Source organism: Suncus etruscus, chromosome 1, assembly GCF_024139225.1.
Source record: "Suncus etruscus isolate mSunEtr1 chromosome 1, mSunEtr1.pri.cur, whole genome shotgun sequence".
NCBI lineage: Eukaryota > Metazoa > Chordata > Mammalia > Eulipotyphla > Soricidae > Suncus > Suncus etruscus.
Window position 1 is genome coordinate 10,792 of NC_064848.1, and position 144,179 is coordinate 154,970.

At 43.2% G+C, this 144,179-nt stretch overlaps 1 protein-coding gene, 1 long non-coding RNA gene, 1 other non-coding gene and 1 pseudogene across 3 annotated transcripts; 1 reads left to right on the forward strand and 3 right to left on the reverse strand.

The window, feature by feature from the left end:
- Positions 1 to 7,529: 7,529 nt before the first annotated feature.
- On the reverse strand, positions 7,530 to 7,591 carry LOC126030065 (U7 small nuclear RNA). Its single transcript, XR_007503069.1, has one exon. It is a non-coding gene; the product is annotated as a U7 small nuclear RNA (small nuclear RNA).
- A 19,966-nt stretch (positions 7,592 to 27,557) lies between these two features.
- Positions 27,558 to 38,416, forward strand: LOC126016204 (uncharacterized). The gene is made up of 4 exons (XR_007498262.1): positions 27,558 to 27,711; positions 35,802 to 35,854; positions 37,025 to 37,242; positions 38,090 to 38,416. It is a non-coding gene; the product is annotated as an uncharacterized LOC126016204 (long non-coding RNA).
- A 3,791-nt stretch (positions 38,417 to 42,207) lies between these two features.
- On the reverse strand, positions 42,208 to 94,926 carry GLDN (gliomedin). Its single transcript, XM_049777882.1, has 10 exons — positions 94,537 to 94,926; positions 68,193 to 68,244; positions 60,704 to 60,721; positions 60,222 to 60,329; positions 52,028 to 52,165; positions 49,329 to 49,448; positions 46,822 to 46,905; positions 46,603 to 46,728; positions 45,658 to 45,808; positions 42,208 to 43,733 (listed from the first exon to the last, which is right to left on the reverse strand). Exons 1-10 carry the CDS (start codon positions 94,924 to 94,926, stop codon positions 43,259 to 43,261), a joined length of 1,662 nt encoding a protein of 553 aa, XP_049633839.1. The 3' UTR covers positions 42,208 to 43,258.
- On the reverse strand, positions 92,149 to 92,305 carry LOC126032707 (uncharacterized; annotated as a pseudogene).
- Positions 94,927 to 144,179: the final 49,253 nt, after the last annotated feature.

The window sequence follows — 144,179 nt, forward strand, 5'->3', positions numbered from 1 at the left end:
ATTCCCGCCACCAATGTCCCAAATCTCCCTCCATCCCACCCCACCCCCACCTGTACTCCAGACAGGCTTTCTAGTTCCCTCATTCATTCACTTAATTATGGTAGTTCTCTGTGTAGATATTTCTATAGCTGTACTCACCACTCTTTGTGGTGAGCTTCATGGAGTGAGCTGGTGTTCCAGTCCTCCTCTCATTGTCTCTGAGGATTGTTACAAAAATGACATTTATTTTTCTTAAAACCCATAGATGAGTGAGACTATTCTGCATCTCTCTCTCTCTCCTTCTGACTTATTTCACTCAGGATGATAGATTCCATCTACATCCATGTATAGGAAAATTTTATGACTTCATCTCTCCTGACAGCTGCATAATATTCCATTGTGTATATGTACCACAGTTTCTTTAGCCATTCGTCTGTTGAAGGGCATCTTGGTTGTTTCCAGAGCCTGGCTATTGTGAATAGTGCTGCAATAAATATAGGTGTGAGGAAGGGGTTTTTGTATTGTATTCTTGTGTTCTTAGGGTATATCCCTAGGAGTGGAATAGCTGGATCAAATGGGAGCTCAATTTCCAGATTTTGAAGGAACCTCCATATCGCTTTCCATAGAGGCTATACTAGATGGCATTCCCACCAGCAGTGGATAAGAGTTCCTTTCTCTCCACATCCCCGCCAGCACTGATTGTTCTCATTCTTTGTGATGTGCACCAATCTCTGCGGTGTGAGGTGGTATCTCATTGTTGTTTTGATTTGCATCTCCCTGATGATTAGTGACGAGGAGCATTTTTTCATGTGCCTTTTGGCCATTTGTATTTCTTTTTTATCAAAGTGTCTGTTCATTTCTTCTCCCCATTTTTTTTATGGGATTAGATGTTTTTTTCTTGTAAAGTTCTGTCAGTGCCCTGTATAAATTGGATATTAGCCCCTTATCTGAAGAATGTTGGGTGAATAGTTTCTCCCACTCAGTGGGTGACTTTTGTATCCTGGGCACTATTTCTTTTGAGGTACAGAAGCTTCTCAGTTTAATGTATTCCCATCTGTTAATCTCTGCTTCCACTTGTTTGGAAAGTGCAGTTTCTTCCTTGAAGATGCCTTTAGTCTCAATGTCATGGAGTGTTTTACCGATGTGTTGTTCTATATACCTATGGCATCCGGTCTGATATCAAGGTCTTTAATCCATTTGGATTTTACCTTTGTACATGATGTGAACTGGGGGTCTATGTTCGCTTTTTTGCAAGTGGCTAACGAGTTCTGCCAGCACCACTTGTTGAAGAGATTTTCCCTGCTCCACTTAGGATTTCTTGCTCCTTTGTCAAAAATTAGGTAATTGTTTGTCTGGGGAATGTTCTCTGAGAACTCAAGCCTATTCCACTGATCTGAGGGTCTGTCTTTATTCCAATACCATGCTGTTTTGAGAACTATTGCTTTGTGGTACAGTTTAAAGTTGGGGAAAGTAATGCCTCCCATTTTCCTTTTACCTAGGAGTGCTTTAGCTATTCAAGGGTGTTTATTGTTCCAGATAAACTTCATAAGTGTTTGATCCACTTCTTTGAAGAATGTCATGGGTATTTTTAAGGGAATCGCATTAAATCTGTATAATGCTTTGGGGAGTATGTGGTTTTATTTGTGCCTCTCTCCAAACAGGAGAAGCCACCAAGGATGTCATTGCTCATCTTTTACATTGCTTTACTATTGTTCCTGTCCCTATGGTCATTAAGACTGATAACGGTCCAGGGCATATTAGTTCTAAATTCAAGGATTTTTGTGCAAAATTTGGTATCACCCTTAAAACAGGAATTCCCCTAAACCCTCAAGGCCAAGGCATTGTTGAAAGAGCTAATCAAACTTTGAAAAATACACTTTTTAAACTCACTTCAGAAAGCGAGAATTTGTACTCTCGCAAAGGCAAACACCGCCTGCTTTTGAATCATGCACTCTTCGTGCTCAATTTTCTCTCCTTGGATTCCAGCGGCTGTTCAGCGGCTGATCGACTCTGGCACCCCTCCACTCGTGAGAATTTTCAGCAAGTGTTTTGGAAAGATGTCCGTACAGGACAATAGCTTGGCCCACACCCTGTTCTCATATGAGGCAAAGGTCACGCCTGTGTTCACAACCCAACCACCTCTGAAATGCGCTGGCTTCCAGATAGGCTGGTCAAACTTCATAACCCTCCCAGGGGTAAAGCCCCTGAGGATTCTTCTGTTTCCCTTTCAGGTGCCGCTTCTGACAACACTCCCCCAAGGACACCACTGGCTGACAATCCTTGCCGCAGTGTGGGGGAGGTCAAACCCCTTGTTGATGGTCTCCAAGTCAAAGAATGATTCCCAAAAAGATAAATTGAATCCCATTTTTCTGTCCCCCCTTTTGGGGGAGACTTTGATAATAATATCCGACGTGAATAATCAACGAATGCAAAAGATTAGGGGACCAAAGGTTCAGCAAAGAAAGTCTTTTGTCAGTTGCAGCCAGCTCCAAAAAGCAAACTGAACCAGCAGTCAGTTCTGGCAAAAGAGCTCCCTATGCCTCCCCAACAAGCTATTTATTTATTTCCTTAACCACCCCCACCTGGAAGATCCAGGTGGGATGACAGGCAAAAACAATATTACAACAATTACACAACAATTCCCCCTTTTTTGTAAGCAAACAATAATAGTATACAATACAATAATAATATACAATACAATACAACACTACATAATTATAATTACAAACTTTAATGAAATATTAAATACTATAAAATTAAAAACATTAATTTCAATTAATTAAAACATTTAATTACACTAATCATAATTTAAATGTACTTTAAAAGATTTTAATCATAAAAAATACAAATATATAAGTTAAAAAATTTTTTTACCAGGTTCAAAGTTACTCTCAAAAAATAAGGAGTATAGAACTCCTAAAAGTCCAATCAAAGACATTTGATGAATCAGGAAAGACGAGTTGTAACTTGATATAGAACACAGCACTGGAACAGTTAATGATGTATTCCTCAGTTTGATATCAGGAGGCTTGCAATTGTGATGAGATTCCTACAAATAAAACGTTAAGAACTAGGAAGAAAAGATAAATTGTAAGAAATAATAAATTAAGGCATAAAGTGTCAGGAAAAGAAAACCATAAACAAAAATTACAAAACCAATAAACATGCAAATATATACTATAAAAATTATAGGAATAACACTCATTTATAATTGCCAAAAATATTTATTAGACAAATCAAAATAAAGCCAAAAATTTTTTGAATTGAATCAAAAAGAAAAACGAAAAAACACTTTGAAAATACAATAATGAAAAAACTGTTTAAATGAGTATTTCAAAATAACAAAAAATTATAGTAACGAAAAAAAAATTTTTAAATCAAAGTCGAGTGAATCTAGACGATCAAGTATTTCATGCACAACATGACCATAAAATTCTATAATGCAAATATGAAACAATAAATATATTATAATCAATCATCAATAATGAGCATTGTGAACAGAGTCTACCCAAAATTATGGTTATATCAAAACTATAATTATACCTCCATCTCAAAATCTATGTTGAGAGCAGTAAAACACTGATGTTACAATGAAAAGTCAAAAGTTGCCAAATGAATATATATCGATACACAATCATAAAGCAACATTAACATGATTAAGAATCTTTCTTTCATATAGGTCTTAAGTAACATCAATATATTGCAAAATCTTCTAATTAATAGTGACCTAAAACAATACTGAAATTAAGGCATAAATACATCATACAAACAACCACAATGGGGATTCATCGTATTCTTTCCTATTAAGGAATCATACCTAAAAAATGACCAGTAAAACATCAATGATAATCGACAAATAAAGGAAATGATCATTAAGTATTCATAGATCTCTGAGAAATATAAAACAAGATATATGCTGCTGTAGATTTTACTGATACAATAGGGATTTTCTTGATCTTCTTATCATCAAAATTGATCCAATACTGTTCTGTGGCAATTTTACAATATGAAGTACAATGTCCATAATGAACTTGACCAAAATGATTTGATACTGGTGATAAATTATATTTTTCAATCTTGTTATTATCTTCTTGAGTGAATTCTGCTAAATTGAGGTCTTCCAAAGCAAAATCCACATAAGTGTATAATTTTTTAATCTGTTTTCCATCAAAAGCAAAACGTTTCAAATGAATTATCAATACGGGAGGTATTTTCCATAAATATGTTTTCTTTGAAAAATCCCTTTTAGTATTGCAATTATTGCAGTGAATTCTATTGTTATCTCTCAAATCTTCTTCTTTAAAAAATTCAACAAGGCATTCCTGTAAAGTACACTTATCTGCAGACTTGACAGCCAGGGACAACTGAACAAATGTTTCATAAACCTCAGACTTTTGGTAACATGTAAGACACTGTAGTATAGATTTAAACTGTCCTTGAAAGGTATCATAGATAATAGATTTGCAAGCTCTAAATTTTTCATATTTATCATTGTCTATAAAGTGTACAGTTTCATCTGTTATTGAATTTTTAAGCAAATCTTGATGTAGTCCTTCTATAAGAAACATTAATAATTCGTGAGGATCCTGTTGGTTGTGTCCAGCAAATTGGTCATTGAGTAAACTTATTGTTACTTTGAAGCTTTCAGAATTGAAATACTTATGGCATCCATTTCCCATGATTTTGATAAGATGACCAAATTCATCTGCTAATTTACCTTTATGTCCCTTTGAATTTTCTCTGTTAATATCTTTTTTATAATGATCTTGATAAAAATACTGAGTCAAATCTGTAATATTATACAAGCATTGCAATATTGAATTCATGTAACATGAGTTACCCAAATTTTGTAATCCAGTGAAAACAGGTTTCTGTTTTTCTATATGTAGTCCAGACTGTAAGGATTTTTCACTTTTGTCAGATTCACTGAGAATATGAGGTATGAAAGTTGATCCTTCACTTACTTTCCCAGTCACCTCAGCAGCACCACAACTGTCAATATCTTGAGCACTCTGTACTTGATGTGGGGAGGAATCTATAGTCCCAGCAACCTAACCTTGATCATCAGCGCCAGTCCGATTTCTAACGAGGCGCAAGGGGACCTAAAATTTCTTAGGAGGGTTGTCATTTGTAGAAACATAAGCATAACCCCTTCCTCTCAAAAGGAGACAACCAGCAATCCATTTTTTATCCTCTTTTATCCAAATTGGAATATTTGTTGTTTCTTGTCTCTGATTATCTTCTTTTTTTTTTTTTGGGGGGGGGTCACACCCGGCACCGCTCAGGGGTTACTCCTGGCTCTACGCTCAGAAATCGCTCCTGGCAGGCTCGGGGGACCATATGGGACGCCGGGATTCGAACCGATGACCTTCTGCATGAAAGGCAAACTCCTTACCCTCCATACTATCTCTCCGGCCCCTCTGATTATCTTCTTTAAAATGTTTTTCCCCTGCTGTATAGCTCTCTCCCTGAGGTAAATTTAGATAATTTAGTGTAATGAGAGTCAAAGATAACAGCTCTGTTGGCATTAAACCTCTTTTTTTATTCTTTTGCAATTGAGTTTTCAGAGTTCTATGGGCTCTTTCCACAATTGCCTGTCCTTGACAATTGTGGGGAATTCCTTTAAGATGTTTTATCTGCCATTCATTACAAAAAAATTCAAAAGTTTTACTTATATAAGAGGGTCCATTATCAGTCTTTTTTTTCTTTTTTTTTCTTTTTTCTTTTTTTTTCTTTTCTTTATCATTTCTCTTTCTTAACACCACCCATCACCAGTGCAACATTATCAGTCTTAATAGAATACGGAATACCCATAACAGAAAAACATTGTAAAAGAAAACTGCAAACTGCCTTAGATTTTTGGGAAGACATAGGAATTGCCCAAATAAATCGAGAATATGTATCCACTACCACATGAAGGTATGGTTTTTTGGGAAATAAGTCTGTTTGAGTTACATCCATTTGCCACAATTCGTTAGACTGCAAGCCTCTTGGATTTGCTCCTGCTATATGAGTCTTTTGTGCTAGTGGAGCACATATGTTACATCTTTTTATAATTTCTCTTGCTTGCCTCCATGGAATTTGATAATTTACATGTAAACGACGAGCATTTGTGTGTAAGGCTGAATGTTCCTCTACAGGTGATTTAAATATAGGCATTGCCAACAAATCAGCAGTTTTATTTCCTTGAGCCATTGGCCCTGAAAGGCCTGAATGAGCTCTAATATGTGTGATGAAGATAGGTTCAGTTCTTTTTTGAATAATGTGTTGTAACTTTTTTAATAAATTCTGTATAATAGGACTATGAGAATTGAGGGAGGCAGTGGCTATCACCGGGCATAAATTTACAACATATAATGAATCAGAAACAACATTCATGGCTTCAGATACATTTTCTAATAGATAAATTAACGTTGCTAATTCAACTTTCTGTGCAGACTTATATTTGGTTTCTATCGTTATATTCATATTTTCTCCGGTTATTCCACCTCGTCCCCCACTTGATCCATCTACATAAAAAACTTTTGCATTGGGAATAGGAGAATCCCTCACAATTGAAGAGATAACAAACTGAGTCTTTTTCAAAAAGTCCCAGGTCTTTCCTTTTGGATAATGAGAAGAAATCTCTCCTGTAAAATCTGAGAGAGCCCTTTGTAGAGATTCATTAAGAGGCAATATTAACTCAATTTCCTTTTTTGGTATTGGCAATACTATTATATCTGGATCAAAACCTAACAAAGATATTGATCTGAGTCTTGCTTTGATAATCAATTCTGAGATTAGTTGCAGGTAAGATATCATAGACTGAGGCTGTTTGTTATGTAAATACACCCATTCCAAAGGACCAGCCTGTTGCATTAAAGCTGCAGTAGGTGTTTCTTTTGTAGGGAAAATTAATAAAAATACCTTCTCTCCAGGGATAAATCTTAAGAGAAATCATTTTTGCAGTCTGTTCAAGAAAATGTCCAATTCATTTTTAGCAGCTTGTGTTAAATTTCTGGGACTATCTAATGCAGGATTACCTTCCAAAGTTTTAAACAGATTAAACAGCTCTGCATTTGAGATTCCTAGTGCTGGGTGGAGCCAATTTACATCACCCAAAAGTTTCTGAAAGTCATTAAGGGTTTTAAGGTTCTCTTTTTTTATAGAAATTTTTTGTGGACGTATTGATGTTCTGTCCAAAATAAAGCCCAAGTATTGATATGGTGGCATGGTCTGTATTTTTTCTAAAGCTATTTTCAGTCCTGCCATTTGCAAACAATTGATCACATAAGCATATAATTTCTGTAAATCTGTTTCATTATTCATTGTAATTAAAATATCATCGGTGTAATGATAAATTATAGCTTGGGGAAATCTTTCATGAGCAGGGCTCAAAATTTTGTCCACAAAATATTGACACATAGTTGGTGAATTTAGCATGCCCTGAGGGAGAACAGTCCATTGAAAATGCCTGCAAGGGTGAGTATTATTAATAGAAGGAACTGAGAATGCAAAACGGTGTTTATCATCTGGGTGAATAGGAATATGATAGAAGCAATTTTTGGGGGGGGGGCCTTCCGGTGGAGACCAGAAGGCCTGCTGGACAAATTCTAAAAGAGCTGTAACACTAGAAGCAATTTTTAAGTCAATTATAATTAGTGGCCATTCCTTAGGGATTACTACAGGTGATGGTAAACCTGTCTGTAATTTTCCCATAGGTACCATAGATAAATTCACAGCTCTCAGATCCATTAACAATCTCCATTTACCAGATTTCTTTTTTATGGTAAATACAGGTGAATTCCATTGAGAAAACGAAGGCTCAATATGTCCTAATTTTAGCTGTTCTTCCACTAATTCTGTCAGCACCTTTAATTTATCAGTTTTAAGGGGCCACTGGCCTATCCAAATTGGTTCATCAGATTTCCATTTTATTTTTATTGGTGCTGGGGTTTTTCTGGCAGTGGCCCCTACCAAAATTTTTGAGTTTTTAATTCAGGAGAAGGTTCAGGCTCACCTTGAGCTAATGGAATATGGAATTCTGCCTTCCATTGTTTATGCAAATCACGGCCCCATAAGGATGGTGAGAATGGGCCCACATGAGGTCTGATCATAGCCTTCTGATTTTCTGGGCCATAAAATACCATTGTTCTTGTGCTTAACAAACAAGAACTCAGGCCTCCTATTCCTTTTAATGAATATGGAATTTCTTGCAGAGACCAATTTTTTGGCCATTCTTTATCAGAAATTACAGTGATCTGAGCACCTGTGTCTATCATGCCATTGAAGACTTGCCCTTCTATATTAAGTTTAATCATTGGATTTTCATCTTTACATTTAGTAATCAGAGCCACTAATGGGTTTTTGGCAGCCCCTGGATCTGTGCTTCCAAAACCTCCAGTTCTTATCTTATCTGAAGTCCCAAATTTAACATAAGGTATTATTACTATTTGGGCAATCGTCTCCCCTTTTTTGAAAGTCCAAGTAACTGGCACATTGATAACTACAATGATTTCTCCCTTTGAATCTGAATCAATAACACCTGTAGTTACTGATATACCTTTTACATTAAGGGAACTTCTGCCCAGAATCAAACCCATTGTATCTGGGGGTGGTGGTCCCACTATGCCTGTGTGTAACATATAAAGGCATTCTCCTGGGTAAATTGTAATGTCCACTGGGCAAGTTATATCAAGCCCAGCACTGCCCACAGTGGCATGTGTTAATTCATTAATTGAGATTAATCTTCTTGGGCTGGGCTGGGGAGAATTATGGTTTGATGACTTTGCCCCTGATTTGTAAGGGCCTGGGGATTGGCCCTGTAGGCGTTTCCCTGTTTTTTAATTGTAGATCCTGGAGGAACTGAATTTAACAAAAGACGGCAATTTCTTTTAATATGCCCTTGTTTTCCACAATGGTAACAGGCAAATTGTCTCCTAGGGTTTGTATTAAAACCTTTTCCTATGTTATTATTATGGGGATTTCCAGATCTACAATCTTTTGCCCAGTGGTAACCCTTATTACATTTGGGGCAGAGACCTGGTTTTCGGGCAAGGTTTTGTCCCCTTTGGTAAAGAGGTATATTTCCTTTAGTAATTGCAAAGGTTTGCAACTGATCTGAATTTGCTAATGAATGGGGTATATCATAAACATTCCTACATGCATATAAAAATCCATTTAAATCAGATTTTTCCTGCAACGGAGCCAATACCAATTTGCAAGCTGAATTAGCATTATGATAAGCCAAACATTTTTCTAGAAATTTCCTCACCTCATCATTTTTAACTTGTATTTTTAAAGCATCCTTGAGTTTAGCCACAAACTCTACATAAGGCTCTTGGGGACCTTGGATGATTCTTAAAAAGGTTCCCTTACCAGTACTGTTAGTATCAATTCTTTCCCATGCAGATAATGCAATGTCTTTAATTATTTTTGAGATTTCCTTTGGTAAAGCTGCTTGTGTCTGTATATCTGAATATTGATTTTCTCCCATTAATAATTCATATGAGAGATTAACCCCTGCCACTCGTTTTTTGGTTCCATCTGGACTATATAGTTTGGATTTCACACCCTCTGCATATAACATTTCCCATTCAGTTCGTTGTTTAGATGGCAGGCATATTTCAGCAAGTTTTTTAAAGTCATGCAGAGTCCAAATTGATTTTCGACACCACATGCTTAGTACCTCCTGACAATATGGAGAGGTAGCCCCAAATTTTTTACATGCTTTCTTAAACCGTTCCACATCCTCCATTTCAAGAGGTTCATAATTTGAAACATATACTGTTTGAAATGGAGTTGAGGCTGGATTAGCAGAAGTACCTTGAACAGGACTCTGATTTCTGAGGTGTGGGATACTAGAATGTGGTTCATTGTCTGAGTTGGCACTAACATGTGAGTCCATACTGTGAACAGAATCAGGACTCTCTTGTGGACTTAGCACTGGAGGCCGATCATCAGTGTCAAGATCTTGATTTGGATTATGAGTATCTAAATTACGTGTCCGAGTTGATTTTTTACCGGCAAAAATACCTATACTTTTGCTGCCAGTGTTAGATTTATCAGCCTGTATCTTAGTCTGAATTTTCGTAGGAAAAATTTTTTTATTGTCCATATTGGTCATCACTTTACAATTTCCACATTGTCTATTTCCTAACCACCAGCCAATGACTATGCATATGGTAGTCATATTAGCCAACACAGAAATTCCACAAACTATGACTAATGGAGACCACTCAAGCAATGCAAATATTGGAGTAGAAATTTTTGATTGAATTGTAAGCAGCAACCATCCGACGAGAATGATATTTACTAGTATCAAACCAAATGGTTTATATCCAAGAAGAGTAATGCACTTGAGTAATGCCAAACCGATGTATTTAATAACAGATGGCATAGTGAGTGTGAGTATCCATAATAACCAGCCAAGGATCTCCAGAGGTAATTTCCAATAAAACATGTCACTTACAGTTCCAGAGGGTCCAGATTCACCTGTTCCGGCCGCCAAATGTGGGGGGAGGTCAAACCCCTTGTTGATGGTCTCCAAGTCAAAGAATGATTCCCAAAAAGATAAATTGAATCCCATTTTTCTGTCCCCCCTTTTGGGGGAGACTTTGATAATAATATCCGACATGAATAATCAACGAATGCAAAAGATTAGGGGACCAAAGGTTCAGCAAAGAAAGTCTTTTGTCAGTTGCAGCCAGCTCCAAAAAGCAAACTGAACCAGCAGTCAGTTCTGGCAAAAGAGCTCCCTATGCCTCCCCAACAAGCTATTTATTTATTTCCTTAACCACCCCCACCTGGAAGATCCAGGTGGGATGACAGGCAAAAACAATATTACAACAATTACACAACACTGCAGCACCTCCAAAACTCTCCCTCTCCGCGCTGCACTTGACTCTCCCTTGCAAGGCGATGACAACACCTCTGGTTCCTTCCCTTCCCCTTTTGACAATGGTGCCGGAAACATAGCCAACCCCCTCCCACTCATCCCCTGACCCATCCTGGAAGTAGCCCTTTGTGCCCTCGCCATGGGTGCTGAGGAAGAGTGAGCCACCCCCAATCAATTTTTGCCACGACCTGGCCCATTCACCCATTTCCCAGGACACACTGGCTATGTCAGCTCAACCTCTCCCATGCCCTGAGCTCTTCAGAACTCTGCCTGCTTCCCCACCCTTCCAGCCCACGCTGTCCTCCGGACCCCCGTCCTCTTCTCAGCTCATCCTTGTCATGATCAATGCCTCCGCCCAGACACCCTCCAGTACCTGCTACTCACCCATCTCACCGTCCTAAATTGCTGCCTTGAACTGCCTCACTTCACCAACGATACAAACCCTCTGCGATGCGGTATGAAGCCTCAACGACATAGCATAACTTTGAAACTAGTGGTGAGACCTGAACTTTGCCCTTTGGTACCCAATATGATTCCCCCTATTGAAAATTGTAATCAAATTCTTGTCGTTGATTTCTCCTTTCAGTTCATGATTGCCCCCAATGTAACGTTTTTTGCCCATTTCACTGGTTTATCTCCCCCATTGTTTTACATTTGTTTCTTTAGTCCTAGGACTACTGTGTTTTGGTTGTTTTAATGCATAAATTGACTGTTAGATCAAAAATTGCCCTATTACCTCTTAAATATAACCTTGTGTCTCTCTTCCGCTGCAGTATAAAATCAGACATTGCCTTCACCCCAGCCTTATTGAGAGGCCTGGGTGTTATTGGTGTGAGCACAGAAATTTATTCACTGGTTCATACTCTAGAATCTGTTAATGACTTATAACTGTTGATAGAACTGTTGAATCCCTAGCAGTAATAGTGCAGAAAAACTGCCGTGGTTTAAATTTGACATTTTTTTTGAGGGAGGGGGAAATTTGTGTCATCTTTTTAGTAGAATGTTACTTTTAAAAAAAAATAATAAAATAAAATAAACTTGGCTTAGTTAGAAATATACAGAGGGATTAAGATGAGCCCTGATATAAAATTGGTCCTCTCCTCATCCTGGCTGTCTAAGCTGCTGCCTAATTCGGTCCTTTCATTGGCTTTTTGCTACTTTTTCCTTTGGCCCCTAGGCATTCCGTCGCCTCACAAGTTTGTTAAGAATCCGGTTACTGAGATTGCCCTAATGTTCAGTATAGATCCAATATCAGTGGCTCTCTTAAATGCACCCCGAAGGACTTGAAGCCATGGATAAAACTCTGAGCTTTAAGGAGTTTTGAGTATCTGGCTAAACGCCCCTGCTTGCTCTGCTCCTGGCTGTGGAGATGCTCATGACGGGGATAGTTTGGTGCCAGTGTCTGGGTGCAAACATGGCATTCCTAATATTTTGCGCGCAAAAACTTTTAATTTGGTCTCTTGTTGCCATGTCCAGAACTGGAAGCTCACCAAACGACCTAAGACAGGCACTTCACCCATTTTGCTCTTCTTCTTTTATTATTACAGTAAAGGGGGAACTGTGGGGAGCCTAGCTGATGAAACCTAAAACATAGGACACCTCAGTAATTCCTAATCTGGTCACCCACGTGACCAAAGGCGCCCATGCCTTGAGAACAAAGGAAATAGACAAATACTAAAGTAATTCAAAGCAGCCCAATACATCCAGCCAGAAAGAAAAATATAGAGCAACTTGCCTTTGTGTTAGCTAAAGGATTACAGCTGAGGTTCTATTTATGCTTGTTGAGTATAATTTATAGAACTCTGTTTGAATCTTATGCCTTCAGGTAAAACATGCTCTCTACCTCTTTGCCCCTCCCTATTACCTGCCCCAGCTTATGCTAATGAATGCTTGTAAATGTAATTGGTGGAAAAACCCGTAACACCCTCTGACGTATTTCAGCCCTTAAAAGCTGATCCCCCAACAATAAACTTCCCTTTGGAACAGCATGTGCAGTCTTGAGGGCTTCTCTTACTAACTTCTCAAGTTCTTCTTTACAGGTCGGTTCTGCTCGGGCAAACCCACGAATAACTAGCAACCTTCATCTCCACACCCCCGCGGGTCGGGGGACCCCCACGGGAGGTTGCAGGAGTATTGCCATTTTAATAATGTTAATCCTGCCAAACCATGAGCAGGGCAAGTGTTTCCATTTCTGTGTGTTCTCTCTTATTTCTTGAAGCAGGGCTTTATAGTTTTCTTTGTATAGGTCCTTCACGTCTTTTGTCAAGTTGACTTCAAGATATTTGAGTTTGTGTGGCACTATTGTGAATGGGATTGCCTTCCTGACTTCCATCTCTTCCCTATCATTATTGGTGTATAAAAAGGCCACTGATTTCTGTAGGTTGATTTTGTAGCCTGCCACCTTGCTACATAAATCTATTGTTTCTAGAAGCTTTTTGGTAGAATCGGTAGGGTTTTCTAAGTAGAGTATCATGTCATCTGCAAACAATGAGAGCTTGACTTCTTCCTTTCCTATCTGGATTCCCTTGATATCTTTTTCTTCCCTGATCGCTATAGCAAGAACTTCCAGTAATATGTTGAAGAGGAGTGGTGAGAGCGGACAGCCTTGTCTTGTGCCAGAATTTATAGGAAAGGCTTTTAGTTTTTCTCCATTGAGGATAATATTTGCCATTGTCTTGTGGTAGATGGCTTCAACTAGATTGAGAAAGGTTTCTTCCATTCCCATCTTGCTGAGAGTTTTGATCAAGAATGGGTGTTGGACCTTATCAAATGCTTTCTCTGCATCAATTGATATGCTCATGTGATTTTTATTTTTCTTGTTGTTGATGTTGTGTATGATGTTAATAGATTTACGGATGTTAAACCATCCTTGCATTCCTGGGATGAAACCTACTTGGTCGTAGTGTATGATCTTCTTAATGATGCATTGGATCCTATTTGCCAGGATTTTGTTGAAGATCTTTGCATCAGCATTCATCAGGGATATTGGTCTGTAATTTTCTTTTTTGGCAGCATCTCTGTCTGGTTTTGGTATCAAGGTGATGTTGGCTTCATAAAAGCTGTTTGGGAGTGTTCCCGTTTATTCAATTTCATGGAAGAGCTTGGCTAGGATTGGTAGTAGCTCCTCTTGAAAGATTTCAAAAAATTCATTAGGAAAACCATCTGGGCCTGGGCTTTTCTTTTTGGGCAGATGTTTGATTACAGTTTCAATTTCCTTAGTAGTGATGGGGGTATTTAGATATGTTACATTCTCCTTTCTTAAATGTGGAAGGTTATAAGTGTCCAAGAATTTTTCCATTTCTTCTAGGTTCTCATGTTTAGTAGCATAAAGTTTCTCAAAGTAGTCTCTGATTACCCTTTGGATCTCTGCAATTTCTGTCATGATCTCCCCCTTTTCATTTCTAATACGGGTTATCAGATTTCTCTCTCTTTCTTTATGAGTTTTGCCAATGGTCTATAAATCTTGTTTATTTTTTCAAAAAAACAGCTTCTGCTTTTGTTGATCTTTTGAATTGCTTTTTGGTTTTCCACTTCATTGAGTTCTGCTTTCAGCTTTGTTGTTTCCTTCTGTCTCCCTACTTTAGGTTCCTTTTGTTGGTCATTTTCTAATTTTTTAAGCTGCACCATTAAGTTATTCAGGTATGCTTCTTCTTCCTTCCTGATGTGTGCTTGTAGAGCTATAAATTTTCCTCTCAGGACCGCTTTTGCTGTGTCTCATAGATTCTGGCAGTTTGTGTCTTCATTATCATTTGTTTTCAGGAAAGTTTTGATTTCCTTTTTTATTTCATCTCGGACCCACTAGTTGTTCAGTAGCAGGGTGTTTAATTTCCAATTGTTAAAGTTTTTCTTCTGTGTGGCTTTGTAATTCACATCTAATTTCAGAGCCTTGTGGTCAGCAAAGGTAGCCTGCAAGATTTCTATCCTCTTGATTTTATGGAGGTATGTTTTATGTGTCAGCATGTAGTCTATTCTGGAGAATGACCCATGTACATTGGAAAAGAATGTGTATCCATGTTTTTTGGGATGGAGTGTCCTGTATATATCTACTAGTCCTCTTTCTTCCATAACTCTTTTCAGGGCTAGTATGTTTTTGTTGGGTTTCAGTCTGGTTGACCTATCAAGTGTTGATAGGGCTGTGTTGAAGTCTCCCACAATGATTGTGTTATTATTGATTTCTTCTTTCAGATTTGTCAGTAATTGTCTTATATAATTTGCTGGTCTCTCATTGGATGCATATATGTTTAATAGTCTGATTTCTTCCTGTTGCACATATCCCTTGATTAGTACATAGTTTCCATCTTTGTCCCTTACCACTTTTCTGAGTATAAAGTTGGTGTCATCAGATATTAATATGGCCACCCCAGCTTTTTTGAGGGTGTTGTTTGCTTGGATAATTTTCTTCCAGCCTTTGATTTTGAGTCTATGTTTGTTCTGACTATTCAGATGTGTTTCTTGTAGGCAGCAGAAGGTTGGATTCATCTTTTTGACCCATTTTGCCACTCTGTGTCTTTTAGTTGGTGAATTTAGTCCATTGACATTGAGGGAGATGATTGTCATAGGATTTAATGTCATCTTTGTAAATAAGTTTGTTGTGTTTGTTGGTCTCTCTTGTCTTAGAGTAGACCTGTCAGTTTTTCCTTTAAGGCTGGTTTATCATCTGTGAAGTTTCTGAGCTGTTGTTTATCCACGAAGCTGTGTATTTTTCCTCCAAACCTGAACGTGAGTCGGGCTGGGTGCAGTATTCTTGGTGAGGCATTCATTTTATTCAGTCTTGTCACAATATCCCACCACTGTCTTCTGGCCTTGAGAGTTTCTTGTGACATGTCTGCTGTAAGTCTTAGGGATGTTCCTTGAAATGTAATTTCCCTTTTTGATCTTGCTGCTTTCAGTATTCTATCCCTATCTATGGGATTTGTCATTGTAACGAGGATATGTCTTGGGGTGTTTTTCTTTGGGTCTCTTTTAGCTGGTATTCTTCGGGCATGCAGGATTTGATTGCATGTAGTCTTAAACTCTGGGAGTATCTCTTTGATGATGTCTTTGACAGTTGATTCTTCTTGGAGATCTTCTTCCTGGGTTTCTGGGACTCCGATGATTCTTATGTTGTTTCTGTTGAGTTTATCAAAGACTTCTATTTTCATCTGTTCGCATTCCTTGAGTACTTTTTCTATTGCCTGTTCATTTTTCTTAAGGTTCTTTTCCAATTTCTTCTGTTGTGTTGAGTTTTTCTGCATCACATCTTCCAGTACCCCAATTCTCTCCTCAGCTGCTGATATCCTGTTGGCGAGGCTATCCATTGTGGTTTTCAGTTCAGCAACCGTATTTTTCAGATCTGTTATTTCAGTTTGGAGTTTTCTGATTTCTGTCTTTGTGTTCTCTTCAGATCGATCTATGCTCTTTTTGAGTTCTATGAACATATTCCATATTTCTATTCTAAACTCCTTATCTGAACGGTTAATCAGGTGGTTGGAATTTATTAGGTCAACCGAGCTTTCATCTTCATTCTCTATGGATGGTGTTTGCCTGCGAGGTTTCCCCATTGTCACGCTTGTAGTGTGGTTTTTCCTGTGTGTTGTAGTGGGGTTCATTGATTAGAAAGAGTGCATGGCCACGAAGCAAAGCGCTCTCTTATGCTGCTTCTAGTTGACAGTCCTCAGAGTGAACAAAGGCACAGCAGGGCAGAGCGATCCCACAGCCCCAGAATGTAGGCACTCACCAGCTTCAAAATGCAGTTTTTTGGGGGTGCGCTCCTTAGGCCTCTGAAAAAACCTTTGGGGATTCAGAAGCACAGTTTCAGGCAGACAGAGATAGGAGTTTCCCCTGAAGTCCTCAGAGTGAACAAAGGCACAGCGGGGCAGAGCGATCCCGCAGCCCCAGAATGTAGGCACTCACCAGCTTCAAAATGCAGTTTTTTGGGGGTGCGCTCCTTAGGCCTCTGAGGAAACCAGCTTCAAAATGCAGTTTTTTGGGGGTGCACTCCTTTGGCCTCTGAGGAAACCTTCGGGGATTCAGAAGCACAGTTTCAGGCAGACAGAGATAGGAGTTTCTGTGGTGATGTTCTTGATCATTGATTCTTCCTGGAGATTTTCTTCTTGGGTCTCTGGGACTCCAATGATTCTAAAATTGTTTCTGTTGAGCTTATCAAAGACTTCTATTTTAATCTGCTCATATTCTTTGAGTAACTTTTCCATTGCCTGATCCTTTGATTTAAGGCTTTTTTTTTTAATCTCTTCTGCTGTGTAAAGTTGTTATGCATCTCGTCTTCCAGAGCACTAATTCTATCCTCAGCTGCTTTTAACCTGTTGGAAAGCTCATCCATTATGCTCTTCAATTCGTCTACTGAGTTTTTCAGACCTGTTATTTGACCTGATATTTCAGTTTGGAGTTTTCTGATTTCTATCTTCATATTCTCTTGATTTTTATTAGTGTTCTGATTTATACTTTCTTTGAGTTCTGTGAGCAACCTCTATATTTATTCTCTAAAGTCCATTTCTGAAAGACTGCTTAGGTTGTTGGGTCATCAGAGTTTCCATCTTCATTCTCTATGGCTGAAGTTGGTCTGCATTGTTTCCTCATTGTCACATTTATGCTGTGGGTTTTTCTACGTGTTGTGGTGGTACTCATTGGCCAGGTGGAGTGCGCAGCCACGAAGCAGAGTGGCCATGCTCCTCTGCTTCTACCCCTTATAGATGGGCTTAAGGGGGCCAGCAGAGTCAGCTTTATTCACAACTCCGGCCCCAAAACACTCACCTCAGCCGAGGCAAGGCCTCAGGGGATGAATGCCAGAGAAGATCAAAGTTCCCAGGTTGAAGCAAGCCTGGGGAAGCCCCAAAATGTCTGCTGAGCTTAAGGGGCCCAGCAGAATCTGTCTTATCCACAACTCCAGCCGAAAAGACACACCTCAGCTGAGGCACGCCCTCAAAGGACTAATGCCAGAGAAGATCAAAGTTCCCAGGTTGAAGCAAGCTGGGGGAGGTCCCAAAATGTCTGCCGAGCCTAAGGAGCCCAGAAGTCAGCTTTATCTGCAACTCCGGCCCCAAAACACTCACCTCAGCTGAGGCAAGCCATCAGGGGATGAATTCCAGAGAAGATCAGAGTTCCCAGGTTGAAGCAAGCCCAGGGAAGCCCCAAAATATCTGCCAAGCTTAAGGGGCCCAGCAGAGTCTGTCTTATCCACAACTCTGGCCAAAAAGTCACCGGGTTGTTTTCTTAATGTCCATTTTTTCCTTATTACTATTGGTGTATAGAAAGGTCATTGATTTTTGTGTGTTAATTTTGTAGCCTGCCACCTTGCTATATGAGTCTATTGTTTCTAGAAGCTTTTTTGTAGAGACTTTAGGGTTTTTCTAGGTAGAGCATCATGTCATCTGCAAACAGCGAGAGCTTGACTTCTTCCTTTCCTATCTGGATTCCCTTGATATCTTTTTCTTGCCTAACCGCTATAGCAAGTACTTCCAGTGCTATGTTAAATAGGAGTGGTGAGAGAGGACAGCCTTGTCTTGTGCCAGAATTTAGAGGAAAGGCTTTTAGTTTTTCTCCATTGAGGACAATATTTGCCTCTGGCTTGTGGTAGATGGCCTTAACTATATTGAGAAAGGTTCCTTCCATTCCCATCTTGCTGAGAGTTTTGATCAAGAATGGGTGTTGGACCTTATCAAATGCTTTCTCTGTGTCTATTGATATGATCATGTGATTTCTATTTTTCTTGTTGTTGATGTTGTGTATTATGTTGATAGATTTACAGATGTTAAACCAGCCTTGCATTCCTGGGATGAAACCTACTTGATCATAGTGGATGATCTTCTTTTCTTTCTTTCTTTCTTTTTTTTTTTTTTTTTTTTTTTTTTTGGTTTTTGGGCCACACCCGGCGGTGCTCAAGGGTTACTTCTGGCTGTCTGCTCAGAAATAGATCCTGGCAGGCATGGGGGACCATATGGGACACCGGGATTAGAACCAACCACCTTTGGTCCTGGATTGGCTGCTTGCAAGGCAAACGCCACTGTGCTATCTCTCCGGGCCCATGGATGATCTTCTTTTTTTTTTTTTTTTTTTTTTTTTGGTTTTTGGGCCACACCCGGTGACGCTCAGGGGTTACTCCTGGCTATATGCGCTCAGAAGTCGCTCCTGGCTTGGGGGACGCCGGGGGATCGAACCGCGGTCCGTATCCTAGGCTAGCGCAGGTAAGGCAGGCACCTTACCTCCAGCGCCACTGCCCGGCCCGGATGATCTTCTTAATGAGGCACTGAATTATATTTGCCAGGATTTTGTTGAGGATCTTTGCATCTGTATTCATCAGCGATATTGGTATGTAATTTTCTTTTTTGGTAGCATCTCTGTCTGGTTTAGGTATCAAGGTGATGTTGGCTTCATAAAAGCTATTTGGAAGTGTTCCTGTTTTTTTGATTTTATGAGAGTCTTGCCAGGATTGGTAGAAGTTCCTCTTGAAAGGTTTGAAAGAATTCATTAGTAAATCAATCTGGGTCTGGGCTTTTGTTTTGGGGCAGACATTTGATTACTGTCTTAATTTTTTCAATAGTGATGGGTGTATTTAGATATGCTACATCCTCTTCATTTAACCATGGAAGATTATAAGAGTCCAAAAATTTATCCATTTCTTCCAGGTTTTCATTTTTAGTGGCATAGACTTTCTCAAAGTAGTTTCTGATTATCCTTTGAATCTCCGTCATATCAGTAGTGATCTCTCCTTTTCCATTCCTAATACAAGTTATCAAGTTTTACTCTCTCTCTTTCTTTGTTAGTTTTGCTATTGGTCTATCAATCTTGTTTATTTTTTCAAAGAACCAACCTCTGCTTTCATTGATCTTTTGGATTGTTTTTTCGGGTTTCTACTTCATTGATTTCTGCTCTCAGCTTTGTTATTTCCTTCTGTCTCCCTATTTTTGGGTCCTTTTGTTGAGTACTTTCTAATTCTATGAGGTGTGTCATTAAGCTATTGAGGTATGCCCCTTCTTCTTTCCTGATGTGTGCTTGCAAAGCTATAAATTTTCCTCTCAGTACTGCTTTTGCTGTGTCCCATAGGTTCTGATAGTTTGTGTCTCTATTGTCATTTGTTTCTAGGACGATTTTGATTTCCTCTTTGATTTCATCTTGGACCCACTGGTTATTCAATATTACGCTGTTTAACTTCCAGGTATTAAAGTTTTTCTTCTGTGTCCCTTTGTAATTCACATATAATTTCAGGGCCTTGTGGTCAGCGAAGGTAGCCTGCAAATTTTCTATTCTCTTGATATTATGGAGGTATGTTTTATGCACTAGCATGTAGTCTATCCTGGAGAATGTCCCATGTTTATTAGAGAAGAATGTGTATCCAGGCTTCTGGGGGTGGAGTGTCCTGTATATATCTACTAGGCCTCTTTCTTCCATTTCTCTTTTCAAGTCTAGTATATTCTTGTTGGATTTCAGTCTGGTTGACCTGTCAACTGTTGACAATGCCGTGTTGAGGTCTCCCACAATTATTGTGTTGTTATTGATATTATTTTTCAGATTTGTCAACTATTTTATTAAATATTTTGCTGGCCCCTCATTCGGTGCATATATGTTTAGGAGAGTGATTTCTTCCTGCTATACATATCCCTTGATTAATACAAAATGTCCATCTTTGTCCCTTACAACTTTCCTAAGTATAAAGTTTGCATCATCTGATATTAGTATGGCCACTACAGCTTTTATATGGGTGTTGTTTGCTTGGATAATTTTCCTCCAGCCTTTTATTTTGAGTCTATGTTTGATCTGACTATTCAGGTGAGTTTCTTGTAGGCAGCAGAAGGTTGGATTGGTTTTTTTTTTTTTTTTTTATCCATTTAGCCACTCTGTGTCTCTTAACTGGTGCATTTAGTCCATTGACATTGAGAAGAAGAATTGTCCTGGGAGTTAGTGCCATCTTTATATCAAAGTTTGGTGTGTCTATTGGTCAGTCTTGTCTTAAAGTAGGCTGTTCAGTTTTTCTTTTAAGAATGGTTTTGAGTCTGTAAAGTTTCTGAGCTGTTGTTTGTCTGTGAAACCATGTATTGTGAAACCATGAAACCTGAATGTGAGTTTTGCTGGGTGCAGTATTCTAGGCAAATCATTTATTTCATTGAGTTTTGTGACTATGTCCCACCACTGTCTTCTGGCCTTGAGTGTTTCCGGTGACAGGTCTGCAGTAAATCTCAAGGATGTTCCCTTGAATGTCATTTCTCTTTTTGATCTTGCTGCTTTCAGAATTTTGTCTCTATTTGTGGGATTCGTCATTGTGACTAGGATGTGTCTTGGGGTGTTTTTTTCTGGGGTCTCTTTTAGTTGGTACTCTTCGGGCATGCAGGATTTGATTGCATGTATTCTTTAGCTCCGGTAGTTTCTCTTTAATGATGTTCTTGACCGTTGATTCTTCCTGGAGATTTTCTTCCTGGCTCTCTGGGACTCCAATGACTCTTAAGTTGTTTCTGTTGAGCTTATCATAGACTTCTATTTTCATCTGTTCCCATTCTTTGAGTAATTTTTCCATTGTTTGATCATTTGCTTTAAGGCTTTTTTCCTATTTCTTCTGCTGTATGGAGTTATTCATCTCATTTTCCAGTGTACTAATTCTATCCTCAGCTGCTGTTAACCCATGGGAATGCTCAACCATGTTTTTCTTCAATTCATCTACTGAGTTTTTTAGACCTGTTATTTGACCTGAAATTTCAGTTTGGAGTTTTCTGATTTCTATCTTCATATTCTCTTGATTGTTATTAGTGTTCTCTTCTATACTTTCTTTGAGTGTTTTGAACATCTTCCATATTGCGACTCTAAACTCCTTATCTGAGAGACTCACTAGTTGGTTGGTTATGTTCAAGTCATCAGAGTTGCCATCGTCATTCTCTATGTCTGGCACTGGCCTGCATTGTTTCCCCATTGTCACACTTGCATTGTGGGTTTTTTTTTAACATGTTATGGTTGTATTCATTGGCTAAATGATGTGCATGGCCACGAAAATGTAGTCAACAAAAATGTAGTCAACAAATTTCTTGCCTCTAAGGTAATAATTCCAGGTTCTGAAGTCAGAAATGTGAATTCTAGTCCATGAACTGTGACATCATAATTCATGATGCTGAATTCAGAATGGACATGTTTTTCTGAATCTGTGTGACAATGAGACATGATTTTGACATTACATTTGCCTGTTTTGGTAAAAAAATGTAGACAACAAATTTCTTGCCTGTACGGTCATAATTCTAGGTCCTGAACTCAGAAATGTCAATTCTAGGCCATGACTGTCACTTCGTAATTCATCATGCTGAATTCAGGATGAACATGTTTTTCTGAAACTGTGACTATCAGACATGATTTTGACATCACATTTGCCTTTTTGGTCAAAAATGTAGACCACAAATTTCTTGCCTCTAAGGTCATAATTCAGGTTCTGAAGTCATAAATGTCAATTCTAGGCCATGACTTTCACATCATAATTCATGATGTTGAATTCAGAATGGACATGTTTTTCCAAACCTGTGTGACCATGAGTCATGATTTTGACATCACAATTGCCTGTTTAGGTAAAAAATGTAGACAACAAATTTCTTGCCTCTAAGGTCATAATTCAGGTTCTGAAGTCAGAAATGTCAATTCTAGGCCATGACTTTCACATCATAATTCATGATGCTGAATTCAGAATGGACATGTTTTTCCAAACCTGTGTGACTGTAGCATTAAATAATTAACGATGGAGAAGGATGAATTTTTCTCTGCCATCCCAGGCCACATGGCTCCGAAATCCCCATTCAGCTGGTGGGTCCCAGGTTTAGGTGAACGGCAGAATCAGAATCATCCAGAGACAGGCATCAAGAAGCATCAACTTTATTCATGCCCTATTCACCACATGTCTCGCCTATATCATAACCTTTTAAGCATTTGCTATTCTTAGCTAGCCCTGCATCTTAACTTCTTTCAGCCATCTTCCATTTGACCTCCATCCTGGCCAAAGGCCAGAAGCCAAAAGCACCTAATCCCCTGGGTCAAAGGCCTTATATAACCTTTCAAAACCACTCCCCGGAATGGGAGGGTCTCAGGTAGGTACACCTAAATACAGGGTGGAATTACCCAATGGTGGGATCAGATACCAACCAATGGTGGAAGCAGAATCAGGTACTACCCTAGGGTGGGGGCAGAATGCCAGGTCACACCCTAGGGTAGGGTACAATCACCAATCAGGTTAGGGTGAGTAACATAGTAATCCCCTAAAATATTTACATACACATGTGACCATGAGTCATGATTTTGACATCACAATTGCCTGTTTTGGTAAAAAATGTAGACAACAAATTTCTTGCCTCTAAGGTCATAATTCCAGGTTCTGACGTCAGAAATGTGAATTCTAGGACCATGTCTGTGACATCATAATTCATGATGCTGAATTCAGAATGGACATGTTTTTCCGAACCTGTGTGACTATGAGACATGTTTTTGACATCACAATTGCCTGTTTTGTCAAAGATGTTGACAAGGAATTTCTTGCCTCTAAGGTCATAATTCCAGGTTCTGAACTCAGAAATGTCAATTCTATGTCACATTATAATTGTGTCACATCATAAGTCATGTTGCTGAATTCAGAATGGACATGTTTTTCTCAACTTGTGTGACCATGAGACATGATTTTGACATCACATTTGCCTATTTTGGTCAAAAATGTAGACAACAAATTTCTTACCTCTAAGGTAGGGGTCTCAAACTTGCAGTCTGCGGGCTGTTTGTGGCCCTCCATACAATATTTTGTGGCCCATGGCGGCCTTCAAATATCGCAATATTCGCGATTATTTGCTTACTGAATAATCGCAATAAAAATCGCATTAGTAAGAAAAAAATCGCATTAAACATTCGCATACCCCGAGCAGTTCCATTCTGGGTTTTCAAATGTTTAATGCGATTTTTTCGATTTTTTCTTTCTAATGAGATTTTTTATTGTGAATATTCAGAAAGCGAATAATCGTGAAGACTTTGCATCTAGCGCAGATGTCATTTCCGCTGCTCCTGCCCACTGGCCTAAGGGAGAGAAGTTTATTATAGAATTAGATTTTGTCATACCTTCATCATTCCTTCATCAAAGCCTGCAGTGAAGAGAAAGATTGATGACTAGCACAGACAATTTCATGAAAAGTGGGAGATGCAGTATTTTTTTGTTGAGTACAGGGGCATCCCCACATGTCTTATTTGCTCAGAAAGTTGCAGTGCACAAGGAATACAACTTGAAATGCCATTATTCAACTAAACATGCTGAGGAATGTGCAAAATATCAAGGAAATGAGAGAGCCAAGCAGGTTGCCAGTCTTAAAGCATGTCTAATGAGGCAACAAGATTTCTTCAAGAAAGCAACCAAAGAGAATGTTGCATCAGTCGAAGCTAGTTACATGGTTAGTGAGATGACTGCTAAGGCACAAAAACCATTCACAGAAGGAGAGTTTGTTAAAAAAAAATGCAAGTTACAGGCTGCAAGTATTATCTGTCTGGAAAAGAAAGGTCAGTTTAGCAAAATCAGCCTTTCTGCCAACACTGTGGCAGAGCACATTTCTGACATGTCAAGTGACATTTATCATCAACTGTGTGAGAAAGTCAAATGTTTTGATGCATACTCAGTTGCTCTCGATAAGGGCACAGATATAACAGACACTGTGAAGCTCACAATTTATGTCCATTTTGAATTGACAGAGGAGCTGCTCACAATAATTCCAATGCATGGCCAGACCACTGCTAATAAGATATTTTAGGCAACTGTATGATGCCATTGAGAATGCAGGTTTGCCATGGAAGAGGTTTATTGGAATAATAACCAATGGAGCGCCATTGATGACAGGGAGGAAAAATGGACTGGTGGCACTTGTTCAAAATAAAACTTGAAGAGGAGGGTGTAGAGAAGGCCATTGCTCTTCACTGAATTATCCAGCAGGTCCTTTGCAGTAAATGCCTGCCTTGTGACAATGTGATGTCTGTTATTGTGAAATGCATCAACCAAATCAGATCCAGGGGCTTAAAGAACAGGAGGTTCCGTGCTTTTTTTTTTTTTTTTTCTTTTTTAGAGGAAATGGAGTCAGAATACGGAGATGTGCTCTATTTCACCGAGGTACGTTGGCTCAGCAGGGGAAATGTTCTGAAAAGATTTTTTGAGTTGAGAGAAGTGAAAGCCTTCATGAAGAAGGATGGAAATGCTGTTTCTGAGTTGAGTGATCACAAATGATCATGGACTTAGCTTTTCTTGTTGACATTACACATAAGTTGAATGTACTAAACAAGATGTTACAAGGCCCGGGGCAGCTTCTCAGTGCTGCCTATGACAACATGAGAGCATTCTCCACAAAACTTGTGTTATGGAAATTCCAGCTCCCTCAGACAAACCTTTGCCATTTCCCAGCATGCAAGGAACTTGTGGATGCAGGCATACCATTCAGTAGTGAGAAATATGTTGATGCTATTTTTAAGCTAGAGAAGAAATTTGATCACAGATTTTCAGATTTCAAAAAGCACAGAGCCACTTTCCAAATTTTTGTGGATCCCTTTTCCTCTGATGTGCAAGATGCCCCTCCTGTGCTTCAAATGGAGCTCTTTGACCTGCAATGCAACTCTGATCTCAAAACCAAGTTCAGGGAGATTAGTGGAAATGCAGACATGTATGGGCAACTTTTGAGGGAATTGCCCCCCAGCTTTCCTGAGCTTTCCTGAATATTCAAGCACACCATGTGCCTTTTTGGGAGCACATATTTGTGTGAAAAGTTATTCTCCACATTGAACTTCAGTAAGTCAAAGTACAGGTCTAGACTTCATGATGATCATCTTTAAGCCATACTGAGGGTCTCAACTGCTTCCTCTCTAAAGCCAAATGTGGTTCAGATTTGTGAGAAGAAGCGCTGTCAAGTCTCTGGCAGTAAGGAATAGGCAAAAGATGCCATGTTCAAAAGAACTGTTAATGATCTTCACTCAATGTTGTATTCATGTTCAGAAGAAATAATTAAAACTGTTAATAATGATGTTTGAGGACTTTTTTGGTGTGAAATCCCTTATGCGGCCCTGCCTCACCCCGACTTTGCCTCCTGCAGCCCCCAGGTAAATTGAGTTTGAGACCCCTGCTCTAAGGTTATAATTCCAGATTATGAATTCAGAAATGTCAATTCTAGGCCATGAATGTGACAACATAATTCATGATGCTGAATTCAGAATGGACATGTTTTTCCAAACCTGTGTGACCATGAGACATGATTTTGACATCACATTTGCCAGTTTTGGTCAAAACTGTAGACAACAAATTTCTTGCCTCTAAGGTCATAGTCTGATGTCAGAAATATGAATTCTAGGCCATGACTGTGACATCATAATTCATGATGATAATTCAGAATGGACATGTTTTACCAAACTTGTGTGACCATGAGACATGATTTTGACATCACATTTGCCTGTTTTGGTCAAATATGTTAGAGTTTTATTTTCAATATTCTGACCCCTTCTTCTAGATAATCACCTTCAAATTTTATTAATCCACAGTGATCCAACAAAAAATGGTCTGAGTTAGCAAATGGTCCCCACAATGCCACAGCCCTGTAGGCAGGTATTATTTTTATATTTATATAACCATTTGACCTTTTTTTGTTTGTTTTTGGTTTTTGGACCACACCTGGTGGTGCTCAAGGGTTTCTCCTGGCTCTGCACTCAGAAGTTGCTCCTGGCAGGATATGGGGACCATATGGGATGCCAGAAATCGAACTGGAGTCTGTTCAGGGTTGGATATGCACAAGGCAAACATCCTACTGCTGTACTCTCTCTGGCCCTAACCATTTGACTTTTTTTTTTTTTTGGTGGTTTCTGGGTCACACCCGGCAGTGCTCAGGGGTTATTCCTGGCTCCAGGCTCAGAAATTGCTCCTGGCAGGCACGGGGGACCATATGGGACTCCGGGATTCAAACCAATGACCTCCTGCATGAAAGGCAAACGCCTTACCTCCATGCTATCTCCCCGGCCCCTCCACTTGACTTTTAAGTGGCTAAATGTTTCACTTAGTCATGTGGTCAGATAGTGTGTGGTTGTATTCAGGTTTCCAAGCTAATTTGATATAAATTCTTCTCACTGCAGTCTTAAATGTCAGTGGCAGGTCAGATTTCTTTCTTGGATTGCTTGTTTTAAGTTTGTTAAATGCCTTTTAGGTCATCAGCACAACACTAAGAATAGTTTAACCACAAATTAAAAGGCTTAATCAGGCTTGTGTATGTATAGATATCCTACCTAGACTATTTTTGGGGAGGGAGGCCACACCTGGCAGCACTCAGGGGTTACTCCTGGCTCTGCACTCAAAAATTGCTCCTGGCTGGATTGGGGGGGGGCAATATTGGATTCCAGGAATCGAACTTGGATCTTTCCAAGGTCAGCAGCATGCAAGGGAAACGCCCTGCCACTGTGTTATCACTCTCGCCCCTTCTATGTAGACTTTTGTGCTTTTTACAACACTTCCTAGTTTATAAAAATATTGGGTAATTCAGCCAATAGTATGCAAATTATAGCTGTTCCTTTTACTATCACTCTTAATTCTGGCCTTTGTTTTGGTGACATGACCAGCAGAATTTACTGTGTTGGGGTGTTGGGGATTGAACTTAAAGCTCTCAGATGTAAGCCATGTGTTCATTTTTTTTAAATCTCCTTTAGACTTTAGGAAATTGGTCTTAGTGCATGTATACTTTATCTATATCACTCTGTGCTTTACTAGATTATACTGGACTTTTCAGGTAACATTAGTTCTGCTTCATTTTCTAGAGTTGGCAATGCCATAGCAAAGCCACAAGTGACTTCACATTTATTACCTCTTCAAGTCTAGTTGCCACATCTGGACAGTCCAATGACAACAGGTAGGTTGGTATGAAGCAAAATAATAGGCCAGTATTAGAAGGTACTTTTGCTATAAAGTATGGATTTTTACTGAGGATTTCCTAACCGACACAAGTGAAAACTTTTGGAACCATTCTTCAAAAAGAGAAAACCAACGTTTACCCCATTTGTAGCCTTAAATTCTTTTTTTGCTAACATGTTCAGGTTATTTTTGTTTTGTTTTGTTTAATCAGACCTGACTGTGCTCGAGCTTACTTTGGGTAGTAAGTAAGCTCTACCCACTGTACTATATTTCCAGCCCCAGAATACTCAGGTTCTGTCTACAGAAAAATAAGTGATTATTCGATCTTGACAGTACATACCTGAGCATTTTTTTCAGTTTCCTCCAGGAGTTGTCAGAGCAGGAAAGCATCCCTTTCACTCAGGAAATTATGTCTCACTTCTGTTGGAGGATGAGAATGGGGCAAGGGGGTGTGTGTGTCAGGTGAAGCAGCATTGTCTTTTGAAAAGGATCAACTTCCAGGAAAGCAATGGTCTTAGCCTTCTTCCCATTGAGTATCACCATCCTATGGAAGTGAATGAGGTGGTAATGGGGGGGGGGAGAGAGAGAAAGAGAGAGAGGAGAGAGAGAGGGAAAGAGAGAAAGAGAAAGAGAGATGTGGGGAGCCTAGCTGATGAAACCTAGAACATAGAACACCTTAGTAATTCCTAATCTGGTCACCCATGTGACCAAAGGCGCCCATGCCTTGAGAACAAAGGAAATAGACAAATACTAAAGTAATTCAAAGCAGCCCAATACATCCAGCCAGAAAGAAAAATACATAGAGCAACTTGCCTTTGTGTTAGCAAAAGGTTATTAGGATTACAGCTGATGTTCTATTTATGCTTGTTGAGTATAATCTATAGAACTCTGTTTGAATCTTATGCTTTCAAGTAAAACGTGCTCAGGTCTACCTCTTTGCCCCTCCCTATTACCTGCCCCAACTTATGCTAATGAATGCTTGTAACTGTAATTGGTGGAAAAACCTGTAACACCCTCTGACGTATTTCAGCCCTTAAAAGCTGATTCCCCCCAACAATAAATCCCTTTTGAACAGCATGCGTTGTCTTGAGGGCTTCTCTTACTAACTTCTCAAGTTCTTCTTTACAGGTCAGTTCTGCTCGGGCAAACCCGCGAATAACTAGCAACCTTCATTTCCACACCCCCGCGGGTCGGGGGTCTCCCACGGGAGGTTGCAGTGGCGCCCCACGTGGAAGCTCGAGTTACAGAATACTGACCGGGTGGCAAAGTGCGACAAATCCCGGAGCTAAATTACGTCAGGTAAAGTAAATCAAAGCAACGTAATTTAGTTAGTCTAATGCCTAGGTGAAAACCGCCATCCCATTATAGTCCCAGAGTAAAAATGGGGACCAGCCTGAGCAAAGGAGCAAAATTTATTAAAGGTATACAAGAAGTACTTAGAAGTAGAAATATAGTAATTGAAGAGAAAGATTTGTTGAAATTTTTAATGTTTGTTAATAATATTTGTCCTTGGTTTGCTATTACTTGCCCAAAAATAGTTTCCAGTACTTGGGATCTAGTCGGGGCAGAACTCACTAATCATTTTAGCACACATGGCAGTGAGTCCGAGAAAGAGATTATACAACAATATTGGGATCTCCTCAAAAGCATCATAGTAAAATCTGCTTTTGACCCTAAGAGCTTGCAAATTGTGAAAGACGCCCAGGAACATTTGGAGCACGTCTCCAGACAATACTCTCCCCCTAGTTCCCGCTCCAGTTCATTTTTGCATATTGATTCCCTTTCTCCCCCCCCCCGAGGAACCTTCTCCTCTTATGCAAAAAACTCTTTATCCCTCTCTGCGGGCAGCAGCCTCAGAGCCCCCTGAGGAAAAGCTGGACCCAGAGGAAGAAACCGAGTTGGAGAAAGAAACTGCTGCCTACCATGGGCATGCAACCTCTCTCCCCTCACAGCCTCCCCTGTATGATTTGCCCGCGCCCATTAAAGTGCCTCTTCCAGAACCCGATAATTCTTTATTGATAAAGATTCAACAGCTCAGACAGCAAATTACCCAGCTTCAGGGGCCGGAGAGATAGCATGGAGGTAAGGCGTTTGCCTTTCATGCAGGAGGACATCGGTTCGAATCCCGGCGTCCCATATGGTCCCCCGTGCCTGCCAGGAACAATTTCTGAGCCTGGAGCCAGGAATAATCTCTGAGCACTGCCGGGTGTGACCCAAAAACCACACACACAAAATAAATTACCCAGCTTCAAGCTACCAACGAACAGGGTGGAGCTTCTGCCCCTCCCCCGCCAGCTCAAATTCCAGCTGCCGGAGCCCTCCAACCCCCAGCCCAGCCTGACAATGGCTCCCTGAATCATAGTCCCAATCAAGCAAACATCCCTGAAGTCCCCATTCGCCCGCCTTTAACCCTTACCATCTCAGGTAAACAATTCACAGGCCTCCTAGACACTGGCGCAGACACCACTTGCTTTTCTCACCTACATCGGCCTCCTGACTGGCCCACTGCTTCCACCTTTGACAATGTTTCAGGTATAGCTGGCTCCGTCAAAAGAGTTCTTGTCAGTGCCAACAAACTAGTTTGGCAGGATGAGGATGGTGACACAGGTCTTGTTCGTCCTTACATTATTCCCGACTTACCCATTAATCTTTGGGGTCGGAACATTATGGAACAAATGGGTGTTTATGTTATAAAGTGTAAAAATCCTGTTGCATTGCAGCAAATGCTACAACAGGGCTACACACCCTCCAAAGGCCTGGGCAAACATTTACAAGGTATCACTCAACCCATTACCCCTTCACAAAAATTAGATAGGAATGAATTGGGTTTTTCACCCCCTGCTCAAAATTTTCAGTAGAGGTCACTGCCTCTCCTGCACCCCCGGCAGATAAAATAACTTGGCTTGATGATAAACCTGTCTGGGTTGGGCAGTGGCCCCCAACCAAAGAAAAATTGGCTGCGGCTCAGCAACTTGTGCAGGAGCAACTTAATGCTGGCCACATAGAATCTTCCACCTCCCCATGGAACACCCCTATCTTTGTTATTAGAAAAAAATCAGGCAAATGGAGACTTTTACATGATCTTAGAGAAATTAATAAAACCATGGTGCCTATGGGGGCTACTCAGCCTGCGCTTCCTTGCCCCTCAGCTGTACCCAAAGGAAGCTATAAAATTGTTTTGGATCTTAAAGATTTTTTTTTCCCATCCCCCTGCACCCCAAAAACTGTAAGCGTTTTGCCTTTCCAGTACCTCTAACTAATTGTGTGGGCCCCAACCCTAGATACCAGTGGAAGGTCCTCCCCCAAGGTATGGCTAACAGCCCCACGCTCTGTCAAAAATATGTAGCATCCATTATAGATCCGTTTCGAATCCTTTACCCCTCAGTTTATATCATTCATTTTATGGATGATATTCTGTTAGCTTGTGCGGATGATTCACTTGTCCTACACACTGCAAAGGAACTCGTTTTTGCTCTGCAACATCGCGGATTTAAAATTTCTGAGGACAAGGTCCAAATTCACCCCCCCCCCAACTTTTTCTTGGATTTGAACTGCTTCCCAATCAGGTTCGCACCCAAAAAGTACAACTTCGCACCCACCACCTAAAAACCCTTAATGATTTCCAACGCCTCTTGGGTGACATCACATGGCTGAGACCTTACCTACAGGTCTCCACGGGTGACCTGAAGCCACTTTTTGACATCCTTCAGGGCGATTCTAATCCCACCAGCTCGCGCCAACTTACCCCTGAGGCTTCCAAAGCCCTTGCCATTGTTAACACCGCCATTCAAAATCAGTTTATTACTTATTATGAGCCCTCTCACCCCCTTTTCCTCATTATTTGCCCTACTGCCATTGCACCCACAGCTCTTTTGTGGCAGTTCGCCCCACTTTACTGGATCCATTTGCCTTCCTCCCCCAATAAAGTTTTAGCCACCTACCCCCACCTAGTGGTGTGGCTTTTAATGCAAGACTGCACAGCCTCTCTGAAACTTTTTGGCCGCCAACCCACCAAGGCGATTATTCGCTATACAAAACCTGAATTGCAATGGCTTATGGAAAATCAACAAGATTGGGTTATTTTTGTAACAGGTTTTTCAGGAACACTAGATAATCATTATCCACCTAATAAATTGCTTCAATTTTTGCACCTTCACCCAGTAGTTTTTCCTAAACTTACTAAATTTCAACCTATTTCTAATGCCTCACTAGTTTTCACAGATGGCAGTTCTAACAGCCTGGCCGCATTCAAGGTCAATGGCATCGTTCACCAAGTCCCCACCCAGTATACTTCGGCCCAGCTTGTAGAGCTTGTTGCTGTCCTCAGGGTTTTTCAGCTTGTCCCAGAGCCCTTTAACTTGTACACTGATAGCTGCTATATTGCAGCTTCCCTTCCCCTGTTGGTAACAGTTCCTTATATAAAGCCTTCCACCCCTGCAACTGTTCTTTTTTCTAAAATTCAAGAACTCCTTTTGCTGCACACCAATCCATTTTTTGTTGCCCACATTAGAGCTCACACTGGCCTCCCTGGCCCTTTGGCTGAGGGCAATGACTCAGTTAACCAGGCTACCCGTCTTTTACCTGTCTTTAATCAGCCTGACTCTTTACAGTTGGCGCAACAAGCCCATAAGCTACACCACCTTAATGCGCAAACGCTTAGGTTAAAATATTCTGTCACCCGTGAACAGGCTCAAGAAATTGTTAAGTCATGCAAAGCTTGCCTTTCCCTCTTGCCTAAACCTCACACTGGAGTTAATCCTCGTGGCCTTACACCTGAAGAACTCTGGCAAATGGATGTTACTCATTATTCTGCCTTTGGCAATCTTAAGTATATTAATGTTACAGTAGATACGTATAGTGGTTTTATTTGTGCCTCTCTCCAAACAGGAAAAGCCACCAAGAATGTCATTGCTCATCTTTTACATTGCTTTACTATTGTTCCTGTCCCTATGGTCATTAAGACTGATAACGGTCCAGGGCATATTAGTTCTAAATTCAAGGATTTTTGTGCAAAATTTGGTATCACCCTTAAAACAGGAATTCCCCTAAACCCTCAAGGCCAAGGCATTGTTAAAAGAGCTAATCAAACTTTGAAAAATACACTTTTTAAACTTACTTCAGAAAGCGAAAATTTGTACTCTCGCAAAGGCAAACACCGCCTGCTTTTGAATCATGCACTCTTCATGCTCAATTTTCTCTCCTTGGATTCCAGCGGCCGTTCAGCGGCTGATCAACTCTGGCACCCCTCCACTCGTGAGAATTTTCAGCAAGTGCTTTGGAAAGATATCCGTACAGGACAATGGCTTGGCCCACACCCTGTTCTCATATGGGGCAAAGGTCACGCCTGTGTTCACAACCCAACCACCTCTGAAACGCGCTGGCTTCCAGATAGGCTGGTCAAACTCCATAACCCTCCCAGGGGTAACGCCCCTGAGGATTCTTCTGTTTCCCTTTCGGGTGCCGCTTCCGACAACACTCCCCCAAGGACACCACTGGCTGACAATCCTTGCCGCAGCACCTCAAAAACTCTCCCTCTCCGCGCTCCTCTTGACTCTCCCTTGCAAAACGATGACAACACCCCTGGTTTCTTCCACTCCCCTTTTGACTTTTAGTTCTACAATGGTGCCAGAAACATAGCCAACCCCCTCCCACTCATCCCCTGACCCATCCTGGAAGTAGCCCTTTGTGCCCTCGCCATGGGTGCTGAGGAAGAGTGAGCCACCCCCAATCAATTTTTGCCACGACCTGGCCCATTCACCCATTCCCCAGGACACACTGGCTATGTTAGCTCAACCTCTCCCATGCCCTGAGCTCTTCAGGACTCTGCCTGCTTCCCCACCCTTCCAGCCCATGCTGTCCTCTGGACCCCCCTCCTCTTCTCAGCTCATCCTTGTCATGATCAACACCTCCGCCCAGACACCCTCCAGTACCTGCTACTCACCCATCTCACCGTCCTAAATTGCTGCCTTGAACTGCCTCACTTCACCAATGATACCAACCTTCTGCGATGCGGTATGAAGCCTCAACAACATGGCATAACTTTAAAACTAGTGGTGAGACCTGAACTTTGCCCTTTGGTACCCAATATGATTCCCCCTATTGAAAATTGTAATCAAATTCTTGTCGTTGATTTCTCCTTTCAGTTCATGATTGCCCCCAATTTAACGTTTTTTGCCTGTTTCACTGGTTTATCTCCCCCATTGTTTTACTTTTTTCTTTAGTCCTAGAACTACTGTGTTTTGGTTGTTTTAATGCCAAAATTAACTGTTAAACAAAAATTTGCCTTATTTCCTCTTAAATATAACCTTGTGTCTCTCTCCCGCTGCAGTATAAAATCAAACACTGCCTTCACCCCAGCCTTATTGAGAGGCCTGGGTGTTATTGGTGTGAGCACAAAAATTTATTCATTGGTTCATACTCTAGAATCTGTTAATGCCTTATAACTGTTAATAGAAATGTTTACAAACTTAAAAGAAGTTTACACTACATAACTGTTAAATCCCTAGCAGTAATAGAGCAGAAAAACTGCCGTGGTTTAAATTTGATATTTTTTTTTTGAGGGAGGGAGAAATTTGTGTCATCTTTATAGCAGAATGTTACTTTTAAAAAAATAAACTCGGCTTAGTTAAAAATAGCATTAGACTTGTGGAAGAAAGTCTAGAGGATAGAAATAGAGGGATTAAGATGAGTCCTAATATAAAAATTGGTCCTCTACCTCATCCTGGCTGTCCAAGCTGCTGCCTAATTTGGTCCTTTCATTGGCTTTTTGCTACTTTTTCCTTTGGCCCCTAGGCATTCCGTCGCCTCACAAGTTTGTTAAGAATCCGGTTACTGAGATTGCCCTAATGTTCAGTATAGGTCCAATATCAGCGGCTCTCTTAAATGCACCCCAAAGGACTTGAAGCCATGGATAAACCTCTGAGCTTTAAGGAGTTTTGAGTATCTGGCTAAACGCCCCTGCTTGCTCTGCTCCTGGCTGTGGAGATGCTCATGACGGGGATAGTTTGGTGCCAGTGTCTGGGTACAAACATGGCATTCCTAATATTTTGCGCGCAAAAACTTTTAATTTGTTCTCTTGTTGCCATGTCCAGAACTGGAAGCCCACCAAACAACCTAAGACAGGCACTTCACCCATTTTGCTCTTCTTCTTTTATTATTACAGTAAAGGGGGAACTGTGGGGAGCCTAGCTGATGAAACCTAAAACATAGGACACCTCAGTAATTCCTAATCTGGTCACCCATGTGACCAAAGGCACCCATGCCTTGAGAACAAAGGAAATAGACAAATACTAAAGTAATTCAAAGCAGCCCAATACATCCAGCCAGAAAGAAAAATACATAGAGCAACTTGCCTTTGTGTTAGCAAAAGGTTATTAGGATTACAGCTGATGTTCTATTTATGCTTGTTGAGTATAATTTATAGAACTCTGTTTGAATCTTATGCTTTCAAGTAAAACATGCTCAGGTCTACCTCTTTGCCCCTCCCTATTACCTGCCCCAGCTTATGCTAATGAATGCTTGTAACTGTAATTGGTGGAAAAACCTGTAACACCCTCTGACGTATTTCAGCCCTTAAAAGCTGATTCCCCCCAACAATAAATCCCTTTTGAACAGCCTGTGTTGTCTTGAGGGCTTCTCTTACTAACTTCTCAAGTTCTTCTTTACAGGTCGGTTCTGCTCGGGCAAACCCGCGAATAACTAGCAACCTTCATTTCCACACCCCCGCGGGTCAGGTGTCTCCCACGGGAGGTTGCAGAGAGAGAGATCCTAAACATAGGGGCCAGAGAGAGAGAGAGAGATCCTAAACATAGGGGCCAGAGTGAGAGTGTGGTGGGTATGGCATTTGTAATGCATACAGCCAACCTGGGTTTGATCTCCAGGATCCCAAATGGTCCTCTGAGCCCACCAGAAGTGATTTCCCCAGCCAAGAGTAACCCCTGAGCGCTGCTGGGTGTGGCCCATAAATTTTATATCTATATCTATATCTATATATACATATATATATACATATATATATACACATACATATACATATTAGACTTGAGGGTATCCTGTGCTTAAGAATGACTGAGACTGTCTCTTTGTAAGGAACGTCTGCCTCTGGGACACACTGATCTCTCCTGGAAACAGCCGTATTCATGGTAAGTTGTGGTCTATGAAACATCTAGTTGTGGAGCAGTTTCTTCTTGATTTCAATAGTCTCATTTTTAGCAACAAGATAGAAGTGGAGAAGTACTTGAAACCAATGATTAGAATCAATAAAGCTGTTAGAAATTCTATCTAATCACCAGGTTGAAGGAAATAGGTACAGCTGTAGGTTCCAGCTTAACATAGATAGATAGATGATAGATAGATAGATAGAGATAGAGATAGAGATATAACATATATCTTATTTATATTCATCAGAAAATATGTTTTGGGAGTAGAGTGATAATACAGTAAGTAGGCTATTTGCCTTGCACACTGCTGACCCAGGTTCAGTCCGTGGCACCCTATGTGGTCTTCCAAACTTGCCAAGATTAAGCCCTGAGCACCACCAGGTGTGATCCAAAAGCAAAACAAAACAAATCTAAGTGTGATATATAGAGGATGGTGTTCCTGGCTGTATAGATGAAGGGGAGTTTTTGCATTTAATTTTTTAATGTCAAATATTCCGAGTTAAATTCTCCTAACTGGCCCCCCAAGTTAACTTTATTATATTTTTGGGGTTTTTGTTTGTTTTGTTTTGGGGTCATACCCAATAGCGCTCAATGTGTTACTCCAGGTTCTGTGCTCAGATGGCTTCTGGCAGCCTCGGGGGACAGTATGGGATGCCAGGAATCAAACTTGGGTCCATCCTGGGTCGACTGTATGCAAGACACATGCCCTACCTCTGTGCTATCTCTTTGGCCCCAAGGTTAACCTTATAATACTAAAACTACACCACTTAAAATTCTTTCAGGCCCAGGTAATAGTATAGTGTGTAGGGCTCTTGCATGCAGCCGATTCACTGAGTGAAGACCACACTGGGTGGTCTTTGGTTTGTTTAGGGTAGAGGTGAGCTCAGGAAGTTGCTGGGATCAAACTCCACCTCTCCATTTAAGTATTTAATTTAAAGAGCTGTTAAAAGTGTTCCATGCTATGTAGCTGGAGTGATAGTACAGTGTTGGGGCATTTGCCTTTCATGCGGCCGACCCAGGATGGACCCAAGTTCGATTCCTGGCATCCCAAACGGACCTCCAAGCCTTCCAGGAGTAACTTCTGAGCACAGAGCCAGGAGTAACCCATGAGTGCTGCTAGGTTTGGGAAAGGCTCTTGGTGTTTTCTTGCAGGCTTCACGTGTCATGATCATGGGGCCACGGTGCTCTAGTATGCACCCAAACACCAGCTGCTCATATCTGGAGGCAGGAAAGGCTGGGTCTGCCTGTTCGACATCCGCCAGAGGCAGCTGATGCACACGTTCCATGCTCATGACTCAGCCATAAAGGCCTTGGCCCTGGATCCCTGCGAGGAATATTTTACTACAGGCTCAGCAGTGGGGAACATAAACGTGAGTCTGAATAACAGCTGGAGTGTGCTAAGTCTCTTCTGTCAGTATGATTAGAGTCCAAACCAAAGCCAGAAAAACCCACACTGGAATGTAAGGACCCACAGAGCTCAGGTTTCTCCCAAAGAAACATTATTAGAAAGACTGTCCACCCACTGAGGGAAACTGATTAGATCCAAAAACATGTTCCCGAGCTATTGAAACCAATGCATTTAAGTGTTTACAGAAAATTGTCTCATCATGTTAATGAGAGTTTTGATGCCAGTGCAATAAATAAATAAATAAATAAATAAATAAATAAATAACAGCCTCAAATTCTAACCAGATTTCACTCTTCAAGATTGCTAAACTCAGGCTCTCTGGCATTAATAACACCAATAAAAAAGCTTTTTAGTGATTTATATGTCTTTAATGCAGGGGTCCTCAAACTTTTTAAACAGGGGGCCAGTTCACTGTCCCTCAGATCATTGGAGGGTCTGACTATAGTAAAAGCAAAATTTATGAACGAATTCTTATGCACACTGCATATATCTTATTTTGCAATGAAGAAAAAAAAACAGATACAAATACAATATGTGGCCCACGGCCATAGTTTGAGGACCACTGCTTTAATGCCTGGATTTGGGGGAAAGGGGGCTCCCACTGCTTTGTTGACAATGTATTTAATTGAACTAGTCTTGGGATATCTAGGTAGGAAACTAAAAAAGAACATGAACAATGCCAAAGAGGAATGGAGGACTTAGTAAGCTGTCAGCAAAGAGACAGTGACTAGGCTTATAGGGAGAAATATGGGTCGAGCAATAAAAATAACTTTACTATATAATGTTTTCATTGTTCTGTTTTAAACCAGGTTTGGAGACTATCAGGCCATGGTCTAATTCATTCGTTTAAAAACGAACATGCTAAACAGTCCATTTTTCGAAACATTGGAGCTGGAGTCATGCAGATTGACATCACCCAAGGCAATCGGATCTTCTCCTGTGGGGCTGATGGAACACTGAAAACCAGAATTCTACCCAATGCTTTTAACTTCCCAACAAGAATTCTTGACATCCTATAGAATCAAGGATACAGGTTTTATTTTTATAAATAAACCAATTAAGAAAACACTAATGTTAGGCACTTCTCCTTTCTAAGCAGTTGAAACATTTAAAATAGTACAGAGAATCTCTGTAGAATTCTATCTATGCTGAGTGTTGCCTGTACGGGGTGTAGAATGACTTGGGCTAATTCCTGCACTCAGGAATCACTGCTGGTGGGTTTGGCAGACTTAGGAATTGAACCCAGACAACTACTTGCTGGTAAGTACCCTACCCACTGTACTCCTTAGATCAGAAATGAGAAAGGATGCATACTCTCACCTCTCTTACTCAACATCGTACTAAAATTTCTTATCAGAGCAATTATATAAAAAAAAGTTAACAGAAAGGAAAATAGTAAACTGTACATGTAGGTAGATGTGTATTTTATGCAGAAAACCTCAAAAGACTGAGAAACCATAAAGGCTAAAAGGATACGAGTATTTACAAATTAGTTCAGTGGTTGCAGAATGCAAAGTCAACCTGCAAAAAATAAATCAGTTGTTCACACCGAGCCAGTTCTATGGACTCACTTTTTTCTCAAATGGAATATAAACAAAGTCATGAAAAATCACAGGTACACCAGCCACAAAGCAGAAAGCCGGCAATCTTGGGAGGAGAGCGTGGGCAAACCCCTGCTCTTCCAAAGCCATGCCTGCTGCGTCCATTACCAGAATCACCATTTTGCCTGTGGCTATGCCTAATCACCCCTCTCCAGTTCTTTTCAGGGACACCAATCTGACCAAGCTGCAGGTATGCCTGCGTTTGGGCTCATATCACCAGGGCTCTTTGGAGTGACTGCAGGCATACTCCCCTGTATCTTCCTTCTTCCAGGACGCCTGGCAGCTGAGTGCACATCCCGAAAAGCCACAGTATCAATAATAGTGTTTTGAATTTCTGGACATTTCATTTGTCTGATGCTATCATCCCTATAGGAGCATACCAGTTTAACAGAATGGACAGCTAACAGCTTACTAAACCTTTTGCCTTTATATTAATGACTTCATTGGAGATACAGTAATTTTCAGAAATGTGTGTGGTACTGTACTTTGTTTCTTTTTAGATTTCTTTCTCCCTTTTTTTCCCTTGATTTTTGGGGTCACACCCAGCGGCACTCAGGGGTTACTCTTGGCTCTACGCTCAGAAATTGCTCCTGGCAGGCTCGGGGGACCATATGGGATGCCAGGATTCGAACCACTGTCCTCCTGCATCTAAGGCAAAATGCCTTACCCTGTGCTATCTCTCCGGCCTCCCTTTTTTATTCTTTTTTAAAAATAATAATTGGAAGTGTGTCTGGAAACAAATGTATTATGGTCAACTATATCAACTATGTAATGAATTTTCTTTAAATAAAGTAAAACAATAATTCATCTTAGGTAATTACTTACAAAAATCAATTGTATTTCTATATACTATACACTGAGAATGAAAAGTTAAAAAAATTCATTTTAATAATATCAGTAAGAATGAAATATCCATAACTAATTTAACCAAGTAGGCAAAATACTTGTACTTTGACAACTAGAAGACAATTATAAAAGGAATTGAAGTCACTAATAAATGGAAAGATATCTTTACTTAGGGATAGAAAGATTTAGTATTCAGATGTTTATTCTGGGCCAGAGTAGATAATACAGCAGGTAGGTTGCTTGCCTTGTAGGCTACCAACCCAGGTTTGATCTGTCACCCCCATGTGGCCCTCAGAACCCACCAGGAGTGATCCTTAAACACAGAGCCAGAAGTGAGCCCTAGGCATAGCTAGGTGTGGCCTAAAAACAAAAACAAACGATTACTAAAGGTAATAATTCTGATGTTTCAACAGTAAGGACCATGTCCTGATCACAGTGGCTGAGTTCAGCAGGAACTTAGGAAACAGCATTTTCCCTTGACTCCAGGTTCTGAAGCAGCTATATTGCCACAGCAGTTATTTCTCAGTCTTCAGAGGGACCTAACAAACTTCAAGCATTTCAAAAGTGGAGCAACCGCTGCAATACTGGTGTCATAGAACCTTGAAGTGGTTATTTTTTTTTTCTTTTTAAATATGACATGAAATTTCACAAGAGGGAAAATAAACAAGTCTTTTTCAGCAGTATTTTATTCATTAACTTAAGTTAAAAAATTACAACTAAAAAAGAGATGCAACGTTATTCACTTGTTAGTCATTTTATAAAAACAAGAGCATTCACAATGGCTCCGTTACAGGTTGAGAAATGACTTCTAATAAATGCCAGGGTGTGCCAGGTCCGAGGAAGGGAACAGAACCACTGAAAAGCCTTATCAGACTCTTCTTCAGCTGGTGTGAACTCATGCAGTGCTAGTCCAATCCACTTGGCTGCTTAAGGAAAAACCATTGGCTCTTGGAGAATGACCTTTCACCTTGCAGCCTTGAAGCAGCTCTTCACTTTACAACCTGCACCCCAGAACTCTCCATTTCACAACACCTGTTCCTGTGCCATGAAGCCATACCACCTGAGACCTTCAGAAGGATATGTTATCAGCTGGGGTGGGGGTACTGGAATATGTTCTGGCCTAGGTTGGAAGTTGGGAGGGATGTTTACTTTCCAGGGGATACTTATCTACTGTAGATGAAAGAACTATCAGGTTTAGTTCTGACATCAGAAGTGCAGATATTGGAGAAGTGTTTTCAAAACAACTTTGGTTCTATGTTATTTAGACACACCACTTAGACATGATCAAATTTATTCATTTAGAAATTTTAGGACACATACTGTATTGTCCCATTTTTTTTCTCTTTTTAATCAAGAACTTTTTTGCAGGAAGGAAATGAAACTTGAATTCTTTTTATTCTATGAAGGTATAATTTTAACACATTATAAAATTACCCACTAAATATCTCAGATTTGGTCAAACTTAATTGTCCTTATATTGTTTTACTACAGGAGAAATTAAAATCCTATATATTGATCTGTTCTCATAGTGAGTCTATTATGCCTAATGACTAAGAATCAAGATAGATCAGATTTCAAGACACGGGTTTCTAAAATTTTTAATTTTTCTCTAACAGGAATATGCACTAATTCAATAACTTCCTTCTTTTGGTTGTTGCCATATATAATTAGTACTGTACATTTGCTATCACTATTGCTAATATGACTATGACTATGAAATTATAGTCATATTCTGTGTCTAGAAACATGGACTCATGTACTTATTTTTAAGAGATTAGTATTTATTAGCATGTTGATATTGAACATAAACTATTTTACTTAAAAAAAAACTGTGAGGACATGACAGAGGCAATCAAAGGAGTGTTTTAAACAAACTGTTTAAGAATGTGACAGATATATCAGTCCCTAACAGCCACCACCACTAAGTATTTCAAGAGGTGGGGAAATGTAAGCATTTAAATTTACATTTAAATAAGAATGAAAAGTATTTAAAGAGTACTAAAGTGAGCCAGTATAGAGATAGTATAGAGAGTAGGACTTTTGCCTGGCATATGGCTGACCTGGGTTCAATCCCTGACATCCTGGTATGGTCTGGGAGATGACCCCTTAAGCATTGCAGAAGTGATTCCTGACTACTGAGTGAGCCCTGAGACTCCAAACCCAACCAACCAAAATGCTTGTAAGTATTTATATCTCCTAATTTAAACTTTTAAATCAGATTTTGGTTTGGGAATCACTCTACAGTGCTCAGGGTTTACTCATTGCTCTGAGTTCAGGGATCTCTCTGGAGTGCTAGAGGTATGGGTTGGGGATTAAACTGGGATCACTGCCACAGTTAAGGCAAAGCAAGTACCTTAACCTCTGTACTTTTTTTTTTCCACCTTGTTTCTGCTAAAGCATCAAACCAGGATTCAGGGCCAGAGGGGAGAATATAGACTCGGTGAAAAAGTCTCAGAACTTCTTTCCTACACCACAAAGATAGTCAGCAAGACCAAGTGGTCGAAAAGTTCTTCCCCTAAGACTTGCCCTCTGCCCTTCTCAGCTGCTGAGACTCAGGCCCTTTCAGCTTCCCCTCACTGGACCTTGTGAACAAAACAGCTTATGATTTCAGAGCATTTAGGAGCAAGTTAAAATGGATTTTCTCCTGGCAGCAAAGAGGAGTTGGCATCTAAAACTGGGAAAGGCAAAAGACAGTTCACTGCTCTGTTCTGGTTTAAAGGTTTGCTCACCTGGTCTCAGAGCAAGTTTACTCAGACTCAAGCCATAGAAATAACTACTTTCTTGTTCAGAACAAAATGAAACATAACAATGCACTGCTGGGTGGTTGTAGCTGAGAGAGAATGATGATACATAGCAGGTAGGAGCTGCCTTTTTTTTGGTTTGTTTTTTAGCTCAGTGCCGCTTTTTCAAAAAAATCCAAATAAGACTCAGCACTGGGGGTGGGGGGAGTAACCCCTCTGCACTGCCAAGTGTGGTCCCAAATCAAAACAAACAAGGGTTTTGGAAGTATCAACTTAGAAGCCAATTTGCTCAACACTGGGCAAAAAAAAAATAACCCCTCATCCCCAAAATATTAAAGTAGTAAAAGTAGCAATAGCCAAGTATTACAGAATTTCCTGAGGGTAGAGATCTTTACCAATCATCTCAGCCAGCCCTCTCCTTGGAACCAGAGTGTGTGTGGAATGGGAGAGAAAGATAACTTGCTCTACTAAGCTATTCCTTACCCTAATGGAAAGTCAAGAGGGTTCACAACCCTAAGACTGTTATTGTGAGTTTACCACAGTTAAGTCTTTGGCTCTCCTTTTTTGGTGAGGAGTTTGGGACACACACAGCTATGCTCAGGATTTACTCCTGGCTCTGACCTCATCCCTGGCAGGGTTCAGTGGGCCATATGTGGTACTGGGTGGGGATTGAACCTGGGTCAGCCACATGCCAAGACAAGTGCCTTACCTGCTGGCCCTCTGGCTCCCCTCAGAGACACTTTCTTAGTGGGATGTAAATATCAGAAATGTACTGAGGGAAATTCCATCACTAGGTTATAGTTGGTGACAAAAACTGCACTGGATAGAGCATTAAATGACCATCTTCCCATGAATATAAATGCTGGTCTCTCATGTTGTATGACAACATGGCAAGGACAGATGGGGAAGTTCTGAAATCAAAGTTGACATTGATCTGCTTCCCTCCTAACAAATCAAAGGCAAACGTTATCCTCATGTCTTTGGTGTCCGTGACATAGAGGATCCCTTGGGCAATGAAGGCATTGCCAGCCTTGGACTTGGGGTATGTGGTGTTGATGTGCTGAGCCACAGAGAATGTCCTCTCATCCAGTTGGGCAACAAGAATGCTCGAGCCATCCACACTGGAAGCATAGATAATCCAAAGGCCTTTTTCATCCACAGCCAAATTGAAGTAAGTCTTGGAATTTGCAAAGAGGTATTTCCGATCAAAATAGAAGGCATTTTCAAGCTTCAGGGTTTGGGAGATCTTTTTGTCAAATTCAAATCTGAAATGTGAGAAAGAAGAGAGGAAGAAAGGGGAAGAAAAGGAAGAAATAGAAGGAGGAGGAAGAGAAAGGGGATGGAGGAGGAGAAGAGAAGGAAAAAAGGAAGGTAAGACAAATTAGTGTGTGTGTGTGTGTATATATATATATATATTTTTTACACACGGACAACTATTTGCTGGAGTGGGCCTGGGGCTCAGTGTTTCTGATCACTTCCTGGGCCTGACCTGCTTGCAATGCTCTGAGCAGCAGGTGTTTGACACAGGGACAAGTTGACTTCGGAGCAGTCTATTCCCAGAATTCACACAGTTCAGATGCCCTCAGCTTCCAAGTCACCAAGGATGGGCTGACCATCTAACATCTCCCTCCAGGGACTACCGGGGGTGTGGAGAGCTGTAAGGGACAATCCTGTCTGGTGGGGTCAAGTTCACATCTTGACTGGAAAAATGAATTAGGTGTCCTCTGTGGGGAAGGAATGCCCAGGGACAGGCAGTGGAATGAAAAGAACACTAGATGGGGCTTGTGAGCAGTAGCTTTGCTTGAAAGTAAAGGCAGCTGGGAACTGAAGACAAAACTTTGGAGCTAGAAAGGGGGCAGGTTGCTCCTGTGGAGAGCAGAAGCAAAACCAAGTCTCCTGCTGGTTTCCTGCTTTCTGTTGGCCTCTTCCTCTGTCTGTGGCCACTACATGCAATATCTTCCTGTGGCCATGGTTTCTACTTACGGTTTGGCCTGTAGCAGGGTCCCTGTAAGGGTTCAGTAAATTCTCTCAGCTTCTATAGAAGCAGATCCTCTTTTGGGGGCACCTTCACCTCAGACTGTCCTTACTTTCCCCGCAGGGGAGGGTGGGAACCTCACAGGAACAGTCATTCTAGCCTGTATGATCTGAACAGGAGGAGGTAAAGTCTCCAAAGTGCACAGGATCAGATGAAAGGGGGTCCCAGGGGAGGAGACAAGGTACAGATCAGGGGGCTCCCACCTCATGCTCAACCACTGTCTTTGCAGCAAGGTGGATGGCACTGCCCTCCCTGAAGCTTCCCAAGGGCCCTGTTTATGACCTTCAGCAGTGACACACCCTGTTTCCATGCCTCTGGAATCAAGGGGATAGGATAAAATAGTCCACTTTAGAACTGGACTGAGGTCACAACCCCCTCCAGTCCCACAGAATGCCCACTCCTGCCTCTAGATTCCTACACATGCCTTCCTGAACCTCAAAGATGAGATTCCAACAGCTCTTGTGGGTGAAAGTCAATAGGACAAGGTGACCTTCATTGCCCTGCAGTGTGTCAGAGACAGCCCATGGGAGCAGAGATCCCTGATGGCCTCAGAGCAACTCGGTCTCCATCTTCTACTGAGATGTGAAGTTTCATAGCTGCATCCCCAGTTTCTCAGAACCGCACCCCCAGGAGAGGTGACACAGGAAGTTGTGGTGACACTGCTTCAGTCCTAGAGACAGGGAAGCCTCAACCAGTCCCGCTTCATCTCTGGGATCCGGACTAGCAAGAAAGGCAGCCCCCAGGCGGGATGAAACATGGGTTCTAGTGTTTCCCCCCTTTTTTGTCTTTGAGTCACACCTGGTTGTGCTCAGGGGTTACTCCCGGCTCTGCATGGGTTCTAGTGTTTCCCCCCTTTTTGTCTTTGAGTCACACCTGGTTGTGCTCAGGGGTTACTCCCGGCTCTGCACTCAGAAATCGCTCCTGGCTGGCTTGGGAGGCATATAGGATGCGGGGATTCAAACCACTATCCCTCCTGGATTGGCTGCAGGCAAGGCAAATGCAGATAGCTGTGCTATCTCTCTGGCCCTCTAGTGCCCATTTTGTCCTGGGGATGCATCCCATCACCAAACCCTGCCAGGCCTCTGGCCAGGCCGCAGGACCTAGATAGACTTATCATGGTCCTTGCCCCAAGGCACACAGTCTTGAGGGCTCACCTGATGATGGTGCTGGAGCCCCCTTTGTGGTAGTAGAGCGCTCTGTTATGGACAGCGTGGCCGCAGCCATGGAAGTAGTAGGGCAGGTGGATGAGGGAGAAACTCCCATTAAGCAGTGCAGGCTGGTCCTTGAACTCCTTCACCCTGATGCCTGTGGGAAGGAAGTTGCAACGGTGGTTGCTGGGGTTGCCTGGTGGACACCATGGCGGTCAGTGGAGAGGAAATTAAAGGAGGGGTAAGAGTAAGAGTGACTCTCTAGAAGGACTCTATGCTTGTTTTTGTTTTTTAGAAGATGAGGGTTGCACCATCCCAGCTGTGCCAGGCTTACTCCTGGCTCTGTGATCAGGAATCAGTCCTAATGGAGGCTCCAGGGACCGTATGTATTGCTAGACATTTAGCCCCCCTAAGTGCCTTCGCCCCCCTCTTGCCCTTTCTGTCTAGTTTGATGAGGCAAGGCACCCACATTTGGTCTATTTTTCTTCTATGAGTTCTGGACAGTCTTTCCAATCAGTAGCCCCAGAGATGGCATTGCATCTTTTTGAGAATTAGTCTCCCCTCCACACGCCATTCTAGACTGTAACACTGTCTCTCAGACAGAGGCCTTTTTAAAGGGACCATTGGACACTTCGGGATTGGAAAGGCACCGCCTTTCCTTGGCTTCTGCTCTGACCCTTGAGGAGACTGAGGTTTCTGCTAATACCATACCACACAGGAGCACTGTGCGCATGCAAGGTGTTACCCCCGACCTTGGGCTCTCAATCCAACAGAAAGCAAAATATTTCTTCTAGACAGCTCAAGGTTGAGGTGTAGAGGATTGGGGTTACTGGTCAGAGTGTCCATTTCCTGCTCCGCACTTTGTCTAATGCTGGAAAAATTACATTAGGGAGGTGTGTATGTGTGTGTGTCAGAATTTTGTCATCTGAACTTTAGCCCCAGGTGAAGTACCTGAGAAATGTTCTGTCACCCAGATGCGCTCATCACTCTTGTTTGTGGAATCTCGGATCCAAGTCCCAAAGGTCTCTGACATCTTTAGTACTTGTGTTGGGCTCCCAATGGAAGTGATGGTGGATCCTACCAGAGGAGAAAGTGAATTACTCTCTGGAGCTGGTGGAGACTCCAGGGCATTCCGTGCCCACCTTTCCCAGTGGTATCTCCCTTCCCTACCTTCCTGCGGGGAGAGGTACTCAGGGACCTTCTCATCGGCTTTCCCAGCCAAGGTGTCATCATTTGGAACAGCGCATGCCTCACCTGCAACAGTCCCACCCGGTGAGTGTGAGTGGCGGGCCACCAGCCCTCCCACCCACAGCCCTCACCACACACATCAAGATGTGTAGTCCCTTACTTGCTGGTGGTGAGGGGAGAGGTTAGGGCCATACCAAACAGTGCCATTTCTGTCTATGTGCTCGGTGTGCCCCTAGAGGTGCTTACGGGAGGCAGGGGACCCTATGTAGGCTGAATCAGGAAAGTTTCTTGCAAGGAAAAGGCCTTAGATCCTCCAACACATTGCTCTTTCTCCACCCTGAAGTTTTATTTTGTTTCTTTTTTGGAGGGGATGCACTGGGGTTACTCTGCCTGTGCTCAGAGGTTGTGTCTGGCAGTGCTCAGATTAAACTGGAATGGATGGTGGGCAAAATGAGCACCTTTACTCCTGCATTGAAGTCACAAACTTTCAAGGTTTCACCTAGTTCAGAGAGTTGCAACATTCTACTTTCATGTGGCTAAGCTGATCCAATCCTGAGGACACCAGGGAAAGGAGAAAGAGGCCTGAGCCGGCCTGCTCAGCCCTCAAGTCCGCAGGACACAAGTTCCCTCTTCCCCTGGAGTCAGAACCCAGGTTGCATAGCTCCAAAGAGCTCAAGAGCAGATGTGGGGAAGTAGTGTCTTCAGGGAGAGGCAGATTTTCTGGGCCACCCACGGTCAGGATTCAGAGGATTTAATTTCTACTCCCTTCCCAGCACACCCTGAACCCCTCTGAGGGACTAGATCTTTATGGGTTGCCCAATGCACTTGCTGTCAGCTTGAGACCACACCTGAACTGCCTTTACCCTCCTCGTCATGGTTTCTCCGTCACAATGCAATAGTGAGGAGGAGGCCAATGAGGGTAGCAGAAGTAGAGGAACCTGAACTAGGATGAGAACAGAGGGGGGAGCATGATGTCCTGAAAGTGGGCAGTGTGAGTTTCTGGGCTGGGAGTCACTCCTGTGGCCTTGGGGCCACTAGGCTTCTTTTGCTGCTGTTGTTATTTTTGTTTTGGGACCACACCCAGGGATGCTCAGGGGTACTTCTAACTGTATTCAGGGCTTACACAACATACACAATTACCTGGGCTCAAATTCAGGCTGGTTGTGTGCAAGGCAAGTGCCCTACCCTCTGTGCTATTGCCACAGCTGGTCACTATGCTTCTGAATAAGCAAACGGAGGGGGCTGGGTCTTCCAGGATCCCTGTTTCTCTGAGGTTCTTGTGCCATGGAGGAGAGCATTATCAACCCTTTAAGAACTGGGGTGCTGCACTCTGGGAGAACAGAGTGAACTTCTGCCATCAGTGTGGAGAAAAGGCCCAGTCACTCCGTGCCCAACCTGCTCCACATCTGGGGACTCTGGGTGGATGCGGTGTTACAGAAATGGAACCCAGCAGACCTGAAGACCAAAGGCAGCTGCAGGGACCCTGGCAGGCCAAGGCATCTTTTTGGGGCTCAGTCTGGAAGGGACAGACTCTCATTTACAGTTGCTTTCACAGCTCTGGGGCTGGGGTGGGGCTCGGGTGCATCTCTAGGAACTCCTGACACTGCCTGGCAAAACCTTCATCAGGTCCAGATGAGTCTCCACAAGAAAGGGCTGCCCTTTCCTCTGGAAGGTTCCCTTTGCTAGCTGTTCCTGGGAGATGTGAAACAAAGGACCAATGTTGGGAGGGGGTTGCCAGGTTGTGTATGTGTGCATGTATGTATGTGTGATCTCTGAAAATACATACAGATTTTCCCACTGAGAGCTAAGTGCGTCCCTCTCACATCTGCCCAAGAAAGGACAGTGCCAACAGAACAAAAGCCTAGAGAACCACGTAGGGCCAAAGCCACAGGCAGCGGGAGGAATGGACTCAGCACTGGTGCAGGTTCCTCTTCTGGGTAAGCACATCAGTGTGTCCCATCAACAAGACTCTCTCCCATAGGCCAGCTGATCCAATCAAGAGTCCACCTCTGAAAGGAAGGTATTGGAAGACCAATTCGTACCCTAGAGTAGGCAATAGTAGGATTCCCAAGTTGGAGGGTTGTCAGAAGAACTGGCTTGAGTATCAGGTCATGCTTGGCATACTGCCAGCCTTAGCACCTGGGGGTGATCACAGTGTACTGCAGATATGAGAGGGGTTCTGAACCCCAGAACACCCCACCCTCTCTTAGAGCCCTTCACCTTCCCTCTGATGATCTGGGCAGGGGAACAAAGTACAGGAAAGATAAAGGCAGGCAGAGAAAGTGGGGGGCTCCCTCAGTGATGCCCAGGCCTTGGCCCCTGGCCTTTCACATATTGCTGCTGGGGAACAAGCTAAAGCTGCCTTTCCTGGACTTTCCTTCAGACAAAAGCCTCTCTTGGTTCACAAAATTTGGACATGAAGCCTGAGTGAAGGTGGAGAGCTGGAGTCACTCATGAACAGAACTAGGTGGGGGTCTGGGGGTAGCAACCTGAGCACTGGCCATTGAACATGTTGGGCTGCCGAGGACCTTTGGATCTTCTGTTTCCGGGGGGACCTGGGGGACCTGGAGGTCCTGGGGGCCCAGGTGGGCCTGGATCACCTTTGATACCTGGAGAGAGGAGAGAAAGAGAAAGAGAGACCCACAGGAACTGCAGGTCTATGCAGAGCAAAGGTATCTTGTGCTGAGAGTGTGACACATTACCCCCCCATGCACCTTAGGGATCTCTGGGGCCTTAGTCCTTGGGAAAAGAGGTCACACAGAATCGCACTGGACTCAGCATGGGTCATCTGCCACAGCTCGTTGAGTTTTTACTGGCTGACATCAGGTGGTCTCCATGCTCACTGTCTACTGGACTCCACTAGGGAGCTCTTAGCTCCTTCCAGAACCTGGGCTCCAGCCCAGAACAAGTTGATTCCCAGGGCACAGAGGCAAATAGTCAGAGGGAATGGTCTGACACTCTTGTATCAAGCAGCCAAGCAAAAGACACCGTTCTGGAGAAGACACGGAGACAGCTTTGGAACCCAGAGTAGGAACTGAACATGGCTGGTCCTGTTCCTTCAAGTTAAAGTGAGGCTCATTCACCAGGCGGTGCTTCGAGTGTCTGCTGCCATCACCAAAGTAAAAGTTGGGGTAGCCTGCCACCCCTACCACTTTGGGCAGCCTATTTCTAGGTCTGAGGTGGTTGTACAACCTTGTGCAGGGGTTTGCAGTCAGAGTGGGCTGTTCCCCCTGTCCTGTGCTGAGGATGAGGAGTGATGCTGGCCTCTGGAGCTCTTTTTCTCAGGCAGAACAAACAACCTCTCTCTCCAGGGTCACAGGTCATGAGGCAGGGGCCAAATTAACACTGTCCAACCTCCCACACCTTTGATGTTAGGGCATACTCAGCTTGGGCCTCAAATGTCCCTTTGATGACAGGGCATACTCAGCTTGGAATGCTATCAGGAATGTTTGGCACCACCCCTCACTTGTTCATCAGTGGAGGGGGATGTGGCCTTTGGGATGGATGGGTTCCCAGACACTGCCAGGATAGCTGGATCACATACTGGCAATGCAGACTCACATCTATGTCCCCTGTCCAAATTCTCTCTTCTTATATCCTTGATCTACACAGGGATGAAGCAAAGCCTGAAAATGTTTTCAGATCTTTCCTTGATTCTTCAATTATAGTAGCTTTGAAGAAATGTTCTCTGTTCACTGGGAACTGAAGGCAGGGATGACTGACTCAGGGCTCTGCTTCTGAAGATCTTTCAGCCTAAGTTTTAGCAGGCAGATGCCAGGTTTTATTTACTTATTTTCATGCCGCTGTTGCTAGCTGCTGACCAAGGCTCTAATTCACAAAAGATATGCTTTGAGTTGATGAATGTTGGCAGAATGAACAGTGCCAAGGTGGTTAATTTCTATATGGAGTGGGGAGGGGTAAAGCACTTGTCTTGTATGTGGCTAACTCTGGTTCGATTCTATATATCCCCTATGATTCCCTAAATGCCACCAGAGCTAGAAATAAACCCTGAGCACTGGTATGTGTGGCCAAAGTCTCCTATCCAAGTCCCTTTCACCACCACTCACCCCAAAGAAAAAATAAAAAGAAGACCAACAGGGCCCAGAGAGATAGCACAGTGGCATTTGCCTTGCAAGCAGCCGATCCAGGACCAATGGTGGTTAGTTCGAATCCCGGTGTCCCATATGGTCCCCCGTGCCTGCCAGGAACTATTTCTGAGCAGACAGCCAGGAGTAACCCCTGAGTACCACAGGGTGTGGCCCAAAAAAACAAAACAAAACAAATAAAGAACACCAACAACCTTAATTACCCCAAGTCTATGTCAAAAAAGTTTCAGGGAAAGGGTTTTAGGCACACCCTGCTTTAACTCCAAACAAAGGCATTCCCCCAACTTTCTCCATCTTTTTACCAAGCCCTTTGACTTGTAAAAGTCCACTTTACCCTCTCCCTCATGGCAATAAAGAGGTTTTCGTTTGGCTTGGCGAGCACAGAGACACCACAAAAAGAGAAGCCAACCTGACTATATGATTCTCTCCTGACTGGCTTGGTTTCTTAATTTGTGCATGACAATGTTTCAGTGCCATTCACCAGGGGTTAGAAATATGGTATTTGGTGTAATTTCACAGAAAGGTCTAGTTTTTTGTTTTTGTTGTGCTTTTAAGGCCACACCCTGTGGTGTTCAGGGGTTACTCCTGACCCTGTACTCAGGAATCACTGCTGGAGGTGCTTGGGGTACCATATGGGATGCTGGGGATCTAACTTCCTGCAATACAAGTGTCCTACCAATTGTACTGCTGCTCAGACCCCAGGGGAATGACTTGAAAAGGACCTTGGCCTTAACCGTGAAGAAGACGCCAATGTTTTCTGGCAGCTAGCCGATCTCCAGTGGCCTGATTGCAGGCCCCTCTGTTCTCTCTGGTGCTGCCATCCAGAATATTGGAGGAAAAGAAACTTTTTTCACATGAATTCAGTCAACTACCATATTTGGGTACAGATTGTCTAAGTTGCTTTTTTTATATCCTAGATTTGGTCTTACTCTCACTGGAAAGTTTTCGAAGACAACACACAACAAAATAGGCAGACGGCTGCATAAGGCAAGTGAGAGGAGACCCAGAGCACATCTCGTCCTAACTCTCAGGTGGCATATGTACATGTTCATGCATGGGATGAAGTCTCTGTAGTCTCTTACCTGTAGCAAGCACATCGTTGGACACATCCCCCTTGTCCCCTTTTTCACCTTTCTGTCCCGCTGGACCTTCATTTCCTGTCAACCCCAGTTCACCCGGGTCTCCCTTTTCTCCTGGATTTCCAGGGGCACCAGGTGGCCCTGAAAAAGAAAAAAGTAGATTTGCTTATTGTGCAAGAGATTCTTCTCATGCTGCCCTGGGACTGTGTATTTGATACCCAGAGGGTGATAAAGCCCCCAATCCAAATATATAATACACGGTGAGCCAATTTAGGAGGATGGCAGCATGGTCACACATTTGTCAAAGCACTGGTTTATTCAGAAATTACATTGCAGTACTTGCAGGCAGCACTGCTAGAACATTCTAAGAGGCTCTAGGGTGGGACAAAGGGTTGGATAGAGAAGTGCCCCCACTACCACTACCACCACCACACCACTACCTACCACCAAAAAAAAAAAAAAAGAGCAAATTGCCCATGCCACCCCCACCCCCCACATACACATACACACACACACACACACACACACACACACACACATGAGGCAATCATAGTAGGAAAAGAGAGAAATCAGGGTTGCAGGGTACTCAAGAGCAGATGTGTTATAGATGCTACACACTATAGCTTTGAGGGGCAGAAATGGAATTCAGGGTCTCACAGGTGCTCGACTGTGATCTACATCCCTGGCCTTTGGACACTTATCCTTAATAGCATATTCTAAAATTAAAACTGAAGGTCTTAGAGGCAGCAGTGATTTCCTGATTCCCTCTTGGGTAACTCTGCCATACAAATGTCACTAATAAAAATAGCAAAGCAAGTCTAGTTGCTTTAGGCTGAGCATTAGGGGGAACAGTGTAGATGAGTGTGGGATGATAGTTTAGCTGTGGTAGAGTGGGAGGGAGGGCTGAGAGTTTTATGCTCAACATCCCACCCCCATGCCAACTGTGATCCTTGTGGCTATCTGAGACCCCTGGCACCTCAACCAAGTGTATTCAAGCACTGTAACTGTGTATGAACTCTGCGCCCACACATACAAACCCTCCAAGTGTGCACAAACAACACAACTAAAGTGTGTGAGCTCATAACTGTCAAGTACATGTGTGGTATGTGTGTGGTGCCTGGTTAAAATCAAAAACAAACAAACAAACAAAATAAAACAAAAGGGGTGGAAGGGTAAAAGGAATATTTTCTTAAAGAAAAAAATGAAGGGGCCAGTGCGATAGCACAGTGGTAAGACATTTGCCTTGTACGTGGCCAATACTGGTTCAAATCCCGGCATTCCATATAGTCTCCAAAGCCTGCGAGGAGAGATTTCTGAGCACAGAGCCAGGAGTAACCGCTGAGCACCGCTGGGTGTGACCCCCCCACCAAATAGAAGGGGCCAAAGTGATAGACAGAGGGTAGGACATTTGCCTTGCACATGGCCAACTTGGGTTTGATCCCTGGCCCCCAAGCTTGCCAGGATGGTGATAATGTAGGTAAATTGCAGTGAATGCCATTTCCCCATGGAGCGATTGGAAGTATAGTAAGAAACAGAAGAAACTGCCAGATTTATGTGGTCAGAGCTACAGTATAGCTGGTGGGGCACTTGTTTGCACTAGGTAGGTCCTAATTCAGTCCTTGGCATTCCATATGGTCCCCAAAGCACCAACAGGAGTGATTTCTTAGTGTAGAGTCAGGAGTAACCCCTGAGCACCACAAGGTATGCCCAAAAACTAAAAAAAATTTTAAAAAAGAACTGGAGAACTTCCCAGGGGTTTTCTAGGCTCTTTGCTGAAGGAGAGAAACTCTTCTAGGGCAGCAGAGCAGGAAGTAGAGTTCCTGATGCAGCTCCCAGAAGTGCTTATGGAGTGCTTTAGTTCCCTCCTGTCAAGGCAGAAAGAAGTTAGAAAAATGACAGAGTCCTAGGAATAGTCTTAAGAGTACAGCTAAATTACCATTGAGTTAAGTCCATTGTATTGAGTGTAAAAATAAGTTTTTAAAGGTTAAAGTGATCTGTAATTTATCATATAATTTACTAACCTGCCAGAATAGAGTTTGAATTCTGAATTAGCCAGTCTCAGTTACCAAGCAAATTAAGGATATATGCAAGAGACAAAGTTTAATGAGTGATCATCTCAACCCAATGCAGAAATCGAGTCCAAAAACCATTCATACTAAAATTTTCATCCAACCAGAAATAGTGGGCACTTGGTATGTTTGAAAAGGGGTATCTGTGCTAAACCGACAGCTAACATCTTCCTCAAAGCTGAGACACAAATATCTGCTCTCATTGCCTATTTCACACTCTATGGGAGGTGCCAGACAGTGCAGAATAGTGAAAGAAAGCACAGATTGGAAGGGATGCATTAAAATGGTCTTTGAGGGGCCAGATAGATAATACAGCTACAGCACTTGCTTCCATGCATCCAATCTGAATTCAATCTCTGGAATCCCATGTGGTGTCCAGAGTCTGTTAGAAGTAGTCCCTCAGTGCAGAGCTAGAAGTAAGCCTGAGTATAGCTGAGTGTGGCCCAAAACCCAAAAAATTGCTTTTAATAAGAAAATTTTCATATTTTGCTTGTGAAACAGTACTCAGAGGACCTAGGAGCAACCCTGGTGACCATGGAATCTGCAATGCCAGGGACCACCAGGGCCACCCACTGATGCTTGGGAGGCTGTTTGGTGCTGGGTTCTAACACATACTAGATCTATCATCCCAATCTCAACATGTCTGTTTACTTGGAAAATATCAAGAGATTTATAAAAGAGCTTTCAGCACTGAGAAGCCCAATTGGAAGTGTGATGCCTGCATGGAGTAGAAAACCAGCTAGGTGTGGAGCAAGGCACATGATGCCTGATACAGGGGCTGCTTATCCATTTTGACAACAGCTTCTTGGATGCTGCTCCATGGACAGCAGACTCAAAATAGGGTCTAGCCAAAGGCGTGCTCACTGCAAACAAATCTGTCCTTCTCAAAGGATCTCTCAGAGAGTGTGAGCACCATTGGCTTCTCTGATGGCCTGTTCTCCCCCTACCCTTGTCACTTTCTAGAGATTCTGCCTCAGTGACCACCCGTATACCACTTGTTCTATGTCCCATCAGCCTGGTTGCTGCCTATTGTCCAACTCTGTCCTTTCTCTAGGTTTTCAGGGAAACCAGACCTGGACCATCACATCCATGTCTCCTGCCAGCTCTACAGTCATTAGTGGAACCATTTCAAGACTCAAAATTACAGATACCAGATACAGATACAGGCTCAATTCAACAATATTAATGCCTCCTCTAGACCTGATGTGCTCTTCCTAGCCTCTCATCACTGTGGAGGGCATGATTCACATGGTATCACAGATCCTTTTGGAATACTCTAATCTGTCATCAAAGGTCACTACTCCCTAAAAGCAATCTGGTGCATAGGGCCACTTTCCTTGATGCCAGAGAAGCAATACCATTTAGAGATGGTTCCTTCTCTCCCACTTCATCCCTAATTAAGGGATTCCCTACCAACAAGCTCCAAGAAGCCAACAGAGTTGGTCAGAAACATAGGGTTGACCACAGTTAGCAAATGTTACAAGGAACATGTGCTAATTGCAGCCTGCCATAAAGAAAATGTCAATGAGTGCCATGTAACTCAGCTATAACTGGGAATTGGGGGACCTGGTTTTCTGCTTCTACCAGGAGTGATCCTTCAGGGGGTTTTGGATATAGACTGAGGATCCAGATACATGATGGAAGAGAAGAGGGGGACAGGAGAGGCCTATTAACATTGGGGCAAGTCATGGGGAAGGGAGGGAGTCATATCTCAACAAAGCTGACAGCCCAGGCTCTGCCCTACCTAGGTTCACCACTCATCTTGCTGGAACATGGCTTTGTCACCTTAGATCTGCCCTGAATCACAGCCCTCTGTGGGAGCTGCTGTGTTTTCATCAGCCCTCAAAACAGGCAACTCAGCATTTTCTCTGAAGGACACAGAAGACACAAAAGAACGTTGCCATAGAGTCCAGCAGGCACAATGCATGGAGGATAACTGATACCGGCAAAAGGTTTCACATACTCAGATTCAGCAAAGCTCAGGGAAATGGATCTTCTTGTGACCCCAGGGTTTTCTTTCTCAGGCATTGCTCCTGCTCACAAAGAGCCTTTCTGCATCATCAGCTGATTCTCTTTCTTGCCTTTCGTTCCTTTTTCCTTGGCTTTTTCTTCTTCCAGAAGGATGAATATAATGCAGGAAAGAGCTCAAGTTCTATTGCAGCTGCTCCTCCCATCCCCACCCCAAAATACCCAGGCTGTGTCCAAAGGGTCTATTCGAGGTGTTTCAAGTGTGTGTTGTTGTTGCTTTGATTTTTGGTTTTGGTTTCTGGGCCATCCCCTGCTGTGCTCAGCAATCAATCCTGGTAGCACAGGGACCGTATGTAGTACGGGGGATCACATCCCAGTCTGCACAGCAAGGCAAGTGCTCTACTATGCTATCTCTTGTGATCCTTAAGAAAAAGTTTGGGGAGGGAAGGGTACTAAATAAGGCACCTGCCTTGCAAATGGCCAGCATTGGTTTTATGATGTTAAAATGCACTGATGTGACCATTGCCCCCACAGTGTCTCCTCTTTGTTGGGGCAATGCCCTTGTCCACCAACTGGCCACAGTCACCATGAAGACCACCATGTGGCCCTTTCTACTCTGCTGCTGTGGTGGAACTTGGCAAAACCAGACATGGTGTGGGAAGTTCTAGCTTCATCTGTTCTAGGACTCCTGGCACTCTAGCCCAGAAAAAAAAGCCAGATTCTGCTCCTCTAATTCGCAGTTAGAAGTGGCTGTTTGTGGGGCCAGAGCAATAGTACAGCAGGGAAGGCATTTGCCTTGTGCACAAGCAGCCAGCCACAGTTCCATCTCCCTCGTTGTACCACCACATGAAGTAATTCCTGAGTGCAGAGTCAGAAATAACCCCAGACATCACTGATTGTGCCCCCCAAACCAAAATAAACAAAAAAAGCAGCTCTCTGCTATTTACCTTGCTCAGCAGTGTCCCGTCAAAACCAATTGTTCTACCAGTTTTAGAGTGGGGTGTTCAGACGGTACTGGGGTTTGCCCTTCCACCTTTGTGTCAGGGTCCTGAGAAAGGACAAGATACTGTGGGGAGGACCATTTGTCTTGGGCATTCTTTGGAGGAGGACAGTGCTGCTCTCAGGTGAGTAAATGGGAGACAGAAAGAATAGACTTGGTCTTAAAGTCATAGCAGCATCTAGTTAAGTGGGCAAGTTTCTGTCATTTTGGTCTCATTGTGATTCAGTTCCCTCTAAATCTAACTCAAAATTTTCAAAGGAGGTCTGGACAGACCCAGGTTTGAATCCTGGCATTCCATATGGTCCCCCCAAGCCTGCCAGGAGCAACTTCTGAATGCAGAGCCAGGAGTAAGCCCTGAGGGCCACCCGGTGTGACCCAAAATCCCCCCCCCCCAATTTTTTTTTTCCAGAGGAAAACAGACATTTCCACTTAAAATTCCCTTTTGGTCTAAAACCAAAAAGTTTTCCTTCTCTGGTTTTGGAAACAGCAACTATAATAGTTCACATGAACTGAGTGGTTTTCCTGCAGGCTGTATTCTCAGTGCATAAATAAGCCCACTTAATCTTCCTAACTAGGTTGACACTATTGTCCCAGGCTTAGAGGAAAAAAAAACCCTGGCACAGAGATTAAGTAACTGGCCTAAAAGCACATAACTAAAAAAAGGCCTGGAAGCCAAGACTTAAAGCCATTCCCTCAGGCCCTCAGGCTTCCAGTCTTCCTCTCATTAAAGGAAGATTTGCCAGTTTGATTTCCTACTCACAGAAAGCCTGGAACTTGAAATCCATTGACTCATTTCATTAAGTTCCTCCTTTACAGGTTAAAATCTGTGGGCCTGGGGTCACTTTCCCAAGTACCATCTCACACCTCTCTCCTGGCTGCTCAGTCCACCCTCCACACCGGCTCTTAATGATCTGCCATCTCCTCCCAGGCCCGCCTTGCTGCCAAGGCCCATCCTCTCCTTCCACTGGGCTGTATGTCCATACAGACAGAAACTATGTTCTGTCATTCATTCATTCATTCATTTATTCATCACTTATTCAATGAGCCTCAACTGGGGTTAGATGCCCAGACAACCTGGCTTTTCCTGGTTATCTCTGGTCTTCACCCTCTCTGATTGTGTCCTCTCACTGCAGGAATTGGACACTGTTCTTCCTGGCAGCCCTCTTCCCACAAAGTCTGCCACATCTCTTAGTCACCTGCAGGGCATTCTCTGGGTGGTTCTAGGATACAGCTAAAGAAAGGATGGGATCCTGTGAGACTTGAGTGGAAGAGGGGTATATCATGGTGAGAAAAGTGCGTCACAGGCTAAGGGGCAAATGTAAATGAGCCCTTTGAGATGTGGTATAGAGACCAAAGTAAGATTCTCTATAATGATGACAGACCCTGAAAGTCATCCTGTTTGCCTGACTGCTTGCTGAGTGGGGAGGAGGGATCCAGGCCTGTGATGGAGGGTGCCGTGTAGAAACATTATGTGCCTGGGACACTCCTGGTAACACCTGTAAGTCACAGCACCCAAATACTACTTTTTTAAAAGGCCCCATTCCTGGGTAGACATACTAAGGTTAAGGGGCTTGGCTTAGGTGTGGCTGAACTCAGTTCAATCCTCAGCACTGCATATGGTCTTCAGAGACCCAAGAAGAGTGGTCCCCGAGCCTAGAGCTGGGAGTAAGCCTTAAGGGGTGGCCCCCAAAAAATAGAAGGTAAAAAGGAGGGGAATACTGCCTCCACTCTAATATTACAACCCCAAACCCTCAACAAACACACCCAAACATTCTCCCTGTGCTATTTTTCCTTTTTGGCCCTGAACTCTATGTCTCAGCGATCCACTATACCTTGTGGTCTAAATTATCCACCTGCTCTGAGAAAAAAGCCTCATTGATGCCAGGGTTCTGTCCTTTCCAGATTCTTCCAACATCTAGAAAGATTGTCAATATGTCACATAAACATCATCTTCTATCAGTATAGACACACAGGCACATAGAGGCACACATAGATACACTCAATCACACACACACACAGTTCTGGGCTTAGTGCGTAGGGTCCATTCCAGACAGACTTTCAGGCCCAAAGCACATTTCTGGCAGTGGGCCAAGATAAGCCAATTGGTTTGGGCACTTCTGGTCCTGGTCCTGGTTACTGCTAGTTTGTGATCATAATTATTCTCACATAGAGAACCATCTGTGAGTGCCCTGACTCCTCAGTAATTGCTGGCCTTCTATGGACTAACTGGCAATGCCCAGGCTCATGAGCACCACACACACAGTTGCCCCTGGGAAGGAAATGGGTGCATGCTCCCCCTTGAAGCCCCCTTCATCACTCACTCTCCCTAGAACTGCTGATGGGACTAAGACCAGAACTTTTGGAAGGGGTTGCCATGCTCGCAGGAAGAATCTTCTAGAACTCCCTTGAGCCTCAGGAATGACTAAGTAAGCTGGGGTAGTGAGGGCCTGAGGGAGAATCTGGACTTTCTGCTAAGAGCCTTCAAGAAGGCTGTGCCCTCCAACTACATGCAACTACATGCCCTCTTAGTGACTAGCAAGGCTTTCTCAAGAAGTCCTTCCAAAGACTCTTCTCCCCATGTCTCTTAATCTGTAATACACCCTGTGGTACTTCATAGTGCTCCTAGAAACAGGCACATTCTGGTGCTCAGGGGTCTTTGTGGAGGTAACAGATGGGCCAACTGTCTGTCAACAACAACAACAGCAACAACAATAGGGCAGGTGAGTGACACAGAGATGACAGCCACATCCTGGTAGTCTTCTTTAGACCCTTTAGATCTGATGTTTGGGATGTATGGCCCAAGAACCAACCTTTGGGGGACTGGACACAGCTGGATTGGAATCCAGTTGTTACCAACTTAAAGCCTGACTTTCAGATAAACTCCAGACAAGCATAGAGATTTTTCAGAGTGGGAAAAGGTAGTGAGAGGGCAAGGCAAGGCTTTGTACCTACCACCATATCCTCACCTAGGGAAGACCCTCATCCAGGGCTGGTTTATACTAAAGGCAAGTGCCTCAGCTTTGCAGAACATACACAGTAGCAACTTCCGGCCAGAGTAAGGCCAGATTGGTTTGGTGAAGTGCCATGCAGTTGCCCCCATCCCACGCAAAATGAAACCATGGAGACAAGTAACAAAGAGAATGAGAGAACAGCAACCTACCCATCTTTCCTCTTTTTCCATTCGCTCCTTTTTCACCTTTAGGACCCTGAAGGCCAGGTAGTCCATCTGAACCATTATGACCGGGGAACCCATCGGCTCCAGGTGGGCCTGCATCCAAGCACAGAGGGAGAGGCACTGAGAATCACTCTGGGTACTGCTGCATTTCTGCTGGTCAGTGAAGTCCCTGAGCCTGGTGCCCTCTCCAGGCCCTGTCCTGCTTCTTTTCTTCTTTTCCAGCTTTATTGACACATCAGAATCAATGACTGGGGCAGGGGTCATGGCTAGGGAGAGCATGATGGATACAGGTACTCAGTGGGATAAGACAGGAGAGTTAGCTGCTCTCACCAGGACAGAGTCAGAGTTATGGGGAGCTCCAGATGTTTTTGCTTTCCCTCTTCTGTCCCTTGGGCATTCCCACTAGCCTCAGGAGCCCACCCTGCTTCCCCACTGACCAAAAAAAAAAAATCACTGGTTCTTCTTACCTGGTGGGCCAGGTGGGCCTACAAGAGAAAAAAAATTTTACATGGTAAGTCATGGTTGGAAGAAGGCAAAAGCAATACCACAACCTAACAAAACAAAACATTCATTATCTTTTACTATGTTGACTCCTGATGCCTATAAGTCACGACTGAATGTGGCTTAACAAACTACAGTGCTGGTGTCAATATTCTTGTTTTGTTTTAGGGACACACTGGTGGTGCTTAGGAGTTACTCCTGGCTCTGAACTCTGGAATCACTTCTGATGGGCTTGGGGGAACCATATGGGATGCCTAGGATCAAACTCAGATGGACTTCATGCAAGGCAAATGCTCTACCCACTATACTATCATTCCAGTCACTGTTGTCAACATATATTAAGCACAGGATTTAGGTACTTGCCTTACACATGGCTGAACCCTGGTACTACGAATGGTTCCTCCAACCACTAGGAGTTATCCCTCAGCATAGAGCCAAGAATAGTCTCTGAGCACCTGGGTATGGCTCCAAACTCCCAAAATAAAACCACACAAACAGAAAAGTGTACTGACCATCTACTGGCCCCATGGAGTTGCTTCTGCTTTCTACTTAGAACTCAGCATATTGGCTCAAAAGATCGCTGCAAGCAATGCAAGGAAGACACAGCTCCCAATCATAAGCATTTTTGCTTCAGTGTCCATGGAAGGAACAAAAAATGTTTTCTGGCCACACCTGGTGGTGCTCAGGGGTTACTTCTGGCTCTGCACTCAGGAGTGATCATTTCTGGCAGGCCTAGGAACTATATGGTGTGCCAGGAGTTGGACCCAGGTTGACCACATGCAAGGCAAACACCCTATCTTCTATTCTATCACATAGGTTCCAGGAGTCGACTTTTAACATACTGACACATGCCAGTGCCCAGGAAACTTACACTTAAATGTGGTTTAATTGTCAGTATGTGTTAAAGTGGGGGATAAGGCCATGAAATCAGTGTGAGTTGAAATCCTCTCTAGACGGAAGCTGGAGAGGAATAGGGAAGATCGGCGAGATAGCACAGGGGCATGAAGCTGGCCCTAGTTCTATCTCTTACTCCATTTACTCTTATTCCTCAAGCACAACCAGGGGTTGATCCTGAGCACAAAGCCAGGAATAGCTCCTGAGCACTACTAGGTGTGGCCCATCTCTTCTCCCGCCTCCCAAAGCGGGGAGAAATAGGGAAGAAGAGGAGAGAGGTAGAGACAAAGGAAAGAGAGTTGGGGGAAAACACACAGAGGGTCTTTGTAGTAAAAATTAGGTACAAGGCAAAATGTGGCTGATTGCTGTAGAGTTGTCAAAGATATGAAAGACTTGGTGTCTGGGCACCAGAGCAGGGTTGGTAGCAAAAAAGGAGCCTCTCACAAGGGGCTGAGCTAGAGAGAAACAATTGTCCAGATACGGAGAATCTCAAAGAATCAGTGTTTGCCAGGTATGCTTTCAATACTGAGTCCCATATAACATAAAAAGATTTTGTTAGAAATACTATTCCCTTTTCTATGGTGTGTGTAGCCTGTAGCTAGATGACTTTACCACCAGATGGCATGTGTGTATGCATATGCATATACACCTACCCACACATGCTCTCTCTTACACACACACACACACACACACACAATGTGTGGGTGTGATATGAACAATTGACAGGAACCCAAAGACATCATTTCTGGTTACAGATGCAACCAAATTCAAAAGTGTAGATTCAAAGCAAAAGAAGTGAATTAGTAAGAATCCACCACACAGTCATTTCAAAAATTCCAAGGACATGAGCCAGAGGATGCATGTTGGTCCCTACCACAGATTCAGTAACATGTGGGAAAGACATCACCAATAACTGCAGGGCAACAGCCCAGTCTGCTCCACAGGTTGCCTTTATGGCTCACAAAGATTCCCTAGCTGGAAACTTTAGTAGTTGTCTGTGGGACGGGGTCCCAGCTTCTACCCATGCAGTGCACAGGGCCCATACCTAGAAGCAGGGATAGGTAGAAGAATGAGTGGTGGGGAATGGGAACATACAGGATAGGGTGTTTGAGGGGGATTCATGCTCTATTCTATTTTTTGTTTTTGTTTTTGCTTTTGCTTTTGGGTCACACCCAGCAGTGCTCAGGGATTACTCCTGGCTCTATGCTCAGAAATCACTCCTGGTAGGCTTGGGGGACCTTATGGAATGCCAGGATTCCAACCACCGACCTTCTGCATGAAAGACAAACGCCTTACCTCCATGCTATCTCTCCAACTCCAACCTCTAGATATTCTAAACAATTCCATCACTGCATGAGCTTTGCTGTCATTGTGCCAATAGTGCTGGCAGTTGCACTGGTTATAGAATCAGGGGTCAAATTAGGCTGAGCTCTAAGTAAGTTGCTGAGCCATGCCCTTGGGCCTTGGATTTGATTTTTTGTGACTAAAATCCAGTAGCAAAATCCAAAAGTACTATTTTTTCCCCTTTAGGGATGTTCTTATAAGAATAATTTTCTACATGGAGGGAACAGAACTTCTAAAACCACAAAGAAAGACTTCATCATATGTTCCACTCCCTGACCTGTGCAGATACCGAGACCTCTAGATAGAGAGGTCTGATTTTATCGCCCAAGATGAAGCAGAAGTCTTCCATACACCACAAAAGCACCAAGGGGAGAGTAATGAACCTGAAAGAAGTCTATAGTTAATCCCATGACAATATACTTCAAGGGTGGAGAAACCCTGTTTTTTTCTTAGGCCAAGGGAATTCCTTTTCGAATGACCCCAATATTTACTGTACCTATGCAGGAGGGAAGAAAAAGAAAAAAAAAAAAGACAAAAAGCACAATTTTTTTTTTGTTTGTTTTTGGGCCACACCCGTTTGATGCTCAGGGGGTTACTCCTGGCTATGTGCTCAGAAATCACCCCTGGCTTGGGGGACCATATAGGGTGCCGGGGGATCGAACCGTGGTCCGTCATACGCTAGGGCTTGCAAGGCAGACACCTTACCTCTAGCGCCACATTCCTGGCCCCAATTTTTTTTATTTATCTAGTTTTTGCCGATTTATTTGTTTTGGTGTGGTTATTGAAGCTGTTGTCTCTGTTCATATTTTTTTTCTTCCTTTCTTTTCTTCCTTTATGTGCTCTGCCATGTTTTTTTTTATCTCAAGGCCATGGCCTTTATGTGGTGCTTATCTTTATTGTTCGAGTGTTCACTGGATGTTTTATTTGACACTTATTTTTTTGTACTGTTGTGGTGTTCCACTTCCTTTTTCCCCTTCGTCTCTCAAAACTAGGATGAGAGCTTCCAGAAGGACTCCGCCCATTTTCGGCGTATTTGATTCTTTCCCCAGTTTATTACTTTTCTCTTCTTCAAACAAAACCACATAACTTGGACTATCTAGTCCCGCCTCCCAACTAGAGCGGAAAATAAGGGAGGTACCAAGACCAAACAGGTTTAGGACCACTAAGTAGTTAGCTAGGCACAGAGGGGACCACTTATCCTGGCAGCCCCAGGGGTGAGGGAGGAGGATATGGGAGGTAGGACGGGAACGGAGGTGGAGGGAGGACAATTTGGTGATGGGAATTTCCCTGATTTTATGTTAATATGTACCTAAAATATTATTGTCAATGATATGTAGGCCACTATGATTAAAATAAAAAGTATATTAAAAAAGAATAATTTTCTACTCATCTTATTAAAAATATTAATATTACAATGATTAAACTTTCCTTAAGTGCTGATTTCTTTTTTTAATAATATCTTTATTTAAACACCATGATTACAAATATGATTGTAGTTGTGTTTTAGTCATAAAAAGAACATTCTCCTGTCATATTGTACAACATTCCCACCACCAATACCTCCCATCTCCCACCTCCCTCCTCCCCAACTCCCTGCCTGTATTTGAGATGGGCATTCTACTTCTCTCACTCACTAATATTGTCATGGAAGTTGTTAGTGTAGTTATTTCTGTGGTCCTGACTGCCCCAGCCACTAGGTCTCTCAGCACACGCTGTAGCTACTTGTCTGTTTTGCTGTCATTCCACACCCATGAGTGTCTGGTGGGGTTCTGGGGACCAAATGAGATGCTGAGAATTGAACCTGGATGTAACATGTGTAAGGCAAGTGCCCTATTCGCTGTACTATTTTTTGGTTTTGGTTTTTGGGTCACATCCGGCAGCACTCAGGGGTTACTCCTGGCTCTAAGAAATCGCTCCTGGCAGGCTCGGGGCACCATATGGGATGCTAGGATTCAAACCACCGACCTTCTGCATGCAAGGCAAACACCTTACCTCCATGCTATCTCTCCAGCCCCAAATATTCGCTGTACTATTGCTCCAGTCCAAAACACCCACTATCTGAGCAGGTATGTTTCTGGAATCCTGAGGAAATCTGGGCTCAGGTGGGTCAGAGGCATCCAGAGAGCACAGGAAAACATTGTGTCTGATCCTGTCCCCTCACAACCACAGCTGAGTCCAGGGAAAGGAACAGCCATGCGTAGCCCCTGGTGACAAGTGTCTCCTGTGTTTGTTTCTGGTTTTGTTTTGGGCCCCCCAAAACGCCCAGTGATTACTCCTGACTCTGCACGCAGAAATCACTCCTGGCAGGCTCGGGGGACCATATGGGATGCTGAGGATCAAACCCAAATTGACTACAAGCAAGGCAAACACCCTACCCACTGGGCTATGGCTCTGGCCCAAGTGTCTCTTTCTTAAAAACTGCAGAGGAAAGTCAGAGCTGGGCCTCAGTCTCAGACCCTGGGTCTCCAGGCATTAATGGAGCCACAGCTCTCTGGCTCCTCACCTCCCTGCCCCCCCCCCCCCTCCTGCCTCCTTGCAATCTGGTCTTTCCCAAGGCACCACCTCACTCTGCAAATGGTCCTTTTCACACCCAAGTTTTAACTGAAGAGCCTTCTGTGAGAAAGAAGGCCCAGTTTCAAGCAGGCATAAAAGGAGAGGGGGCTGGCTTTTGAATGGCATTCTGAGGTGCCAAGAATAACCTCTTCACCAGGTTTCCAGCACGATGGAGGTGACCCCATAACCCCCACTGGCAATCTCCTCTAAGTAGTCTCAATAGCTCCCTCCCTCGCATTCACTGAGCCAATTGGCTCTTCTGTGTCACTATAAAAATCTGAAAAGAGAAATAGGCTTTCCCTGTGCCACTCAACAGGGCTTTTGTGCCTGTAATTCCATCCATTTGCGCATTTCTCGAGCACTCATTACCACCACATGTGGGGACTCTGAAAAGGGGTTTCGGAAATGGAGGAAAGGTGCTTCAGGCACAAGAGTTCGAGAATGAAGATTCGGGCTGCTCTGAAGAGGTTTAATTTCCTGTGAGAGCTGAAATGTGACTTGAATCATTCAATTAGTATTTCCCTAGAAGCCACAGGATTTGTGTTTCTTCTTTGTGGCCAGACTCAGATTTGGACTTGGGGTGTCTCTAGGAAGCATCTTTCTCACCATCCCCTTTACCCACCCACCTGCACCACAGGTTTGACACCTGACACTCTCAGGAGACTCTAACATCCAGCCAGCAGCCAGTGAGGGATGCTGAGCAGGACCATTTGGGCTGGGGTTCTGGCTCACTGAACACACCCCAGGCTTCTCAGAGCTCTCAGACCCAGGTGTGGACAGTCAGGCCTCAGAGCTCTGTCCCTGGTCTAACCAAAGTTTTAGATGCATCAAAAGACTAGGAGTCTTTTTTTTGGGAGGGGGGCACATCCGGTGGCATTGAGGGGTTACTCCTGGCAGACTTGATGGACTATATGGCTAGGGATAAAACTAGGGTCAGCCATGTGCAAGGCAAATACCCTTACTACTGTGCTATCACTCTGACCTCAAGAAGCTATTTTTTATTTTGGTTTTGGGGCCAGACCAGGCGAGCTCAGGGATCAAACCCAGGCTGGCTGTGTGCAAAACAAATGCCCTACCAGCTGTACTATCACTCCTGCCCCCACAGAAAAAATTTTATTATTTATTTATTCCTATTTTGTTTTATTAGAGGGCACATCTGGCAGTGCTCAGGGATTACTCCTGGTTCTGCACTCAGAAATCACTCCTGGCAGGCTCGGAGGACCATATGGGATCAGACCAGGTCTGTCCTGGGTCTGGTCTGCAGTTTGCAAGGCAAACACCCTACCACCATGCTATGGCTCTGGCCCCTCAGAATCATTTTTAAACTTCCACAAGGGCCATGTGTTTTCCCCATAATAAACTATGAACATAAAAGCAATTTCCCTATTTCCTCAGAAGTCAAGTCTTCCTTTAAATAGGCTGAGTGTGCAGCATGTGACGACAGCCTCTGCAGACCCTCAGTGAAGCAAGACAAGAGGTGGGACGGGGCCAGAGCCATTGTACAGCAGGTAGGGTGTTTGCTTTGCATATGGCTAACCTGGGTTCAATCCCTGGCACCTCAAACACCACCAAGAGTGATCCCTGAGCACCATCAGGTATGATTCCCCCCAACAACAATAATGAAATAGAGGTGAGGCAGGCAGAGGGCACAGGGAATTGGGTGACTGCTTTAGGAACTGAGCTTTTCCTGAACCCAACTTCTAAAGACAAGAGTCAGGGCCAATATATTTAGAACTAGTCTACATTGATCCCAGCCTGACCTTCCTGCCCTTTTCCCTCAACTTTCTGTTCCAAAGCTAATTTATCTTCCTGGTCATGATAGGAGTCCTTCTTCCTGTCCATCTATCTTCAACTCATTGAGGGGAGAGACTACAGGTGTCCAACTTCCCATCTCACCTAGCACTCAAAAAGGGTATCCAAGGAGGCAGCTGGCAGGGACTAGAACAATATAGCATAGCAGATATTCTTGAAATCCAGCACTGCCAGAAATAATTTTTAAACACAGAACCAGGAATAACCCTTGGGTGTGGCCCATCCCAAAAATCTGCTTCTTTGATTTCTCTGGAAATGTGACTACTAAAAACCTGCTATTGTTGAACCAGAGGCTAATTGAGCACATAAACAACAGAGAACACATATCTGGTGTGTTACATGTGTTACATTCTGTGTTCTTATGAGAATGGTAGAAAGAACATGAAAATAATCATAAGGAAGGGAAAATAGATTCACAGCACTGGACTGAATTAATTGATGCCACTAGTTTGGATGAAAGCCAGCCAACATGGATTCATGGTGTACAAACCCACTCTGTTCCATTGTCAATGTCTGGATCCCAAATACCCTTCTTTGGTAAGAGAAACAGTCTTTCCCTCCCTTCTTCCCTCTTTTAAGAACTAATAAAAATAACATGTCTATGGCCCTGTATCAAGGTAGCACACGTTTCTCATTACCCAAGATTCAGTTGTTTTCCAAGACTGTTTCTGTGGCAATATCAAAAATATTATTTTCCTATAATTACATTATAATTAATTTTCAGCCTATTAACATTTGCTAAAAAAATCAACATGTTTTTGCAACTGAGTGTTTAGGGTGTTCGTTTTTTTCCCTGGCCTTGGGGTATCCCAGTGCATGCCCTATGGGTAGCTGGGGTGAGATGGGGCCTACCTGTCAGGCAGATGCCCTTGGTGCTGTTACACAGATCCACCATCACCCGGACCTGTAGGGAGAAAGAGCACTGTTAGTAGTGTCCTTGGCATCGGCAGTGATCCAAACTCATACCCTTCAGACACTGCTAAAAGATTACACTTCTGGGGGCTGGAGCGGTGGTGCAGGGCTTAAGGTATCTATCTGTCTTGTGCGTGCTAGCCTAAGACAGACCACGATTTGATCCCCTGGCATCTCATATGGTTCCCCAAACCAGGGCCAATTTCTGAGCATATAGCCAGGAGTAACCCCTGAGCATCACTGAGTATGGCCAAAAAAAAAAAAAAAAAATCTCTTCTTTCGTTTGTCTCCTTTTGGGGTCAAAGCATGTAGTGCTTAAGGCTTATTCCTGGCTCTGTCCTCAGTATAACTCGTAGTGGAGCCCAGAGAATCAGTTGCGATACCAGGGAATGAACTTGGGCTGGCCACATCAAGGCAAGCCCCTTAGCTGTTGTTTTATCTCTCTAACTCCTGCATTCATTTTTTAGGTGAAATTTGCCAATGAGTGTTGTTTGAGAGTTGTTGATGAGTGCCTATTCATTGGTAGGTATTTATTTAGAAATTTATTATGAAATATATTGCACATAAGTTAAAGAAGTGCATGATCCGTTTCAGAGCAAATAATCTCCCTTGCCTCGTGATAAACTGTGCACTCAGCGATGCACCAGAACAACTCAGGTGTGCCCTTGCCCAAGAAATACCTCTTCTCTCCCCATCCCAGCAGCTCTCTGCATGTAATAGGGTGCTCAGTGTTCCTCTGCCTTTTAGCAGTGAAGCACAAAGCAGCTGGATGAAGTCATTTACTCAAGGCCATGCAGCATCTCCGTCCAGCAACTGAAGTCCAACCCCACCCCAACCAGGTGTACTATACTTTCCATTATGGCCTCAATTTAATGCTCTTTAATAATACCAGACAGGGAAAAAAAATTGTGTCCACAGCCTCCCATCATTTTTATAAATGAAAGTAATCAGCAATACTTTGGATAAAATGCATTGTCTTTAAAAATGTATAATTGCCCATTGACAGTACCGGGGAAGACTGCACAATACTTCATTTGTTGCCTGGGGGATCCCCACAGAAAGAGGACCTGGGAACAAAAGGGAAAATGAGCTTTTTTCCTCTTTTCTTCTAGTCAATGGTTTGCAATGGCCTGCTTCCATAACAACCACAAAAAAGATGAAGGTGAAGCTTTCAACTCCTGACCTTTGGACTGCATTTATCTTCTGAAGGTCAATTTAGACATTTACTAGTAAATTGTGTTAATCATCACTCTGGAATAGTCTTTTAACAGGCTAGTTACCATTGTTCCATGGTGAAATACACAGTACAAAAAGATGTGGCTGTAAGAGACAAATGACTTTCTCAGCTTTTAATTTTTTTTGGCTAAAATATAGTTTTCTTCCTTTGCCCACAATTTTGGGGGCCAGTCCCATCAGTGTTAATCAGTATTTAGGGGCGGTAGATGTATCTCTTCAGCACAACGTAATAAACTAACCACACCTAGTGCTCAGGGCTCTGTGCTCAGTCTATTACTCCTGGTGGTGTCCTAGGGGGACCATATGGCAATGAGGAATTGAACCAGGTGCAAGGCTAATGTTTTATCCCTGTATTATCTTTCTGCTCCTGTAAATGAATTTTGGAGCAAGGAGCTGGGTTAGGAGCTTGTTAAGTGCATTAACCTGGTTTTGTAGTATTCCATGAACACTTAGCCAAAAAAAAAAAAAAAAAAAAGAAGAAGAAGAAGAAGAAGAAGAAGAAGGAAGAAAAGGTAGGAAAAAAAAATGCTCTGGGCCAATCAAAAGGATTGCAGGTGGCTGACCCAGGTTTGATCCCTGGAGGTTTGGCACCTCCAGGAGTAAGCACTGCCAGGTGTGATCCAAAAGACAAAAAGAAAAAAAAATGGGGCTGGAGCGATAGCACAGCGGTAGGGCATTTGCCAGGATGGGCCTGGCTTCGATCCCTGGCACCCCAAGACTGCCAGGAGCGATTTCTGAGCACAGAGCCAGGAGTAACCCCTAAGTGCAGCCACGTGTGATCCAAAACAAACAAACATAAAGACAAAGAAGAAAATCAAACATTTTTTTCTATAATATGAACTAGTGAAAATAAGGAATTCCAAAACTGATTGTCAAATTAAGGAGGGCCCTTCGGCACAGGGGTCCCTAATTTTTAATTTAGTAACCGAGCAGGTTGAAATTGGAAGAGGCCTGCGCGCTCACAGGGTATGGGGGGTGTCCGCTCTCACTCTCTTACAGAGCGGCGCCTGTTGTGATGCAGTCTTTCTGCCAGGAACCTCGCCCTCCAAGCTTCCCTCCACCCCACTGCAGCAGCGTCCACCACCACCCCAGCTGGCGGTTTTGGGGATACAAATTCTCGCCTCTATCCCCTGAGAATTGCCGCCTCTGAGAGCAGAAGAACTTCCCACAGGAGGACCGCGCTCCACGTGCACAGTTACTCATGGGTTAGGAGAGCAGACAGAAGCTGAGAGGGTGGGGAAATAAAACGCATCTGATGGTGTTTGGAAGATGAAAGGTCTTTTGTGGGAACAGTTGCTGTATCTCTCGGAGTAACAGAAAAAGGACTGAGTGCACCCTGTCAACACAGGTCACGAGGCGGCGTCATCACCCCAGAGCCCTTTCGGCTCACCCCTCCAGTGGGACCACAAAGGCAGTCACCAATAGGGTGTGCAGCACATGGCCTGGAGACTTGCTTTCAGAATAGGCAAGTGAACAGAGAATAAACTAAAAGTTTTTAAGTACAATGATTTTAAAATTGTTCACTAGCCATACAAGCAACTCCCCCCCCCCCCGCCCCCGTTAGTTTGCCAACCCGCTCCCTCTGTCCTTCAGTCTAAAACAGTCTAACTCAGGGTCTTCAAACTACGGCCCGGGGGCCACATATTGTATTTATTCCCATTTTGTTTCTTCACTTCTAAATAAGATATATGCAGTGTGCATAGAAATTTGTTCATAATTTTTGTTTTTACTATAATCTGGCCCTCCAACAGTCTAAAGGACAGTGAGCTGGCCCCCTGTTTAAAAAGTTTGAGGACCCCTGGTCTAAGTATTCTGGTGGCAGTGGGTTGGGGTTGGCCTGAGGCACTTCCTTATAAAATGATGTAGGATTTGACAGATGGTTCTCAAAAGCTGCCCTGAGCAAGTGTGACAGGTGACAGCATGTGAAAGTCCTGTGACTTAGTGTCTGTGGTTGGGATCACGAAGGAACTGACAGAATCTGCTCATCAGTCCAGCAGACAGTTAGGTATTTTTTCAGCTTTACATCTACATCCAGACCAGCCTTTGCAAAGAGAATTGTCAGGACTGAACTTGAAATGCAAATGTTGACTTCAACCTCCTTTGAATATGAAAAGAACAGTGGGTTTTGACTGGATGAAAATGCATCAATTCCAAACCAGTCTTTTCCATGCAAAAGTTAAAGTTTTCATCTAAGCTGGTTTCTTATAAGAGTGAACAGAGCTAAGGGCAGAGGGCCACCACCTCTCACCAGTGCAAAGAACAAGGTGGTGGTCAGCTGGCTGCCCTCTTGAACTGCCTTCCTCTCACCTCTTACTTCTGGAACAGACCCAGGGAAAAAGCAACAGCTTCCACTTGCCTGCAAGCTCTACATCGCACAGGGCAAAAACAATGCGTTCTGTCAGGGACTTCTTTGAAGTTCTTCAAGTACAGGCTCTGCTTTGCTGTCTGAACACTTTAAATTCTGAGTCACCTTTCAGATCTGACCTGTTCTTACTACTTAAATTCTATTTTCCCCGTAGACAATTGAATACTCTTTATAAGGCTCCTTAATTATGCAGATTGCTGTTATTATGTGTATGCAGATGATTCTTCAGAAACAGCTCTAGAGAGCTGAATAATCAGCCTGCCATTGAGAGTCCTTGGACTGCTGATACAGAGATGCAGAGAAGGTTGGGGTGGAGGGATGGCTGAGTGCTAGCACACAGATGTGGGAGGCCACACTAGACTCCTTCCTGTGAGCAGGCCAAGGGTCAGTAAGGAGGATCTGTGAATCATCACAGAAGCCAGGTTTGCTTTGTCCCCAGAGGAGGAATTAGGGTGGGTGGAAGCTGGGAACTGGTCTTCCTGCTGCCCACCCCACCAAGAAGATCAGTTCAAGGTGAAGGCAGTCGGCAAGTCCTACTCCTAAAGGCTCTTCTGTCTGGGGCCTCAGAGCACAGATGAATCTTAATCAGCCCTGCCCTAAAACCCCAGATCTAATAGAGGGTGCTGAAACACAGGGTGGAAAGAAGCTACCCAGCCCTTGACAGTTAGAACTAGGTAGCTAGGAGCTGATGTCCACAGGGTATGGTTGTGCCAAGTACACATCATTGAGACTGGTGTTACTTATAGAAATAAACCTACTGTTTCCTAATTGCAACATATATCCACCAATTCTGCTTTCTGAGAAATTATCAATCAATCCATGCTAATAAGAGAAACGTGACTCAAGCCTAATTACTGATCAACTCACCAACTGGATCCTAAATGAGATACAGAAGAGGATTCATGCAGTGCCATTAGCAATTATCAACAAGCCTTAGACATTCGAACCCCCTTCCTGAACTTTCCCTTCTTCCCCAAGGAGCCCTTCAGGCGCCAAGTCCTGGGTTCTCAGCCCCGAGTCTGTGCTCAGTTGGCTGCCCACAGGGATGAGTCTAGTGTCTCCTCCTGCTCTGTGTGTGTGTGTGTGTATTTATTATGAGTCTAGTGAGTAAGTCTGCACTGTGTGAGTGGATGTTGTATATATGGTGTGTGATTTTGTGTGAGTATGCACTATAAATGTGATGTAGCTGTGAATTGTGTGAGTGTGAGAATGTGTAGTTTATGTTGTTGAGCGTATGTGGGTGTGTCTGAATTTATGTAAGCATTGTGTGATGTGTCGTATAAGTATATAGTATGTGTTAGTGTTGCATTGTGTGTTTTTGTAGTGTGTATAGTATATGTATGTCTAGTACATATGAGTGTATGTTTATGAATGTGGTAGTAATGTTGTGAGTTGTGTGAGTGTGTGTAGGGGGGTTGGGGACACAGAGCCTCCTAACTCCCTGCATCATTCTCCGAGACTCTACCCCTCATCCCTTGTGCCTCCATTTCTCTCTGGTAGGAAGAGTTTGGAACCCACAGCACCCAGGCCATGCTCTCTGGTCCTGTATTGCCTCTACTCCAGTGGCCAATGCTCCCTAGTCAGTCAAGAAACAAAATTAACTTACCCTGTGTACCTTGGTCTCTGTTTTTCTTTCTTTCTGGGCCTTATTTGGTGGTGCTCAGGGGTGATACCTGGCTCTGCACTCAAAAATCACTCCTGGCTGTGCTCTGGGGATTGTATGGGGTGCCAGGGATAAAACCTGGGTTAGCTGCATACAAGGCAAGCACTATACCCCTCTGTATTATTTTTTTCTCTGGCCCCATAACCTCTACTTCTTAAGGTGAAATGTCATTGTTTTCTGCCTTATTCAGAACAAGTAATTTTATGACTTGTTCTGGCTAACTTTTCTCCAAGGGAAATGTTCTTGTTTTGGTTTGGGGCCACATTTTGTGATGCTTAGGGGTTACTGCCTGGCTTTGCACCCAGAATCACTTCTGGTGGTGCTTGCTCATGGATGCTTATATTGAATGCTGGGAAACAAACCAGGATTGACCACATGGTGGCAAGCACCATACCCACTGTGCTCAAGGCCCCTAGAAGGGAAGCGTCCTTTTCATCTCTACATATTATAAATATGTCTACATGTCATAAAATTGCTTTCACAGAAAATAACATGTAACTAGGAGAAAGCTTGGGTAACTGAATATCTGAGCTTGAGATCTAGGCAGAGGGAAGAGCAATCTCAGCATGCAATTGGATCAATTTTCTGAACCCTTGAAATATAAACGTGCACACACACACACACACACACACACACACACACACCACCTATAAACAACACTAAAATACAGGAAAAGGCCAATGGGAAAGTGGTGTAAAGAACATGGGCTTTGAAGTGAGACAGATTCTTCAGTAATCTGAATTCTGGGGTCCATCCCTGGCACAAAATATTGGGCCTCTTGTATGCAAAGTGGGCTGTACCAGGGATAACAGTGGCCCCTCAGAGCACTGCCACATGGTTTAGTGCAGGGGTCTCAAACTCACAGCCCGCGGGCCGTTTGTGGCCCTCCGTACAACATTTTGTGGCCTGCGGCCGGCCTTCAAATATCGGTCTTCGCGATTAATCACTTACCGAATAATCGCAATAAAAATCGCATTAGTAAGAAAAAAATCGCATTAAACATTCACATACCCCAAGCAGTTCCGTTCGGGGTATGCAAATGTTTAATGCAATTTTTTTGTGTGTGGTTTTTGGGTCACACCCAGCAGTGCTCAGGGGTCATTCCTGGCTCCAGGCTCAGAAATTGCTCCTGGCAGGCACGGGGGACAATATGGGACACTGGGATTCAATCCGATGACCTCCTGCATGAAAGGCAAATGCCTTACCTCCATGCTATCTCTCCGACCCTTAATGCAATTTTTGCGATTTTTTTTTCTTACTAATGTGATATTTTATTGTGAATATTCGGTAAGCGAATAATCGCGAATACTTTATGCCTGGCACAGACGTCATTGCCCGCTGTCCCTTGCATTATTAAAGGCCTTAGGGAGAGAAGTTTATTACAGAATTAGATTTTGTCATACCTTTTTCATGACTTCATCAAAGCCTGCAGTGAAGAGATAGATTGATGATGAGCACAGACAATTTCAGGAAAAGTGGGAGACACAGTATTTCTTTGTTGAGCACAGGGGCATCCCCACATGTCTTATTTGCTCAGAGAAAGTTGCAGTGCACAAGGAATACAACTTGAAACGCCATTATTCAACTAAACATGCTGAGGAATGTGCAAAATATCAAGGAAATAAGAGCTAAGCGGGTTGCCAGTCTTAAAGCATGTCTAATGAGGCAACAAGATTTTTTCAAGAAAGCAACCAAAGAGAATGTTGTATCAGTCGAAGCTAGTTACATGGTTAGTGAGATGATTGCTAAGGCACAAAAACCATTCACAGAAGGAGAGTTTGTTAAAAAATGCATGTTACAGGTTGCAAGTATTATCTGTCCGGAAAAGAAAGGTCAGTTTAGCAAAATCAGCCTTTCTGCCAACACTGTGGCAGAGCGCATTTCTGACATGTCAAGTGACATTTATCATCAACTGTGTGAGAAAGTCAAATGTTTTGATGCATACTCAGTTGCTTTTGATGAGGGCACAGATATAACAGGCACTGGCAAGGCTCACAATTTATGTCCGTGGTGTTGATTGCAATTTTGAATTGACAGAGGAGCTGCTCACAATAATTCCAATGCATGGCCAGACCACTGCTAATGAGATATTTCGGCATCTGCGTGATGCCATTGAGAATGCAGGTTTGCCATGGAAGAGGTTTATTGGAATAATAACCAATGGAGCGCCATTGATGACAGGGAGGAAAAATGGACTGGTAGCACTTGTTCAAAAAAAAAAAATTAAAGAGGAGGGTGTAGAGAAGGCCATTGCTCTTCACTGCATTATCCATCAGCAGGCCCTTTGCAGTAAATGCCTGTGGTGTGACAATGTGATGTCTGTTGTTGTGAAATGCATCAACCAAATCAGATCCAGGGGCTTAAAGCACAGGAGGTTCCATTCTTTTTTAGAGGAAATGGAGTCAGAATATGGACATGTGCTCTATTTCACCGAGGTACGTTGGCTCAGCAGGGGAAATGTCCTGAAAAGATTTTTTGAGTTGAGAGAAGAAGTGAAAGCCTTCATGGAGAAGGATGGGAATGCTGTTTCTGAGTTGAGTGATCACAATGGCTCATGGACTTAGCTTTTCTTGTTGACATCACACATAAGCTGAATGTACTAAACAAGATGTTACAAGGCCCAGGGTAGCTTATCAGTGCTGCCTATGACAACGTGAGAGCATTTTCCACAAAACTTGTGTTATGGAAATCCCAGCTTTCTCAGACAAACCTTTGCCATTTCCCAGCATGCAAGGAACTTGTGGATGCAGGCATACCATTCAGTAGTGAGAAATATGTTGATGCTAATTTTTAAGCTAGAGAAGGAATTTGATCACAGATTTGCAGACTTCAAAAAGCACAGAGCCACTTTCCAATTTTTTGTGGACCCCTTTTCCTTTGATGTGCAAGATGCCCCTCCTGTGCTTCAAATGGAGCTCATTGACCTGCAATGCAACTCTGATCTCAAAGCCAAGTTAAGGGAGATTAGTGGAAAAGTAGACATGCATGGGCAATTTTTGAGGGAATTGCCCCCCAGCTTCCATGAGCTTTTCTGAATATTCAAGCGCACCATATGCCTTTTTGGGAGCACATATATGTGTGAAAAGTTATTCTCCACGTTGAACTTCAATAAGTCAAAGTACAGGTCTAGACTTCATGATGATCATCTTCAAGCCATACTGAGGGTCTCAACTGCTTCCTCTCTAAAGCCAAATGTGGTTCAGATTTGTGAAAAGAAGCGCTGTCAAGTCTCTGGCAAGGAATAGGCAAAAGATGCCATGTTCAGAAGAACTGTTCATGATCATCACTCAAAGTTCTATTCATGTTCAGAAGAAATAATTAAAACTGTTAATAATGATGTATGAGGACTTTTTTTGTGTGAAATCCCTTATGCGGCCCTGCCTCACCCCGACTTTGCCTCCTGCAGCCCTCAGGTAAATTGAGTTTGAGACCCCTGGTTTAGTGCTTTACATACCTAAAATCCTTAGCATAGTGCTTGAGAAGTTGCAAGTTCTCCATAAATGTTATCAATGCTTTTAATAGGAAACCAGATTTTAAATATAATGCTAATTTTTAAAAGTGAGTAAAAAAAAATAACCAGGTGAACAAATTTAACTTCATGGAAGAAATTTCAAACCACCAGTAAATGTACGAGAAATTTCTTAGCCATCAATGTAATCACAAAATTCCTCACTATGTTAGGATGCAGCCATCCCAGGGCCAGGCCCTTGTTTCTTTGTCCTTCCCCTTTGGATTCTTTTTTTCTGGGAAGGAGGTTTACCCAGGGGTGCGAACAAATGACCACCAGGAAGATGACTGCAATTGGTTGGGAGACCAGGGACGCTGGGATTGAACCTGGTGCAGGCCAGGCCTGAACTGCAGCCCTGTGAACTCCTCCCTGGTCCAAATCTGGCCTCTTTCTAGCCTCCAGCTCCCCAACCTATAATCTTTTTTTCTCAACCTGTCTGCTGAGTCCTGAGTGTGTGGCTTTGCAATGTTTACTGCTTCAGGGCAGTTGTCTGTGCCCCTGTCCCCACTCAGGAGACAGGAGATAGGGGCCCAAAAAGCAAAACAAAACAAACAAACAAACAAACAAGGACTTGGTCCTTTTTGACCCACCACTTGTTTCCTTTGCCACTTCAGCAGGAACATAAACAGCACTGGCCCTGCGTCCCGCACTGTGAAACAGCTCAAGATGCCTGCCAGGCCTATGTTCCAGCTCAAAGAACAATTTACAGGTGCTCAAAGTCTGTCTGACCAGCTTTGAGAGAGTGTTGGGGTGCTAGGAGCAACCCCTGTTATGGCCAGGAAACAGTGAGTGTCAGCATGAGCCTAAGTGTGTGTGCGTGGGGGGGCACAGACACTGAAATGAACTTCCAGGCTGCTGTTTTTAGGAATTACTTTATCAAACGATCTCAAGTGCAAAACAAAAACAAACACAAACAACACCCCCCCCCCAAAAAAAAAAAGGGAGAAAAATAAAGCTTGCATTTCTCAGGCCTCCAAATTGCCCACCCACTTCCTGAAAACTGCTCTCGCTTCTGTTAGCTCCTACTTTAGGACCCAATCTAACTTCTTTGTGAAGGGATTTTGTGCTTTGCCCATCATTCTTCACCTTTTAAAAGAGAAACTGAAACCCAACTACAGTCTTGTTTGTAATCACATTGTTTAAATAAAATGAAAATAAAATTAAAAAGAAGAATAAAGGAGGCATCATCAGAGATTCAGCATCAGATTCAGCATTAGCACTTGAGCATCAAGAAGCAGCAGCAGTGGCATCACCAGAGGGAGTTAGTTGGTCAGCCTGGAAGCCAGTTAGGAAGCCTGGAAAAAACAGCTGCGAGGAAGACAGAGGCTGAGAGAGCCCAGTTGGAGTAGAGAAGTAGCTGCTAGGAAAAGGCTTAGTATAGAGGTTGTGTGAATGGCAGAGGGGACTGTGAAATAAAACTGGCTGACTCCTGGAACTTCATCTGACTGCTTTGTGAAACTCTTCATCCTCACTCTGCAACCTTCAGACCTGCCAGACTATAGGGACTGTGGGAGCTGGGTGGAGCCCAGAAAGGCTTCACCGTCCCCTACCAACAACAGGACTAATTAATTTATATTAAGACAACAAATAGCGCTTGAACCTTGACTGACTTGAACCCTGGGCCCAAGAAGACCTTAGCTATGGTGAGTGCTAATTGTGTCTTGACCCTTTGGTAGATTATCATCATGAAAGCCCCTTTGAGCTGGACTGAATTTGTTCTGCCTTTCACTGAAACATCTGTGAACATGGCTCCTTTTGTGAATGGCTTCATGTTGCTCTGGTCTATCAACCTGCATTTCCTACTCTGAACTGTACGTGTGAGGCTCTCTAGAGATTCTCCTGCACATATTTCACAAGAGGGGAAGAGTGCCTTCTCAGTGGTGATCAGTTCTCGATCTAAAGGCCTCCCAGAACTAATAATTTATCATTTATTGCTGGCACTAAACCAGAGAGATCCCCATCTTCCAAGAATGATAAGCCAGCTACCATCTCTGCAGACTCAGAGTCCGAAAACGGCTCAACCAAAGATACACCAGGTGCCCCAAGCACTGAGTCAGGTAGACAAGCTGGTGCTGGCAACCCAAGTCCTGGGCACTGTTCAATGGATCAATGTCTGGAATGGTTATGGATTTATCAACAGAAATGACACCAAAGAAGATGTCTTTGTTCACTGGACAGCTATTGAGAGAAACAATCCCAGGAAGTTTCTGTGTAGCGTTGGTGATGGGGAGACTGTGGAGTTTGATGTTGTGAATGGAGAAAGGGGACCAAAAGCTGGTAATGTACCTGGACCTGGTGGAATGCCAGTGAAAGGTAGCAGATATGCCCCCAATCGACATAAGGTCTGTCAATTCATCCTCCAGCCTCACTCAGTTAGCCCACCACCTATAGTATCAGAGTTCCCTCAGGTGAGTCAGATGCAGGCAGTGAAGGGGAAAGAGTTGAAGACTCTCGGCAGCATCCCAAACGCCACTGTCTACCATTTTTCTTTACGAGAGGCACCTTTTGCGAGGACCTTGATCCCCTAACTTGCAGCAGCTTATCAAAGAGACGCCAGCAGCCTCACACAGGTGAAGGATCCAAAACCAGCTGAAAACAATAAAGACGAAGCTGCTTTTAGAACTTCCTGCACCTGGGTTACCTCCAAAAAGATCAACTTTTTTCTAGGCTAATCTTTTGACTATTTGCATCGGTCATTGTCTTACTACTTAAATTCTGTCTTATCTCTATGTATCCTATTGTTTTGTTTTAAGCCTTACTGCAAACAAAAAATTTTGTATCTAATTTTAATATTTGTTTGCACAATTCTGGGGAAATGCATTTTAGAGTTTTGAAAGTTCTCAGCTATCCTGGTGCATGTTTCCCAGCTTCCAGGCTGACCAACTAACTCCCTCTGGTGATGCTGCTGCTGCTTTGATGATGCTCAAGTGCTAATGCTGAATCTGATGCTGAATCTCTGATGCTGAATCTCTGATGCTGATGCCTCTCCATGATGCCTCTAATAATTATCCCTCTCCTGATGATGCCTCTCCTCCTCATGCCCTCTCTCCCCCATGCAGACTCCTCTACCTGCCCACTCCAGGTGTGGGCAGTTCTGATCATTCAGGTGGGATAAATAAGGTGGGGGAGGGGATACCCACATTCTCCACCTTTTTTGTATTATTACAGAGGCATTATTGATAAGTCTATAACAGAAATATAACAGAGATATATGTATAAATTATTACGTAAGATACACCATATAATATAGCTGTCAAGCACTAGAGGGGTCAGAGGCATAGTATAGCAGATAGGACACTTGTCTTGCAAGAGGCCAATTTGGATTTGATGCCTGGCACCCCATATGTTCCCCCCGAGCATCACCAGGAGTAGATCTTGAATGCAGAACCAGGAGTAAGCTCTGAGCACTATTGGGTGTGGCTAAAAACAAAACAAAAACCCAAGCAGTAGAAATTAGGCAAAAATCAAACACAAGGAGAATAAACAACTTAAAACATTGATTTGGGGGGCCTGGAGTGGTGGTGCAAGCGGTCGGGCCTTGCATGTACTAACCTAGAACGGACCTCGGTTTGATCCCCTGGCGTCCCATCTGGTCCTCCAAGCCAGGAGCAATTTTGGAGCGCATAGCCAGGAGTAACTCCTGAGCATCACTGAGTGTGACCCAAAAAGCAAAAAATAAATAAAAAATAAATTAAATCGGGGCTGGAAAACTAGTAGAGGGTAGGGCACTGCCTTGTGCCTGCTCAACTCATATTCAATTCCTTGCACCTCATATAGTTCCCAGAGTCTACCAGGAATGGTCCCTGAGCACAGAATGGGAGTAAGACCTAAGCACAGCAGGATATGTAGCTCAAAAACAAGCAAGCAAAAAATGAACAGATGGAACTAAAGAGTAAGTACAGCAGGTAGAGTACTTGCTTTTCATGTAGCAGACTCCTACTTCTATTCTTGGCAAATGTGGTCCCTTAGACACCACAGAGCCAGGATTAAGCCATGAACACAAGCAAGCAAGGCCCTAAAACAAACAAAAAAATGTGAACATATTCATAGTGAGTTGTGAGTTAACTTCAAGTAGTTCAGCACACATATAGTTATAGTCTGTGGCTGGCAGGAAGGGCAGAAAAAAAAATGAAAGAAAGTATGGCAGAAAAAAAATCTCCAAGATAATGAAAATTCTAATTATCTTTAAGAAACTAATGAAACCCAGGCACATGGGGCCAGAGCTACAGTACAGCTGGTAGGGCATTTGCCTTGCATCAGGGGCCCAGATTCAATCCTGGCACCACAGTTCCACTAATTTGCTCTTTAAGTATTTTTGAATGCAGAGAAAGAGTGAGCCCTGAACACAATCAGGTGTGGCCCCCAAACAACAAAATGAGCAAGAAAACCCAAGCACAGGACAAGAAGCAAGTGTTTCTAAGGTGCATCATAACAGAACTGGTTAAAACATGCTTAAAACAAAAACAATCTTAGGGTTACCAAGAGGAGGTGTGGATAAAGGAGCCCACATAGAGGAAGAATTAGTAGCAGGCTTCTCAATAGGAGCAGTTACAGTGAGAAGACAGGAAGGAAAGTACAGAGTAGAGAAAGGAAATAAAACACTCTCAACTTGATACCCAAATTAATTTTTGGGAATAAAGGCAACAGAGATTTTGCAGACACTTTTATGCCCACCAGCACTATGTGTCAGCTAAAATGAACCACTTGACTCCAAGTATCTCAAATCTGCCTGTCTCTTCAGCAAGGCTCAAATGCCAGCTCCTCTCCAACTCCTTTCTTCCTCACCCACCGGATTTTAGTTTTCATTTCTCTTAGCATCCTTTGATCCTTTGCTTTGTGTTTGAAGATTAGTATTTCCTTCTCCTCCCACTTGCCAAGAAATTCTTTGAGAACTCCTTTCCGTGCTTCTCATCACCCACAATGTGCACCCAGACTGCCCACAGCAGACCCTAAGCATTCCTTTTACTGGTTCTCATATTGCCCAGTCACTCAAAGATTTCTTTCTGAGATGTTTCTGATTTACAGGTACCTCTTTATTCATCAGCTGGGACCCATATTTATTAGACATGAGACAAAAAAAAAATCTTTGGAAACAAAAGACTTGCAATTGTCAGCTAATTTAATTTGGCTATTTTATAAAACAATTTTAGGAATTTAGTTTGGATTCAATAAGGAGTTAGAAAGACATCCCTTCTTGAATTGCAGGGAATGAATGCTATCACCATAAACAACAAACATGCCTACTTTTGGGGGGTCTGCCTCCAATGAGGACCTCTTCCCTGATTCTGCCTTGCAGCTCCCTCTTCACCATCTGTTCTTGGATGCCCATCAGGAACCTCAATGTTAACATGTTAACATGACCCAAATAGAGTTTTTCACATGCTCTATCTTATCTCTCAGATAAGCATCAAGCTCTCTCTCCAGGAATCATCCATTTCCCTTAAGGTCACTCACCTCCCTTTCACTTCCTGATTTATATTCTAGTGGTTGATAGTTTCTTCAGTTCCATCATCAAAGTCTAGACTCTGTCCACCTCTTACCATGTCAATTGTCCCCCCAGCCTGATCCAGCCCAAGACAACCCACCCGCATCAGCATCTAAATAGCCAACCTGCCTGCTCGCCCACAATGTAGTCTCATTCTATTAGTCATATGTCATGACCTCTGTGTAATGAACCCTAGCCTAGAGCCCATAGCTAAGAGAGGGCTCTAGGCTCTAAAAGCCTTTGGTTGCCTATACCCACAATTGCCATGAGATGCACAGGGTAAAGGGGTATATATCAATATATATATTGAGGTAGAGGCATTAATTCACCCCTCTCATTTGAAACATTGTTTTACTGAGTCCCTCTAAGATGAATCCCACCAAGATTTCTGTAAATCAGAACTGTTTCCTAGTTACCAAGCAAATGTACTGAGGCCCAGATTCCAGGCCTTCCTAATCAGTATAGGAATGTATAGGAGATACGAATGATCTGGCCACTTGGTTTTAAAGATAACCTTTGAATCAAAACAAAACCCAATTTAGGCATGCAGTAAAAAGCCACACAAGTCTAGAGTTGATCCCATGACAACTCCAAGGACAGAGAAACCCTATATCTCTTAGGCCAAGTGAATTCCTTTTCGAATGACCCCAACATTTACTGTGCCAGGGCAGGAGGGAAAAAACAAATACAAAAAGCACAAAATCTTGGTTATTTTTTATATAAATATATATATTACCTTTATTTATTATTGTTATTATTATTTTTGATTTATTTATCTATTTTGGTCGATTTTTCTGTTTGGGTGTGATTATTGAAAGTGTTGTCCCCAATTATATTTATTTTTTTTTCTTTCTTCCTTTCTTCTCTTTCGTTATGTGCTATACCATGTTTCTTAATTCAAGACCATGGCGTGATTTTTGTTTGTTTGTTTTAGTTTTTGTTTTTGGGTTTTTTTTTTTTGGTTTGTTTGTTTTGTCTGTTCTTTGAGGTGCTTATCGATATAGCTGGAGCCCTCAATTCATGGGAGGACTGCCCTGGTTTGTCTCTAAGGAGGCGAGATTGGGGAACAGGTGACTGGGCTGCTAGAGCAGTTCACATGATCTGTGGTGGTTATTCATTGAAAATGTACCTCATTATATCTGCTTTTGCTTTTCTTGGGCAGCCCTGTCAGCCAACCCACCAGCTGTTAAGCAGTTTACAAGTAAATGTAATTTTTTTTTGTTGTGGGGTTTTGTTTTTTTTTATATTTTATATTACATTTTGTTTAAAGTCCTATGAATGTATATGTGTAATTAAAATGGCTTTTTCTGTTTGAAAAAAAAATAAATAAAAACCATTACAAAAAAAAAAAAGGAATAGAAAGGTGACTTATTACCTATTCTGATTACCCAAGAATATGTTAAAATTGTTCTTGTTTGTTTGTTTGTTTGTTTGGGGAAGATTTTCATTTTCATTTTCTTTTTTATTATTATAATAATAATTTTTGTTTTGACCAAAGTGGATTACAAATCTTTCACAGTAATATTTTAGGTACATATTGACATTGAATCAGAGGAATTCCCACCGCCAATGTTGTCCTCCCTCCATTCCCGTTTCCAGTATGCATCCCCTATCCCCCTCCCTTACCCCCCAGGTTCTTTTATAGAAATTCTCTGTGATTGTAAAGTCTTTTTGCCTCAGTGACTATAAAAAGATACACAAATTACTAATATTGGTTTAAAATCTAGTGTTTTTTCCATCATTTTTAGTTCTCCGTCTTCTGGATTTCAGAGTATAATTATATTAAAAATCAATAATATCAGTTTTTCTTATGGAATAGTAAAATGCTTTTCTCTGTATCTACATTTATATGTTATTATTTTATTTGTTTGTTATTTGTTGAGTTCTTTTAAAAATTATGGTGTATTTTATAACATTATGAATAATTAGAAAAGACTGTTATAAAAACCAACTGAGTATTAATTCACATGGGAAATTACTTACTTGCAAAGCTGTCAATTTGCAAATAAGATACAGATGAGCCAGATCAGTTAGGGCAAAAATGTGCTGTAAATTGTCCATGAATACATATAGAATAAATTTTTGAGCTCATGTTTGGAGCTAGTTCTGGGTTCCATACTCAGAAGTGACCCCTGGCAAAGCTTGGGGAACTTACGTGATGTTTGGGATTCATCCGTGGTCAGCCACATGCTAAGCAAGTCTCATGTACCCTGTATTTTCTCTCCACCCTACCTATTTGGAAATGTGAAAAAATGTGAAGACTCTATTCAATAGACCTTTGTTGGATTCATTAGCTCGCAGTGGTCCTCAAACTATGGCCCGTAGGTCACATATTGTATTTGTATCTGTTTTGTTTCTTCATTGCAAAATAAAATATATGCAGTGTGCATAAAAAAAAAAAGAAAAAGAAAAAGAAAAAAAAGCCACACAAAAGATCTCCCCAAAAGAAGAACTGGGCATTCAAGCCACACAACTGATTCAGCAGACTTAGGAGACTTTAGGAAATTAGGGTGCTGTTAAATCCTAGGCCAAAAATAAGTGACATCACTGGTAAAGATCAATACGTATTGTGATTATTGTATTAAGGAGAATGTCAATGAATCCTATAGAATGTTTTGATGATTATCAGACTTTGCAGAAGCTACATGTTTTCTTGCTATGTAAACTATCAATCATCCCCTTTGTCCTTGCTAACTCGCAATGAATTGCTCAAGTAAATATATAAAAACCCTGTTCTTTGAGTGAATGAACAGGCTAGATTCAAGCTCCTCTTTTGGTGTGTGGTCTAGTCACAATTCACCAACTCCAGGGCCCATTCTTCTAGCGGAGCCCACTGCTGTTCCTGTATCCAGCTGCATCTGCCCAGCCTGAGCAGCCCATGACATTGACTGAAAAGGTAGGTTGAATCATGGGAGTTTTCAGCCTCAGCTATAAAAGTCAATGTTCCAATGACTGTCTTCAAAGCCCTACAAGAACTGATTTTCTTTTTTTATTTTCTCACCCAGTGATCCTCTGGGCCTTTGACATCCTTTTCCACTCCTTTCCAGGTTCTACAGATGTCCTTCTCTCAGCCCTCCCTGTCTCAGGGAGGCATTCACAGGCATCTCCTCATCTCCTTCAAGCTTTTGCTCCATTTTGTCACATTCTCACTGGAAACCACCCCAATTAAATTCCTTTCCCCTACTCTAATCTGCACCCCTGGTTCATTCTTCTCTAAACGGTTCAACATTTTCAGAACACTGATTGGATGGAACCTGCTTAACAAACATTTCATTATGACAGAGCTGAAGAGAAGGTCAGTGAAAGAACAAACACTTGAGCTCACATTAATGCTCTTATCACTTTCTACCAGTCGTCATGTATTGATTTACCACTGTGTAGTTCTTATACACTCTACCTGAAATGGACCTACAGTTGTATTAGGCTATGCCATCTAGATTTGGGAAATTAAACTCTATGATGTTCACACAACTTTGAAATAATTTCCATGACTTCACGACCCACTTCTCAGTAGGTATCACCATATTTAAGTGATGCATGACTAATGAAGGCCATTTATTTACTTTTGCTTAGATCTGCCCTGTCTGCCTGAAACACATGTTTCAAGAAGATAGGGATTTGTCTATTTCATTTGGATTTTTCCTTATGGGCCCACATTTGTGACTGGGGTGTAGTCAGAGGTAACTACAACTCAAATGTATCAATGACTGACAGGGAGACCAGTTCTCCAAGTCAGATTTTACCATGGCATGGTCCCCAGCTCCTCACTGGTGGTACCATAAATTCCCAGAAAAGAATTTCTCAATATGCTCTAAAACTCATCCTCCAAACTCCCAAAATGGCAAGAAACCAACTTGAGATGGCGAAGTTTACACTGCCACTCACTGAGCTCTGGAGAAATTCATCAGGAGTAGGGCATCAAATACCTTTCTAGAGGCACAGTAAATAACTGTAAGACATTTGAAGAGACAAGATGACATATTCAAGACTATAACTGTACAGAAACAAAGTTTTTGTGTATGTGTTACAGTCCAATAAGTGCAGAAAGGGCTTGGAGAAGAAGAGTTGAGTGCTTTGAAGTGAACTGATAATCACTTGTCTCTCTCAGGCCTTTAATGGAGCTTTCTGAAATGGGAGTGCAGCCAGCACAGTCTCTCACTAGCCCTTAATAACACATTTTGAGCTTACATTGTTCCCTTTGACAAGTATCTTCAGATAATTTTAGATATATATTTAAAATGTAAGTGTTCTCTTCACCTCATAAATTAGAAAAATGGCTAAAGTACCTTGTCTGATGCTGAGGGAATGGACAAAGAATGAAACCATTATCCTGAAACTCTGCCTGGCAACACTCTTCACACATGGCAAGAATACTTGTGAAATTGTTTTGCTGTCTTTCTTCCAACTCAGCCCCCTCCATCATTGGCATAGGTCATGGATCACTCCAGAAGTTGTCTGGACAAGGTTCTTTGGGGTCTAGTGAGATGATTATGCTACAAAACAACTGTTAATATTTCCAGAACACTGGCTGAGTGGTACCTGTGGTACCTTACAAACATTCTGTCCTGATGGGGTTGAAGAAGAGATGGTCAGTGAAAGAATAAATTTACATGAATTCACAATTGCACACGTGAAAATATAAAGTATTATTGCTTCTCTAGATTCAATAACCCAAACACAGTTTATCCTAATACCTTTGAGATTCATCAACCAAAAGAAGAGATATTAGAGGCCGAGAGATAGCACGGGGTAGGGCGTTTGTCTTACATGCAGAAGGACAGTGGTTTGAATCCCGGCATCCCATATGGTCCTTTGAGCCTGCCAGGAGCGATTTCTGAGCGTAGAGCTAGGAGTGACCCCCCCCCCAAAAGATATTGAAAAAACCTGTCCAAAAGTATGGACACTTGTCCTAGTCTTGCAAGATTCTAAATTTACAAGCTGGAGCAGGTAGAGCTCTTGCTTTGCATGTGACTGACCTTGGTTTAACCAGGCATCCCATATGGTCCCCAAAGCATTGCTAGAAGAGCCCAAGCAAGAGCAAGGAAAGCTATGAGAATTGCCAGGTGTATCCCCCAAAAAGAATTCTAAACTTAGGGTCATCTTAATATTTGTCTTTCCTCTGGCAGGTTCTGTTCATTCTACCTCCGTTCTTATAATACCCAGCTGTCAGCCTCAAAGGTGTTCCCCTAACTTCCTCTTCCCAGTAACAACTTCTTTTGATATTACTGGATAATTACTTTTGTGTTTCTCTCAACCTGCCCCCTCCTGGAATGGGAAATTGGTTTGAATAGAGAAAGAGCAGTTCTGGCTTTTGGCTCGGGCAGACTGAGAACAAGGAAAAGGCTGCGAGCACATTATTTTTCTGCCACTACCCTGCTTCATCAGACCTGTTCACCCAAGGAGTTAGAAACATGATGTATGGGGTGAGATCACATTCTTTGCACAAGGCTTCAAATTTCCCCCAGTTTGGAAAGAAAGTCAAATATGAGTTCTAGGCATCATATACAGAACTGACTAGACAGTGAAGAGAATCCTTACAACACCTTAAGGTATTTTTACTATTCAGATTTCTAAAGACTGTTCTCCTCGAGAAGATAGTCTCCTTGAGAAGACAGTCTGGGAAACGGTATTTTCCTTTTCCAAAATACTTCTTCCTCCTCTGTTTCCCTTCCCTAACCCTCACTTTTTTGTTTGTTTGTTTGTTTTTGGGTCACACCTGGCTTCGCTCAGGGGTTACTCCTGGCTCTATGCTCAGAAATCGCTCCTGGCAGGCTTGGGGGACCATATGGGATGCCGGGATCCAAACCACCGACCTTCTGCATGCAAGGTAAAATACCTTACCTCCATGCTATCTCTCTGGCCCCCTAACCCTCACTTTTTATATTTTTAGCTCTTCTTCAGTTCTAATACAAATCCAATGTATTCATTCCTCATCTAACTCCCTTCAGAGCTTCATCACTTCTGTTCATGAACTCTCTCAGTTCTTGGAAGAATCTAAAACAGTTACTTTGTCTTATATACAAATAGTTACTAAGATTAGTCTTATGTGCTATTATTTATAGGATGTAGGCAAATTCTACATCTATCTACACCTACATATCTACTACCACAGGAGCGATAGTGCAGCTGGTAAGACTTTTGCTTTGCATGTGTCTGACTTGGGTTCAATCCACAGGACGATATACGATCCCCTGAACCTACCTAAATATAGAAGCAAGAGTAAGCCCTGAGCACTATCAGGTGTGCACAATCTCTTCTGTCCCTCCCCCAAATGAGTTTTCTAAATCAGCTTTTCTCAAACTTCTAATGCCTCTGGCCTTGCTCTGACCCTGTTTCCTTCCTGTAGTTCCTCCATCATGAGATTTCCATCGTGGCCCATCTGCTATGGAATATCTATCAAGCCCCAATTGAGAAATGATGCTCTAAATACCTAAGGGATTATTTTGCCATTGTTAAATTCTTCACATTAATGTGTATACGTAGAGACAATCACATTGCGTTTCAACATTCTTTTTTTTATTTTTTAAATTTTATTTATTTATTTATTTAGGTTTTTGGGACACACCTGGTGATACTCAGGGGTTACTCAGAAATCACTCCTGGCGGGCACAGGGGACCATGGATGCGGGATTCGAACCACCATTGGTCCTGGGTCAGCATTTGCAAGGCAAACAGGCTACCGCTGTGTTATCTCTCTGCCCCTCCCCTTTTTTTTGGTTTTTGGGTCACACCTGGCTTCACTCGGGTTACTCCTGGCTCTATGCTCAGAAATTGCTCCTGGCAGGTTCAGGGGACCATATGGGATGCTGGAATTCGAACCACGACCCTCTGCATGCAAGGCAAATGCCTTACCTCCATGCTATCTCTCCGGCCCCTCATCGCACCATTCTTTAAGTTTCTACAAACAGCCCAGGTAGCTCACCAATACTCCCAGTAATTTGGTGAGAATCAGTAACATTAACACTAACATTAGAGCACTAACTGCACTATCATGACAATAATAGTGAGAGAGAAAAGTAGAAAGCTTGTCCCAAAGACAGGAAAACATGCCCATTCAACTAACAATACCTATGGAAAGATAACAGGGGCTGTTACCTTTGGACTAGGTGGGAGTCATGGGGGCAGTTGAATGAAGCCATTTGTGTTCCAAAACACTCAGGGGTTCCAAAGCCTGATTCAACTGAATGTGGACATAAGTCAGCCCCAACAATGTCAGTTGTTTCCCCTGCATTTTGGCAGCAGCCAATTTACACAATTACACAGGAGCGTCTCTTGACAATATTTAAAAGGCCAGAGATTCCATGGAAAAGTTAATTTTTTACTTCTCTTACACAAAACAAAGACTCTAGTACCCTGAACTCTACAGCAACAATCTGCAAGAACCAACCCCTTAGAGCACCTGCAATCTGGATTGCAGGGACCTCTCCCCCTCTGTTCCCCATTGCTGGGGGGTGGGGGTGGAGATAAATACCTGTGACCATCAGAATGTGACTTTTTCACTCATAATAAAGAAATCATAATCACACATTTTGGTTCCAAAGTTGAAATGTTGCACAGAATGAGAATATAGCATCCTAATATCCAAACTGTTGGCTTCTGACTTTTGAGTTATAGTTTGATTGATAGGCCTCCCCCATTGTCAAAATTCAAATTTAATTCACACATTTCTAACAAGTTTAGTTAGCTTCCTTCCTTCTTTCCATCCTCCTTCCCTTCTTTCCTTACTATTTCCTTCCCTCTCTCCTTCACTCACTCCCTTATTCCTTCCCTTAACTCTTAGCTACACAGTGAGAAGGGAGCCCATCCAGGGCAGCAAAAAACTGCAGAAAAGGTACGAAGTGAGGGGTGAAAGATCAGAAGAGGTAGAACTAAGTCAAAACAAAAGCAGCCTCTCTTGCAAAGATTCCTGGAAGAGGAATCTCCCTTATTGTTCTAACTTACTGGAACCCAGGGTCCCTTTTATTACTTTTCTCCAAAGCACTGATTTGCTTAAAAATAATTATGGGCTTGGCCGTCCCCAGCTTACTGCACTTAACAACTCATTGCCTTGGCCCTTAATTATCCCATTTACAGTTGGCTGACAAGCATCTTCTGGTCACAAGCTTGCTAGCCAGAATAAACACATTGACTAATGATCTTTCTGTGAAAAGCATGGAACTGTGAAGTGTGTGTTATCCTGAGGAAGCATATCTTGAAGAAATGAATCACTGGGGATCTGCCTTGGGTCCACCCCCAAGAGGTATTCAGGGGCTACTCTCAGCTTGATGTTCAGGGGTTTGAAAAGCAGTTAAAAGTCGACATACACAGAGATTGGCACACATCACAAAGAACAAGATCAGTGCTGGTGGGGTGTGGGAGGAAAGGAACTCTTATTCACTGCTGATGGAAATGCTGTCTAGTCAATCCTTTCTGGAAAACAATATGGATATTCCTCAAAAAAACGGACATTGAGTTCCCATATGATCCACTTCTCCGAATACAAAAAAAAGCAAACAAACAATAATATCCTCTGCATGCCTATGTTCACTGCAATTACAATAGCCAGAATTGGGAAACAACCCAGAATGGCTAAATAAACTGTGGTACATATACATAATGGAATACTATGCAGCAGTTTGGAAAAATGAAGTCATGATATTTTTCTAAAATGGATGGATATAAAAACTATTATGCTGAGTGAAAATAAGCCAGAGCAAGAGAGATAGAGACAGAATAGCCTCACACATCTGTGGGATTTAGTAAAAATAAAAGACAGTATGGTAATAATATCCAAAGTCAACAGAGGGTTAGAAGGACCAGCCCATGATATGAAGCTTACCACAAAGAGTGGTGAGCACAGGTAGAGAAATAACTACACTAACAATTATCATGACAATGATAGTGAGAGAAATAGAATGCCTGTCTCAAAGATAGACAGGGAGTGGAGGAGGAGGGAGATGGGGACATTGGTAGTGGGAAGGTTGCACATTTTATGACTGAAACTAACTACCAACATGTTTGTAACCATGGTGCTTAAAGACATTATAAGAAAAAAAGTTAACATACTTATTGCTAGATGTGTATAGACATAACAAAAAAGACTACTTTGTGAATCTCTCCGCCCTCACCCTGCAACCTTCAGACCTTCCAGACCATAGGTGCTGTAGGAGCTGGGTCGAGCCCAGAAAGGCCTCACCATCCCCACACCAACAGTAGGACTCCTTAATTTATATTAAGACAACAACAGGGTAGGGTATGCTGTGAGTGGGGTGGAGGGTGGGAGTGTGGCTGAGGCATCTATAATGCTGAACACTCCCCTCTAATGCTTCTTTGATGCCTGAATGCAACCTCTGCCCTAGCAGCATGTGTTTCAAAGTGTGTTTGTTTCAGAGTTTCAAAGAGCCTGGGAGCTGTAGAAAACCTCAAAACCCTGTCATAGAGCCTCAGAACACTAAAGGGCATGTTCACATGTGAACAGTGATCTAGAGGCTTCTCCAGTCATAGCACCTGGGCCACTTGCTTCAAACTCACCAAGCTGGGAGGTGAGATGGGCAGAACCAAGAGGACAGGGGAGAGTGGGGTTAGAGGGTTTCTTAGAAAAGGAGAGAATAGATTACAGGGTCTCTAAATCTGTGGGTAGGAATCTGAAACCTGCTTTTTTTTTTTTGTCCAATTCACAATACAGACCAGCAAAGGGCCTGGGTTGAGGTGTATATGGGGTGCATTTACTGTACCTCCTCTTTTTATACTGAAACCTTTTTTAGGTGTACGTAGTGTCACCCCTAATTCTACTGCTTGAGAAAATACCTAAGAGACAAGGCAGCAATCCAATGATGTCTTCTCCCAGCCTGCATACAGAGACCCTCCATCTCCACAAGTGGAAGTGAGCCAATGTGCTCTCTAAAGGCTTCAGCCTGGCACAGCTCTCTGTTCTCTGGCAGACAGCACAGCAGTCAGTGGAAGCTCACACTGGCTGAAATATAGACACAGGACTGAGTCTCTCTGCTCTCCTGGGTTGGACACCAAAACAAGGTTAAAGGCCAAAGCGATAGCTCACAGGGATAGACTACATGTGTTATATGCTGGATGGCCAGAATTTGATCCTCAAAACCTCATGGTCCCCTAAGCACCATGGATGAGATTGAGGTAGCCAGCAAGCATTTCTGGGTGTGGGTTCTCAGTACCCCACTTTGCCTAAGCACTAGGTCAAGCATTGCTGGAAATGTCTCCCAGTTTCCTGAACAACACTTGGAAGATCCCTACAAAAACAAGGACAAAATGCCGATGTTCAGAGGCACCTCTGGACAGTTTTACAAAAAGAGAGAAGAGAAAAACAAAAACACCTCAATATACATAGTAAGAGAACCAAAAGAAAAAGTGAATTCCTTTATGATGTTTACGTTTTTCAGAAGTTAGTTGTTTTGGTTTGGTTTGTGGTCATGCTTGGTGAGCCAGAGGTCTTTTCTTGGGAGAGGGTTGCTTAGACCCAAGTTTTTCAAAATGACAACTAAAGAGCAAATAAAGTCAGGACTAAAAACTTTGTTCTCTGTTAAAACGTGTCTGAGATGGGTAGTACTTCAATGCCACCTAAAAAGACATTTCAGGGGGCCGGGCGGTGGCGCTGGAGGTAAGGTGCCTGCCTTGCCTGCGCTAGCCTAGGACGGACCTCGGTTCGATCCCCCGGCATCCCATATGGTCCCCCAAGAAGCCAGGAGCAACTTCTGAGCGCATAGCCAGGAGTAACCCCTGAGCGTCACAGGGTGTGGCCCAAAAACCAAAAAAAAAAAAAAAAAAAAAGACATTTCAGTTCAGGTAAGAATTTAAAAGCTCCAATTGCAGAAGCTTTAAGTGGATTTGTGTCGAAATGCCTAGGATTCTGTAGTTTGCTCACGGGAACAGTGCTGGAATCTCCTTTGTTGGGACTTGAGAGACCAGGGCAGTTGTAATAGGTAATGCCAAGTAAAGGGAGCTGTAACCTATATGTAATTGCAGATAATCATGGAGTAAAACTAGCAAAGGCAAAAAATGTAAATCCAGAACGATTTTGAAAATGGTGCTTTAAAGAACTTTTATATTCCCTTCAGCCTTGGTGGGATGGGTGGAGGCAAGTAGAGCAACAAAGGCCCTTTGAGAAACTGGGAACTCTCCATAGATGCAGGAGCTAGTGGTCCTGGGTGTGAGAGCTTCCTGGAGCCAGCAGCACCAGAGTCTCAGCTTTGATTCGGAAAGTTAAGAAAATAGCTCTGTAAGGCTCTCTACCAGTCTCAAACACCTCAGACACCATAGCAGTCTTCCCAGCATCCAGGTTCCAAATGGTAAAATCAGGGTTGATTGTCTGCAGGTAAACGGAGGCAAATAGATGGGTCATCTGGGGATGGAGATTGTGTGGCAAAAAAGCCAGTCCCTGCAATTAGGTCAAGGAGGAAACCTGCGTGGTTCCAGGATTGCTCTCTCGCTGCTGGGTTGGGGCTCTGAGTTCTGGGGTTGCTGGTTGCCAATAGGACAGTAGGCACTAGGAAAGTAGGCGTAAAAGGCTTGGGTACCGCCTAGGGCTGGGGCCAGGCTTTGCTTGGCCTGCCTGAGTTCTAGTTCTAGCCACAGCACTGCCAGTTCTCCCAGTTGCACCAAGTCGCAGTAACCGCTAGCACCTCAGGGTGTGGCCCCAAAACTAACCAAGAAAAAGAAAAAGAAACGCTTCCTGCGCGCAGCAGTCTTAGTTCCTACCTAAGAGCTTACAGTTCGAGCTTTGGGAAGGGCTGCCTGCAAAGCCTGAACACGCACAAAGTCAACTGCCGCAGCGATCACCAAAAGCAAAATAAAAACCCTTCTCTGCTGATCCACTTCATTCACCTGCAGAGCCCGAAGTGGAAAGCCTCCTGCATGCCTCGGCCCCCCCACCCCTTCTCTGGGTCAGAGAGGGCAGCTGGTCCCAGGCTAGCCCTGGAGACCTGGCCCCGGCAAGACCTCGCTCTGGCCACTGCTGCTCGCAGAGAGGCCTGGGGCCCCCGGGGCTTCGCGCCCTCCAGCCCACCGCGGCGGGGCGCCTACCGGCACCATGGAGTAGGTCATCATCATCAGCATGTCGTGCCCCTCGGCGCGGACGTGCTGCACCGGCTCTCCGCCGTGGCTGTGGCCGTGGCTGCGCCGACTGCGCGCGGCGGCGGCGGCGCCCGCGGGCTCCAGGGCCGGGGCGGGCACCCCGCGCGGCGCGCGGCTCAGCTCGGCCAGGAAGGCGCGCAGGGCGCCGTCCTCGCGCTGCTCGCGCCCCCGCTGCGCTTCCAGCGCCCGCAGCGCCGCGCTCAGACCGCGCCACTGGCACAGGGCGAACACGGTGCCCGCGGCGTTGAGCGCCGACAGCAGCGCCAGCGCCGCCAGCGCCCCGCGCAGCCCCCAGCCCGCGCCGCCGCCAAGGCCGCCCCGCTCGGCGCCGCGGGCCATGCTCGGGCCGGGCCGGCTGGCTGGCGGGCGCCCCGGCGGCCCGCCTTTATACGAAGCCCGCTCGGGCCGGCCGTGGGCTGTCGGCGCGCTGCGGCGCTGTGAGTCACCCTCCGGGGACGCGGCGGGCAGCGGAGGGCCAGGCGGGGGCAGAGGGCAGCGCCGCGAGGGGAGACGGCGCGCGGAAGGGGCCGGCGCCCGCTCGCTCCAGGCGCCCGCCCGCCCGGCCGGCCCGGCCCTCCCCTCCTGCCTACCCGCCGTTACCGTAAAGGCTTCCCTCCCGGGCACCGCGCGTCGGACGGAGGGGGCCGACGAGGCAGTCTTGGGGCTTCAGAGTCGCTGCCTTCCGCCCCCGAGCCCCCCTGGCCTTGCCCGCCCTCTCTGGTGGGCAGGCCAGGCGTGCCCGCGCCCCTGGGGATCTAGGGTCTGCGTAGGCTAGCTATCCCTCCCCTCGGCCGCAGCCAACCCTCCCTTCGGCTGTCCCCCAGAGGGAGAGAAGATGTGAGTGTGGGCGCATAAAGACCACCAGTAGGTGTGACACTGGAGACCCCTGAGCCGGGTCATGTCCAAACCACATCATTGCGTCCGCCTCATCGCCTTTGAGCTGCCTGTGCAGTGACCCAAAACCACCTGGAGAGGAACCCGGGTCCCCTGGGCATGCTCTCTAAAAAGCCCAGCGAGAACAAAACAAATTAAACTCTGCTTATGCCCCAGAACTGACCCTCCCTTCTTTGGGTCTTCTTGTCCAGTGGAACAGGGGGAGGGGAGAGGATAAGGGAATGCAGTCCCCTAACCTCATGACACCACCTCACCTTCCTATTCATCCCAGAATCAGCAGAAATGGAGCTCTAGTTCCATCCTCATCACCGCAGGCCAACATGGTACCCTTATGGGGATGCAGGTTTCAAAGAGTTTGTGGCACAGAAGGGAATTGGAGGGTGTGTGTGTGTAGAGATCTTGCACTGGGGCCCAGAGATGGGTAGAAAGAGGGCAAAGGAAGACCTAGAGTCTAGCTCCTTGTCCACTCAGCCCTTTTCTGTTCCCTCTTCAAGCTTTCCTGAGGACAATGGCATCTGGCAAAGAATAGGGTGGTATATTGCTATGGCTGACATGGCAGATGTCTACAATCCTCACTGCCACTCTGAGGAGGGGCTGTGCTCTGTTCTCTCTTACCCCTGCCTCTTCTGCCCATAGCAGTGGTGCCTCCTTTTAAGGGCTTAATGCCAGGCCCCCTTTCTCAACCAGCCTCATTGTCTGTGCTGGCCACAAGCTTTCCTTCTTCCTGAACTTGGTGAGGCCCAGAAATTCAGAGGTTATGAGTAGTGGATTTTGAAATCAGATAGGCACGAGCCTGAGACCTCTTTAATGATCAGACTTAGGTCCTCGACTCAGTTCCTCTCAGGTTTATCTAGTCACATCACAGTGATTCAAGGAGAAAATACATGTGGGGTACTTGGGCCACAGGTTATCTGGAATCTGATGTCATGCACATCCAAGTTCTTATTTTTTCCAGTTGGGTTGTTACAGTGAGTTTAAGGAAAGGACCTCTCTTCCCTATGTCCCTCACAGCAAGGCATTTTGCCAATTAGGAATCTTTGACTAATCCACTGGTGAGTTAATCAAACTTCATTGATGCTTTCTGATGATCAGAAATTTGGGGGGGGAGGGGAATGACCACTTGGGAGCCCAGAAAATGTTGAATTCACACCTGGCTTCCACATGCAAAGCTTACAGCTTCCTTTTTTTTTTTTTTTTTTTTAGCTGTCTTCCATGACCTATTTGAGTTATCTCCCTGAGCTATTCTTCCCAAACAGAATATCTGAATGCCTGGAAGACTTGGCCTCTATCTAGACCAGTGCTTCTCAATTACTTTTTGTCATGCCCCCCTAGGAAGAAGAAAACATTTTTCGCGTCCCCCGCATGACTGTAAATAGTGTCTTTTTTGTAAATAGTGTCTTTTTTTGGTAAATAGAATCTTTAGTAAAAAAAACTTTAACCGGGGCCGGGAAGGTGGCGCTGGAGGTAAGGTGTCTGCCTTGCAAGCGCTAGCGTAGGACGGACCACGGTTCGATCCCCCGGCGTCCCATATGGTCCCCCCAAGCCAGGGGTGATTTCTGAGTGCATAGCCAGGAGTAACCCCTGAGCGTCAAACGGGTGTGGCCCAAAAAAAAAAAACAAAAAACTTTAACCTGCAAAACAAAAATATATAAAATATTTTGAGCTGATTTTTTAATCAGAGGTGATGTCTGAATTAATGGCTACAATGAGCACGTTTTTCGATGCATAGCTTTTCGAAGCAGGACACAGCAACTCTCAGCTCCGGAGACATACAGAGACATAAACACGGGACTTAGCTTGTTATGACAGTGTTTGGCGAGGTCAAATGCGCCCCCCTTTATGGAGCCTTGCAACCCCCCTGGGGGGCGCACCCCACTATTTGAGAAGCACTGATCTAAACTGAACATAGTTATGGCTTTGTAGCTGGTTATGTGAAGTCTCTGGCTTCCTAAAACTCCTCCAAGAGACCAATGTGGCTTTTCAGGTTATTCTGCGTAAAATTTCTCAGGATAGACCCATACTTTCAACTTTGGGGTAAGATGGGCACATCTGGTGGTGCTCAGGACTTACTCCAGGCTCTGTATTCAGGGATCACTCCTTACATTCCTCAAGGGACCATTTGGGATGCCAGGAATCAAGGGATCAAACAGGTCAGTCACATGAAAGGAAAGTGCCTGACCTTTCCTGTTCTATTTCTGGTCGATCAAAATTTTTTAAATTAGGAATCCTTCTTTAGGAGACCTTTCCCATAATCTGGGAGCTTCCCTGTGCTCCTTTCCTTTTTCTTAAAGTCTCTGAATTTGGCTAAATAAATAAATTTAAAAAATTATGTTTTTTGAAAAGCTCGCTATTAAGCTGCCTTGCTTTGTTGACAGAGGGATTTCAAGATAGAATGAGGACACAGGGAGCAATCTGAGTTTCCTTTTCTGGACATCAGATAAGCCAAGAACATTGTGTGCTAGCCTTATAATGAGAAGTAGTTTTTCCATTAAAGTGCAGATGCTTCCTTTCCAAAAGTTAAATAGAACGGTTTTTAAAAAAGGATTCCAGCTGCTTAACTTTAAGAATCTGGAGAACAATAAAATCCAATATAAGAATATACTCCAACTTTTATTTGGGTTGGGGTCTACACCTGGCAGTGTCTAGGGACTACTTATAACTTTATACTAGGGGGTCACTCTGCCATTGCCAGTAATTGAATTCAGGCCTTCTTCATGTAAAGCAACCTTAAATTATCTTTCTAGCTCTGTTGATACTTTACTGTTGCCCATTCCACCTTCCTCATTGTTGATGGTTAGAGAGAAAGTATCTCCAAAAGTTGCCACTATGTGCATTTACCTAGTCATCTCTGGTTTTGGCACCTACCATCTTCCAGGAACTATATTTTAGGCACAGGATAGAGAGCAAAACCAGACACCATTACTGTCTTCTAAAAGCTACAAACTCTTGGTGGGGGTGGGGCGGGGAGGTAGTGAGGTAAATGAGTGGTACAGGGCTTACTCCAGGCCCCGTATTCAGGGATCATTTCTGGTAGTGCTCAGGGGACCATATAGGGTGCCCGGGATCAAACCTGAATTGGCCGTATGCAAGGCAAACACCTTCCTTGCTCTACTAGCTATCTGTACCCCATTCTTGATCTGGGGAGACAACCCCAGAATAGTGAGTGAACACAAACATAGGCAAATAACTCCAAATGAAACAATGCTACAAATACTGTAAGGAAAGAGCTTGATTCTGGGAGCTCATATCACTAGAAGAATTTTACCTAGATGTGGGGTGTAGGGTAGAACATCCTAGGGAACTCTGAATTGAGGATTGCCCATCAGTGTGGTCTTTGTCAGGCAACTCCTGGAGCTGGACAATGAAATCTTCTGGGGGTAGGGGATGGCCTTGTGGTACTGTTCCCTGTCAATCACCCTAGCCACCGATTAGGGTCATCATGGGCTTGCATATTCCCTTTGTAACCATGTCACAGAGAAGTTTTTTTTCAGTTAGTATTATGAACTTTTAATAATGTTTTAAAGTGATTTGGGAGCCAGAAGAGCTAGCTCAAAAATTTAAGAACTTGCCTCATATGCAACTGTGGTCATGACAATGGATTGAATCCTGACACCACATATGGTCCCCTTAGCACCACCAAGTATGATTGTTGGGTGGCCAAACAATCCCCTCATTCAGTTATAATGGCCAGAGAGAGAGAGGGTTCAAGGGCTGGAGAACATGCTTTTCATAAGGTGACTTGAGTTGGGTCCCCCAAATTGCCAACCACCACTGCAAGAGAACCTTGGGCAGAACTTGGGAATAGTTTCTGAGCCCCATGAGTGTGACCCAAGAAGAACAACAAAAGGTGATTGTTTTCAGAAACAGAAAAATTCTACAAGTGGCTCTGAAATGGCTAAATCCATGCAAGTAAATCAAAACTACAAAGTCTACTTACAAAACCTGAGCCACAGTTGTTTACACAAAAGAAATGCATACATGTATAGAGCACTTCAGCTTTCAAAGTTCTTTCTCATGTCATTCGAGCCCTGGGATAAGCCTGTTAAATTGAGCAAAACAATGTTGTTGTAGCCATTTCACAGCTGAGCAAGTAGGACTCAGGCCAGTTAAAGAACATATCCAAGCCCATGCTATTGAATCCTTCCTACATTCAGAAGAGGGAAACCTCTTGCTCCAAATCCTGGAGAGTCAGGAATGTTTATCAAGGAAGCATTTTCCCTATGGTGCCAGTGTTCTGGAAAGTAATGGTTCATAAATCACTTAACTAGCCCTGCTCTATCTAAATTCCCTTTTTTTTTTTTCGGGCCACACCCATTTGATGCTCAGGGGTTACTCCTGGCTAAGCGATCAGAAATTGCCCCTGGCTTGGGGGCACCATATGGGACACTGGGGGATCGAACTATGGTCCTTCCTTGGCTAGCACTTGCAAGGCAGACACCTTACCTCTAGTCCCACCTTGCCAGCCCCTAAATTACCTCTTTTTACTAAGTGTGGCAAATCTATTTCATAGATGCATGCATTTTTTTTTTTTTTTTTGGTTTACACCAGTGACACTCAGGGGTTACTCCTGGCTATGTGCTCAGAAATCGCTCCTGACTTGGGGGACCACATGAGACTCTGGGGGATCGAGCCAGGGTCCGTTGTAGGTTAGCATGTGCAAGGCAGACACCCTACCACTTGCATCACTGTTCTGGCCCCAGATGTCTGCATTTCTGACAATTTTCTCCCATTTTTTATGCTGCCTTTTCCCTCTGTAGTTGATTTGTTTTGCAGAGAAGATTTTTTTAAATTTACTTTAAAGAGCATGTTTTTTTATAGTTGATATAGTTGATGATAATACATTTGTTTACAGATAGGTGGTAGCAAAATTATTTTTTTTTAAAGAAAAGATGAAAGAGAAGAAAAAGAAAAGTACAATGACAAGCAAATTTGTGATAATTATTGTATCTCCAATGAGGTAATTAAGTCATTGTCAGAAGGTTTAGTAAGCTCTTGTTGCTAGCTAACTATCTTGTTACTTTATTGTTTCTGAACATTAGGTGACTTCAGCTACACATTGACTTCTAAATTGGTATGTTCTTATGGAGATGACAGAATTAAACATGACTGCTAATACATCTGTGTGGTATAGGAATTCCAACCAGTATTGCTTATACTGTGGCTTTAGTGGGGGGTATTTTTGGCTGCTAGTCTTCTGGAAGTATAAGAAGGCTTGGGGAGGGGCGATGTCTGCACTCACTCTCAAAAAGTCCTAGTGATATAAGTCCAGATATGCTAATATTTGTATTTTGGTACAGATTAGCACTTCAGTAGGGAATCATAGAAGAGTAGTGAGGCAGGGCCATAGGCAAAATGGCAATTATGGATGATGGGTGCAACAGGCATGATTTGGCAGGGCAGGGACTTGGCCTCTCTTCCCCTCCCAGAATTTCCAGCTTTTAGCTGCGTGACTGAAGTAGCCACAATTTTTCATGGCTTGGCTTAAGTCTTCTTCAAGAACAGCATGAGTCTATAGATGAGCAGTTATAGACATGGCAACTACCAGGAGTTTATTATTCTTATTTTTTTAATAGAGGAAACTTTGATTTGCAAAAGACTATATGTTTTAATGAAACAGTTTATTACTTCTTTGAAAAAAATATGTTACTATACCATGCCCATCACCCAGTATCAATATATTTCAACTACCATCTCCTAACCCCTTCATGCTTTCATCTTCTCCCCTTCCTGCTCTAGTATCCTTAATTCTGTGGTCAGAGTTCAAGGGTTTGCTTCCTTTGACTTTGTCTTGTTTTGTTTATTACTTGTTGTATTAAATAATTAATAATGGAGATGGATGGTGAAGGATGGTGAAGGATGGAAGTGGATGGAGGCCTTTGTCCTTAGGCCCTGGCCATGTGGCTTTATCCCCCATGAACTGGTGGGTCTGGGGTCCAGGAAAGCAACGGGTATTGAACTCACTCACAGGCAGGCATCAGGAAGCATCAACTTTATTCATACCCTATCCACCACATGTGTGGTCTCTATCATAACCTTTCAAGCATTCAGCCATTCTTAGCTACCCTGCATCTTAATTCCTTTCAGCCATCTTTCCTTTGACCTCCATGCTGGTCAAAGACCAAAAGGTCTAAGACCCAGCCTAAAGCCAAAAGGGCAAAGACCCTAATCTCCTGGGTCAAAGGCTTTATATAACCTTCCAAGACCACTCCCCGGAATGGGAGGGGTCTTGCAGGTAAGGTTACACCTAATATCCAGTTCCCAAGACTCCTCCCAGAAAAGGGCGGGTCTCAGGTATGTACACCTAAATCCAGGGTGGAGTTACAATTACTCATGCAAGAATGAGATCATTGGGTATTTGTCTTTCTTTTGATTTATTTCACTTAGTGTGACATCCCCTTACTCTGTAATCAGCCAAGCTGTGGCAAAGACAAATTATCATCTTTTCTAATATCTAAGTGGTATTCCATTCTTTATATACTGTAATTTTGAAGTTGGAAAAAGTACTACTTCTTATTTTTCAATCAGGATTGTATGGCTATTCAAAGTCTTTTGTTGTTCCATAAATTTTCAGTAATGCGGGCCCAGAGAGATAGCACAGCGGCATTTGCCTTGCAAGCAGCCAATCCAGGACCAAAGGTGGTTGGTTTGAATTCCAGTGTCCCATATGGTCCCCCGTGCCTGCCAGGAGCTATTTCTGAGCAGACAGCTATTTCTGAGCAGACCCCCTGAGCACCACTGGGTGTGGCCCAAACCCCCCCCCCAAAAAAAAAGAAAAGAAAATTTCAGTAATGCTGTATTTCTTTAAAGAAAGTTAATTAGAATTATATTGGGATTTTATTGACTATATAATGCTTGGGGTAGAAAGACCATTTTAACAATATTAATTTTTCTGATCCATGAGCACAGAATATCAGAATGTCTTCTTGTGCCTTCTATTTTTTTAATGGCTCCCTCCACCCACCCCACATCGCCTTCTATTTTTTTCACAGTGACTTGTAGGTTTTTGTTGTTGTTGTTGCATTTGAATAAAAGATTTATTATTTCTTCTCAGAAAAAACAGAAAGTAGGGAAACACTACATTTTACAGCCCACATGAGTTTGTAGTTGGTCCTAACCCTTCCTGGCACAAGTGTCAACAACATTTATTTAACCAGGACTACGATGTTCACCCAAAACACGCACACGGACTCACACACTGAAGGACTGCATGTTTTTCCCGGAGAGAAGCTTAAGACAGAAGTTGCCGAGCCATTTTTCCAGCAGCCCCTCCCTATTCATTTCCACTTGCTTCTCAGCACTAAACACTCATCTCTCCTCTTCCTACAAACGAAGCCCCCCTCTTTTCCAAAGAACCTGGGCCCCCTCCCTCTCTCTAGGCCTCAGAGCCATGGCACATTTTCGCTGAGACCCTCTCACCTACATTTCTGCAGTCACGCCTGGTAAACTGGGAAGTAGAAACCCCCAAATTCCAATCCACAAATATGCACTTGTTTCTCCAAAAGGGTAGACAGGGCCCTTTAGTCACCTGAACCAGATATCAAGATTAGAAACTACATAAAGTGCTTTCAGGTCCTTAGAGATAGACATGATATAAATAAGTGGCTTACGATCAGAAAGGATAAACACACAGGGAAAACAGCTCTAGCTAGATGACGTTCTGGCTCTAGATGGGCAGGCAGAGCAATCCTTTCAGTTACATTTTTAAGTCATCAACTTATGCCTAGTTTTTCAATCCAAAGTCCACAGACTAAAGGTGATCCACCCAGGCCAAAGTTCTCAAATCACCCTGGTTTCCACTGTCAACTCCCTTCAACTCACAGTAGCTTTTTATATTCTTGAAGCTTAACAAAACCCCCTTCTATACATTGTAAATGAGCATATTTAAAGGCAAAGGAACCAAGAAAAAGGTAAGAAAAACCTGAAAAGGAACTAGTTATTCAAGAAGGATGTAATGTCTGTGGACTCTTTGGGTAGGGGCTACTTGGATTTTTTTTTTAATTTAAACACCCTGATTACATACATGATTGTGTTTGGGTTTCAGTCATGTAAAGAACACCACCCATCACCAGTGCAACATTCCCATCACCAATGTCCCAAGTCTCCCTCCTCCCCACCCGACCCCCGCCTGTACTCTAAACAGGCTCTCCATTTCCCTCATACATTCTCATTATTAGGACAGTTCAAAATGTAGTTATTTCTCTAACTAAACTCATCACTCTTTGTGGTGAGCTTCCTGAGGTGAGCTGGAACTTCCAGCTCTTTTCTCTTTTGTGTCTGAAAATTATAATTGCAAGAATGTCTTTCATTTTTCTTAAAACCCATAGATGAGTGAGACCATTCTGCATTTTTCTCTCTCTCTCTGACTTATTTCATTCAGCATAATAGATTCCATGTACATCCATGTATAGGAAAATTTGATGACTTCATCTCTCCTGACAGCTGCATAATATTCCATTGTGTATATGTACCACAGTTTCTTTAGCCATTCGTCTGTTGAAGGGCATCTTGGTTGTTTCCAGAGTCTTGCTATGGTAAATAGTGCTGCAATGAATATAGGTGTAAGGAAGGGGTTTTTGTATTGTAATTTTGTGATCCTAGGGTATATTTCTAGGAGTGGTATAGCTGGATCGTATGGGAGCACGATTTCCAGTTTTTGGAGGAATCTCCATATCGCTTTCCATAAAGGTTGTACTAGACGGCATTCCCACCAGCAGTGGATAAGAGTTCCTTTCTCTCCACATCCCCGCCGATACTGTTTATTCTCATTCTTTGTGATGTGTGCCATTCTCTGTGGTGTGAGGTGGTATATCATTGTTGTTTTGATTTGCATCTCCCTGATGATTAGTGATGTGGAGCACTTTTTCATGTGTCTTTTGGCCATTTGTATTTCTTCTTTGTCAAAGTGTCTGTTCATTTCTTCTCCCCATTTTTTGATGGGATTAGATGTTTTTTTCTTGTAAAGTTCTGTCAGTGCCTTGTATATTTTGAAGATTAGCCCCTTACCTGATGGGTATTGGGTGAATAGTTTCTCCCACTCAGTGGGTGGCTCTTGTATCCTGGGCACTATTTCCTTTGAGGTGCAGAAGCTTCTCAGCTTAATATATTCCCATCTGTTAATCTCTGCTTTCACTTGCTTGGAGAGTGCAGTTTCCTCCTTGAAGATGCCTGTAATGTCCTGGAGTGTTTTGCCTATGTGCTGTTCTATATATCTTATGGTTTTGGGGCTGATATCGAGGTCTTTAATCCATTTGGATTTTACCTTCATACATGATGTTAGCTGGGGGTCTAAGTTCAATTTTTTGCAAGTGGCAATCCAATTGTGCCAACACCACTTGTTGAAGAGGCTTTTCCTGCTCCATTTAGGATTTCCTGCTCCTTTATCAAAAATTAGGTGATTGTATGTCTGGGGAACATTTTCTGAGTATTCAAGTCTATTCCACTGATCTGAGGGCCTATCCTTATTCCAATACCATGCTACTTTGATATCTATTGCTTTGTAGTACAGTTTAAAGTTGGGGAAAGTAATTCCTCCCATATTCTTTTTCCCAATGATTGCTTTAGCTATTCAAGGGTGTTTATTGTTCCAAATGAATTTCAAAAGTGCCTGATCCACTTCTTTGAAGAATGTCATGGGTATCTTTAGAGGGATCGCATTAAATCTGTATAATGCCTTGGGGAGTATTGCCATTTTGATGATATTAATCCTGCCAATCCATGAGCAGGGTATGCGTTTCCATTTCCGTGTGTCCTCTCTTATTTCTTGGAGCAGAGTTTTATAGTTTTCTTTGTATAGGTCCTTCACATTTTTAGTCAAGTTGATTCCAAGATATTTGGGTTTGTATGGCACTATTGTGAATGGGGTTGTTGTCTTAATGTCCATTTCGTCCTTATTACAATTGGTGTATAGAAAGGCCATTGATTTTTGTGTGTTAATTTTGTAGCCTGCCACCTTGCTATATGAGTCTATTGTTTCTAGAAGCTTTTTGATAGAGTCTTTAGGGTTTTCTAAGTAGAGTATCATGTCATCTGCAAACAATGAGAGCTTGACTTCTTCCTTTCCTATCTGGATTCCCTTGATATCTTTTTCTTGCCTAATCGCTATAGCAAGTACTTCCAGTGCTATGTTGAATAGGAGTGGTGAGAGAGGACAGCCTTGTCTTGTGCCAGAATTTAGAGGGAAGGCTTTTAGTTTTTCTCCATTGAGGATAATATTTGCCACTGGCTTGTGGTAGATGGCCTTAACTTTATTGAGAAAGGTTCCTTCCATTCCCATCTTTTTTTTTTTTTTTTTTTTTGGTTTTTGGGCCACACCCGGTAATGCTCAGGGGTTACTCCTGGCTATGTGCTCAGAAGCTGCTCCTGGCTCGGGGGACCATATGGGACACCGGGGGATCGAACCGCGGTCCGTCAAAGGCTAGCGCAGGCAAGGCAGGCACCTTACCTTTAGCGCCACCGCCCGACCCCCCATTCCCATCTTGCTGAGAGTTTTGATCAAGAATGGGTGTTGGACCTTATCAAATGCTTTCTCTGCATCTATTGATATGATCATGTGATTTTTATTTTTCTTGTTATTGATGTTGTGTATGATGTTGATAGATTTATGGATGTTAAACCATCCTTGCATTCCTGGGATGAAACCTACTTGATCGTAGTGGATGATCTTCTTAATGAGGCATTGAATCCTATTTGCCAGGATTTTGTTGAGGATCTTTGCATCTGCATTCATCAGCGATATTGGTCTGTAATTTTCTTTTTTTGCAGCATCTCTGTCTGGTTTAGGTATCAAGGTGATGTTGGCTTCATAAAAGCTATTTGGAAGTGTTTCCGTTTGTTCAATTTCATGAAAGAGTCTTGCCAGGATTGGTAGTAGTTCCTCTTGGAAAGTTTGAAAGAATTCATTAGTGAATCCATCTGGGCCTGGGTTTTTGTTTTTCGGCAGACATTTGATTACCGTTTTAATTTCATCAATGGTGATGGGGGTGTTTAGATATGCTACGTCCTCTTCCTTCAACCGTGGAAGATTATAAGAGTCCAAGAATTTATCCATTTCTTCCAGGTTCTCATTTATATTGGCGTAGAGTTTCTCAAAGTAGTTTCTGATTACCCTTTGAATCTCTGTCATATCAGTAGTGATCTCTCCTTTTTCATTCCTAATACGAGTTATCAAGTTTCTCTCTTTTTGTGTTAGGTTTGCCAGTGGTCTATCAATCTTATTTATTTTTTCAAAGAACCAACTTCTGCTTTCGTTGATCTTTCGGATTGTTTTTTGGGTTTCCACTTCATTGATTTCTGCTCTCAGCTTTGTTATTTCCTTCTGTCTTCCTATTTTTGGGTTCTTTTGTTGAGCATTTTCTAGTTCTATTAGCTCTGTCATTAATCTACTCAGGTAAGCTCCTTCTTCCTTCCTGATGTGTGCTTGCAAAGCTATAAATTTTCCTCTCAGTACTGCTTTTGCTGTGTCCCATAAGTTCTGAGAGTTTGTGTCTTTATTGTCATTTGTTTCCAGGAACCTTTTGATTTCCTCCTTGATTTCATCTCAGACCCACTGGTTATTGAGTATGAGGCTGTTTAACTTCCAGGTGTTAACGTTTTTCTTCTGAATCCCTTTGGAATTCACAAATAATTTCAGAGCCTTGTGGTCAGCGAAGGTAGTCTGCAAAATCTATCCTCTTGACATTATGGAGGTATGTTTTATGTGCCAGCATATAGTCTATCCTGGAGAATGTCCCATGTACATTGGAGAAGAATGTGTATCCAGGTTTCTGGGGATGGAGTGTCCTATATATATCCACTAGGCCTCTTTCTTCCATTTCTCTCCCTAGGTCTAGTATATTCTTGTTGCGTTTCAGTTTGGTTGACCTATCCAGTGTTGACAAAGCCATGTTAAGGTCCCCCACAATTATTGTGTTGTTATTGATATTATTTTTCAGATTTGTCAACAGTTGTATTAAATATTTTGCTGGCCCCTCATTCAGTGCATATATGTTTAGGAGAGTGATTTCTTCCTGCTCTACATACCCCTTGATTATTATAAAATGTCCATCTTTGTCCCTTACAACCTTCCTGAGTATAAAGTTTGCATTATCTGATATTAGTATGGCCACTCCAGCTTTTTTATGGGTATTGTTTGCTTGGATAATTTTTCTCCAGCCTTTTATTTTGAGTCTATGTTTGTTCTGACTATTCAGGTGCGTTTCTTGTAGGCAGCAGAAGGTTGGATTGAGTTTTTGATCCATTTAGCCACTCTGTGTCTCTTGAGTGGTGCATTTAGTCCATTGATGTTGAGAGAAAGAATTGTCCTGGGATTTAATGCCATCTTTATATCGAAATTTGGTGTGTCTTTTGGTTAGTCTTGTCTTAAATTAGGTCTTTCAGTTTTTCTCTTAAGACTGGTTTTGTGTCTGTAAAGTTTCTGAGCTGTTTTTTGTCTGTGAAACCATGTATTCTTCCATCAAATCGGAAAGTGAGTTTTGCTGGGTATAGTATTCTGGGTGAAGCATTCATTTCATTCAGTCTTGTCACACTATCCCACCACTGCTTTCTGGCATTGAGTGTTTCTGGTGACAGGTCTGCTGTAAATCTCAAGGATGCTTGAACATAATTTCCCCTTTTGATCTTGCTGTTTTCAGAATTCTGTCTCTATCTGTGGGATTTGTCATTGTGACTAGGATGTGTTTTGGGGTGGTTTTTTCTGGGGTCTCTTTTGGTTGGTACTCTTCGAACATGCAGGATTTGATCACATATATTCTTTAGCTCTGGAAGTTTCTCTTTAATGATGTTCTTGACCATTGATTCTTCCTGGAAATTTTCTTCCTGGGTCTCTGGGACTCCAATGATTCTTAAGTTGTTTCTATTGATCTTATCATAGACTTCTATTTTCATCTGCTCCCATTCTTTGACTAATTTTTCCATTGTCTGCTCATTTGCTTTAAGTTTTTTTTTCCAATCTCTCCTGCTGTATGGAATTCTTATGTATCTCATCTTCCACAGCACCAAATCTATTCCCAGCTTCTGATACCCTGCCCCAGAGCTTTTCCATTTTGTCATTCACTTCGTTTACTGACTTTTTCAGGCCTGTTAGTTGACATGTTATTTCAGTTTGGAGTTTTGTGATTTCTGTCTTCATATTTTCTTGGTTCTTATTAGTGTTCTGTTCAACTCTATCCATGGTTTCTTTGAATCCGTTGAGCATCTTCCATATTGCTAGTCTAAAGTCCTTATCTGAGAGGTTGATTAGTTGGTTGGTCATTATCTGGTCATCAGAATTGTCATCTTCATTCTCTATGTGTGATGCTGGCCTGCGTTGTTTCCCATTGTCACACTTGTATTGTGGGTTTTTCTATGTGTTGTGGTGGTATTTATTGGCTATATGATGCAGGCAGCACACTCCTCTGGCTCCGCCCTTTCTGGATGGGCTAACTTGCCTCTAAGGGATCAAATCTTAGGCCCGAGCATGCAACAGAGAAGACAGTCCGGAGAGAAATGCTTGCTTCTGTGATCTAGCATAGTTCTTAGTGTGATTTTTTCTTCTTGTTGCGATGGTGTTCTTTTCTTCGAAAGAGTGCACGGCTTCGGCTTCGTAGTGAAGCGAAGCGGCTGTGCTCTGCTGGAGCCTCTTTTCGGCCCACTCCCAAGAGTTTCACGCAAGAGGACAGTAGACAGACATACACAGGTAGCACTCACAGTTTTTCAGAGTTGGGCCCCACTGGGCAGGCGTAGTTTCATGGATTTTCCCAGCCTGATGTCACAAACAGGGGACCCGGCCTCTGCCACTACTCAGGTTCTTTACTGGAGGTCAAACTGCCACAAACTGTAGAGGCATTATAGTAAGATAAGGGTTGTATGGAATTCATCTGAACAGCTAATATCTGTTCAGGAGGCGATCAAGCAGCAAATACTGAAAAGGAAAAAGAAGGAAACCACACAACACTAGATCTGAAACGCAGAGATTGCAATACAAACATGTAAAACAAAGTCTGGAAATCATTACTAGAAATGAAACACGGATATTTTTCATTGACATACCAGGCTTGGACCTGTGTTAACAAGCAAGCCTAATAATAGCACCATGGTTAGACTCCTGCCTGCTTTCCCAAGACACCATTTCCATTTCACAATTTATTGTGCAAACATGTGATCATCCACATGTCCACCTGATGTGATCTTTTTATACACAGACTGCTAGTAACAGAGCCCACTCTGAACAGCTGAAACTCTCAGCAAAAGCTTTTGAAGATGAGCTCAGAAACTCAGTTTATGTCACCAGTTAAATTAGGTCAAATGAAGGAACTTACATGTGCAGCTGCCTGATCAGAACCCATTATGTCTAAGTATCAGCTTGTGGCTACTTCCCTGATCCCCCCGCCCCACCACCACCACCACCAAATAAAACCCAAAACTTAAAACTTCACTTTGACTGGACCATAGAAAACCTGCAGGTGACAAAGCGAAAGGGCTCATCTCCATCAGATCAATCCCAGGTTTTTTTGCCCTCGTTGAAAAAATAAACCCAAAGCTATCTAAGGACTACTTACCAAAATCAGATAGGAAAATTTAAGCCTGCATAGTCATCTATCAGAGTTGTTCCACTATAACCACGTAGCATATAATTTCATCACTAGGTTCCACACACACTCTAGAACCGACCAGAACAAAGTTTAGAAAAGTGTTAAGAGGTTCCTAGCTACCTAGGGGCTGCAAATTTCAAAAGGGTGTAAAAAAACGAATATAAATGTCAGACTTGCTTTACAGTTCAAATAGACTTTCTGTAAAATATATATATACAATTTTTTTTTTTTTTGGTTTTTGGGCCACACCCGTTTGACGCTCAGGGGATACTCCTGGCTAAGCGCTCAGAAATTGCCCCTGGCTTGGGGGAACCATATGGGACGCCGGGGGATCGAACCGCGGTCCGTTCCTTGGCTAGCGCTTACAAGGCAGACACCTTATCTCTAGCGCCACCTTCCCGGCCCCCTATATATACAATTTTTATAGACAAATACATTTACAGATTGTTTTTGTCTTTAAATGAGGACACTCCACCTTTGTAACGAATCGACCAGTCGTAAGTCAAGTATTCTTGGCCAGTAATAGGCTAATAAACTACGCATCACTCAAACAGAGCCAAGTAGAACAGATATAAGTAAGACTTTTCTGTTCAGAATCAGACCCGGGGAAGTTTTTCCTCCTTCACACTCTGTTGTACAGCAGAGGCTCCTAGTCACAGTTCTATCTCCAATCCATTGTGCACACATCACTGACTCTGCTAGTGCTTCCCTTTAACACTAACAGAAATGAATGCATTTAGCAGACAGCTCTGATGATTCCACGACTAGCCTAGCTACTGGTCACTCTGCCAACGCGAACCAAGAAAAGAATCGCGTCTGCCCGCTTGCCAGTTTCATTAACTCTCCTAAGTTTTCCGCTAGGGCTCTAAAGTGTGCCGCCTGCCAGAATGGAACTTGGCTTCTTTCACACAGTGACTCTTCAAGGGGGACTATCTTCCTATGCCTTTATTCCTGTTGGCCGCGTCCTCTTGCCTCTCACTGTTCTTCCTACTCGGCTAGAGAACTCTTGGAGGTCACAGCCTGGGCAGCTTGAAGTTCAACTTCATGAATATATGTGACTTCACGGCAGTCTTGTGTGATTTGGCAGCTGGAGTCGGTAAGAGTCAATGATCGCATTGAAGGCTATCTCACAGATACTCCAGCGCCGAGGGCCAAAGCCAGCAGCACATTCTAATGCCATCTTCCACGTGGAAGAAGTCCACAAACTCATCCCAGCCCCGCTGCTGGGCGCTTGCGGCTGTGCTGTGCAGGTGCTGGGCCACGAAGGCGCCGAAGGTGGTGAGCGTCGCAGTTGCTGAACACGTGCACCTTCACGCGTGACAGCGCCTGCAGTGCGCCTCGCCCTTGGGGCCCGGCTTCCGCAGCCTGCCTTGGAAGGCCGGCGGTTGCGCTGCCCGTTGCGGCCCGAGGCTGCTTGTGCAGGCAGCTCAAGATGATGGCCAGCGAAGCCCGTACAGCGCGGCGGCGTGGGGGGCAGCGAGCCGTCAGCATTCGCCCCTGAGGCCTCGGGCTCATCGCCGTCCAGCTCCTCCTCGGCGACAACATGGCGGCGGCGGCGTTCTCCTCAGGCGGCGCCACAGAGCAGCGGCCGGGACGGAAGAGCCAGCGTGCAGGCGCCGCCTTGGGCATCACGGCGTCAGGCCCTCGGCGCCCAGAGCAGCGGGCTGCGCCTGGGGGCGCCGGAGGCATCGCTGTGGCCTTCGCGGGGCTCCTTCCGCCCGCCCCCGCAGTCCAGGTTGAGGCCGAGGACGGCGTTTCTCATCAGGCCCAGCATGGCGCGGAGTCGGTCTCGACTTGTAGTGTTTAATGTATATGTACTCAATTCCTAATGACTTCATTGGGCTTTTTTGGTTTGTTTTGGTTTTTGGGTCACACCCGGCAGTGCTCAGGGGTTCCTCCTGACTCTGCTCAGAAATCGCTCCCGGCAGGCTCAGGGGACCATATTGGATGCGGGGATTCAACCCACCATCCTTCTGCATGCAAGGCAAATGCCCTACCTCCATGCCATCTCTCCGGCCCCCACTTAATTGTTTGTGAGGCGATTGTAAAAGATTGCTAATTTCTTTCTCCGGAAACTTCTTTCTGTTTGGACTTGGGGGGGTGGGGTCACACACAATTATGCTCAGGGATCACTCCTGGCAAGACTCGGGACTATATGAAGTGCTGAGGACCGAACCTAAGTTGTCAGCATGAAAGGCAAATACAGTAATTTGGCTCTAGTCTTCTCCACTTAAGTGAGGTGTTGTTCAGCTCTTAATTTTTCTTGGTGCCTGTACTTTTGCATCAGATTCAAGGCATCTCATAAAGCTTTTCTATTTTTTTTCTAGGAGACTTACACTTTCAGGTCCTCCTTTGGATTGTCTGTCCTATATGAGTTCAGTTTCATCATTTTGCACATTTGTTTGGTTGGCTTAAATAACCAATTGAGAAGGAGAGACAGTCTTTTTTTTTTTTTTTTCCGTCTGAGCTGAGCAGAGGATCTATGAAGTCCAGACTGCACACAGTGTCTCCTCAAGTTGTGTCAGATCTGTAGGAACTCTAAGACTAATAAGACACAAGTCAATTTTGGGAGGGTTCCCTCAGAAAAGTTAGACCATTCTTGCGATTTTCCAGAAAGAAGAGTTAGGCCCACCTACCTTTTTCTGTTCCTAGGTGAAGCAGCAGATCGCTCTGTGTTCATCTGAGGTGTTTGAGGGGTGGGAATTCTGGCTCAGGGCTGTCCTAAAATTTTCCTTCTGGGTTTTGTGAAACTGACTTCATGGTTCTTTGAGGTAAAAATACCTTTTGAGAAGTTTCTAGACTTATAGAAAAGTAGCCAAATCAGAGTGAGTGTGTGTGTGATGGAGACCAGAGTTCCTGACATTGACACCTCTTTGATGCCACTTTGAGAAAACTTTCAGGTTGTCCTAAAAGCTCTTCACACTGACATATGGCCTCTAAATGACCTTTGCTTCTGTAATCAGAAGAAGCCACCAAAATATAGACCACAATAGGTATAATGGTAAAGGGATCCTGTGGGGTAAGGAAGGTAACTTGGACAAGTATGCTGAGTTTGGTCTCTCCTGAAACTGGGGCAAACAAATATCTCCATTCTGGAACCCTAAAAAGGAGCTACTACCATCTACTACGTGTGGTTTTCCTTCTTCACCAGGTATTGTGTGGTCTTTAGCCCAGGGAGCAGGCAGAAGTAATCACTATACCATAGCACTGCTAACTAGCATAAAACCACACCCTGGGAAAATAAAAGCAACTTTACAAATAAGAGAATAATGTCAAGATTCCAGCAGAGCACAAGACAGGCTAGAATCCAAAGATAAGATCTGCTGACAAAGTAAGTGGATAACAAAGAGCAAGGGGTTGATAGGAAGAGAATTTCCTAATGGAAGAAAGGTCCTAATGTGTAGTTTGAAGGTTTTTACAACTCTAGGAAGGCAAAGGAAAAAACAATTTGAAGAATGCATCAAGTCTCAGGATAAAGAGAAATTCTTATGGTTTTACAGAATGAAAGTATAAATTTCTTGCAAAGGGGAAAAAACCATTAGGTCATCAACGTTTTCTCCAAGAGTGCTGGAATCAGGAGATGGAGATGGAAGTGAATTCTGATTATTGAGAACATACACTGCAAAGCAACATCCTATAGAAAAATCCTGGAGCATTGTGGGAATTGTATTTGAGGATTGACCGAGAATTCAAAGTACATGTCATCTGCACAAGCCATCCTATAAAACGATATTAAGAAAAGGTCTCACCAATACATATATCTACTTAAAGTTTTCAAGTGTAAAGGATAAAAATAAAAAATATTGGGGGGGGATGAACAAAAATCTTACAATATATAATTAGTTATTTTTGGATGAATAATAATAGCTTAGGAATGTGTGATAGAGGTGCTTCAAATAGGAGACATATTTTTTGGGGGAAAATTTAATAGTCTGGAACCAAAAGTACTAAAGCAGAAAACAAGGGAAGTTAAAGTTCTTACAGTCTGTTGCTGTGGAAGAGTGGGAAGTGAAAGCACTGCAGAGGTTTCACCCTGCAGGGGAGGAAGAACAGGAGAATAGAACTGGCTCATCTTCTGCTACTGGAAAAATTGTCAGTTTGACTAGGAGCAACAAAAGGAGGAGCAAGAAGAATAAAACTCCCACACGAACAGGCAAAGAGAAGAACAGAAACTGAAGCAACAGTAGCAGGAGGGGTGAATTAATACATTAAGAAAAACAGAAGCAAGGCATTGATCATTTGTTGGCACAGTCAACTCATAAAGGCCAGTCTTAGCTGACCTTTCACCTCAGACAGCCTCATCCTTCCCAACACTCCATCTTGCTTCCATATCCTTGCCTTCTATTTCCACTTCTTTTTGTTTGTTTGTTTTGGGGCCACACCAGGTGGTGCTCAGAGGTTACTCGTGACTCTGCACTTAGGAATTATTCTTGGGAGGCTCGGGGGATCATATGGGATGCCAGGATTGAAACCGGATCAGCTATGTGCAATCCAAATGCCCCACCTACTGGGCTATTGCTTTGGCCACCTTTTTCTCTTCTTATTTAGGCAACATTTATTTATATTATTGTTGTCATTATTTTGCTTTGGGGGCTACACCCATTGGAGCTCAGAGCTTACTCCTGGCTCTGCACTCAGGGGTCACACCTAGAGGAATCTGGGATTGAACCTGGAATGGCTGCATCCAAGGCAAAGTGCTAGGTGCTGTACTATCTCTCTGCCCAACAGTTATATGAATATAAATGTGAATGTGATTTTTGGGAGGGGTCCATGTTACTAAACCATGCCTATCACCAAAATGCCAACGTCCCTCTCACTGTCTGTTGGACCTTTTTAGCCCACTGTCCACCTCATCCCCTCAGTTCTGTGGTCAAAGTGTATGCATCTGTTTTCACCAACACTGTCATAACTATTTTGCTATATCCCATCTAAGAATGTCTCTGAGCTAGTTATAAACTAAGTCCTCTGAAGAACTTAATTTATGAAATTTATTCTTCCTTCAATGAAGACAGAGGGAAGATAAAGACACTTCCAATCTACTTCTGCATAAGAGCTGACAGGCTGTCTCTTTTTTTCTGAAGACCACCCAGATCATCTCCCCCTCAAGAAAACACTCTTCTCCCCTCCTCTAGTCCACTTTCACTTGCTTTACCTTCACTCCTTTTCAGCACTTCATGCATGTTTTTCCCACCTCACACAAAAAAGGTATATTCCTTCTTGAAAGACTTGTCTATATACTGTGTCCTAAGATGCTTATAAAGAGTTTTTAATATATATTTTAGGTCACAACCATTGACATTCAGGCATTATTCCTGGTTCTGTGCTCATAAATCATTCTTGACAGGCTCAGGGGACCATTTGGGATGCTCAGGACCAAACCCGGGTCAGCTGCACTCAAAGCATATGCCCTTCCTACTGTGTCATTGTTCTGGCCTCTCATAAAATTCTTGAGAATCTTGAGTGATACTCTGACAGGCAGGGCATTTGGCACAGCCCCCTAAAATTGATCCTTGAGTGAAGAGATAAGAGTAACCCCTAAGTGCCAATAGGTACTTTCCTCTTCCCTAAAAAAGATGGTCGAGTGAGCAAATGAACTTAGGGGTGAATAAATAAATGCATAATTTAGAAGGAATATTAAATGGATTTACTCACATAGTCCTAATGTCTCTGTAGTTTTCTACTTAGCCAGCTTGCCGGCTAAACCCCTAGTGGTGCTTTGGCTTTAATTAGGAATTTAATTAGCCTTGGCACCTGAATCTGGAAAGAATGGAGAAAAGAGGGAGAGATCTGAATCTCTCTCAGTCTGGTACAGGACACCCATAGCCCTCACCAGCTTTAAATCCTGAGTTACTCCACGCCTTCATGCTAGAAGGGCTTGTTTTTTTTATTGATTTTTTTTTGGTTTGTGTGGGTCACAGTCGGCAATGCTCAGGGCTTATTCCTGGCTCTACAGGAATTACTCTCGGCGGTGCTTGGAGTACCATATGGGATGCCAGGGATTAAATTTGGGTCAGTTTCAATCCAAGAATGTGTCCACACATCCTTGCAGAGTACTTTGTCTTTGGCCCTTATAGAAGCATTCATTCTCGAGATACCTTAATCCAGAACCAAGAGCTTTTTGGGAATGATGGAGTGTCTAAAGTGGTGGAAGACACAGCGTGGGAGGGAACACAGTTCTGGATTTGATACCTGATGCTTCCACCAGCTTGCCTGATGGACATGGAGGAGCAAAGCAATAACTCCAGAATTCAAAATCTTGGTGGATGGGATGCAGTGAACAAAAGAAAATGAGTGAAAGTTCACCAGGTGCTGGGATCACCAAGTCGTGAAGTGGTAAAGGACTAAGCTTTAGTATCACCTGTCCTTCTCTGTGCCTTGGACCACCTGAGATCTGGGTGTCCTATAAAAGTTTCTTCTAGGTTCAAAAATTCTGATTCTGGCCACATTGGCTTAAGGAGGGGCAATTTTTATTGGGCATCTCTATCCCATTTTATAATCTGAGGTTTTGAGACTCATGGATGATGCTGTCTGTATTATACCAGTGCTTCTTATTCAGGAATTTATCATGATTTGGAATAATTTTGATTAAAAAAATAAAAACAACTCTAAAGACCTAAGTCTAGATCTGTAGGATTTACTAGTGAAATATTTAAGCTTGGGGCTGGAGAGATAGCATGCAGGTAGAGCATTTGCCTTACATTCAAAAGGACACTTGTTCGAATCCCGGCATCCCATATGGTCCCCTGTGCCTGCCAGGGGTGATTTCTGAGTGCAGAGCCAGGAGTAACTCCTGAACGCTGCCAGGTGTGACCCAAAGACAAACAAACAAACAAACAAAAAAAAAAAACAAAAAAAAATAAGCTTAAGCACGTTTTAGTATTGTGGAGGATTTTACTATCAAAATTGTGTTTGTTTTATTATAATTCATGTCATTTTGGTAGAAGGGCACACCCAGCAGTGCTAAGTGGTTACTCCTGGCTTGGTACTTAAGAATCACACCTGGACAGGCTGAAGTATGATGGTGGGTAGTGGTTATGGTGGATGCAGAGCGATAGCACAGTGGACATGGAGTTTTCCTTGCATGTGGCCAACCTGGGTTTGATTCCCAGAATCCCATATGGTCTTGTGTTGGGAACTGACTTGTTTGAGGACATTTTGCTGTTCTCTCTGCCATAGCCCAGCTTTTCACCTAAAAGCTATATGCAGTCTTGCTGTAAAATTTTGAGCTAAGAGAAAAGAATGTGTAGCTGCAGGACATAATTTAGCTCTAAGCCCGGAGGAGAGTAAAAGCTGCCTGGTACAGTTATCAGAAACTAGGCCTCACTCCTTAAGACCACATTCCGGAGTGAACTAGGCTGTTATCAATAAGTGTATGCTACATTGTCTGTTCATGATCACTGAGGCAAGCACATCTTGCACCACCTCCTGATAGTAAGCAATTAGGAATGCAGCTGGAAGGTCACTAGAAATTTCCATGGAAACAGCACGTTCATCATAGCTTGAAGGTCATCCAGCCCCTAGCCCACTGCCCACTTCCTTATGAGCCTTCGCGCCAAAAGTATGACTGACATCACCTTTGTACTGCCCCCTTCTCCTTCACTATTTAAGAAGGAACTGTAGCCAATAAAGACACCCTTGAACAGTGAGACGCTGCCTTGGGTCTTTATTATTAACCTCTCTCAGATTTTTTACAGTGTGGTTGTGCTTCTACTCAGCAAAATAGAAGTGCGGTCGTCTGAGAAGCCTTTCCAGCTAATTCCTGCTGGCCGGGCCCCCCTGGGGGGCTTCAGGACCCTGCATTTTGGCGCCCAACGCTGGGCTCGAAGATCACCGCCACACTCCGAACGACTACAGGTCGGCGAGTCTAGAGCTCCTTCGTAAATCGCGGAAATTACCTCATCAGGGTAAGCGTTGAAACGAGTTAGCCTTAATCAAATATTTAAACTGCAGTTTTTCCAGTCGTTCCGATCGCCGCCCCTGATTGGCTTTTGGGGCTTAACCCATAGGATACGCTACCATGGGTAATTCTTTGAGTACTGAACTTAAATTCATTAAATATATACAGTCTGAGTTGAAAGCCAGACATATAGAGGTTACCAAAAAAGATATTTGTAATTTCTTAATATTTGTTCATGATGTTTGCCAAAAATCTAGTGTTCCTGGGCTCCCTCTCGCTCTAACTCTGTCTCTCAGTTTCCTTCCTCTTCTGACCCTTCATCTTTACTTCTGCCGCTGCACCCTCTGTGCAAAATCCTAAACAGCCCTTCACTTCCCTAGCTTCAGCTCCGTCCCTGTTCCACCAACTCCCCTCCTTAACCAGCAATTGCAACAATACAAAGCCTTTAATTGGAAAAGCCTCACAGCTGTTTCAAGCCGTGTGACCCCAGCCCCTTACACGCTCTCCTGATTGAAATCTATTGGGGGCGGCGCTGTCTCCCCCGCTGAAAAGCTGAACTCTTGCAAAGTTAACTTTTTCTCCGCAGTAAAATCTTTCCTTCCAGCAAGCAAGCACACATTCTAATCTCTGAGCTCATCGCTGGCTTCACCTTAAAGGGACAGCGCCCATTTTCCAAATCCCAGCTTAAACCCGGTTCCACACGTAGCAACAAACTTTTGCTACTCCCCCCCCCCCCCTCTTGGCCATGCGGCCGCTTCAGCAAAATTCAGCGAGCAGGGCGAAAACCTCCCATCCCTTACTATACAAATGCCTATCTTCCCTCAGGCTTTTATAATTGTCTCTCTGGTGCTACAACTGTTCCCTTTTCCTGAGTTGGGATGCCTAAGTTGAAATGTTTTTCTAAGTATAAAGGCCACAGTTGGTAAAATTAAAAAGTCTTAAATGTGTTACAAAATGTCATAATAAGTTTAACCTACGCAAAGGTGACGTACCTGTTTTTAAAACTAAGTTTCTATGTAGCTAAAATGCAAAAAAAAAAAAAAAAAAAAAAAAAAAAAGCCCGCCGTTTTTTTTTTTTTTCTCTCTTCCCTGCGCTGTAAGCTCGGCCTCTAAGCTTTTAAGGTGCAGTGTACATTTTCCAAACCCTAGCTTGTCAGCAGCTCTGTGCCTGAGTCACTCTCCAAAGTCTGTGTCACAGCAACAGGAAAATAACAGCAATAAACACCCTTGTTCATGCCTCTCAAAAATTTTAAAGTAAGGTCATAATTCTGTTACTTGTAATAACAAATTATCAGTAAACAAAAAACCTTTTCGTGCTTTAAAACTTAAACAAACACACAAATATTAAAATTTAAGTCTTTTTTAAAATTATTTTTAATCTTAAAAGTATATGAAGTTTGTAAAATAGTTCATGTCATGGGCATTTTTTAGTAGCTTAGGCTCCTTAATCTGCATTTAAATATTTCTTATATTTTGTCTTTTTAATTGCTCTTTCCTTCCCATGTTTGCCATTCAAATCTAATAGTTAAATAACATTTTGTAACATTTTTAACTTTGTTTTTAAGAACCTCTGCATTGGGAAAAAAAGCAAAACTCCTTTGTTAAAATTACTGCACATGTTTAGAAAGTTAATTTTTTAAGAACTAAAATAATACAAGTGAGCAAAATAAGTTGGTCAGCTTTCCTTAACAATAATGTATAAACATTCCAAAACTCTAAGCTAAGCCTAAGCTCTTTTGAATGCATATAAATATAGCAAAATAGCATTGCCATTTGAAAAACTTAAACCAAATAATCTAAACCTTAAAAGTGGTTAGGCAGTTCAAATAGTGGCATAAAAGCCATTTCAATAACAAAAACAATATGATAACTAGTTAAATAAATTTGTTCATAAATTATTGTTCATAAACTTAAACCTTAAGTAGCTTTATTTCTTTTCTTAATTTCAAGCTTAATTTTAAACTCAAAGGTAAGTACAAATAATTTTGCATTTTCCAAGTTTAATCTTAAGTTGTCTCTGTTCATGTTGTGGTTAGCCCTTTTTAAAATAATATTGTTAATTAGTATCATAAAAGTAACTAAATTTTATAAGCAAATTAACAAGTATTAAAAATAATTTTGGTCTTAAGCTCTAGGTGTGTAAATGCATCAAATGTCTTTAACTATATTTTATAATGTCTAAACATTTTGTCAATTTGGTATCTAATATTTTTTACAAATTATTCACTTTAAGTCTTCAAAGTAAAAACAGTTGTTTTTTAAAGTCAGTTTTTTATACCTTTAATAATCATAGTTCATGCTCTTGTGTTTAATCATAAAAATTTTAACACTTTATTACAGCTGTCTTACTATTCTACTGTAAAACCAATTTATAACAAACCTGTTCCTTTACAGCAAATGATATCATACTTCAGAGTGCAGACTCCTTCTACAGTGCTCACTAAGCAATTTACTTAACAAAATTTTAACTGCTAACATTTTACTTTATGTTTTCAACTTTAAATTACAATTGTTTTAAAAATGTTTTGTGTTAAAGCTAAACCTTAAAATTTATTTTCAGCAGTTCCACTCCAGCTACGTTAACAATTTTTTTACAAACATGCCGGCTAAATATTTAAAAGCGCTTGTCAATTTTTCCAATGCAAATTTTGAATAAGTCCTCTTGTCTGTTCATGTGTGTGTGTTATGCGTGAAAGTGGCCACAATGTTGTGTTTCGTGTTTGTTCTGTCTGTCTATTTGTTATTTTTGCATTTCATATAAATACAATTTTTAAAGCCTTATCCATTTTTAAAATTTCAATTAATTTTTTACCTGGCTTAGTCTCGTCATCTATAAACTGTGAAATCCTGCCAAAAATCCTGTGCTCAGCTAGCTTTGTTCTATCAGCATGGCAAAAAAGGTAGGGGATGGTAAACCCCAAAAATTTCTCAAATGGCCATCAGGAATAACTTTTTCCTGGAGAATTTCTGGACTTTGCAATCCCCAGTTTTTCTGCTGTGTGTAGTTAAGGCCAATACTATAAGGCCAAATGTGGCTAGAAAAAGAAGCATCTAGCTTTAAAATAATAACTAAGAAGTTTAAAAAAAAATCATTTAAGTTCAGTTTAAAGGCTTTTGAACAATTGGCTATCATTAATTATAAGATTTTTTAAAAGTGCTAAAGTCTGGCAAAAGTCAGAAGGCATTTCTGTGGCATTCAAAAATAATCATTTTACCTCCTGCCAAGTTGTTTTCTTATAGACCTCCTACAGCTTCCTGCAGTCCTATCTTCACCCACTGCTAGCCCACCATTCCTACCGGACCTGTTTCTAACTGACTCTGCCTAAAGGAAATGCTGAATGGTACTCTGCCTGGCTGCCACCAACCACCCCCTTCGAACCAAGGCTTCATTAATTTGTTTGCTCCACTTCACTCCCTTGCAAGACAATGGCAACACCTCTGGTTCCTTCCCTTCCCCTTTTATGGTGCCGCATACATAGCCAAACCCCTCCCACGCATCCCCTAACCCATCCTGGAAGTAGCCCTTTGTGCCCTCACCATGGGTGCTAAGGAAGAGTGAGCCACCCCCAATCAATTTTGCCACAACCTGGCCCATTCACCCATTCCCCAGGACACACTGGCTATGTCAGCTCAACCTCTCCCATGCCCTGAGCTCTTCAGGACTCTGCCGGCTTCCCCACCCTTCCAGCCCATGCTGTCCTCGGGACCCCCCCTCCTCTTCTCAGCTCATCCTTGTCATGATCAACGCTTCCGCCCTCCGCCCAGATGCAAACGCCTTCGGTACCTGCTATTCACCCACCTCAAACCTCATCCTACAGCTGGTCAACGCCTCCACCATCACCGACCCTGCCTGCTTTGGCAACCTCCTGCCTGTCTCTGACCCCTTCGCTCTGCAATCCAGCCCCAAGCCTCACTTCAGCATCACCTTCAAACAGGTGGTGAAACTTGAACTTTGCCTTTTGGTACCCAATATAATTCCCCCTATTGAAAATTGTAATCAAATTCTTGTCATTAATTCCTCCTTTCAGTTCATAATTGCCCCCAATTTAACGTTTCTTGCCTGTTTTACTGGTTTATCTCCCCACATTGTTTCACATTTGTTTTTTCAGTCCTAAAACTACTGTGTTTTCATTGTTTTAATGCCTAACTTACCTGTCAAACCTGCTCTCACCCTAGCCTTAATCATAGGCCTGGGTGCTACCGCTGTAAGCACAATAATTTATTCATTGGTTCATACTCTAAAATCTGTCAATGCCTTAAGTATAACTGTTGTTAATAATGTTTACAAACTTAAACTAAGTTTACAACACTTAAAGCACATTGTTAAATCCCTAGCAAAGATAGTGCAGCAAAACCACCATGCCTTAATTTGGTTTCCTTTTTTTTTGAAGAAAGGGGGAGTCTGTGTAGCCCTTAAGGAACAATGTTGTATTTTTAAAGACAAAACAGGTTTAGTTAGAGATAGCGTTCAACATATTGGTGATGGTATAAAAGATTTTGAAAAACATTTCGATGAAGAACAAGGTTGGTACCAGGATTGGTTTTTCTCTTCCCCTTGGCTCCACACAATCTTGTCCACCGTTGTGGGCCCTCTTATTAGCCTCATGCTGCTCTTTTCTCTTGGCCCATGGATTTTCCGCAAAATTACTGCCTTTATTAAAAACCAGGTAGATGAAAAGGCAAAAACCTCTATTCAGGTTAACTACCAGCGTCTAACCCCGCGTGACTCCTGTGAAAACTTGGCTTTAGTCACCAAGCCGCCTTTCCAGCCACTAAGTTTCCAGGAGATAGAGCGCATAGCTAACAGACGGAGCTCGCTCCGGCACTTGTGCTCTCGGCTGTGGAGACACCTACGACGGGATTAGCAAGGTCCCAGTTAGGGCACGGCCCTAAAAGGCTACAACGCATAATTCGGATCTCTGCGCGCACCCACGGCGCTTGTAGCCACCTGTTAAATGCGGCTTTGGCCGTGTCCGACCTGGTCAAACCTTGTATGCCTAAGACACGGTTCTTCCACCCGCTCACGACTTTCCTTCTTTTATTAGAAGAGAAAGGGGGAGATGTTGGGAACTGACTTGTTTGAGGACATTTTGCTGTTCTCTCTGCCATAGCCCAGCTTTTCACCTAAAAGCTATATGCAGTCTTGCTGTAAAATTTTGAGCTAAGAGAAAAGAATGTGTAGCTGCAGGACATAATTTAGCTCTAAGCCCGGAGGAGAGTAAAAGCTGCCTGGTACAGTTATCAGAAACTAGGCCTCACTCCTTAAGACCACATTCCGGAGTGAACTAGGCTGTTATCAATAAGTGTATGCTACATTGTCTGTTCATGATCACTGAGGCAAGCACATCTTGCACCACCTCCTGATAGTAAGCAATTAGGAATGCAGCTGGAAGGTCACTAGAAATTTCCATGGAAACAGCACGTTCATCATAGCTTGAAGGTCATCCAGCCCCTAGCCCACTGCCCACTTCCTTATGAGCCTTCGCGCCAAAAGTATGACTGACATCACCTTTGTACTGCCCCCTTCTCCTTCACTATTTAAGAAGGAACTGTAGCCAATAAAGACACCCTTGAACAGTGAGACGCTGCCTTGGGTCTTTATTATTAACCTCTCTCAGATTTTTTACAGTGTGGTTGTGCTTCTACTCAGCAAAATAGAAGTGCGGTCGTCTGAGAAGCCTTTCCAGCTAATTCCTGCTGGCCGGGCCCCCCTGGGGGGCTTCAGGACCCTGCAGTCTTGAGCCTGACAGGAGTGATTCTTGAATACAGAGTCAGGGAATAATCCCTGAGCATTGCTGGGCATGGCCCAAACATTTAATTTTAATATTAATGATGATGATATAATAATAATAATGATAATAAAAGACCATTCAGGATGTCAGAGATTTTAATCCAGGTCAGCCTCATGCCAAGCAAGTGTACCCTTTCCTGCCCCAATACATGTCAAATTCTTAAATAGTTTGGGTTTCAGTTCTTCCTGTTCAGTAGTTTCCATCATTGCAGTTACATTCTGTACACGTACTTCTCTTCTCTGCCTTTACTTTCTTTTCTTTGTTTTTGTTTTGAACCATACTGAGAGTCCTCAGGGCCCACTGGCTCTGCACTCCTGACAGACATCAAAGGACCATATGTGGTGCTGGGAATTGAATCTTCCCTCCCCTCCCCTCCCCTCCCCTCCCTCCCTCCCTCCCCTCCCTCCCTCCCTTTCTTCCCTCCCTCCCTTTCTTCCCTCCCTCCCTTTCTTCCCTCCCTCCCTTTCTTCCCTCCCTCCCTCCCTTCCTTCCTTCCTTCCTTCCTTCCTTCCTTCCTTCCTTCCTTCCTTCCTTCCTTCCTTCCTTCCTTCCATCCAAAGAGATCACAGCTTGACTTTTAGGTCTATTTTTGGCAGACTTTTCTTAACCCAGAAACATGAGCAAGTAAGACCAAGCTAGTGATATTCAGGAGTCATTTTCAGCAGTGCTCTGGGGAGCAGGTGGTGCTAGGGATGAAACCCAGGCCTCCCTCAGAGAAAGCACAGCTTCAGCTCTGAACCTTATTGCATGCCCGACAGCTCTCCTTTCTGCCTTCAGTTTGGGTCCCACACAACCTCCAATGTTTTGTGACTGTGGCTGCTGACCTTAGTTTTCCTCATATAGAATCACTTGGTCCTCTCAGATCCTTGTTATGCTGCTCAAAATTGGTGGACAGCTGAGGTGGATTTCCTGTTCAACAGTGACCCCATCTCTCTGAGTTACTATTGATGCCTCTTAAAGTTAAATTTAATTTCCATTTGTATTTATTAGTTGGGTTTAATTGGATACTCTGTTTTGAAGTGGTTTTGACTTTGCCTTTTGTTTTTCTCATTCTCAGTTCTCTTCCAATTTGTATCCTTTTTACAGCTCTTTCAATCTCCACTGGGCTTCTTATCCAGCTCTGATCACCGTTCCCTGAATGTAATACTCACTTCTAACTGGTGCTTCATAAAGGTCCCTCTCTTGACAATATTCCAGGGGGATCTACAAAACTAACTTTGTCTTACTTGCTCTTATTTCTCTATTAAGTGCTTTTAGGAAAAGCATTTGGAAACAAACTGTATCAGAAGAGCCAACCTAGAACCCCTTCCAAGAAGTTATGGCTTTAAAACACTAATCTTCAAAAATGATCTCAAATGCCTACATTCACATGAGGAAAACTGGCCATGAGGGTTTCTTTCTTCTTTTTGTTTTCTTTTTCTTGTTCAAGCAGCAGGGTGGAAGGTGTGGAATGTGAGGATTACAAGTACAGTAGTGCTCATAAAACAATGTAGCCTCCCCTAGATTGGCTTCACTCAGGGGACTAAGTGGTATCAGGGATTAACCCTGTACTATCTTTATGGGTATGAATCTTCTTTATGGCCTCTATTTGCCTTCTTTTTTTTTCTTGAGTTTTGAGCCACTGCACTTAGGAATCACTCCTGTGGGCTCAGCGGACCAAATGTGATGCCCAACAAATGCCACACTGGTTAAACTATTGTTCAGGCCCCTAGCCTCTGTTTTTTTGTTTCTAAAACAAAAACCTGTGTTTCCTGGTTTTACTAACCACAGGTTTAAACTCCTTTCTTTCTACCCAGTATGGTAGTATCCATGAAATTCAGACTGTCCATTTCAAGGATTTGTATGATTTGTGTGTGTGTGTGTGTGTGTGTGTGTGGTTAGTCTGTGTGTATATATATACACACACAATACACATACAAAGAATACTGGGTAGTGGGAAGGACGAAGGCATGGGTAGGATGGATAGAACCACAGTCACATCCTCCTTGGCCTCCATGTCCTCTCAGGGAACCAGGGTCAGCTGGCAGAGGGTGTAGGGACACCCAGACAGGGCACGTGCAGCTTGCATGGCTTTAACTATGACTCAGCCCTTTGGTTTCATTGTGTGATTCAATCCATTTCCCCAATCGTTGGCTTGTTCATTTTGAAAACAAAAGCTACAACCAAGGCCCCAAATCTGGCACTGAAAGGTTCCCCACCTCAAATCATCTCTTGGTCCCTCAACATCTTTGTTTTTGTGGAGCCCTGGGTTCTGAGCAAGGAAGGGTGCCAGACCCTAACAGTTTCAAAATCTATTTCTTGAGCGTTGAACACACTTGTTTTCACCACACTGGACATCTATGCTGTGACTCATGGAGAGGCCTCAGCATGAGGAGGAATCAGCTGGCCTGACCCTGCTGCCAAGGGTTTTGGGGCAGGGGACTCTCAAAGATGACCAGGTTTGTGACGGCAGTCACATTCAGGCAAGGGTGAGAAAGGATCCAGAGGTGGCGGCACAGGTGACCAGAGGAAGGGAAGGCAGGGGGACAAAGATCAGCTGCCTTTCTTCCCTGCTTGTGCCAGGGATGAGATCTTTTAAGGCACCTGTGGCTCAGGCAGTTCTTTGGCACAAAAGCAAACTCTGAACTCCCCCGAGACACAAGAAGATCAGCAAGCTACACCAGTTTTAGCAGTACTGTGGGACATATGTAACCAGAAGTGCAAGGAACTTCCTGCAGCTCTTTCTTTATAAGCAGCAGTTACCAGTTGAGAGGGACAGGAAGAGCCTCCCACAATGGTCCCAGGCATGAGCAAACCCTAGAGACCCTCAGAAAAATGAACATACCCCAGGCTCCAGGCCATAGGGTAAGTTAGCTTTCCCAACTTGTTGCAATTAAACACATCTGCAAATCCCCAATGGGGGGATGTGGTACAGCCCATAGGGTGGGGAACCAGTTTGTCAAGCACTGACTGGATTAGGACAAGGCAGAAAGTTCTCTAGGCTTTCAGAAATTTATTTTCTAGTGTGACAACAGCAGGGGCCCTGGGGTATATGCACAAGTGTTTAGGTGGCACCAACTTCAGCCTTGGTCAACAGCCACAGCAATAACTACCCACAGAAAACCTGTCAGAGAACATCAGAGCACCCCCCTGTTAAGCCCCAATCCAGGCCATTTTCTTTTCTGTCAGTAGGCCCTCCTGGCCTCTCTCTTCTGGGAGCAGGGCAAGAACATAGATCTTTGAGGGCTCTGGACTTCAGCACTTGCTGCAGAACAACCCCCAACAAGTCCAATGCTTAGCCCTTGATCTCAGAGACCCAGCTCAGGCCAGGGGCAGGAAGGCTTCATCTCTGTCATCTCACACAAAGTGTGATTTATTTTAATTTGGGTTTTTTTGGCTCTGTGCTCAGTGGTTGTTCCTTTTGGTGCTTGCAAGTCCTTATGTGGTGCTGGGGATTGAATTGGAGATGGCTGCATTCAGGTTAAATGCCCACCCCCCTGTCCTATCTCTCTAGTACTACTGCTCTTTTTGGGAGACTGGTGATGTGTATGGAACCCAGAGTGATTGAGTGAGTGTTCCCTACTGAGTTACATCTCTGCTTCATGCCTTCCTTCCTTCCCTCCCTTCTTCCTTCTTCCTCCTTCTAACTCAGTGTTTTTCAATCACTGTGCCGCGGCACACTAGTGTGCCGTGGGAAAAATTCCAGTTTCATCCATAACATGCAGCTTTGGCATGATTGGTCTATTTGTGAGCCAAAGCACTTGTTACGGACCATAAAAACTAAAGACAAGAGAGAGACAGAGCTGTTGACAAAGAGCTACGTGTGTGTCTTTCTTCAATTCCGGCCAGAATATCAGCTTTGTGTTCAGCCAAACAGGCCCTGGTTTTGCACTAAGTGAACAGAAATATGAACAATTATAAAATACTTTATTATTTCATAATAAAGTAATTATAAAATAATTTTGTGTTTATTTGATTCCTATTCAAGAGAATTACTTTATATATCATCAATATAGCACAGAGTTAAAATTTTTTTTAACATTTTCTTTTTTTGTTTGTTTTTTGTTTTTTGGATCACACCCGGCAGTGCTTAGGGGTTACTCATGGCTCTGTGCTCAGAAGTTGCCCCAGGCAGGCACAGGGATGCCGGGATTTGAACCACTGTCCTTCTGCATGAAAGGCAAATGCCTCATCTCCATGCTATCTCTCTGGCCCCATTATTATTTTTTTTTAACATTTTCTAATGGTAGTGTGCCTTGTGATTTTTTTTTTCATGAAAAAAGTGTGCCTTTGCACAAAAAGGTTGAAAAACACTGCCCTTTCCATCTATCTCTTCTCTTCCCTTTCTCCCCATCTCTCCCTCCTTCCCTCTCTCTGTCCCTCTCTCTTCCTTCCTCTCTCCCTTTTTCTCTTATACATGGGTACCTGGGATCAGACTCAGGTCACCCTTGCAAGCAAGGAAAGCATTTTAACCCTTATTTTGTTTGATTTGAAAACCTTAGTTTCTTGTCTATGCAGCATTTCTGTCCACTCAGTTTTTTTAGGATGTTCATGGATTTCTCTGCCTTTCCTTCCAGGGATCTCCCCACTTCCCAGGAGTAGAGCCTAACCCATCCTTTACTATGGGCCTCTGGGTCAGGGAAGCTGCTTATTCAGAGGACTATGTCTAGACACCGGTTGGAAGTAGATGGACAAATCAATCTATAAAAATAATCTCCAAGACAGAAACAGATGAAAGCAAGTCAGGTGATATTTTCTAAAAGATCCCGGAAATCCTTTACCAGGGAGATTCCCAGAAGAAAGGAGGCAAAGAAGAGGCCAATGAGTAACTCTGGGGACCAAGGGTGGTTCACAGCTGATTTCTGGTCCAAGCAGTGCCAGGAGTGATAGCTAGGAAGTGATAGAAGCGGTAGGACGGGGCACTGAAGGTGAAATGCATTCTGACACTTAAGGGCAGTTGGATCATGGGTACACTAAGGGTAGCAGTATGGAGAGTGAATTGGAAAGCAAAAAGGAGGTTCCAATTCAAAGGCTATTGCTGGGGGTGAGCAAGAGTCAGTTGGGGATCAGGAGGCAGGGACAGATGGAAAGGTGGGTCCAGGAGACTTCACAGCCCATTGGGGACCAGATGCCCACTCTGACAAAGGAAGTTATGCAAGGCTGTTTAGAATGGAAAGAACAGGCTCCAAATTGAATACAGGTATCATATTTCAAAATCTTAAGATAAGGAGTGATCTCTGGGCACAGAACTGAGGGTAAGCCTTGAATATTACAGTGTATGGCCCAAAAAGAAGGGGTGGGGAGAAAGAGGGGGAACAACTTCAATCTATTTAAATAGAAAGATTTTTGAGGGCCATTGTGATAGCACAGTGTCGAGGCATTTGCCTTGCACAGAGCCAATCCAGGACAATCCAGGACAGACCAGATACAGGGTTTGATCCCCTGTATCCCCTTAGCCTGCCAGGAAAGATTTCTGAGTGCAGAGCCATTAGTAGCTTCTGAGCATTACAGGGTGTGACCCCAAATCCAAATAAATAAACAAACAAAAAAAACCCAAAAAATAGAGGGTTGAACCCTCTTTGGTGCTTATTGCTTTTCATTATGAAAGTGATAAATCTTGGAACTGGAGAGATAGCATGGAGGTAGGGAGTTTGCCTTACATGCAGAAAGATGGTGATTTGAATTCCGGCATCCCATATGTTTAGAGCCAGGAGTAACTCCTGAACACTGCCAGGTGTGACCTCCCCCCAAAAAAGTGATAAATCTTTATAAGTATCCATATGGGTCTTTTTTTTATAAAATCCAAGTGGTGGACACAAGCTTTTATTTATTTATTTTAAAGAAATCAGAATTTCAGATAATTGTTTTTGGGTTTTTATTTGTTTTGTTTTATTTTTGGAAGGGTGGATTACACATGGCACTGGGCTCAGAAATCACTCCTGATAGGCTCAGGGGACCATATGAGATGCCAGAGACTGAACCTGGGTTGATCCCAGGTCAGCCACATGCAAGACAAATGCCCAACTTGCTTTGCTATCACTTGGCATTGATAAAAACTTGTATTAACATAAAAGTTAATTTCACATTTCTTTTTTTCATTTTGCTTTGGAGTCATACCCAATGGTGCTGAGGTAAGCATCTATTTTTGGCACAGTGCTCTGAGGTTGCTCCTGGTGGTGCTCGAGGGTCCGGGCGGTGCCTGCACTCAAACTTGTGGGTCCCATATGCAAACTTGTGTTACAGTCCTTTGATCTGTCTCCCAGCTTTGCACATGTTTCTTTTTCAAAATACTAGAAAGCCAGGCCAGAAAAATAGCACAGCAGGTAGGATGTTTTTCTTGCCCATGGCAGACCAGGGTTTGAGCCCTGACATACCATATGGTCCCTGAGCCTGCCAGGAGAAACTTATGAGCACAGAATCTGAAGTAAGCTGTAAGCATCACAGGGTATGACCCCAAATCAAAAACAAAATACTTAGAAAACTTACAATTACATACAGAATTCACATTGCACCTCTGTTAGCATTAGGGCATAGGGAAAAGGGGATGAGGTACTTCAGGGGACAGGAAAGAGTAGGGTTTAGAGGGACTTCCAGAATATGGCTGAGGGATCTTACCAAGCAGGGATACCTGAATTTGTCAGGGGGCAAAGGAAGGTCAGTGTTGGCAAGTGAAGGCAATGGTCAGGGAAGGTTTTTTCAGACCTTAGATATCGTGCTCGGCTGCACGATAGTCTATGACCAACTGTGGCTGAGCCGCATCTCTGAGCCTTAGCTGGACCACAAACCTCTTAGACTTCCCCCAGCACTCCCTCAGCACAGGTGCTGGGGAGAAGTGGCCATCTCTAGACAAGCACACTCTTGTGGGAGCATTCTGGGGGCTCTGAGAGAAGGGATGGGGCCATAGAGAGCACTCCAAACCAGTTAAAGGGTATTAGATGGGAAATGGGGGTTTGAACTTCAGCCTGGCACCACATGGTTTCTGGCTCAGAGCTGGGTCATGCCTGAGCATCTATTAGTATGGCCCCCCAAATAGGGGCAGGGAATGTTTAAAAGAAAGAAAAAGGAAAAAGAACTAAGAAGAAAGTATCTAGCTCCTTGCTGGTAAAAACCAGGTCTGTGTCTGCGAACAGACTAGTCAATGGTGGGCGTGGCTCAGGGCTCCCAAACAGCTTCAATTCGGACCTCACCCAGGCCAGTTTTCTCCTTCCAAGTCCACAGACCAGACTCCTGAGGTTTAGAAAGATTGGCTGGCCCCTGGGAAAACACACAGCTGGCACGAGCTAGAGCTGGGCCTGGAGCCCAGTCTGACTTTGGCTACCATCCTCTGAAGCCAGTCTGGAAAATCAGTGATGCAAGAGCTGGGGTATCCAGGATTTCAAAGTCCAACTCCTGATTCTTGGGGATGAGGGAGGCCCTCAGATGAACATGGCAGTTTACCTGAGGATGGGAATGCTGATTTCTGTGTTTGAAAGGAATGGATGAATAGTTAATAATTATCCTATTAATAGTTGAGAATGATGAGGAGAGCCTAGGATTACACAAAACTTGTTTTATCTTGTTTCAACAAATTGAGGAAAACACATTCTGTGTTCAGCTTGATCAGAGGAGAAATGTTGGGAATGTGAGCTGCAGACTGAGCTTGGAGAGGAACACAGATAGTCTGGCCCAGGAATGAAGAAGTTGGACAAGACAGGAATAGTATGCATGGGGGACCATCCAAGGTGAAGACAAAGTGGGTCACCCCCTCAGAGTTTATGATGCATGTTTGGATAGTTTGGACCAACTATCACCATGAGCGCTGCAGGTGACAATCCAGATATCTCTTATGAAACTTCTAGAAGTATGGTCCCCTGACAAACCAAAAGTGTGGTCAGCTTAGGGTAAGATAGGCTTCCCACAAGAATACCAGGTATGTGTGTTCCTGGAAAGATACTCACAGGTTAGCTAGCCACAAGAAACTCAATGTTTCAGCGTTGGCAATGGTGGTGAATTCAGATCCAGGGATCATTGTTTATTGAGTGAATGTAAGCTCAACATCTTAAGCATGAATTCTCACTATGAGAGCCACAGAAAGAAAACAGAGAGAACAGAGTGTCCCTGAGTCCATGGAACAACTGACTGGACTCCGTGAACTCCAGCCCCATTGCCAGACAAAACGAAGAGACCTAGGAGGCCTGAAGCCATAGGTCCACCCTCTCAAGCCCTGGGGATTGCACATGCACTGGGTGTGGGTGGGTGGCGTCATGACTTGTGGAGGGGTCTCTGGCTACTGAGAGCACGACTTTCTGAGTACCAGCCAACCATCACATAAGGTAAGTCTGAGTTGCCAGAAGAGCATGTGTCAGGCACTGGGCAGGGCTGGGGAAGATGTTAGGATGTGGAGCTAATAAGGGGGTCTCTGAAGTTGGACATACCTAGCTCTGTCATCTCAAATGTCTCTTTCACTGGGTGCAGAACCACAATGTGGTGTCTTCATCTTCATCTGTAAAGCTGGTGTGGTGCGGGAATGTTCCAGTGAAGTGGCTGTGGACAGTGGATCAGTCAAGTATGTGCAAGGTCCAGCATACAGGAGCTGAGCAGGGATTATGCTGACCTCTGCAGACTCATGGGGAGGTTACCTGTGGCAGGGTGGGAGTGGGAGCAGGAATGGGAGCTGGAAGGAAGCTCTGACTTTTATGCAAGTCTTGGTTTAAGGATTCTGGCAGTGACTCAAGCTTTCTCTTGGAGATGTGAGAGTATGATGCAAAGAGGCATGATCCAGTTTCCCTGAGGGGCTCAAAGGGTAAAGCCTTCTTTCCTCTTTCTGCTCCAGAGTCTCTTGGAGGCATAGGGTTGCCAGAGGTAGAGGGGCATTGGAGGATGGAGAGAAATTTTACCCTTTCCTAACCAGGCAGCTCACTGAAGCCTGGCTTTCTTCATTTGCAAATTGGGAGGGTTAGATTATTCGCTCTGTTTTGTTGTGGGATCAACACCAATCTCATTAAGCCTGGCATTTAAAATATTTCCATCACACCAATCTCATTAAGCCTGGCATTTAAAATATTTCCATCACATTCCCCAGTAGCATTTTGGGTGACCGCATCTGTCAGGGAATAGTTTTAGTTGGCTTGGAAGAACATACGGGGTGCTGGGAAGTGAACCAACATCAACCAGGTGGAAGGAAAGTGCTCTATTCACTATACTTTAGCTTTGACCTCATATTTCATTTTTGGGGGGAGGACCACACCCAGTAGTGCTCAGGGGTTACTCCTGAATGTGCACTAATAAATTACTCCAGGTCAGCCATGTGCAAGACAAATGCCTTACCCATGTTCCGGTTTTATTTGTTTTTTTGTTTGTTTGTTTGTTTGTTTGTTTGTTTGTTTTGGCCACACCCAGTGAAGCTCAGGGGTTACTCCTGGCTATGGGCTCAGAAATCGCTCCTGGCTTGGGGGACCATATAAGACGTTGGGGGATCGAACCATGGTCCGTCCGAGGCAGATGCCCCCCCCCCATTCTGGTTTTAACACAGTTCCTCTTTCCATCTTGCCCAACCAGACCCCTCCTTAGTATTTTAATATCCAAACAAGACCTTTCAAAAAATATGGTGAAGGATACATTGGTGGTTTTTGGTGGCTACTAGAACCATTCCCAGTGGTCCTGAGGATGGGGAACATAACATACTGGGGACGGAGTTCATAGCCTCCCACAGAACCTATACTCTGACTCAGACCTCCACCCCTGCCCACTAGATAGCTTTTTTTATCTTTGTATGTCAAAATTTCTTATGCATTCGCAACAATCCTATAAATCTTGACAATACACCTAGCACAGGGACTTGCACACACAGATGACCTCTTAGGTTTGGCTATATGTGACAGGAAAATGGAAATAATATAAGTCTACACAAGACAAAACATACTTCCCTTTGATAGCAAAGATGGTGATCACAAAGTGGTCTTTGTGATGTCTTTCCACCATCTTTAGCACATTTCCTCACAGTTCAATATAGCAGCCAACCTTCAGACATCTCATACTCAGATAGCCAGTAGAAAAGAGAACACAAAGAGAGAAGGGTATGGGCTGAAGTGATAACACAGAGGGTACAGTATTTGCCTTGCAAGTGCCAACCTGAAATTGAACTTCAGCAACCCCTATGGTCCCACAAGGCTCCTGGATGCTACAGGCAACAGCTTTTGCTCAGATGTTAGAACTGAGCAAAAAAATTCTAAGAGACTACTTAGTCTCTCTTTAAAGACTAAACTCTCGGGGCCAGAGAGATGGTGTAGTGATAGGGCATTTGCCTTGTATGTGGCCAACCTGTGAGGGTCTGGTTCGATTCCCGGCATCCCATATGGTCTCCCAGCCTGCCAGGGCAATTTCTGAGTGCAGAGTCAGGAGTGACCCCTGAGTGCCTCTGGGTGTGGCCCAAAAACAAATCAATTGATCAATTAATCAACAAGTAAAGTTTTAAAAAATAAGATAGCATGGAGGTAAGGCATTTGCCTTGCATGCAGTAGGTCAGTGGTTTGAATCCTGGCATCCCATATAGTCCCCCAAGCCTGCCAGGAGCAATTTCTGAGTGTAGAGCCAGGAATAACCCCTGAACTCTGCTGGGTGTGACCCAAAAACCAAGAGAGAGAGAGAGAGAGAGAGAGAGAGAGAGAGAGAGAGAGAGAGAGAGAGAGAGAGAGAGAAATGACTTAAAGGAAAAATAGACTGACATGTCATGCAATTGAATAAACAACCACATTTCTGCCAAGATCTATTTTAAACCTTATAGAATGATGAAAGTAATTGAAAGGGAGATTCTCAAAGAATGGAGATTCTCTAAAACTGAAGTTTTGTAGCAATGAGATTGTGCATAATAAAAATAAAGACTACACTCTAGAACTTAGTTTCATGATAATTCTAGCCCTAAACGAGTTTGTGGAGTATAGTTTTCAGCACATTGCTCTTTCCAATAAAACCAAGGAGTTGGAGTGGTGGCGCTAGTGGTAAGGCATCTGACTTGCCTGCCCTAGCCTAGGATGGACCTTGGGTTTGATTCCCCTGACATCCTATATGGTCCCCCAAGCCAGGAGTGATTTCTGAGTGAATAGCCAGAAGTAACCCGAGCGTCACCGGGTGTGGCCCAAAAACCAAAAAAAAACCCAAAAAACAAACAATACAAAATTCAAATACAGAAGAGGAAGTCAATGACATTGACATACTCATATGATTGCTTATGCCAAGATTCATCCTCCCTATTGAAAAGATGAAAAAACTGAAAACTTATATCTAAGTTTAAAGTTCCACCTAAGACAGAAGATTTTGATTAAAACACCTTCTTGAAATGGTAATGATATGGGGGCTTTGATATTTGGATGGGACACAGCTCATTCTTCCCCTCTGTGTGAGTGTAGAGGCAGGCTCTTTCCTACAGTGGTAAGTTCAGGTTCTGAAGAAGAGCGATCTTTCCTCACTACAATTCACTGAGGAAATGGCTCTTTTTATAGGTGAAGTGATTTAGCCCTTGGTGCACACCTGACAAGCAAAGAAATCAGAACTAGAACTTTATTTCTGGACTCTTCAGCTTCAAGAATGGTTTTGGTTTTCCCATCTGAGCCAGAGACCTTGCCAGTCCAGCACACCCAGAGGCAGTTCCAGATTGCTGATTATCAGTTGTGTTCCTAGCAGCAAGAAGGTCAAACACATTTTCAGTCTGGAGACAGAGAAGCGGGGAGATATTATAAAATAGAAGAGCTAGCCATAATAGTTCCTGTCCACTACAGACAAATCATTCCCTCATTTCCAGAAAGCATATATCCCAAATTAGGTGCTGAGCGGTCGGAGAGAAAGCATGGAGGTAAAGTGTTTGCCTTGCATGCAGGTCATTGGTTTGAATCCCAGCATCCATATGGTCCCCTGACCTGCCAGGAGCAACCCCTGAGTGCTGCCAGGTGTGACCCCCCCAAAAAAAAGAAAAACACCAAATTAGGTGCTGAAGCAAGACAGAGATAACTGTAAGAAATGGTTGTGGCTCTTAAAGGTCTGGGTACATAGATTCATCCTCCCTATACATTTTTTCACAAATTATTTATTTTTTTATAATATAATTTTTATTTTGACCATATTGGTTTATATATCTTTCACAGTAGTATTTTAGGTACATGTTAACATTGAATCAGGGGAATTCCCATCACCATATTTGTCCTCCCATCACCCCATCTTGCATCCTATATCCCCCACCTTAACCCCCTGGGCTGCTAGAGTAAGTGGTCCCCTCTGTGTCTAAATTACTACTTAGTGATCATATATCTGTTTGGTCCTGGTACCCTCCCTTATTTCCTCCTCTGTTTGAGAGGTGGAACTAGATAGTTCAAGTTATGTGGTTCACAAATTATTTCTTAAGCATCTATTAAAGACAGACACTGGGCACAGCCCTGGACAACCAACTGGGACTATGGTGCCTGATCTAAATTGCTTCTAGGTTGTGGGAAAAGGCCAAGAATATGGGAAACTACAGAATGTTTCAAGTTCCTGGCATTATATATAGACCCCTGAGTTCTGCCAGGGATCACTCCAAAATACCAAGCCCAAAATAGCCCTGAACACATCCAAAAACAAACAAACAAACAAAATTAAAATGGGGCCCCAATAAACCAAATGATAGATTCAGTGCTGTCCAGAAAGGAAATGGTATCTCTACTGTGCTCAGAAGGAGGATTTATGGAGGTGGGGGTGGGGTGAAAGCACTTTAGAGAACTTCCTGGAAGAGCTGGGGCCTCATTGCATGAGTAGGATTTGGGGGAGTAGAGAGGACATTCCAAGCTACACAATGAGCAAGGAAGGGCTCTGATGTAAGAGGCAGAACAGTATATGGTTTGTTTTGCAGATGGTTTTACCTCCTTCATGCCCCACGCCTCCCACCAACCTCATTTTGGTAATTTTCTGGGAGAGGCACAAAGAGCCTGTTCTCCCAGGGCTGCAAGAAAAAGTCCAGTTGACAGGAGAGTTGAGAAGTGCTTTCCTTTAAGCAGCCCATAGTTCTTTGTGCACTCTAAAATCTTACATTGGAATCTCAAGTGGTTTGTAGACCATTACACAGATTAGAACAACCAAAACCGAGGGAGAAAGACGAAAGACAAAGACATTTGCTCTTTTCCCAAAGGAACGCTTTGGGGCTTGTGGATGTTCTACAGTGACCCAAATCAAGAGCCACCCCAGGCCTTGATCCTCCAACTCCTCTGTAGCATCCAAGTAGCAGTGAGACAGGTAAATTCGCCTGCAGAAGCCCCAGCTGAATATCAGGCAGAAGGGCAGTTTCTCTTGCTCAGAGCACACTGCCCCACACCTCAGGGTCCTAACCTTGGCCCAAGTACTGAGGGCATTAGGTCCCTTATCTGACTCAAAACCCTCAGGATTCCTGACTTTGGCCTGACTCCAGCCTTTGGTATGGTAACCTATTTCCATATGAGAATAAAATTAGACAAAGAGTCATAGTATAGTGGGGACGACACTTGCCTTGCATGTGGCTGACCCAGGTTTGGCTCCTGGCATCCTATATGGTCTCTGAACATAGCCAGAAATGATTCTTCAGATAGATATGGAATGACCACACTTATTTGTGGAATATAAATATAGTATGGCAATAATATCCAAGGACAACAGAGACAAGGACCATGGAAGGAAGCTTGCCACAAAGAGCAGGAGAGTGTAGTTAAGGCAGAGATGGGACCGCTGTGTCAATGATAGTTGGAAATGATCCTCTGGACAAGAACTTAGATGCTGAAAGGAGATAAAGTGATAGGTATGACACCCCTTCAGTTACAATATTGCAAACGACAGTGTCTAAAAGGGAAAAGGCAAGGGAGAGGGGAGTGAGTGAGTGAGAGTGTATGTGTGTCAGAGAGAGAGAGACAGAGAGAAAACTGCTACAAGGCAGGCAGGGGAGAGGGCAGGGGGATGGGGAGAGCAACTGGGGACATTGGTGGTGGGAAATGTGCATTGGTGAAGGGTGTTGTATTCTATGTGACTGAAACTCATCATGAACAGTTTTGTAACTGTGTATCTCATGGTGAGTTAAATAAAGACTTCATAAAAAAAGAAACCCAATAACAACGAAATAATGGTCTTTCTTTCAGCTAGGAGTAAACTCTGGGCACCTTCAGGTGTGACAAAGCAATGAAACAACCAAAAGAATTGTTTAGTCTCTTTCCTGGGCACTGGCCCCTGACTGTGCCCTCAATGGTCAATGACCTCAGCCTCGAATCTACTGGCAGCACCTCAAGGCCCCCCAGTGTCTGGAGTACACTGGACTCATGCACATCGCCTGATTCTCAGGTACCCCAAAACTCAGAAAAGTGCATGTTTTAACCAAAGAGCAAGCGGTGGAGAAGGCTTGCAGGGGGTGCAGGGACCTGCAATGGGAGAGAAGGTCATGTTGCCCACTTGATTTCTACATGAGATGGATCAGAAGGAGTCCTGGGGCAAGGGTGCAGGGCTAGCTGTGCTCCAAGAACTTTCTGAGGATAAGGGCACTTCTACCAACAAAGCAGAGACTCTGAGGGAAAGGCATCTTTCTAAGGTAACACAGCCAAGCAAGAGGCAGGGCCCAGACCAAGACTGCCTGTCACCAGAGCTTCCTTTACCTTCCACTCCAAACCAGCACCAGATATGTGAGGCAGGTGGGAGAAGGACAGAGCTCTGAGGAAGCCTAAGCAGGGCAACACGGAGATCCGGTGAGGACAGATACTTCCCCAGCCCACTCTTGGGATATTTTTGCTTTTGTTTTGGGGCCACAGCTAAAGGTGCTCATAGGTCACTCCTGGCATCATTCAAGGGACCATATGGAATGCTAGGGATTAAACCCAGGTCAGCTGTATGCCAGGCAAATACCCTACCCACTGTACTACTGTTTCAGCACTACACTCTTGAGATTTTGTTATAAAAGTAAACTGAGATCCAGAGAGGAACAAGGGTTGCCCATGGTACCAGGCTGCCATGTCATTCTCTAGCCTTTTCAGGCCATGTGCAAATGACTCCAGTCCCCACTCCCACAAGTCCTATCCCGAAGCCGAGGCCACTGGGCTTGGTTTCAGCTGAAAGAGTCAGGAAGTTGGTTAAATAGACGAGAAAGCCTCATATCCACTCACCTTTGGGGCTTTTTTTTTTTTTTTTTTTTTTGGAGGGAGACACACCCAGCAGCGCTCAGAGGTTACTCCTGGCTCTACTCTCAGAAATCACCCCTGGCAGGCACAGGGGACCATATGGGATGCCAGGATTCGAACCACCATCCTCCTGCATGCAAAGCAAACACCTTACCTATCTCTCCGGCCCCTTTGGGGCTTTTTTTGATGCTCTGAAATGACAGTAGATGCCCTGACTCAGGGTTATCAGATGCAAATAGACTACTTTATGCTTTTATCAAAAAAAAAAAAGACAATGTGTAAATAAATTTTCTCTCCAGAAAGTTCCCTCACAAAGGGAGGGAAGGATGACCTCAAGGCACAGCAGTATGGAATGGAGGCCACCAAGTGATCTGGACCACAGGAGTGTGCGTCCTGCCCTTGACTGCCCATGGTGGAGAGGAACACCCAGGGGGATCCGTTGAGGGAGAGTCCTCTATTAAGGCAACCTTACCTAAAACAACAAAACCTGAAACCTGAAGCTCACTTGATGGCAAAGCAAGCACATTCACAGACTACCAGTGGGGTAGATGAAAGGACAGTTTCTAAGAACCTTCAGATGCAGGGTTTGGGCCTGGAGAACTTTCTGTGTCTAATATCAAGAATATCAAAGATCTCTCCACACCAAGCAACCTGGCCATGGGCAAAGAGGGCCCAGAAGAGGGACAGAGTGTCTTGGAGTCTCAACATCATTTTTTTCAGGAGGGAGGAGCTGAAAGGATCTAATCTACCACAGCTGGTCCTGCAAACATGAGGTAAATGGACCTTTGTCCAGAAGCCCCCAGCTCCCAACTTGGCTCTGCACTGCTCAGGCACTGGGTTTGTAGCTTGGATGTGCATGTTTTGGAAGTGCATCCTTCCCTGGAGAGTGGGTATAGTACTGAATTAGAAAAGCTAGCAAAGTAGCATTTTTTCCTAGTGAGAAGGTCTGGTATAAAACTCTAAACCCCTCCCATATGTCTCCCCTGAGAAAATAGGATCACTAGCTTGGAGTATACAGTCAAAGAGGACAAAATGAGAAAATGCAGGAAGTTGAAAGCCACTGTGAATAGGTGTTAGACAAGTGGTAGTTAGTACAGAGTTTACAGGCCCAGGGAATACGCAGATTCTGACAGACATACTGCCATTCTTGGGACCTGAGGCAATGGAGGCCTCCGCTCCATGTCTTAGGATATTGAAGAACAAATAACTTTGGAAATACACTTATTTGGGATAGAAAAGGGTTTGTGTGTGGCTTCCTTTGCAATGAATTCCAATGAATTCCCATATGCTCAAAGGATTCTGCACAATCTCATTGCTACAAAACTTTAGTTTTAGGTTCCATTCTTTGAAAATCTCTCTTCCAATTACTTTCATCATTCTATAAGGGTTAGAATAGATCTTGGCAGAAATGTGGTTGCTTATTCAATTGCATGACATGTCAGTCTATTTTTCCTTTAAGTCATTTTTTTCTCTTTTTGTTTTGGTTTTTGGGTCACACCCAGCAGAGCTCAGGGGTTACTCCTGGCTCTACACTCAGAAATTGCTCCTGGCAGGCTTGGGGGACCATATGGCATGCCAGGATTCAAATCACCATCCTTCTGCATGCAAGGCAAGCGCCCTACTTTCATGCTCTCTCTCCAGCCCCTAAGTCATTATTTTTAACAGAAAAGGGTCACATCAGAAGTGGTATTTTAGAGTTGCATGTGAATGAGAAGAGTTAAATTCTTGAGGAAGAGTTAAACCCTAAGAGTTTTCCAGAACTGGGGACACTGAGGAACTCAGGGACACTGGGGGCTCTTGTAGAAGTTTGTAAGCTGAGACCCTTCTATTCCTGTTTTCTTCTATTCTCCTCTGAGGATGACCAGCAGCAAAGCATTTTTACGAAACAGTACATAAACCTTAATCTTGTGAATTCTACAAAGTGCTGAGCTCTCTGAACAGCCTTCTTGCTACTAAACATAATCTGAGAAAAGAAATGTAGTTTAGTTTGGGAATCTAAAACTCAAAAGGGAAGTGAAGATACTGCAGAAGCACTTAATGTGAGAAAACAGTAGAATCTGGTGTTTGTTTTTAACCAGAGTAGGAGAAATTGAGACGCCTTTCAAGGGTGGTGAGGTGGGAATCCGTCATAGGGAAGATAAACTTTTATCACAACCTATCCAGCTGTATTTGTTCCTTGAGAACGCTTATTTTCTTCTTCTCCAGTGAACCATTGACTCTAAGAAAGGATATAAAATGCAGAAAGAAGAGCCAGAGAGATAGCATGGAAGCAAGGCATTTTCCTTGCATGCAGAAGGACAGTGGTTCGAATCCTAGCATCCCATATGGTGTTCCGAGTCTGCCAGGAGAGATTTCTAAGCATAGAGCCAGGAGTAACCCCTGAACACTGCTGGGTGTAACCCCAAAACAAAACAAAATAGCAGAAAGAATATCAAGGTTGGTCAGTCAGTCATTTGTTAGCTAGCAGAAGTAGATGTCATATTATCAACAAGGATGTTCCAGGTATCCTCCTCCTTTCTATCCTGAGAACTATTTTTGAGAAAATAGTGCTTTTTGAGAAAAGTGCTGCAATTCCGATATGGCTGATAGACTCAGGCACAATGACTGACATGATTTGCTCAAAATTATTTTTTAAAATTTATTTAAAGAAAATGCATCATATAGTTGACATAACGGATCATAATACATTTGTTTTAGGAAGACCAAAAGCAACATGATTAAAAAAATAGAAAATTGAAAGAAAAACAAATGGCCAAAAGGCACATGATAAAATGCTCCACATCACTAATCATCAGGGAGATGCAAATCAAAACAACTATTAGGTACCATCTCACACCACAGAGATTGGCACATATCACAAAGAATGAGAACAGTCAGTGCTGGCAGGAATGTGGAGAGAAAGGAACTCTTATTCACTACTGATGGGAATGCTGTCTAGCCCAACCTTTATGGAAAGCGATATGGAGATTCCTCCCAAACCTGGAAATTGAGTTCCCATATGATCCAGTTATACCACTCCTAGGGACATACCCTAGGAACACAAAACTATGATATAAAAATCCCTTCCTCACACCTATATTCATTGCAGTGCTATTTACAGTAGCCAGACTCTGGAGACAACCAAGATGCCTTTCAACAGATGAATGGCTAAAGAAACTGGTACATATACACAATGGAATATTATGCAGCCGTCAGGAGAGATGAAGTCATGAAATTTTCCTATACATGGATGTATATGGAATCTATTATGCTGAGTGAAATAAGTCAGAGGGAGAGAGATAGACACAGAATAGTCTCACTCATCTATGGGTTTTAAGAAAAACAATAGACATTTTTGCAATAATCCTCAGAGACAAAGAGAGGAGGGCTGGAAGGTCCAGATCACTACATGAAGCTCACCAAAAGAGTGGTGAGTGCAGTTAGAGAAATAACTACACTGAGAACTATCATAACAATGTGAATGAATGAGGGAAATGGAAAGCCTGTCTAGAGTACAGGTGTGGGTGGGGTGGGGAGGAGGGAGATTTGGGACATTGGTGGTGGGAATGTTGAACCGGTGAAGGGGGTGTTCTTTACATGACCAAAACCCAACTACAATCATATTTGTAATCAAGTTATGTAAATAATTATATTAATATAAAAAAGAGTTGGAAGAGAAAGGAAAGAAGAAAAAGTTCAGTAGCAAGTATATTTTTGAAAATTATTGAATCCCCAATGAACTCATTAAAGCACTAGCAGAAAGTTTAGTAAACTCTTTTTTTTAAGGATAAGAGTTAAAAAATACAATAAAAACGGCGTGAAAGTGTTTGCATAGGCCCAGCAAAATATGGGGAAATGGAAAGGAAAAACCATAGCCTTAACCCAAGACCAACTCTTGGATCCAGGCATACTAGGTTGTCCAACCCCTGAGTAATTCTCTGTAGTCCTGGTAAATTTGTTTTGTTTTGTTTTGGGGCCACACCTGGCAGTACTCATGGGTTACTCCTGGCTATCTGCTCAGAAATAGCTTCTGACAGGCACCATATGGGATGCTGGGATTTGAACCAACCACCTTGGGTCCTGGATCGGCTGCTTGCAAGGCAAGCACTGCTGTGCTATCTCTCTGGCCCCGTCCTGGTGATTTTTTTTCACACATTAACTGTTGTTGGTGTCAGATTTCTGTAGTTAAAGATTCTGATTTCTGTGCATCTCCATCAAAGTCAGGATGATGTGGAGCGTCCTCTAGTTTCACCTCACCATTAGAGGGCAATGCTGAGAACCCTGCTCTGCAAGCAGGTTGTTGCTGTTGCTAAGTCCTCTGGGTGTGAAGAGAACCCTCTTTGAAGTAAGTGATGCCAGGGCAGTGGTAGGGTCTTTCCTGGTAGAGTTTTGCCTCCTGGTGATGTTGTAGACAATTGTGGTTGTTTCCGTAGATGGTATCCATGGTTCAGGGGTGAATTGGCAGTGCCCGTTTTTCTGAGGCCTTGGCCATGTCATTATAACAATGTTCAGGGTGTAAGGCCCCATTGCATTACAAAATTTGTGTTCCTATTCGTATTACATAAGAACTTGTTTACATATGTAATATTTTCCCATTTTAATGTGCCTATGCAAAAGAGGAACAATGCCACAAGGTATTATTGGTGCATCTGGGGGTCAAGGGAACAAGTCCAACAATCCCCATAACTTGGTTCTAACATGAACTTTAACAGAGAGACTCTTCTACCAGAATTCCTTATTGAACATATCACACACACACACACACACACACACACACACAACAGTGGGTGAAATTGTCACTATATAAGAGGATATTCAATAAGAGTTATAGCCGTTAAGGAATACAACTAAGATATTCAAAGAAGATATACATGTCCTTTTTATGTCTTTAGAAATAGTCAGGGGAGGTGTTAAATCAGGGACACCACTTTGGTCTGTGATTTGGCTTTGTGGAGTCTACAAAACAACTCCCCGAAGTCCCAAATCAGGAAATGTCTTTGAGTGGGGACTTCTCAGAAGCCAAGTATTGTAGCAAGCACAGGTACACAGTGAAGGGAGGTGGAGGACAGGAGGCCACTGAGAGTAGATCAATAGCAACAGAGTATTGTTTTCTTTTTGGCCTGAGAGTCTATTTTATCACTTTGGGAGCTGGTTGGCAGCTGGCTTGAGTGGGGATAATGATCTGCTTCTTGAGGAGCCAAGAACTGAGGGTATAGGGTTAAATATGGAGTAATGGGCGGTGGGGGTGAGAGAATAAAGGACTAGAAATGAGCTTGTAAGGTGGTGAGCCAAGGGTGGAAGGACAGTATACAACATAGACATTCTGTATATTTTGCAAACATAGATTAAGCCC

Excerpts from the sequence above, each read along its gene's own strand:
- GLDN (XM_049777882.1), bottom strand. The coding sequence starts at position 94,926 with ATGGCCCGCGGCGCCGAGCGGGGCGGCCTTGGCGGCGGCGCGGGCTGG. Across the intron at positions 49,449-52,027 it reads CAACGATGTGCTTGCTACAG|GTATCAAAGGTGATCCAGGC; the intron begins GTAAGAGACTAC and ends TCCTCTCTCCAG. Across the intron at positions 46,906-49,328 it reads GTTCAATGGCCAGTGCTCAG|GTGAGGCATGCGCTGTTCCA; the intron begins GTTGCTACCCCC and ends GGACTGTTGCAG.